This window comes from Podarcis pityusensis (genome assembly GCF_964106645.2).
Source record: "Podarcis pityusensis genome assembly, chromosome: 13".
Taxonomy (NCBI): Eukaryota; Metazoa; Chordata; class Lepidosauria; order Squamata; family Lacertidae; genus Podarcis; species Podarcis pityusensis.
In genome coordinates this window covers 30,545,347-30,689,525 of record NC_138038.1, presented here as the reverse complement: position 1 = coordinate 30,689,525, position 144,179 = coordinate 30,545,347, and the positions used below count along the sequence as shown (strand labels likewise).

General features: G+C 41.0%; 9 protein-coding genes and 1 pseudogene across 11 annotated transcripts in view; 8 read left to right on the top strand and 2 right to left on the bottom strand.

Annotated features, from left to right (window-relative positions):
* The window catches only part of LOC308460844 (uncharacterized protein), a gene marked incomplete at its 3' end in the record, with an annotated part of 30,163 nt that extends 13,800 nt beyond the window's left edge, over nucleotides 1–16,363 (top strand). The window contains exon 4 of the mRNA XM_080977379.1: nucleotides 15,345–16,363. Coding sequence (XP_080833505.1) covers nucleotides 15,345–16,363 — 1,019 coding nt within the window. The remainder of the gene's footprint in view (nucleotides 1–15,344) is intronic.
* Nucleotides 16,364–21,808: 5,445 nt separating this feature from the next.
* LOC308460843 (olfactory receptor 14A16-like) lies at nucleotides 21,809–22,777 on the top strand (the record flags this gene model as incomplete). Its single annotated transcript, XM_080977378.1, has 1 exon — nucleotides 21,809–22,777. The coding sequence occupies one exon, from the start codon at nucleotides 21,809–21,811 to the stop codon at nucleotides 22,775–22,777; it is 969 nt and encodes a 322-aa protein (XP_080833504.1).
* A 7,416-nt stretch (nucleotides 22,778–30,193) lies between these two features.
* Nucleotides 30,194–47,773, bottom strand: LOC308460842 (uncharacterized protein; the record flags this gene model as incomplete). Its single annotated transcript, XM_080977377.1, has 4 exons — nucleotides 30,194–31,172; nucleotides 37,120–37,318; nucleotides 44,057–44,938; nucleotides 47,737–47,773. The coding sequence occupies 4 exons, from the start codon at nucleotides 47,771–47,773 to the stop codon at nucleotides 30,194–30,196; spliced, it is 2,097 nt and encodes a 698-aa protein (XP_080833503.1).
* Nucleotides 47,774–74,341: 26,568 nt separating this feature from the next.
* LOC308460841 (olfactory receptor 14J1-like) lies at nucleotides 74,342–75,295 on the top strand (the record flags this gene model as incomplete). Its single annotated transcript, XM_080977376.1, has 1 exon — nucleotides 74,342–75,295. One exon carries the CDS (start codon nucleotides 74,342–74,344, stop codon nucleotides 75,293–75,295), a length of 954 nt encoding a protein of 317 aa, XP_080833502.1.
* Nucleotides 75,296–95,524: 20,229 nt separating this feature from the next.
* On the top strand, nucleotides 95,525–121,785 carry LOC308461488 (olfactory receptor 14A16-like). Of its 2 annotated transcripts, none has more exons than XM_080978482.1 (5): nucleotides 95,525–96,542; nucleotides 98,484–98,696; nucleotides 99,746–99,872; nucleotides 118,515–118,609; nucleotides 120,130–121,785. In XM_080978482.1, the coding sequence occupies exon 5, from the start codon at nucleotides 120,137–120,139 to the stop codon at nucleotides 121,118–121,120; it is 984 nt and encodes a 327-aa protein (XP_080834608.1). In that variant the 5' UTR covers nucleotides 95,525–96,542; nucleotides 98,484–98,696; nucleotides 99,746–99,872; nucleotides 118,515–118,609; nucleotides 120,130–120,136; the 3' UTR covers nucleotides 121,121–121,785. The 2 variants fall into 2 exon arrangements, with proteins under 2 accessions (XP_080834608.1, XP_080834609.1); XM_080978483.1 differs by having other exon boundaries at nucleotides 98,479–98,696.
* LOC308460839 (olfactory receptor 14C36-like) lies at nucleotides 104,133–105,053 on the bottom strand (the record flags this gene model as incomplete). Its single annotated transcript, XM_080977372.1, has 1 exon — nucleotides 104,133–105,053. The coding sequence occupies one exon, from the start codon at nucleotides 105,051–105,053 to the stop codon at nucleotides 104,133–104,135; it is 921 nt and encodes a 306-aa protein (XP_080833498.1).
* LOC308460838 (olfactory receptor 14A16-like) lies at nucleotides 114,299–115,278 on the top strand (annotated as a pseudogene). The gene has a single exon. The product of its transcript is annotated as an olfactory receptor 14A16-like (transcript).
* Nucleotides 121,786–126,853: 5,068 nt separating the features above from the next.
* On the top strand, nucleotides 126,854–127,828 carry LOC308461491 (olfactory receptor 14A16-like; the record flags this gene model as incomplete). The annotated part of the gene is made up of 1 exon (XM_080978486.1): nucleotides 126,854–127,828. The coding sequence occupies one exon, from the start codon at nucleotides 126,854–126,856 to the stop codon at nucleotides 127,826–127,828; it is 975 nt and encodes a 324-aa protein (XP_080834612.1).
* A 6,994-nt stretch (nucleotides 127,829–134,822) lies between these two features.
* On the top strand, nucleotides 134,823–135,797 carry LOC308461493 (olfactory receptor 14A16-like; the record flags this gene model as incomplete). Its single annotated transcript, XM_080978488.1, has 1 exon — nucleotides 134,823–135,797. The coding sequence occupies one exon, from the start codon at nucleotides 134,823–134,825 to the stop codon at nucleotides 135,795–135,797; it is 975 nt and encodes a 324-aa protein (XP_080834614.1).
* A 4,786-nt stretch (nucleotides 135,798–140,583) lies between these two features.
* On the top strand, nucleotides 140,584–141,558 carry LOC308461492 (olfactory receptor 14A16-like; the record flags this gene model as incomplete). The annotated part of the gene is made up of 1 exon (XM_080978487.1): nucleotides 140,584–141,558. One exon carries the CDS (start codon nucleotides 140,584–140,586, stop codon nucleotides 141,556–141,558), a length of 975 nt encoding a protein of 324 aa, XP_080834613.1.
* Between the last annotated feature and the right edge of the window lie 2,621 nt (nucleotides 141,559–144,179).

The window sequence follows — 144,179 nt, the reverse complement described above, 5'->3', positions numbered from 1 at the left end:
TGGCTCTCAAAGATGCTCTACCCTTTCCCACTGCACGCTCTCATATACAGGCAGGGGGGTAACTGCTACAAGTCTAGGCTGCGGTGGAAGCTTTTTGCATGCCTGGAAGTGGGCTTGCCCCAAAATGGGAGGAGGAGGAAGAGAGAGTCAAAGACAGGTGGCAGGGAGAGAATGCTAGAGAACCTCCACCCAGAAAGGAAGAGGGCAGGTGGGAAGTGGATAATGGCATAACCTCTGAACATTGTGGGAGGGCAATTTGAGGCACTCCCTCCATGCTGCCAACCTTGTTGCTCTTCTTGCTGCTGACACCTTCCTTGCCTGACTGGTCACTTGCCCCCTCCCTCCCCCTTGCCCATTTGTCCACTGCTGTCGTCCTCCTCCTCCTCAGCCTCAGGGAAGAATTGGGAGATGCCACAGGACTTGCCATGGGCCTGATGCTACCTGGCATGAGGTTGCACCAGCCTGCAGAGTGTCAGAAGATCCCTGTCCACAATATCCTTCTTAATAGGTTGTCTGCTTGAAATACTAGTGGTACTTACATTTCCTTACTTCTGCTCCTCTTTGGATGTTTGACTGTCATCAACAGTGTTTTCTCTTGAAAGTGAAATATCTCTGGAAGGGAACTTTTTGATATCCCCCGCCCCTCACACACACACAAATACTAGATTCCTTCAGAAACTTAATGTACTCAGAAACATAGTTTAAAATATGCACAAGAAGTTGCTGAGAACCAATTGAGCGCCTCTTCAGAGTCTTTAAAGGGTTAATTTGTCTTTCCTACAGATTTGAACCACTTAAGAGGAATAGAATTAACAGAATTATAATAAACTAAAAGCACTTTCCCCCTCTATCTATAAAAGATAATTTCCCAGCTGATCTTGTACGCTGAGACATAGTGGTCCCAAGGCAACATGTTTCTCAAGTGCTCAGAAACAAAAAAGGAAGAAATGTTGCAAACAATCAAAATAGCTTCAATCACATGCACACATATATACCTCCTTGGCAGACTTGAATACTAGAATCAGTGGAAGACAGTCAATTAGATGTATATTTCAAATCCGAAGTTCATAGCGGTACGTATTAGGAATGCACTAGCTGTGAATTTCCTCCACTAAATGGATGGGCTTGATTGCCTACAAAGCCCCTTTGCACTCTACAATGCTGCAGTTAAGACATTAAAAGTACTAAATTGGCAGGTATTACTTCAAACCATTCACTGTTTTATGCTTTAATTCTGGGTGATGGAGAGCCACCTGTTCAATACTAAGGGCTGGTGAATTTGAAGGGCAGTGGTAAAACTACTGATGATTAATGATGCATTTCCCATATTCACAATTAGAGGCAGATACATACTCTTGATTTTAAAAATAATAATTTTCAATTCTTTTTATGACTTCATGGTTCTTGTACAACATGAAGCTACTGTCCTGATCTAAGAACTAAGGAATTTCTACATGTCTCTCCTCTTGCTTTATGGCAGGAGAGTGAAAAACATTTTCCCCTTATTATTATCACATTTCCTTGGGGTAACTAAAAAGATGCTGGATGCTAGCAATGGTTGGGGACTATGCCAGTGGAGGACAGTGCGAGAGACAAAATTGCATGGAGCCATCCACTCTTTCCTTCTGCAGCCCCTTTTCTCACCCCCCTCTCTTTCTCGCACAGAATGGTGCTGGGGAGATACAGATCAATTGTGCCAGAGGGTCTAAACTGACCATTACCTAAGAGCATTTGAAAATATATTGATGAATGCAGGTTGTGGGTTTTTTTAAAAGACAAATGTTCAGGTAACAGATGATATGGAGCAAGTCAGATATTATGGGTCATTTGTTCCAAATCTTTCTCTGTTACATTCTCCCTGTCTCATATTCTTTTTTTATGTCTACTTTATTTATATTCCTGAGGCTTGGCTTCCTTCAATTATCGGCTCCAAATTCAACAACTTGTTCTGCACTCAGCAAATGTGGGAGGATCTGTCCTGCTGATAGTGCTCAAAAGAGGGGAAAGGTGGTGTTTGCTGTTGTTCTCATTGATAACTTCTTTAGAAACAGTGAATATGAGCTAGGGCACACAAACATTTAAGTAGCTGATTTCTTTAAATTTTAACAAATGGTGTCTGAATGTGTGAATCAATTCAAATGATATGATGGTTAATTTGATTCATTGTGCTACCAAAATATGACTTTTCATGGGCCAACTGCACGTGAATGTCTTTATTTCATGGGCCAATGATTAATGGATAACAATAAAACTTTAGGTAGGGCTAGAAAAGATTCTGCTCTGAATCGTGTCAGCCAGTGTAAACAATACAGTGGTACCTCAGGTTAAGAACTTAATTCATTCTGGAGGTCCGTTCTTAACCAGAAACTGTTCTTAACCTGAGGTACCACTTTAGCTAATGGGGCCTTCCATTGCCACTGCACCGCTGCTGTGCGATTTCTGTTCTCATCCTGAAGCAAAGTTCTTAACCCAAGGTACTATTTCTGGGTTAGCAGAGTCTGTAACCTGAAGCGTCTGTAACCTGAAGTGTCTGTAACCTGAGGTACCACTGTATTAATTAAGATAGATCAGGGGTGTGACTCAGCTTCCTATATTCCTAGCTGCATATGGTGCCAGCAGCAAATGTGGAAGAAGGCTTTTGCCCTTGTTTACCGCTTATGGACTTCAAAGAGACATCTGATTATCTACTAAAGAAAAAAAATGAGCTGGACTGAATAAGGTTTTGGTTTCATCCAGCAGAGTTCTTATTTCAAGGATCAGGCACCTCCAAATTCTATCAGTTCTTTCTCTCCTTCTTCCCACAGGGTAGATGATGTCAAATGAGACCAATTTCCTTCTTCTGGGATTCTCTGATATGCGGGAGCTGCAAATTTTACACTTTGTGATATTTCTTCTGATTTATTTGGCTACTGTCATGGGAAATCTACTCATAATCATACTCATAACCCTCAACCGTCAACTTCACACGCCAATGTACTTTTTCTTGATGAATTTATCCATCGCAGACATTGGCAACATCTCCATCAATGTCCCCAAAGCCATGAGCAACTCCCTCATGAACACCAGGTTGATTTCATATCCAGAATGTGTTTCCCAAGTCTTTTTCCTCATCTTCTTTGCAGTGACTGACCTGGTCCTCCTCACAGTCATGGCTTATGATCGATATGTCGCCATCTGCAATCCACTACGATATGAGACAGTGATGAACATGAGAGCTTGCATCCAAATGGCAGCTAGTGCATGGATGACTGGCCTTTTCAATGCTATGTTACACACTGGGGGCACATTTTCCATCACTTTCTGCTCTAACGTTCTCAACCAGTTTTTTTGTGAAATCCCACAATTGCTGAAGCTCTCCTGTAATGACAATTATATGACAGAAGTTGGGATCAATGTATTTGCAGCATGTGAAGCTTTCGGTTGCTTTACCTTCATAATCTTTTCTTATGTTCAGATTTTCACCAACGTACTAAGAATCCCCTCAGTGCAAGGGAAGAAGAAAGCCTTATCTACCTGCTTGCCCCACCTCATTGTTGTCTCCTTATTTATCTGCACTGGCACCCTTGGATATTTGTGCCCAACTCAAAATGCCCCCAAAGATCTGGTCATGATGATTTCTGTGCTATATTCTATGTTGCCACCCATGATGAATCCAGTGATTTATAGCATGAGAAATCAAGAGATCAGATCAGCACTGTCAAAACATTTTGGATGGAAACTATGTTCCAAGCATCAAATGAAAATCATTTTGTAATCTACTGTATTTTGATATGGGCATTAAGGAGGGAGAATAAATTATTTTGGTTTGCATTTTAACATCACCCACCATACTTTGTCAGTCCCTGACTTTCTAATCGATTGGAACATGATTCTCAGTGAGATAGTACATTTCTCCAATTTTTGCAATGCAGTGGCAGGTCAAATAAATGTGCAAGAATATGTTTGTTTTAATGAAAAGGTGCATAAAGAATAGGGTGAGAGACAACTTGAACAAACAAAATGCACATTTTAGGGGCAAAATGCATACCTCAGGTGAACAAACCTACAATTTTAATTGGATTTTAGTAAAAAAAAAATTAAAAGTGATGAGTGGTTTGATGAATAAATGATTGTGTATATGCAAAATTGACATGGAGTAGAAATATTCTGGTCCATTTACAGCAAGTAGATATCTTCTTAATAGTATATGTTCTGTAGTAGCAATGGTGGATTTGATGTGGTTTTTTAAAGGTATGGACTTATAATTATTTCATAATCAGAAAGAAAGAAAGAAAGAAGGAAAGAAGGAAGGAAAGAAAGAAAGAAGGAAAGAAGGAAGGAAGGAAGGAAGGAAGGAAGGAAGGAAAGAAAGAAAGAAAGAAAGAAAGAAAGAAAGAAAGAAAGAAAGAAAGAGAGTCCTTTTTGTTTTAGGGCAGAAGTACTGGGATTTAAATTCCTACAAGTCTTACCAATAAGGCCCAAAAGAGCTAGGAATCTGACCAGGGGCACCGACTTGCTCCCCATTGAGGGGGTGAGGCTACGTGACATGTCACGTGACTCTACCCAGCTTGCCTGGCAGGATGCATGGAGGGCGATCTTCATGTTTGTTTGTCCCAACTGCTGCCCGACTCCTGTGCTTCCAGGCTGCTGGGCAGAGGCTGGGGTGCATGGAAGGTGTGCAGCGGTGGCAGAGGTTGGTGGCAGCCCTCTCCCCCCCCAATATTGTGGGGCACTGCCCCCTGCTGAAAAATAGTGGGGGAGCTGAAGCCTCCTCTGCCCCTTATACCCGGTGCGCCTGGATCTGACTATCTGAAATACCACTTCCTATTACACATGCCTTCACATGAAGTGCTCTTCCATCAGACACCAGTTATGTGGTGTTTGGTGTGAGGAAGATTCCATGCTTGTTGCACTTCTTGGTTTAAATACTTTCCCCAGAAAAGCTAATCTTTCACCATACTTACTTTGTTTCAGCACCACTGAAAAGGCTTGGTTATTTGTAAACAAGGTTGGTTTACATTTTCTATTGACATTCAGAAACACCCTATGTGTTTGTATGTGTTTGTTCATTTATTTGATTAATTACATTTACTTTCCATAAAATATCTCAAAGTAATTTCATAATAAGAACATAAACAATAAAGAGATTTAAAAACAGGCTGCTGTTTCCAGCCATGAACCTCTGAAGATTGGGGGCTCAAACTGGACATAATGGGAGATAGCAGAGGCTAGTTTCCCCCTTAATTCCCCCAATGAATTTGGGGGGTGCCTTGAACCCACAGACACCTTCTGCTGTCAGAGTTGGAAGACTTCACCAAGAATGGAGGGGCAGGGTGCTGTGTTATGCCGTGACTCCATTTTGAAGAAAGCCTTGATCAACTACCTAGTTCACTGTGGATCCCCTTCTATTTTGGATAATTGGGTTAAGTTAAAGGCACCCCAGCTGGCCTGATGTTGACAAAAGCTGATAACAATTTGACAGCTAATTTGCAGGTTAAATTGCTGCTGGGATGGGACTTTGAAAAAAGAGGGGTAGAACCTTTGACCACCATTTACTTACCTCCATGTACTTCTGAATCCTATCTGTCAGAAATAATAGGAGCCATGTCAATGAAGTACCCTCCTAACTCCCATTCCCTCAGGATGATCCATGGTTGACAATACAGGAAAACCAATGGGGCAACATTTCCCCTTCCAGCTCCTGGCCCAAAGCAGTTTCCATGCTGAAGCCTGGCCAGAAGCCAGAATGGAAAGGATCTCAATTATCAATTTCATATAGAAACATTTGAAACTATGTCAAACAAACAAACAAGCAAACAAACCACTTGTTCACACAACTTGTTCAAAAAGGGGGTGTTGGACACAAAATGACAGTTCTTCAAATTGGAGGAGTCCGATTATGTTTTCATTTTCAAAAGAGGCCATATTATCACCTCATTTAGTACTTCCCCTGAGATAAGTGTTTATAACTTTGCTAGCCCAAGTGTAGAAGTCTAAACATCCTGATTTCAATGACCAGGATGAGAATACAAGCAATTAGCTACACTTCTCCCAAGAGCCTGTCCACATTTCAAGGTCAACAAAGTACAGTAGAAGGTATTCAAGAAGAGAGTGAGGGGGCAGGGTAAGACAACATCAGGGCCTATCAGAATGACCCCCTCTTAATGCTAAAGGACACCATCTGCCCTGTGAGAAATGAGAACAGAGTGATATATGCAGGCAAGCAATTTCAGGTCCTCCTTCAGTTGAACTGTCCTCTATCACTACCCCAATTCACCTTTATATCATTTTATCATTTTAAAATTGTAAATGGTCTTGGCCTCAGCAGAAAGGTAGTATAGCTATATGTAACAAAAAAAAAACACCCGAAAACATAGCCTCCTCCAGAATAGCTACTGAAAAACTAGAATACAATCAAAATGGATCTCAGCAATGCTGTCTGCAAAGTGCTTTGCAAGCATGTGTCAGTGGGCCTCAGTGTCATCATCTATTTTCTCTTGAGGAGATAGCTACTGTCTCAAAGGCCTTTCGTAATATGGAGCAGCTTCTTGCAGCATAGAATCCCTGTACTCTTGAGTCTGAACCTGGACCTGAAGCTATGAGAATGAATTCCTGACATAGGTCTAGCTCCCATGAGTTGAACAGTCCCATTAGCTTATCAGTGCCAATTCTCTAGGCTAGGGTAAGGGAAATAATAATAAAGGCAAAAGAAGAAATATCAACAAACTTTTCTGATTAGCTGCACTGAGCTCCTGGGAACACATCTCCAAGAAACCAAAGACAGACATATAAATTCCTTTCCACAACTGAAAAACTGAAAAGCTACCCTGAAAGACACAGAGTCTTGATTCAAATGAAGACTGGAAGTGATGCAATGAAGAGAGAAATGCAAACACTGATCCAGCTGGAAGACAAATTGCATCTACAATACTGTTGATAATACGTACACAGTGCTTTTTTGGGGGGTACTCAAGGTCATGCAGTGCTGAAACTCATCCCCCCTTCAATGTTTAAAGTGTGGTACTTACTGTAGCAACTTCATGGTGAGTACCAGTACCATTTTTCTTTTAAAAAGCACTGATAATATGTATGAGGAAAAGTAAATAAACAGTTTCTTATTCCCACCCCCTTTCTTCTCACCATCCTCATCCCCATTCTCTTGTCTCTTTGCCCATTCATCTTCCAAGCACAATTTCTCCATCTTTTACTTTTCCCTCAGATGCTCAGGGCAGACTGAAGACACACAATGAACAGAATGAGTTAGCTGAGATATATACGGGGAGAGAAAGAGAGAGAGAGAATAGAATAGAATAGAATAGAATAGAATAGAATAGAATAGAATAGAATAGAATAGAATAGAAAATAGATAAATAAAAAGCCCAACTTTCTTGAAACCAAATGTGCTTGCTTGCTGTGTTTGTGAGACACTTTGTAGACAGGTTTTTAGAGTGACAAACTTTCCTGGAATGAGCAATTAAAGTAAATTAAAATGTTGTTTTCTAACTATGCTAAAGACCCCATTTGCACTTGTAACAGTGTGGGGGTCTTTGAAGACCAGGTTGTGTCTCAGCAGCACTTCCTGGAATGACCCTGTCACATCATCATTTCAGGAAAATGCTAGGCTAGAAGCCAGTTCTGAAATAGCCCAATGTCACTGTGTGTAGGCCCAGGGCATGTGAAACACATTTTGACCTTTTTTTAAAAAAGGAATCTCAGCCACCTCATTACATTAACAAGGAAGTCACTGCAAAATACTCATAAATAGGATTTATATGAAGGTCTTACATTCCTAGGAAAAGAGGCAGAAAAGATTATTGAATGTTGCAGGGAGTTTTTTTGGGAGCGTGGGGAGAGGGGGGAGAAAGCAGGCTTTGATACAGCACAGCATGATGTTTAGATCATGTAACAGCATTGCCAGAATAGCCATGGGGAGAGTTGTCATCTGAATTGACCACAGGGCCTATATCCTGTGTCCATATCTCTGTATTGTGGCTTGTTGTTGCTGGTTATAGGTTGGGATACTGGTCTTAGAAAGCAGACCCTCCAAGTGTCCCTTTTTTCCAGGGATGGCCCTGATTTAGAGAAGCCGTCCCAGTTTCTGATGCGATCCTGGAATGTCTCGCTTGTCCTTATGGTGTTCTTATTTTCATTGGAGAAATGTTGGAGGGTATGGTAGGATGTCCCTTTTTCATTTGTGAAATGTTTGAGAGTTTGGAGTTATCCAACCCCTGAGCCGTCTGAAGGCAATCCTGTATAGGGAAGTTGTTGTTTTTTAAATGTTAAAAGTTTTATTATGTTTTTATATATGTGGGAAGCTGTCCAAAGTGCTGGGGCCACCCAGTAGGATATGTGGGGTATAAATATTAAAATTATCATTATGGAGTGGGGTGTCCCAATTTTGATCGGAGAAATGTTGGTGAAAGTAATGTGTGAGTACTATCAGCTGGGAAGTAAAAGTGAAATCAAGATATAGCACCTGTATAAGTCAGTAGGTTTCCTATATAAAGTGGGGGGTTCCCTTATATCTCCAGTATGTTGTTGCACTATATTCTCCAAAAAGTGAATGTCTTCCATGGATTGGTCTAGGCTTGGGTTGTTGCTGGGGTGTGATTGCTGTTGGAATAGCCTACATGACCCAGGTGTCAAAGGTGTCATCAAAGCAGAGGAGAGACTATGGTGGGCAGAAGCTGAGAAAGTGTTGTTCTAAGCCACTCATGAGGATGCTAACCTACTGCATGAAAATGCATCATCATCATCATCATCTAAGGTCCCAGGGTAGTATACAACACTATAAAAATGCCATATTAAAATCACTTAAAACAATTTCAGTTTGGAAAAAGAGGGGTAACCCAAGATATCTCTGTGTGTGTGTGTGTGTGTGTGTGTGTGAATATGTTTGCATTTGTGGTGTCAAGAAATAGGGTGAAGATATCTGCCTTCAGTATGTGGTGTAAACTCTATAATGAAAGTGCAAAATTCACCTTTTTTGAAAGTGGTTTGTACAAAAAAATACCCTATCCAAGAACAGTCCCATGAAATTTTAAGGAGACTGGAACTACCAAGAGGGGCCCCTCTGCCATTCTAGACACAAGGCAGAATCTTGTAGAGAAGGGGGTAATATAAGATATTAGGAGGCCAATTCACTTAGCATTCTAAATAGTAATATGAGTAGTTTAATTGAGCCCAGAAACTAATTTGTAAACCACTGAAAGTGATTTGTGAGTTCAAAATTGAACCCTAGTCAGTAATAAGACTGCTGCATTGTGAAGCAGCTGGAATTTCTGAGATATCTACATATTCTTCTCAAGGCTAAAGTAGTTATATAGAATTTTCTCCTATGCCTCAAAGCTTATCATCCATTCAAATGCATATATGACATCCACTTTGTTGTACTATGAGGAAAATATTGAAGGGGCAATAGTAGTATCACAGTCCTCCCTACATGAAGCACAAATTTCATGGTGGATTGCAGCACTGCCCAAAATATTGTTAATTATGAATTTAAATTATCTGCATACAAGCATTAAATAAAATGGAGAATCAGTTCTGATATTTGATGGGATTTTCTCTCACTCACAGGTAGCTCAAAATTTTGTGTGACATGCAAAATGAATAATCTCACTTTCACATCTGGATTTCTACTTCTAGAATTTTCTCAGATCCGAGAACTACAGATATTACACTTCCTTGTGTTCCTAGGACTATACTTGTTAACGGTAATCGGGAATCTTTTGATCATCTTTGTAATAGCCCTTGACCATCACTTGCATACACCAATGTACTTCTTCCTCATGAACTTGGCCGTTTCTGATATTGGCTCAGTTTCTGTCATTCAACCCAAATCCATGGTTAATTCAATCATGAATAACAGACACATTTCTTATGGTGAATGTGTCTCTCAAGTTTTTTCCCTTTTTCTCTTTGGATGCACTGATATTACTGTGTTAACCATAATGGCACATGACAGGTATGTTGCCATATGTAATCCACTGCAATATGAAGTAGTTATGAACAAAGGGGCCTGCATTCAGATGATTATCATTGCATGGATCACCAGTATTCTCTATGCTGTACTACACACTGCAGGCACATTTTCCATTACCTTCTGTTCCAATCGTGTTGATCAATTCTTCTGTGAAGTGGCAAAACTACCAAAATTGTCTTGCTCTGATTTATACCTAGTTGAAGTTGGACTTCTTGTATTTAGCTGGATTTCTGTGTTTGGATGCTTTGTCTTCATTATTGTAACTTATGCGTATATCATGACTGCAGTCCTCAAAATGCCTTCTGAACGAGGACGGCATAAGGCCCTCTCCACCTGCCTGCCCCACCTCCTGGTTGTCTCTCTGCTTATGTTCACTGGACTTTTTGCCTACATCGGACCAGCTAGTAATAGCTCATCTGGGATGGATCTAGTCTTTGCTGTGATATATACAATATTTCCTCCTATGATGAATCCCTTCATCTACAGCATGAGAAACAAAGAGATCCAAACAGCATTGAAGAAGCTATTGAGCCTTAAACACCTTTGTGACACTGTTCCCAGATATATCCAGAAATCCTTGGGATTTCCTTGAACAGTCCTCCCCAGGTGTTGAAAGTGTTGAGATCTGCAAAAGAATTCCCATCACTGGAGACAGATAAAATGTGGGGCTACAGGGGTGGTCTTCCATGTCTGCTAGTAGTTATCATGGTTGCTAAATATTATCTCTTTTAATTTATATTGATGTTTTTAAAATATATTCTATTTGCTCTGTTTAGCTTTGCTTTTATGCTGGGGTGGTTTCTTTATTATTGATGATGTGTGCTTGTTTTAAATGATGCTGATGCTGGTTTATTTTAGCCTTATTGATGTACAGCCTGAGTTCTTTGCGTTAAGCATAGATCTAAATATGTTGCCTCCCATGTTTAACTATGTTTGCTTTCACCATTTTATTTTTTCAGGATATGTATGTGTAATCTCCCCGCATTTCATGCATGTTTTTTCTGGAGCCTTTAAGCAAGGATTGTAAGATTAACTTCCTGTTTTTCTATTAATGTGTGATGTTGATGCCTGGTATTAATGGTGCATTTTTCTCAAAAGTCTTATGTGGGAACAGTTGAGGTAATGCCATTGCAATTCAAAACTGCAACAGCAAGTCAATCGACCATACCAGCTATATTGTACCAATATTTCTGCGAAATCCAAAACTACTAAAATTGCCTTGCTCTGCCTTGTTCCTATCTGAAGTTGGGTTTCTTTTATTTAGTGCTATCATAACATTAGGGTGATTTATCTTCAGTGTTATAACTTCAGGGTGGATCTTAACTGCTGTCCTCAAAATCCATTCTGAACAGTGGAATACTATTATTATAGTATTAATATTAATATTAATATTAATATTAATATTAATATTAATAATATTAATATTAATAATGTCACAAGGCCCTCTCCATTTGCCTGCTCCTCTGCCTTGTTTTCTCTGTACTCTTGTTTACTGGACTCTTTACCCATGCAGGACCTCCTGGCAATAGCTCATCTGATCTGGATCTTGTCTTTGCTGTGATATATACTAACTAGAATTAAATAAATGCACAGGGTGGTTATTAGAAGTAAGAAGCTGCACAGAAATCCAAGTCAAATTGTGTGTGTGTGTGTGTGTGTGTATATGGACATACTGATGCAGACTAATATTGTTGTAGGATTAAAAGATTTGCTTTGAATATTTGGGTCCTCTTTAAGCCCATTATGTTGTATTTCCATGAATGGACTCCGTAGGAGAAGGCACTGCAGTCCATTGAGTTGCCATAAAGAGACAGTGATTCATGCTTGCAGAAGGAGGCAGGAGGCTCCCCCTCTTCAGCTGAATGCCACATCATCCTAGTGGTAGGAAAACCATAGGCCAGAATAGGCTCTGGCCCAACATTTTTATGACTGGCAGGCACCTTCCTGAAAGGTGATGGTAAGGGTCACGCCAAATCACCTCCAGGAGGCTCTTCCTGCAGCCATGGGAAGCAGTGGTGAAGGAAGTTGCAAAGGTACAAGGGGGGAGGGAGGAAATAGGTGAGTGACAAGGGGGAGTGGCAGGGTAGTGGTGGTTGTGGGGGCATGATACATACCGGCTCTTATTTTTCTTTAAGACCAAACCAAAAAAACACTTAATACAACAATGCTGTATCTTTTACTCATGTTATATTGAAGTATTTTAATTAGTAAATAAAATGCAAAAGGCTAAGGTGGTTCACTGATTTTTCTCTGCAAGGGAAAACCAGTGCTCTGTCACAAAAGCCACCTTGTAGATATTTTTGTCATGTTCCTGAAAAGGAATAACAGTCAGCACTCAAGGAACTACCATCAAAAGAGTATCACCTTGTGCTTATTGCAATTTTTCAAGCGCTTGAAAAATAATAATAATAAAAGATTCACCACCCTTTCCCATTTTGTGTTTCTTTTAAATTTTGAATTGGAAGATTAGACAGAATCTGAAGATTCATGCTGTTCTCCCACAAAGCACTGTAGAAAATGCAATACCTAACTTTCTCTTTGAGAGCCAATATGGATAGGAATGGCTTCAGATTTATGATTATGCCACAGTGACAACACAGCTGATTTTGTATCTCCAAGACTTGGGTTTGTATTGGGAAGCCTTTTGTTTGGTTGAGGGGAGGTTGTGGCCTCACCTACCCCTCCTCAGTAAGGGTATCCTGTTAGAGGGATCCGGGGTGTGATTTTTTTCTGGAGCCTTCGCATGGGTTAGAGCCATGTCACAGTTCCCTACGGGAACCCCTGGGGGTGTTACTATCTGACTTAAGTTATAGGGCACTTCCTAATGGTGGACTCCCTGCAGACAGGCAGGAGTCAAGATATAGTCTGGCTTCACCCAAAGCCTAAGCCAAACCACTCACCTCTGTAACCAATAAAGTTGTGGTCTTTTTGAACCCATGAACCATAATATTCTGCGTCAGTGTGATTTATTGTTCTCCTGGGAACTTTGTGGTTCGGTTGCCTTGGGATGCAAGGAACTGCTGAAGTGGTCAAACCAGTCTCTTTGGTAATGGTCCTAGTCAGCTTGCTAAGAATACACGTAAAATGTCTTAAGTATCAAAAAGGAGAATTATTTTAGGGTTTTTTGGAATATCCCATACTTGTTTTTATAACATTCAGTACTGTCTAGAAATTCTTAATTTTTAGTATTATTAAGGGTCCCTGAATGGATTCCCAGCAAAGTACTTTCACAGTGGAAATGACACAAAGCAAACATAAAACAGCAGTAAATTCATTCATTCGTTTTACATACATGTCATAAAATAAATAAAAAAGAGAACTGTCATTGTGAAGTTCTGTGTTTCAGGCTGTGTCACCACCAAACCCCTTTGCTGAAGCTTGGTCTTTATGTTGACTCAGCTCCTCAACAGTTCTGTCAAACAGATTAACATTTGGGAATCAAATTATAAAACCCTATGTAACATAGAAACATCATTTACAACAACCAACTGCATCTGCAAAATGCTTTGTTGGGCCAGCCTCTCAACAATGTTCTATTTTCTCTGGTGGGAACAGCTGTAAAAGGCAATAAGGAACAACTCTTTGCAGGTATAGTACATACTTGTACTTTAAGCCTTAACTGGAACATCGGGGGGGGGGGGTAGAATTAGACATCAACATTCCTATTGCCTTATTGGTGCCAATCATCTATGTAGGATAGTGTGGGAACAAACAAAGAGAAGGTAAAGGGGGGGGGGGGAATTCAACACCACTTTCCTGATCAGGTGTACTGGGCTCCTGAGAGCATGTCTCAAAGAAGTAAGAGAAAACAGAACTATAAATTCCTTCCCACAGCAGAAAAACCTCAGTGTTAATAGATACATACATACAGAGGATTAATTTTCAAAGAAAGAATTAAGAATGTTCAAAGGACTGGGTGAACTACGTGCCTTGTCTGCCCATTGAAACGTTGTTGAGACAAGATAAAGTTCAATCTACACATACATGCAACATAATACTTCAAAGTCTTCTTCCTGAGCAACTGGAATATCTCTTTTGAAAACTGCTGCATTTGAGCTGATAGGAGACTTCTGCATGGAACCAGTGATGGTTACTTTAACAATGAAAGTGAGTAAATCCATTTTCAATCATTTAATGATAAAACTCTATGCTCAAAGTAGGTCTCATTAAATTTAGTGGGACTTACTCTCAGCTAAGTGTTCACAGTATTGCAGCCTACATTACTAAAATGTATATATGATCTGTTATGCCAAAAATAAAAGTTTTATTGAGGACTAATAAATTTATTGTGCAGGGAATTTTCATATATAATACATATTGATCTCTTAAGAAGTCAAAGGCCAAAGAGGAAGAGAGAAAAAAACCCTATACAAACTTACCCTAACTTTTTGACTTCATGGTTAGTGCACAAACAACCGGACAAAATCGAAGATGCCATTGTAGGTTTGTCATCACATTCCTGAACAGTATCAATAGTCTGTTGGTTCGCTAAAAACTTACACATTTATTATGGCTTTTTGGGAACCAAGGTCCATGAATCATTATCTTGAGTATACATGTGGCTGTGGTTAGCTTTTGTGGCAGGGGATGGAGGTTGCAAACAGTGAATCGCTAAAAGTACAGAGACAGAAAAATAGACAATTAACTAAGTAGCTGGATTGGTAAACAATTTAATACATGTTTAGTTATTAAATAAATATATTGGAACAGTTCAATTTAGAAGTTATAACACTATACCTCTTGCAATTTAGTAGTTTCATGATGCAATCTCCTTTTGCAGTTTCTTTTTTCAAGTGCAACCATATTACGGTCAAAAAACACTCTCTCCGAGTCCTGTCCCATGAACTTCTGAGGGTTCTGGAACTACCAAGAGGAGCCCCCTTGCCAATCTTATCAGAGTCTTGTAGGGAAGGAGTCAAAATCAGATATTAGGAAACCAACTCACTTACCATTCTAAATAGTAATATGAGTAGTTTAATTGTGCCCAGAAACTAATTTGTAAACCACTGCAGGTGACTTGTGAGTTCAAAATTGAACCCTGCTCAGTAATAACACTACTGCATTTTGACCAGCTGAAATTTCAGAGATATCTACCTATTTTTTCTGAAGGATAGAGTAATTGTGCAGATTTCCTCCTGTACCCCAAAGATTATGATCTACTCAAGATGCATTTATGACATCCACTTTGTTGTACTATGAGGAAAATATTGAAGGGGCAATAGGAATATCACAGTTCTCCCTACGCGAAGCACACATTTCATGGTGGATACAGCACTGCCCATAATATTAATATATATGAATTTACATTGTCTGCATAAAGGCATTAAATGAAATGCAGAACCAGTTCTGATATTTTGGTGGGATTTTCTCTCCTTCACAGATAGCAGGCATTCTTTTGTGACATACAAAATGCATAATGTGACTTCCACATCTGGATTTCTACTTCTAGAATTTTCTCAGAACCGAGAACTACAGATACTACACTTCCTTGTGTTCCTAGGACTATACTTGATAACAGTAATTGGGAATCTTTTGATCATCTTTGTAATAGCCCTTGACCATCACCTGCATACACCAATGTACTTCTTCCTCATGAACTTGGCCATTTCTGATATTGGCTCAGTTTCTGCCATTCAGCCCAAATCCATGGTTAATTCAATCATGAACAACAGGCAAATTTCTTATGGTGAATGTGTCTCTCAAGTTTTTTCCCTTTTCCTCTTTGTGTGCTCTGATTTTACCCTGTTAACCATAATGGCACATGACAGGTATGTTGCCATCTGTAATCCATTGCAATATGAAGTTGTTATGAACAAAGGAGCCTGCATTCAGATGATTACCATTGCATGGATCACCAGTATTCTCTATGCTGTCTTACACACTTCAGGCACATTTTCCATTACCTTCTGTTCCAATCATGTTGATCAATTCTTCTGTGAAGTCCCAAAACTACTAAAATTGTCTTGCTCTGACTTACACCTAGTTGAAGTTGGACTTCTTGCGTTTAGCTGTATTTCTGTTTTTGGATGCTTTGTCTTCATTATTGTAACTTATGTGTATATCATGACTGCAGTCCTCAAAATGCCTTCTGAACAGGGACGCCATAAGGCCCTCTCCACTTGCCTACCCCACCTCCTGGTTGTCTCTCTGCTTATGTCCACTGGACTCTTTGCCTACATCAGACCACCTAGCAACAGCTCATCTGGCCTGGATCTAGTCTTTGCTGTGATATATACTATTCTTCCACCTATGCTGAACCCATTCATCTATAGCATGAGAAACAAAGAGATCCAGACTGCATTGTGGAAACAATTGAATCTTAAGCAATTTCCTGACACTATTCCCAGGTTTATTCTGAAATGTTTGGGATTTCCTTTTATAGCCCTTCCTAGGAGTTGAGATCTACTGGGGTTGCCCTTCTTAGGGAGCAATCCAATATTCAAGAATTAGGCATGAAAAGTATGCAGCAGAATCATCTGGTAGATATATTTGTTGTTGCTCTTTACCCCATAGATATTATTTTGTTGAGTTTTGAAAAATTAAACCATTATTGCAGTTCATAGTAGTGTCACCCAGATACACTGTGAACAGGGTAATTTTGCTATTGCAAAATAGCAAAATGGACCTTTCCGTATTTTCCGTATTTTGTTGGCATCCAACTACTATCAGCTAGGACCACTTTATCATCCTGTTTTGGGTTGAAGGGAGATGGAGTCCAACAAAATAGTAAAGGCCATTGGTCCTCACTCACTAGACTACTTAAATGGCTTGGTTTTGTATTGTCATCTAAAAGCAATGCATGGTATTAAAGTAACAGCATTTATTTTTCCCGTGTTGTTTTTTGTGTTGCTATTGGATAAGGGTAAACGAAATGGTAAGGTATCAACTCTTTTGCTATATGGAGAGGAGTTATAGCTCAAAGCATCTGGAAGGTTGATCTTTAGTGATTCTTCCTCAATTCCAAACTCACCTCTTCTTCCTAAATGAGTGATCAAGGTTGACCTTTGTGACTCTAGATTCACCCCTGACAACAGCCTAATGTGATGTAGGCTACTGTGTCAATTTCACTAGCAAAGTCCCATGGCAGTTTAGCCAAGCTCTGTGCTCAGGGTTTTCCTTTGGAGTTAGCTGAGGAAACTACATGAAGCCCAGGATGTTCATCTCTTACGAGAGAAAGCGATTGCTGATTTTAGGTTGATTTAAGCCTGAAGAATGTAGTAGATGCTACCTGCCTATATTATATTAAGTTTAGAAAGTAGGAGCTACATTTTATTTTTATTTTACTGCAGTTTTAAGTTCTGTTTATTTTGCAGATACAGGAAGGGTATCTTCAGGCATCATTAATGTAAACATGCAAAATGGTGTTCTCAATTATATATGCAATATCATTTGCAACAGGTAGCAATGTGCTCTGTTCTGTGGGACCAAATATAGACTAGGGCGAAGGATTGACTGATACCTTGAAGGACCCAGTTGCAGAGATTCCAAAGGAAGATTCACAAAACACCTGAGTGATCATTTCCAGTGCTTTATCATAAAGTTATATCAAGAGACTTACATACAGCAATGCAATGTAGGATTCCTTGTCACTACATTTCAGATCAGACACTGAAGCAGCAAGCACCATGGCTTTGTTTGTAGGGGCCAAGTGGATATGGGCTACTCTTTTGCCAAGAACAAAATGGGTTCAATCTTAATAGATTTCTGAAGTAGCAACAGACCAACAGTGTAGAAGAAAGGTTTAATTTATTGAGCAGAATAGGCCTTTATAGCCACATTTAAAAAATGCAGAAACTCACTTGGGATCAAATAAAGAGGCAGACAATCAATTAAGAACTAAACAGAGGAACTAAACAGCCAACAACACACACAAACCCATCACACACCATCCCAAACAAAACATTTAACCCAACAGCCAAGATACAATAGCAGACAACCAACTGAACCCCTCCAGCCAGCTACAGGGAGTCCCAGGGGTATCAGGGGCTGCATAGTACCAGCAATAGCATTGGCTTGCATCAAGTCTCCCTCTTATCTGGCTCAAACCATGCAGTTTTTATCAGCTCTAGGCAGTGACGTAGCTAGCTGTTCATGTGCCGGGGGCGGCATGCACATCCTGCAACTGGGGGTGAGACGAGCTTCCCATGGGGGTGGGGCGTACTGCATGGAGCCTCTCTGCTGTCACCCCCTCAGCTGTAGGGCAGCTGAGGGAGAGGCAGAGGGCAGATGCAAGTCCTACGCTGCTATTTTAGGCAGAGCGGAGCCTGGAGGCACCCAGGCCACCACATCACTCCCAGGAGAGACACGTGGCTCAGGCATACTGCAGGCCCCCCGGTAAATGCTGGCCCCCACGGTGTGGTGCCCAGGGGCAGCTGTGTTTCATTACCTGTGTTGGCTGAAATAAAAGTTTCATGAGCCCAATTTTCATTTTTTTGAAACTCATTTTTTTGTCATTTTGTCACACCCCCAAGTGATGACACCCAGGGTGGACTGCACCCCTGCACCCCCTTCTCCACCACTGGGTCCAGGCAGATGAGGCTTAATGACTGAACTGCCCCCACCTGGAGTGATTGATACTACTTTCACCTGGCCTGCAAGTCCATGATCCAGGCCAGTAAAGCAGTTGAACCCCAGCTGGGCTATCCCCTAGCAACAGGAGTGCTCCTGAAAGCATGTAAGTCGGTCATGCCTGTACTCTAAGCCTTAACCTGAACATCAAGAAAAAAAATTAGAATCAATTATAGATATTGTGAAGAATGAGGATGTTACTTTTTCACACAAAGCACAAATGCAACAAGTTAGACACCCACAGGAAAAAACCTGGCAACAAGAGCCCAATTGTAAACATGAAGACGGGACTTAACATATTCTCATGTGTTGAGACTATGTGGCTCAAGAGATAAAGATTTAATTTACCAGAAATGTTAGTGAAACATGGCACAATTCATGTGATATATTTATTCTAAATACAAAGTACCAAGGAACTGAACATTGTATTCATTCATTATGATATATGATATACGATATTCGATATCTTTATTGTCATTGTCCCATGCAGAACAATGAAATTGAAAAAGTACATAAAACATTCAAAAACCCCTAAAAACTCTAAAACCCCATTTTAAAATACACTATACTATAGAGACCCCTTATGCTGCATTTAGAACCAGAACTGCATTTGCGTAGAAACTGTTTCTCAGGCGGCTAGTCCTGGCCTTTATAACCCTATACCTTCTTCCAGAAGGCAGAAGCTGAAAGAGATCATTTCTGGGGTGCGTACTATACTGCGCTATCTCTGCCACTTTCTTATGGCACCTGACAGCATAGATTTGATCTAAGGTGGGAAGAGTGCACCCAATTATTCTCTCTGCAGTCTTTACAACCCTGGACAGCATTGTTTTTTCCCGGGCCATCCAGCTCCCAAACCACACACACAGACCATAAGTTAATACACTCTCCACAGTGCAATGGTAAAATGCCATCACGAGGTCCTTTGAGAGATTGTTCTTCCGGAGGATTCTCAGAAAATATAACCTCTGCTGTGCTCTCTTCATCAGGTCTTTGCTGTTTTCTCCCCAGGTTAGGTCGTCTTTCAATTCCATTTCCAGAAATCAAAACACCGAGACCTGTTCCATGCACTTCCCCTCAATAATAAGTGGCTAAATATTCAATTTATATTTCCTAAAGTCCACAATGATCTCTTTTGTTTTCTTTAAATTAAGGAGTAAGTTGTTTTTCCTGCACCACTCCCCCAACTGCTCAACTTCCTTCCTATAGGCCGCCTCCCCCTCTCCAGCCATGATTAAACCAACCACCGTTGTATCATCTGCGAACTTAATGATCTTATTACTGGGGTATTTGGGGGCACAGTCAGCTGTATAGAGCGTATATAAAAGCAGGCTCAACACGCACCCCTGCGGTGTCCCCGTATTCGTGATGAGATCCGCAGAGACGTGGGAACCCAACCTGACACTTTGGGAACGGTTTGATAGAATATCTAATATCCACCTGCACAAACATGGTGGAAGTCCCAGGTCTAATAATTTGGGCACCAATCTATGCGGAAGAATAGTATTAAATGCAGAACTAAAGTCTACAAATAACAGTCTCGTGTAGTTCCCTTGCTTCTCCAAATGAGTCAGGACAGCATGTAAAGCCATTGCCATAGCATCCTCTGTGGATCTCTTTGCCTTCTATGCAAACTGGTAACGGTCAAGTCCCACTGGCAGACAAGATAAGATGCGGTTCCTCACCAGTTTTTCAAAACATTTCATTATAATGGGTGTCAACGCCACAGGGCAAAAATCATTCAGGGACCTCGACACACAACCCTTTGTAACATAGAAACATCAACAACAACCACCAATTGCATCTGAAAAATGCTTTGTTGAGCCAGCCTCTCAACAATGTTCTATTTTCTCTGGGGGTTACAGCTGTAAAAGGCAATATAGAACAACTCTTTGCAGGTACAGTATAGTACTTGCACGTTAAGCCAAAACCAGAACATCAAGGGAACAAAATATAATTAATGATAGACATTAACATTCCTATTGCCTTATTGGTGCCAATCATCTATTTAGGTTAGTGTGGAAACAAACAAAGAGAAGGCGAAGGAAAAAATTTCAACACATTTTTTCGATCAGGTGCACTGGGCTCCTGGGAGAATGTCTCCAAGATGTCAAAGACAATAGAACTACAAATTCCTTCCCACAGCTAATAGACCTCAGTGTTGGTAGATACACACAGAGGGCTAGGTTTCAAAGAAAAATTAAGAAAGATCAAAGAACTGGGTGAACTACATGCCTTGTCTGCCCATTGCAGACATTGTTGAGACAAGATAAGTTCAACGTACACATACATGCAACATAATACTTCAAAGTCTTCCTCCTAAACAACTGGATTCTCTCTTTTGAAAACTGCTTCATTTGAACTGATAAGAGATTTCCACCTGAAACCAGTGGTGCTTATTTCAATAATGTGAGTGAGTACATCCATTTACAACCATTTAATAGTAAAATTCAATGCACAAAGTATGTCACATAAAATTTAGTGGGACTTAATCCCAGCTAAGTGTTCACAGGATTGCAACCTACATTACTAAAATATACATGTTTTGTTATTAAAATATAAATTGTAAGAATTCAATCCAGAAGTGATAACACTATACCTCTTGATGAATTGCAATTTAGTAGTTTCATGGTGCAATCTCCTTTTGCAGTTTCTTTTTTCAAGTGCAACCATATTAAGCTCAAAAAATACTCTCTCCAAGTTCAGTAGACTGAATTTCTGTGGGTGCTGGAACTACTAAGAGGGAATCTTTTCCAATCTTAACACAAGACAGAGTCTGGCGGGAAAGAGGCAATCTCAGATAATAGGAGACCAATTCACTTAGCATTCTAATATGTAATATGAGTAGTATAATTGTGCCCAGAAACTAATTTGTAACCACTGCAGGAGTTCAAAATTGAACCCTGGTCAATAATTACCTGACCCTGCATTTTGAACCAGCTGAAATTTCTGAGATATCTACCTATTTTTCTGAAGGATAGAGTAATTATGCAGATTTCCTCCTGTACCCCCAAAGATTCTCATCTACTCCAAATGCATTTATGACATCCACTTTGTTGTACTATGAGGAAAATATTGAAGGGGCAATAGGAATATCACAGTCCTCCCTACACGAAGCACACATTTCATGGTGGATTGCAGCACTGCCCATAACATTAATAAATATGAATTTAAAATATCTGCATATAAGCATTAAATGAAATGGAGAATCAGTTCTGATATTTTGTGGGATTTTCTATCCCTCACAGATAGCAGGCATTCTTGTGTGACATAAAAATGGACAATCTGACATCCACATCTGGATTTCTACTTCTAGAATTTTCTCAGAACCGAGAACTACAGATACTACACTTCCTTGTGTTCCTAGGACTATACTTGTTAACGGTAATCGGGAATCTTTTGATCATCTTTTTAATAGCCCTTGACCATCACCTGCATACACCAATGTACTTCTTCCTCATGAACTTGGCCGTTTCTGATATTGGCTCAGTTTCTGTCATTCAACCCAAATCTATGGTTAATTCAATCATGAATAACAGACACATTTCGTATGCTGCATGTGTCACTCAAGTTTTCTTCTTTTTCCTCTTTGGATGCTCTGATTTTACCCTGTTAACCATAATGGCACATGACAGGTATGTTGCCATATGTAATCCACTGCAATATGAAGTTATTATGAACAAAGGGGCCTGCATTCAGATGATTACCATTGCATGGATCACCAGTATTCTCTATGCTGTCTTACACACTGCAGGCACATTTTCCATTACATTCTGTTCCAGTCGTGTTGATCAATTCTTCTGTGAAGTCCCAAAGCTACTAAAATTGTCCTGCTCTGACTTATACCTAGTTGAAGTTGGACTCCTTTTATTCAGCTGTATTTCTGTTTTTGGATGCTTTGTCTTCATCATTGTAACTTACGCATGGATCTTGAGTACAGTCCTCAAAATGCCTTCTGAACACGGACGGCATAAGGCCCTCTCCACCTGCCTTCCCCACCTCATGGTTGTCTCTGTCTTCATTTTCACTGCAGTCTTTGCCTACATCAGACCACCTAGTAATAGCTCATCTGGCCTGGATCTAGTCTTTGCTGTGATATATACTATTCTTCCCCCTATGCTCAACCCATTCATCTATAGCATAAGAAACAAAGAGATCCAGACTGCATTGTGGAAACAATTGAATCTTAAGCAATTTCCTGACACTGTTCCTAGATGTACCCAGAAATGCTTGGGATTTCCTTGAACAGTCTTGCCCAGGCGTTGAAATTGTTGAGATCTGCGAAAGAATTCCTATCACTGGAGACAGATAAAATGTGGGGCCACAGGGGTGGTCTTCCATGTCTGCTAGTAGTTATCATGTTCGCTACATATTATCTCTTTTAATTTATATTGATGTTTTAAAATATATTCTATCTATTTGCTCTGTTTAGCTTTGCTTTTATGCTGGGGTGGTTTCTTTATTATTGATGATGTATGCTTGTTTAAAATAATGCTGACGGTGGCGTATTTTAGTCTTATTGATGTACAGCCTGAGATCTCTGCATTAAGCATAGATGTAAATATGTTGCCTCCCATGTTTAACTATGTTTGCTTGCACCATTTTAGCTTTTCAGCACATGTATGTGTAATCTCCCTGCATTCCATGTATGTTTTTCTGGAGTCTTTAAGAAAGAAGGATTGTAGGATTAACTTCCTCTTTTTCTATTAATGTGTGATATTGATGCCTGGTATTAATGGTGTATTTTTCTCAAGTGTCTCATGTGGGAACAGTTGGGCTAATGCCATTACTTTTCAAAACAGCAACAGCAAGTCAATCTACCAATATTTCTTTGAAATCCAAAACTACTAAAATTGTGTTGCTCTGACTTATACCTAGTTGAAGTTGGACATCTTGTGTTTAGCTGTATATCTGTGTTTGGATGCTTTGTGTTCATAATTGTAACTTACGTGTGGATCTTGACTGCAGTCCTCAAAATGCCTTCTGAACAGGGACGCCATAAAGCCCTCTCCACCTGCCTGCCCCACCTCCTGGTTGTCTCTCTGCTTATGTTCACTGGACTCTTTACCTACATCGGACAACCTAGTAACAGCTCATCTGGCCTAGATCTTTTCTTTGCTGTGATATATACTATTCTTCCCCCTATGCTCACCCCATTCATCTGTAGCATGAGAAACAAAGAGATCCAGACTCTTGGACTCTGTGGAAACAGTTGAATCTTAAGCAATTTCCTGACACTATTCCCAGGTTTATTCTGAAATGTTTGGGATTTCCTCTTATAGCCCTTCCTAGGAGTTGAGATCTGCTGGGGTTGCAGGCATGAAAAGTATGCAGCAGAACAATGTAGAATACACATGTGTTGTTGCCCCGTACTCCATAGATATTATTTTGCTGAGTTTTGAAAAATTAAACCATTATTACAGTTCATCGTAGTGTCACCCAGATAGACTGTGAACAGGGTAATTTTGCTATTGCAACACTCCCTACCCTGGACCTTTCCATATCTTGTTGGCATCCAACTACTATCAGCCAGGACCACTTATCATCCTGTTTTGGGTTGAAGGGAGATGGTGTCCAACAAAATATCAAAGGCCATTGGTTCCCCACTCACTTAAATTGATTGGTTTTGTATTGTCATCTAAAAGCAATGCATGGTATTAAAGTAACAGCATTTATTCCCCCTGTGTTGTTTTCCGTGTTGTTATTGGGTAAACCAAATGTTCTTTGCTGTGATGTATGCTATACTTCCTTCATCATTAAATCCCTTCATTTATAGCTTGAGAAACGAAGAGATCCAGACTGCATTGCAGAAGCTATTTAATCTTAAACGCTTGTATGGCACTGTTCCTAGATTTGTTCTGAAAAGCTAAAATATTGTAGAGCCCTGCCTGGGAGGTGATATCTTACACGGAGACACTTATTAGTGTCCAATCACTGGGGGACATGTGGGTGGGCCTGCTCCAGTGGCATGTGGTTAAATTTTTCATAGCGGAACAGTTAGGGCCAGAGGCGCTAGCTTGCGAGGGATGTGGGGGGACAATGTCATGAGTGCGACATTGTGGTGTCCTGTTGTTGAGCACATGAGCATTGCACCTCCCTCCCTAAGCTGGGCATAAGCTTCCCAGGCTTTGTGAAGGAGGTGCTAGGGGTCTGACAGGATGCTGGAATCCTCCTGCCTCCTTTCAAAAGCTGGATAAGGTTTGGGAAGATGGCAGGATGGATCTTGGACCCATCGGAGCCTCGCGCCTAAATCCTAAATCCGGGCAGAAGCTTCCTGGGCTTCAGGAAGGAGGCACCAGGGGAACATCTAGGGGACTAGCCTAGGACTCAGCTATACAACTGAAAATAAAACATTTTAAGTGTGTTTTAAGTGCAATATACAATGTGACACTAGATGGTGATGGTGAGCCTTATGGAAAATTCAGTGTGTTTTTAAAAAAGCTTTTAAAACAGCATTTTCAGAATGGTTTTTATATGTGTGTAGATTCCACCCTAGTCCCCTTAGGCCAATGACTGCATGCCACTGGCCTGCTCCATGGTGGCTCCCCAGCTTTGGAATTACATTTCATTTGAGATTTCACAGGGATCCATGCTGGGGGTTTTCCCCTGACCCACCTCTGATTCATTTTATGCTGAGCTCCTTGTTTTATTATTGTTAATATATTCATGTTTTCACTGCTGTTGATTAAATTTTATTGTAGGTTGATTGGATAACAGGATATCAGTATTTTAAATAAATAAATAGTAATGCCTTTTCTATATCAGAATACTCCCCCAGCTCACTGTTAACCTTGCCTGCAGAGTCACACAATAGGCATGAGTCATCACCATCCATATCATTATGATGTATGCCATTATTATTTTTAAAGTGTGCCATACATGTATACCATGGATGAGTGGAACTTGTCAACACTCAAGCACTACCGCCAATAGAGTGGCACCTTGTGTTTATTGAAGTAATAATAATAATAACAATAATTTTATTATTTGTACCCCACCCATCTGATTGCGTTGCCTCAGCCACTCTGGGCAGCTTCCAACATACCAGTATATAAAAACATAATAAAACATTACACAGTCTTTCAAGTGCTTGAAGAAGAAGAAGAAGAAGTCACCCTTTTCCATTTTGTGCTTTTTCTTTTTAAGATTTTATTTATACTTTTAATTTTACGACAAACACAAAACAAGAATTTGAATTATTCCACATCATATTTTGACTCCCCTCCCCCCATTTGTGGTTTCCTACATTTATACTGTTTTTTACTGCAATTCTAAGTTAACCTTATTTATTGTTTATTCCAGATAGTCAATATATGTTTTCTGTCACTGCACATTTTTACTTTAGTCCTGCTAATGTCTTAATTTGTTTACAATAATTTTGTAAATATTCAATAAACAGTTTCCATTCTACATTAAAAAAATTATCTTGATTTCTTATTCTAAAATTCCTATAATTCCTAAAAGAAAAGCCTCTGGTTTCTTAATAAAAGTTATTTTAAACATTTTTTTCAATTCACCATATAGCATTTCCCAGTAGACTTTTACCTTATTACAAGTCCACCACATATGGAAAAAGGTAACTTCTTTACTTTTACATTTCCAACAGGTATTTTGTTTAGAGTTACACATTTTTGCTAATCCATTGGGTGTCAAATACCATCTATACATCATTTTCATATACAGGTAGTTTTCCCTCAAACCATAACTTGCTATAAACCTTAGATCTATATTCCACAACCACTCCCAAGCCAACATTTCAATATTATGACCAATATTCATTGCCCGATGTGTCATTGAGGATTTCACTTGTTCATCCACTCTGTGCTTCATTTTAAATCAGAAGATTAGACTGAAACTGGAGATTCATGTTGTACTCCCACAAAGCAATGTAAAAAAAATGCAATGCTATGATGTAACTTTCTTCTTCAGATATAAGATAGATGGGAGTGGCTTCAGATTCTTGGCACAATCAAACTCATCTGATTTTGTATCTCTAATACTGGAGACTGTAGGAGAAGGAACTGCTAAAGTGGTCAAACCAGTCTCTTTGTTAAGGTAATAACCCCAGCCAGCCTGCTAAGTATCCTTTTTACATGTCTTTTGACCTGGACAAGTTTGTCTAGTCTCCAGTGGAGCTCTGAAGACAAAGAGATTTGACTTCCTCTCTGTGCTGAAGCTGAAGTTATGGGTTTGGGGCTCTGTGGGAACCTAATAGAGGAGAAAGATAGATTTGCCCTCACGGTCACGTAACTGCCATGGCAGGTGAAGGGAGGGCCACAAGAATGAACGCAGAAGACTGGTATTGGGTTGAATTAGGCCAAAACTTTATTGATTACAGGAAAGAGTTGGTTTGGCTAAGGCACTGGGCATGTATCCAGCATCAGGCAGACTGCCTTCCGCCTGATAGGAATGTGGTGGGGTTTAACTTGTGTTGGACAGTTGCCCCCAACATGGATTGGATGCCACGACCCCACACAGGCCACCATCGTGAGAGGTATATGGGCCCATTGGTCTCCCAGTAGACTCCTGGACAGAGTCACCCCTCCTGTAGGAGAAGGAACTGCAGTCTCTTTTTAAAGTACCCTTTTTTACATGTCTCAAGAGTTTGCTCCTCATCCCCTGCAGCTTGATGCCACGTCATCCTAGGTGTAGAAATTTGTCATTGTGTAGACTTATGTGGAGCTAGGAACACACAAATACATGATTAACTGAAACCTAAATTATGGCATGGGGAGGGAAGGACTCCTTAGAACCCTGAAGGAGGAGAAAGATGTGTTGAGCAGTTAATGTTATGGCCCTTCCATCCTTTGCTCAGGTGTGTGTGTGTGTGTGTGTGTGTGTACCATATATAACAAAAGACCAGACTCCACTGACTTAGTGACTTTCATTCTAAGAACACCAAAACAGAAGTTAAGTGCTTGTGTAACTTATTTTAAATATATATACTGTATGACTAATAATAATAATAATAAATAACAACAACACTTTTATTGATCTTATAACATTGCACTTTGTAGCCAAGACGTTGTACATCAAACAACCTTTCTTGTCAGGAAAAAAAGAAAATAAATGAAGTAAAAGGGGGGGGGGGAATAAGATAAAGAAAAATGATGTGTGAATGCGAAAAGGGGCAACATAACAAAACAAAAAAATAGATTGAAAGGGAAAATACATTCCAGAAATGTAAAAATAAAACCAATCACTCAATAAATTTGTTTTCTTGATAATTATGTATTGTTTTATGTAATTATGTACCGTAAGTTTTACCGTTAAGATAAATTTGCCAGGTTTTCCTTAGCCAATGAGTTGTACCTTTTTCTTGATTTTATTTGTTTATTTTTTTGTAAACTACTTTGAGTCTTGTTTTTTAATAAGTGGGGGGGGGGGTCTTTATTTTTCCATTTTTTGTGCAATATACCATTTTGCTGTTAGCAGTGTAGCAACCTGCTGTAAATCAGTATTACTGACTTCAGAATGAAATTTCAAAAAGAAGAGTTATTTTAGGGTTTCTGGGAAGATCATAACCAGTGCTTCTTTCTGTATTTCCCCCCAGAAATTCTTAATGTATTTTGATAAGGGATTCTTAGCGAAGAACTTATACAGATGGGGGGCCGCTAGGGGTGCATTGGTAGATGGCTGACAATACCATCTCTCCAGCTCACACGAGGCAATTAAGAGGCTGATATGGGAGTATGCAGCCTCCCTTGTTACCCCAAGGAAATGGGGAACACTGCCTTGCCTGCGGTTGCCATAAATCACCCCCAGATTCGAAAGAAGGGGGTGAGGGCACTAGGCACACAGCCCTCGTGGGAGACGGCTCTCCCTGAAGCTGTCTCTAATCGCGCTTCTAGTTGCAGGAGCTCAAAATAAACAATTGGAGAGAAGCAAATGCACATATTTCGAGTGAAGATTGGGAGATAAGACTGCTAATTAAAGTGATCTCTGTGAAGTGGAGCGACGGGCTGGCTTCAACAATAAATCAAGAAGAAGATTCATCAAAGGATTGGTATGTCGGAGCGGGACTGAAAAGGGGGGGGGGACTTTTCTTTTTTTAATCTTATGTGAGTACCCAATAACCCTCCGCCCAAGAAAGAACCGTTGCAATTACTGATTACAAGCACGATGATTAAGAACTGTGTGGAAATAAATTACTAATCAAAGACATGGCTTGTGGGAACATCGGGAAAGGAATGGAAGCTCTTTGTGACGCAGTTATAAAAAGAGACTTGTTACGGCAGGCCTGTCCACAGGATGATTGAGGGGGAGGAGGACCATGGTCTGTTATTATATCGGACTGTGAGTTTGACCTGGCAGGGCCCCCTGAGAAAACTGAGGAGAGACTGGCAGGCCTGTGGAAATTAACAGACAGACTTTGGGAATATTTTGTACGGAGGTGCGGAAATGGTGTCTGTCTATTTTGATATGGCTCTTGGAGGAGTGTAAAATCCACATAGGATATAACAACGTTTGTTTTCAACCCGCTTGTGGAGACTACCAGAGATCACAAAGAGGAATATGATAACAACAAGAAGATGATGAAAATAACAAAGAGAAGATTGAACAGAACTGTGAATAACAGAACTGTGTACATTAAAGCAGCAGCAAGAGAGATGTTTGGATCCCTTTCTGAGCTCGAAGCATGGGTACCCCCAACAAAAATTTAAAAATTTGGCTGTGTAATTTGGAATTAATGTGATTTGGAATTAATGTGATTTGATTGGCCTGTTAATAAAAATTATTTTTTTTTAAAAAAAAAGAAGAACTTATACAGATGTAAGTGATATAAAACAAACATCACATAAATAAGGCATGAATGAATTAAATAATAACATGAATGATATAATTTACACAAGTATCATAAAATAAATAAAACAGAGCACTGTCATACTGAACTTCTATGTTTCAGATTGAGTCAGTAGAAATCCTTTTCTGAAGCTTGGTATTTGTTCTGGCTTATCTCTACAGCAGTTCTTTCAAATGTATTGACACTAAAATTTGCAGCTAAAACAAAAACATCAACTAACAAGAAATTACAGTGCTGCAGACATTCCTAACTCATTTTAAAACTTATGGGGAACATCATAAGATTCAGGGCCTTAGAGAAAGGAGACAACAGGCATAACCCAAATTACTCTGAGATCATGAATTTGCTGCCCATAATAGTGGCCACGTCTTGCCTCAAATCTCCCACTGAGTTTGTGCAACCTTGTTATAGTGCTATACTTAAGTGGATTACCTTCTGCCCTCGTAAGAACATGTAGTAGATTCCAGGTCAGTATCCCAGAGACATTAAAGAGATGTCAGAAATTTGTTCTAAGAGTGGCACTCAACCTCTCATGAAAAAATATTTATTTGTTCACTGGCAAACAGTCTCTTGATAGACTTGTCTTACCTGGAAAGAAGTGTTTATGTTTTTCAAAATATCTCTGGTCTTTTAATGGAGAAATTTGGGGGCAATTGGAGAGAAACATGTATATATACCAAAATGTTTATATGCATTTAATTTAGCGGATGCCAATGCTATAACCTAAACTCCCATCATCCTTTACCATTGTCCACACAGGCTGAAGCTGATGAGAGTTGAAGTCTAAAACAGATGGAAGGCATCAGGTTGGCTAAAGCATAAGTTTGTATGAAGAGCTATCATCAAGACGTTTGTGCTTAGGAATGAAATTCAGAAAAGGGATTCTTAGAAGAGCCCTTCACATTCAGCATTTTCCACAGGGCAACCTTGATATCTTTGTTCCTCAAGCTGTAGATCAGTGGATTCATCAGGGGTGGAACCACAGAATATATAACTGCAAACGCCAAATCCAGATCAGATTGTGAATTAGTGGGAAGCCTGAGGTAGGCAAAAATTCCAGTGAATACAAACATGGAGACCACAATAAGGTGGGGAAGGCACGTGGAGAAGGCCTTTTGCCTTCCCTGCACCGAGGGAATTCTCAGCACTGTAGTGAAGATTTGGACATACGTTACAATGATGAAAATGAAGCAACTGAGCACTATGCTAACACTCAGCACAAGAACACCAACTTCAACTAGGTATAAATCAGTGCAGGAGAGCTTGAGCAACTGTGGGATTTCACAGAAGAACTGATCAACCACATTAGAGCAGAAGGAGTTTGCAAAAGTGCTACTTGTGTGTACTATTCCATAGACAAGGCCGCTTATCCACGCACTTGCAACCATTTTCATACAGGCTACTTTGTTCATTATTGTCTCATACCGCAGCGGGTTGCAAATGGCAACATAGCGATCATGTGCCATCACTGTGAGGAGGGCAAAATCTGATGCTACAAAAAAGAGTAGGAAGAAAACCTGGGCAACACATCCAGAATGAGAAATCAATCTGGTATTAAAGAAAGAATTAACTATGGATTTAGGTATAGCTACAGAAATTGAACCAAGGTCCAGCATTGCTAGGTTCATCAGGAAGAAGTACATGGGAGTGTGGAGGTGACTGTCAGAGACTATTGCAGATATGATGAGAAGATTTCCAGTCACAGTTGCCAAGTACAATGCGAGGAATACAAAAAAGTGCAAGAGCTGCAGCTCTCGGATCTCAGAGAACTCCAGCAGTAGAAAATGGGACATGGAACTCATGTTGGCTGTAGTTTCCATCATTACAAATTGCATGCTATATCAAAAAAAGGGAAAAGAAATAGATACATGTAACACTTCACTAAAATCTGCCAAGTACAGAAGTTAAGCAGTGGTACTTGATCTGCATTCATGTCAGCATTTGTTGTCAATGGGCTGGGTAGCATGGGTCCTACTTGAGGATACTTGAGGAATTCAATTTCTGTGAATTCTGAGGTGAACTCAGTTGATCTACCCCTGCTAGACTCTTGTGCGGATCATGCCAAGATTATCCTTTACATTCTGCATTCCTTTGAATTCTGCAATACAGTTCCAACTCAACCCCCCCTCAAAAAAAAAACCTCTACTGGAATGTGTATTTGGATACAATATGTTTAGAAATGCATATACTGATGTAAGATGTATAAGTATACATTTTATATCCATGTATGCATTTCTAAATATATTGTATCCAAATACATACCATATTTGAATTTAAGTAAATATATACGTTATATTAAAATACTTTACAGTGGTACCTTGGTTTACTACCATGATCCGTTCTGGAGCTCCAGTTGTAAACCAAAACAGGTTGTAACCCAAGGCGCGCTTTTGCCAATGGGGCCTCCAAAAAAGAATCGGTTGTAATCCAAAAAAGGGACACGCACTTCCAGGTTTGACGTGGTTGTAATCCAAAATGGTTGTAATCCAAAATGGTTGCAAACCAAGGTCCCACTGTATATTAAAATAGAAGTTGGAATCCCGATCGTAGTCTGGGAGTACTCCTACATTCCAATTTATCACTAGCAGTGGTTCCCAACCTTTTTTTGGGCCATGCTCCACCTAAGCATCTCTAAAATCCTGATTCCGCGCTCCCCCCCCATGACATATAATTCTTATTATCCAAAAAGTGAACTCCTATTCATGAGGAGGAAAAGGCCATTGACTTGGTCTGACTCATTCTCAGATTGCCCCCCTTAAAAATGAAATTGCTCCCCTCTTGGGCATGTGCCCCATGTTGGGAACCATGGCACTAAAGTCTCTGTAGCCAGGGGTGCTTATGCCTGGTTCTCTAGCTATGACCATTATTGGGCCATGATAGCATAGCCTCAGTTGTCCATGCTCTAATGACCTCCTATGTAAGTTATTTAAAATGTACTCTGCATGGGGCTGCTCTTGAAGATGGTCCAGGGGCTACAGTTAGTGCAGAAAATAGCTGCTAAGTTGGTAAGTGCAGCAGTCTGATTGGACCATGTGTCCAAATGTGTTTTGGCTTTAACAACCCTTTGCATGGGGGTATGTATATTGTAAAAGCAGTGCTTTTACATGTTTCAGTATGTGTTTCAACAGCCGTCCTTTATTACAATATGATTACCGTATATATCTCCAAGTTTGCAGCAGCATGCGTGAGCCCAGTTACACACAATATCAAGCCTAGTTTTCCCCAGTAGCTCCTCTGGCATAAGTTACAATGCTTTCTATTAGGATTGCTCTGCCTATGCTCTGTAAAAGACCATTCCATTTCTATTAACAGAATGCTCTAATTAAACTAGCAGTACAAACACAAAATGCTTCACTTGAGCCCAGGATAACCATTTTAAATTTTCTAATTTCAGTGAGTTCAGCGTTAACATAAATATCTTCCCAAAATAGTTTTTCTGACTATAGTAGTTCCTAACTGAATGGATCTTGCCCTAATAGTTAAACTCAAAGTGTACTGAAAGTTGTGCAGAATTTCGAATGCGCTACAGCCCCAGCCCCACCAATTTCACATGGGTTCGCACCCCTTAATCTGCAAAGAGGCTTTCCATAGGTTACAAACTGCTGCCTGAACTTCCTTAAGGCAAATTATGTTAGGATTCAAACAAGAGTTTTTAGTGGCTACAAACTCACCAAGTCAGAACCACAAAGGCATACCATAATTAAGCTCCAATAAATTATAACCATTATAAGAGTTTCCTTACTGCTTTCCCAAGATATCCAAATGTTTCCATTTCATTTCATTTTACAGCGCAGTCCAAACCCAGGCTTTACCGAAATGATGGAATTTGGATTTGGTAGATCTCGGGCATTCCCATCTGAGCTGGGGCTATGTTAGCATATGTTCTTTACCCCACCTGAGCTAGAAGTATACTGGCATAAGTCCCTCAACCTCAGCTCCAAAAGGCAGATTTCCGTGAACCATGAAGCTGCCCACAGAAAACTACACTAGCAATGTCTAAATTTTCATTATATAAATAACTCACCATCTTCTTTCTAGACAATGCAATCACCAGATGCAGCTTCTTCATTTGCTGCTTCCAAGTGATGTCTATCTGTCTAGCTATCCGGGATGTTTTGAAGTTCTTCAGCTCTTCTTTGTTTTGAGACTCATGAAGATCTTTTTAAATGGATGATACAAATTTGTCACCCTGAGGCAGAGTTTTGTTAATCAGTTTATGTGAACCTTGAGCCTTGGTCCCAAGAGCCCCAAATAATTCCCCCAGATAAGCACACAGATAAAAGTTAACTTACTTGCACTGTGCACTATTTCAAAGTTATCTACTCCTCACAATGTCTCTTTCTGTACTACAATAAAGATGTAAAGGCTCATTGGTAACTAGCGTAAGGATGGCCCTCTATTTGAATAGTTGTCAGAGGGCAGTGCTTTTATGTTCTCTATTTGATATATACTTACAATTACTGGGTGCCAAGATCCAGGTTTGGGGCAAGTATACACTTCAGTGAAAGAATCCCGGCAGAGATTTAAAGTCACAAAATATGCAGGAAAGTAAAGTATAGAAATATAGGCTGCTTGACCTTTAAAATATACCCTTCAAAGTGAGTTCCAAAGTTTCATTTTCTCTCAGCATAGGAAAATACCACATTTTTGTAAGTTAAAAACTGGTTTCCATGTAAACTTTTCAAAGGTCAGGTTCACATGTTTTTCCATACATCAGTCAAAAAAGTTTCACACGCAGTAAAATCAGGCTTAGTTGCAAAGTGGTGAAAGTTATTGGTACAGAAACTCAATAGTTTATAGGAACTCAATAGAGGCTTGTTAGAGCCATGTGACTAAGCCATGTGATGCACCCATCACCCTATTTGCCTCTCTTCCTACACTGAGGGAAAGTTCCGTGCCTATAATGTAATGTATAGTTTCAGTTGTAGATAAATATAAAACGTTATTAAACCCATTTAGAGAATAGGTTGTCAATGGTAGAAATCCAAATGAATTTCTCCCCAAATTGTCTATGGGGGGTATTACTTGAAATACTTAGGTAGGCAATAAATGAAACACCAATTTAATAATTAAAGGCATTTATTTGCTAAACAAGAACAAAACGAAGCAAAGTATATATATTCAGATAGCTTTGAGTTACTGGGAAATTTCCTCCAGAGCAGCAGCACATCATTTTACTCCTTCGGTCAAAGGCTGGCATTGGTATCTCTTTAAGCAGGGGCACTACTGGTCCTAATATACTATCTGAGTGTGAGAATATGGAAGACAGCCACATTCTTGTGGTCAACCAGGGAAAGGACCAATGACTTACATCAAAAGGTTGGCAAGCTGCCATCTCCACTGTCAGTCTAATATGCACTTATCCCTAGCATACAGATAGGTAGCCGTGTTGGTCTGCCATAGTCAAAATTAAAAAAATCCTTTCAGTAGCACCTTTAAGACCAACTAAGTTAGTTCTTGGTATGAGCTTTCGTGTGCAAGCACACTGGTATCTGAAGAAGTGTGCTTGCACACGAAAGCTCATACCAAGAACTAACTTAGATGGTCTTAAAGGTGCTACTGAAAGGATTTTTTTTATTTTATCCCTAGCATGTCCATGATCTTGCTAACCCATAAATCAATGACAAATCTTGGCAATCAGCCCAGATTGACCCCATGTACTGATAAGATACACCACCACAATCATGCCAGTTATCTCTATAGTCCAAAAATAAGCTCGCATTCCATTATATGACGTCTACCACATATAGTCAATTCCTCAAAACATGCAGCTTAAAATGTCAAAAAATTGCAGTGGCTGTCCATTAGCTAAGCAGGTTCAAGTTTTATACATGTCCTACATAAGACCCCAGAGGTGTAATATGTTCAAATGCCACTTTTTCCATGTGATCACAACATGCCTTGAATATTTTACAATACACCTACATCACCCTTTTGTTTTGATGATCAATGGGGCAGTGCGAACTGTCATGAGTTACTTGGACTTGGACTTGCCTGTGTACTAAGAATGCCAGAGGAAGCTGTTCTTCATATTTCATCTTTAGAGGGAAAACACCATGTATTATTATTATTATTATTATGAAAGAATTTCAATTATAAAGAAATAAAGTGATACAGAGAAAAAAGGGGGAAGTGATGGGGAGAAGAACAAAGATATGTATAAGAAAAATACACAGAGGTACCTTGGTTTAAGAACAATTTAGTTTATGAACAACTTGGATTAAGAATGCGGCAAACCCGGAAGTACATAGGTGTTTTGGTTTCTGAACTTTGCCTTGGAAGCAGAATATGTTCCGCTTCCTGTTGAGTGTGTTCCATTTGTAAATCGAGTCCCCCGCTGATATGGGAAAGCACACCTTGGTTTAAGAACACTTTGGTTTAAGAACAGACTTCTGGGACAGAGTAAATTCATAAACCAAGATACCACTGCATATAGAAAAATGCAATGTACTTTACTCCCATACATTCTTATATAAATAACCTCCTACATTCTGTATAAATTCATTCTAAATATTGTCATATTTATCCAAAAAAAGTCTAAGTCTGTAAACAGTCCGTTCACAAGTTGTGAATGTTGTTATATAGTCGATCCATTGATTAAAGGGTATCATATATTTATTCTTCCAATTCATGTATGATGTATGATTTCTGTGATGGTGACCCAAGTATGGAATCACTTCCAAAAATGGGTACTCTTAGCACCAACATACCATTCTTTTTAAAAAAAAAAACAAGGTTAGAACTTTATTGTTTTCTCAGGCATTTTTTATTATGATATTTCTAACCAGGTTGAATGTCTTTATTCCTCTTCATTTCATTGTATTGTTGATCTGTTATTTCTCAATGTATTTGTCATTTTACATTTATCTCAATACCCTCCTAAATTACTGATTTATGTTTAATGGAAGGGATGGATAAAATATAATTGCATTTAAAAAAACAAACAAACCACAAAACATGGTGCACCATTGCTTAGATAAAGGCTAAGACCTGTGGGTACACACACAGTTAAAGAAGAAAACTGGATGATGTGTTTTGGCTAAAACCTAATAGCTTTGACAAGGCAGCCTTGATCTCCTTATTTCGCATACTATAAATCACTGGATTCAACATGGGTGGCACCATAGAATATACCACAGTAAATACCAGATCCTGATCAGAAGGGGTGTTAGATGTAGGCCTCAGGTAGGCAAAGAATCCAGTAAATAATAATGTGGAGATAACAATGAGGTGAGGAATGCAAGTTGAGTAAGCCTTTTGCCTTCCCTGAGCAGAGGGAATTTTCAACACTGCATAGAAAATCTGCACATAAGTTACTATGATGAAGGTAAAACAGCTTAGCCCTATGATAATGCTCAACATAACAGCTCCAATTTCAATTAGGTATAAATCTGAGCACGCAAGCTTCAGTAATTGTGGAATTTCACAGAAGAACTGATTGACAACATTGGAGCAAAATGGGGTTGCAAAGGTGCAGCTGGTGTGTAGTACTGCATGGAGAAGACCACTAGTCCATACACATGCCAGCATTTGTATGCAGGCTTGCTTGTTCATCACCATCTCATAGTGCAATGGATTGCAGATGGCAACATACCGATCATAAGCCATGAGTGTAAGAAGGGAGAAATCAGATGATAAAAAAAAGAAAAAGAAGAGTACTTGAGCAACACATCCAGAATAAGAAATGTGTCTAGTATTTAAGATAGAATTAGCTATGGATTTGGGGATAATAACTGAAATAGAACCAATGTCCTGCATGGCCAAGTTCATCAGAAAGAAGTACATGGGAGTGTGAAGGTGATGGTCAATAGCTATTGTGCAAATGATGAGAAGATTCCCTGATATAATTGCCATGTACAACACCAAGAAACCAATAAAGTGTAGAATCTGCAGTTCCCGAATCTCAGAAAATTCCAGGAGAAGAAATTCAGTCACTGAGGTGGTGTTCCATTGTTTGCCCTCAACAGTCTGTTGCATAACTTCTGCAGAAGAAAACACAGTGGAAATTACAACACTTATGATCTACTCTGCTAACAATGTCAGTTTCAGTTTCAATAATTCAAATTATGATGATTTTGCTTCCAGCCTTCTCACTCTGTTTTGTTTTGTGCTTCAGGTCAGAGGAAGAAGAAGATGTTGAAGAAGAAGAAGAAGAAGAAGAAGAAGAAGAAGAAGAAGAAGAATGTCAGATTAGCCTTAACCAGGTCCAGGGCCTTTTCAACACTGGCTCCGGCCTGGTTGAATGCTCTGTTTCATGAGACCAGGGCCCTGTGGGATCTGATTTCTTTCCGCAGGACCTGTAAGACAGAGTTGTTCCGCCTGGCCTTTGGCTTGGAACCAGCCTGATCCCCCCCTCCTTTTCCTTCTGTGATAGAACCCCTATTTGGGGACTTCCCTGGCTTTTCTGGCCCACATAGAACCAGTCTGGATAGTTGGCCTTCATGAAGATTTGACATTTTCTCCCCCCAAACAATTTTTGATCTGGGCTTCCACTGAAATGAGACTGCATTTTAAGTAGTATTTTAATCTTGTTTTTAAGTTGTATTTTAATCAATTGTTTTTATACCTGATGTTAGCTGCCCTGAGCCCAGTCTTGGCCGGGTATAAATAAAATTAAAGAAAGGCAGAAAGACAAAAAGAAGGAGAAGGAGAAGGAGAAGGAGAAGAAGAAGAAGAAGAAGAAGAAGAAGAAGAAGAAGAAGAAGAAGAAGTTGAGCTACCAAGGTCAAGACTGGTGTCTCATTTTATAAACACTCATACTACAGCGGCAGCAGCTACTGCCTCTAATATTTCAAACAATAGATTATTAGGAGCACCATATGCAAAGGACTTTCTTTCTTTTATCTAGACTTTATTCATTTATTCAAACACATGTAGTAGAAATATGATTTATTTAGACACTGGAAAAGGGAAGCATTAAAGAGAAGAACAGATCAAAAAAACAATAAATTATTACAGTACATAAATCGGATTCTCCTAAATTAAGGGTTCGCGTTGTGTACCGGCCTCGGGACGCTCCCTTCCACCTGTTTTTGCCTACCTCTTAGCAATCGTCACAACTTTGTAAGGTTTGGCGGTTAGGCATTGGCTTAGTGAGATGCAGGGGAGGTGCAGCCATCACCTGCCCCTCCAGGTACAAGGGTATTCCGTTAGAAGAATTCACGGGTCTGGATCTCATCCAAAGTCCGCTTGAGGGGCTAAGGCCATGCAAGGACCACAGGAACCCCGGCGTGAGCTTCAGTTGGTTGTCATCAATAGAGCTCCCTCTTTTGGTGGTTTACCCTTCCAGACTCCCTGCAAGGCGGGCAGGAGTCAGATATAGTGTTGCCAATGCCTAAGCCAATACCGCTCACATTCTGTATTCAATAAAGTTGTGGCCTAAATTTGCCCATTAACATTTAAACTAAAATATTTGTGTCAATGTATCATTTTTTTTGGGGGGGGGGCTATTCCGGGGCCTTGATGCACAAGCAGTAAATGCATCAGGGAAAGAAAATTGAATCAAATTGTTCATCCTTAGTTTTATAATAAGAATATGTATCATCATATGTCCAGTCTACGTAAAGAGAGCTGGACAACAATTATTCATCTAGCAATAGCTTTGGGCAAGAAAGTTCTAAGGTTTTTCATCCAAAAGTGATTCCATTCACTTCAGTGCAGGGAACTAATCAACTTATCCAAGTGATAAAAATACACATTGTCTTCATTCTCAGAATATGCTTGTTGGGGGAAATCCACTGAATCAAAATGAATAGAGTATATGTATACTGTAAAGCACTGATGGGCGCAAAACAACAGAAATAGTAATAAAATTGATTGCGGAATGCCTTCCCTTCTCATGTTGGGCTTTAGACTGCAGTCAAAAATGTGTTTTTGTGCCTAGACTTCTGATAATCCTGTGACTGGATCCATTTGTTTTGTTGTTGATAATGTTTTAATATATTACTTGTTTTATATTGTTTGTTATTATGTTTATTATATTGTACCCAACTATAGATTTATTCTTGTTGAAGTGTGCATTATGAAATATTTAAATAAAATAAAGCTGGTTTTATTTGCACCCATTGTACCCATCATACACTATCACTAACCTTAGTGTCATTACAGTAAAGTAAAACTCAAGAACTTGGAAAACTTGAAACTTGAAACATTGATAGATAAGTTCTTTTCCCTTTCTGACAGGTGTTTCCAGTTGAACTGGGAAAGAAAACAGCCAGCAGCCTTAACTGAAACATTTCTGCAACATAGATCTCTTTATTCTAAGTCCTCTGAAAATATCCCAGCATCTAGACAGACAGCTGAGATACACTGAAAAGCTAAGATGCATTCCTGTCTACAGCAGTAACATTAGTGACACAAAGAGGGATGAAACAAAAAAGCACTTGGGAAAGAAAAAAGAGAAGATATTTAAAGGAGGTGATTGGTGTGCAGAAAGGTTGTAATGTTTCACATGACATATCAACATGTTCAAAGAGCTCTTCATCCAGGAAGCAACCCCTATATGCACAACATTCACATAGCAGCAATAATGTATCACCTTGAAAGAAGTTGTGCTAGTATACAAAGTACTGGGAAGGAGCTGTCACTTAGTAGGAGAACAAAGGGACATCAGTTCAGACCATTGGTGCATCTAGCTCAATGTCATCCACATTGATTGGCAGTGTCTCTGCAGGATTTCAGATAGAACTCCTTGTTAACATTTAACCAGGAATCTTCTGCATGATCTTCAATCCCAGAGATCTCTATTTAAATGTTCAAGTAACAGATGATGGTTAAGGTGTCTGCTGAAAGTCAAGACCCTAAGAAGATGCTGATACTCAGAGTAGACAAAATTGGACTGGATGGAATGACTTAAAGTAAGGCAGCTTCATTTGTCCACTGCACACACAAAAACCAACACTGATTAGAGAACCATTTAGATGTGAGGCTGGCCCACATGGAACACATTAACAACCTTCTAAAGCCTTTGCATGCTTAGGATTGTGTTTAAATGGGCTCTTGTGCAGAGAAGAAGAAGAAGAAGAAGAAGAAGAAGAAGAAGAAGAACAAGAAGAACAACAACAAGAAGAAATACACTAGGGGTTTGAGGGGAGGAGGAATACACATCATACATAATGCTAGTAGCATGAACAACACTCACTGTGTACATCATTAATAATACATGGTAATACCCACACAGAAGCATCAAATATGGTGCTCATTTTTAGACCGTCTGCATTGGTGGAGTAATCCATGTTATAAGTAACTTGCAGGCATTGTGACAAATGTTCAAAGCCTCCCTGTCACAGGAAAACCTCTATCTCTAGAGTTAGATCTATAAATAACTTACAATTCTTTTTCTTTGCGGATTTCTTCTAGCACCAGATGCAGAATCTTCTCTCAGATTTTAGAGCACTGTGCCACTAACCAGTCATGACAACGAACAATTCTTTCTATGGTGGCAGTAACTAATTTATAAATGTTTTGTATTGCTGGAGACATATTCTCAAGAGTTCAGTTGAACAGCTCTAGAGACATGCAGTGGAAAAAATAATTTTGTGGTCTGTGGTTCTGCCTATATGATTTGCAGAGATTGGCTCTATGTAGGGGCATTAGAATGACAGAACTTGGGAGTGGTTGTCCCCCCACATATATGATGACAATTTTACATGTTCTAATATGAAATGTAGGAACATGTTCGATGATATGATGCATAGAAGTCTGAGTATTGAAGTGTTTCTCCCTTGAAACACTGAGTGTTTGTAGGTCAGTAGGCAGTAGCATCTTTCTAGAGGTGATGTTGCTCTTAGTGGGATGGGGTAAGGTGGTACCAGTGAGAATGGGGAAGCTTGGAGTTGGTGGTAATGGTCTCACAGGTTCACACTTCTGTGGCTGCCCCTGCCCTGGAGTTCCAGAACCTTGCCACCACCTCTTCTTGCCACAACCTACCAGTGATGTAGTTAAGGTAAACAAAGAAAGGATTATAAAAAAATTCCTTCCAGTAGCACCTTAAAGACCAACTAAGTTAGTTCTTGGTATGAGCTTTCGTGTGCATGCACACTTCTTCAGATACACTGAAACAGAAGTTGCCAGATCCTTCTATATAGTGAGAAGGTGGGGAGGGGTATTACTCAGAAGGGTGGTGGGAATGGGTGATTGGCAGATAGCTGAGATGAGCCTGTTGACGACTCTTAACGACTGCAATAGGTCTTACAGGAAAAGGCAAGGGGTGAGAAGGTGAAAAATGGCTTAGTCATGTATAATGAGATAAGAATCAATGTCTTTGTTCAGACCAGGTCTCTCCATGGTTTTAAGTTTGGTAATGAGTTGCAATTCAGCAGCTTCTCTTTCCAGTCTATTTCTGAAATTCCTTTGTAGTAAAACAGCTACTTTGAGATCTTGTATAGAATGTCCTGGGAGATTGAAGTGTTCTCCTACTGGTTTCTCTGTTTTGTGATTCTTGATGTCAGATTTATGTCCGTTTATTCTTTGGCGTAAGGTTTGGCCTGTTTGTCCAATATAGAGAGCTGAAGGACACTGTTGGCATTTGATGGCATACACAATGTTAGACGATGAGCAATTAAATAGTCCCGAGATGGTATGTGTGATGTTGTTGGGGCCAGTAATGATAAAGAAAGTAAAGAAAGGATTATGAGGGATAAATGGATAATTTGGGGGAAGCCAATATCTCCTCCCATTTCCCTCCCTGGTTTGTGATATTGGGATCTCATATTTGATCAAACTTCTTTGTTTCCTATCCAGCTACCTTGTTCCTCAGATCAGGAAAGCATAAGGTGAACAGTTTAAAATCTAGGGAGGTGCTATGAATATGACCATTAATAGTAGTGGAAGACAGAACATGTGAAACCTTAAAGTGGGTATTTCTGAGTCAAATTACCCTTCCCTATGACCCATGTTTTTTTCAGCAGAGAAGGGGCAATAAGAGAAAGCAGGCATCTCTTTGGGTTTTCAGTGATTAGAAAAGAATGAGAGAGTTGTATGATATATTTTTCTTGGGAGAGGACAAAAGGAGCTTTTTAAAAAAATTCCCATTTGGTGATGGGCTATTCCAAAACAGAATATCAAGCTCTAACTATATTTGTAACATGGGGGGTATTCAGTAATCCATTTATTTTCATTGGTGACATAAATGCCACTTCCAAGAGAGTGAGTTAGATTGAGACAATGGTGCAGTGAGAAAGTGCTGCAATCTGGTTCAATTTGCTACATCTTCATCACCATCAAAAAGTTCCATGCCTGTAATGTGATTTATCTTTTAAGCTGTAGATTGGTTATCAACAGTAGTAATCCATATGAATTTCTTCTCAGATTGGCTCATGTGTGTGCATGCAAACATTATTGCCTTCCTAGAAATGTTTACTAGAGGGAAGTGTGCAGATTTGAAGATCTTCCAAAGTTGGATTGGAAATGCAATAGGCAGAGTATCAGAATGAAGAACTGAGTTCAAATTCCCCTCAGCCTCCCCCTGCCCCCCAATACATACACTGTGGTTGTATTTGAAGCTGTTGCATTAGAAATGCATTAGGGGATATGATACTGTGCATTGTCATTCAGTGTAATGTGCAAAGATATGATACTGTCAGGCATCGGAGGATCCAACCCCCACGGTAGTTTGCCTAGAACGAATAAGACAAGGAAGTTCTTACCATTTGCTTTTTATTCAATATTCACAGAGAGAAGCTTAGAAATGCAGCCTCTTGGAATAATGGTGTTGCGCCAGGTAAATCTCCACCCCCCTTCTCTCTTACTCATTCGTCAACAGCATCACCCCCCTTACAGTTGCTGCTTAAGGCCATCTGTCTCCAAGCCCTTTACTCTCCTACTTGTAATGTTCTCTGGGTTCTGGGAGGTGGTGGGTCTGGAATGCATTCTACTGATAACGTGTCAGCCAGCTACTCTGGCTCTTCCTCCTCCTCTCCTTTTATTTCCCCTCATCTTCCTTTGAGTTGTGACATCCCTCAAACTCCTTTTGTAATTCAGAACTGTCTTCTTCTTCTCTGGAAGGGTCAGGCTGAGGAGGCGGTCTCCACCATTCCTTTTCTGTCCAGTCCCTGACAGATACTGAGCTGGCAAATGTGGGACATTGTAAATCACTTGTGAGCAAGGTGGTGTACCACAAAAAACATATATTTTAAAATCATAGGTTATAAAAAAAATTGTACATAACCATTATTATTTTTATAAAAAACGATCATAAAAGCATCAAATGACATACATTCTGTATAGTATACAATATAAAATGGCTCAGTCACCCTTCAGAGAAAGCACTTTTAAAGATGTAAGACTTTGACTTCCTCCTGTTCATGTATTAAGACTGTCAAGAGGAAGCCTGCCTTTGTCCTCCATCATTAAGACAAGAGCATCATGTGCGTACAAAAGAGAGGGTCTTGTCTGGGGTGGTGCTCCAAATGTCGAATTCCTCCCCTCCAAGACGGGGAGCACCAACTAAGCACGAACACTGTATCCTTTTTTTGGAGCAAGGTTAGCCCATTTTTAGATTGGGGTATTTTTAAACAGGTTGAATGGTTTTGTTCCTCTTAATTTTTATTGTATTGTTGGTTTGTTGTTTCATAACAACAGGAATATTGTCCTGAAGTCCATTTTGAATAAATAAAAAAGGGGGAAGGATAAAAATGTAATAAATTTATTAGAAATCATTGTGCATCACTGTTGAGATGAAGACTTAAACACATACAGTTAAAAAAGACTGGATGATGTACTTTGACTAAAACCTAATAACTTTGACATGGCAGCCTTGATCTCCTTGTTTCGCATACTGTAAATCACTGGATTCAGCATGGGTGGAACCATTGAATATACCATAGTAAATACCAAATTCAGGACAGAGGTAGACTGCAGGTAGGCAAAGAATCCAGTAAAGAATAACGTGAAGATGACAGTGAGGTGAGGAATGCAAGTTGAGTAAGCCTTTTGCCTTCCCTGCACAGAGGGAATTCTCAACACGGCATAGAAAATCTGCACATAAGTTACAATGATAAAGGTAAAACAGCCTAGCCCGATGATAAAGCTCAGCATAACAGCTCCAATTTCAATTAGGTATAAATCTGAGCATGCAAGCTTCAGTAACTGTGGAATTTCACAGAAGATCTGATTGACAACATTGGAGCAAAATGGGGCTGCAAAGGTGCAGCTGGTGTGTAGTACTGCATGGAGAAAACCACTGATCCACACACAGACCACCACTTGTATGTAGGCCTGCTTATTCATCACCATCTCATAGTACAATGGATTGCAGATGGCAACATACCAATCATAAGCCATGAGTGTGAGAAGGAAGAAGTTGGATGATATAAAGAAGTTGAACAAAAGGATCTGAGCTACACATCCAGAATAAGAAATGTGTCTAGTATTTAAGAGGGAATTGGCCATGGATTTGGGAACAATAACTGAAACTTGTCCAAGGTCCTGAATAGCCAAGTTCATCATAAAGAAATACATTGGTCTGTGCAAGTGGTGATCAGTAGCTACTGCAGAAATTATGAGAAGGTTCCCCATTAAGCTTGCCAAGTACAATACTAGAAATATAATGGAGTGCAGAATCTGCAGTTCCAAAGCCTCTGAAAATTTGAGGAGCACAGTCACTATTGAGGAGCACAGTCACATTTTTTCACTTTTTAGAAGGCCTGTAAAAGGAAGAAAGAAAATTAAAACTAAATAATTATGGCCACGGTCCTTAAAAAACGCAAAAACCTGTTCTTGTATTCACTGAAATCTCCTTGTTCACAGAATTTCACACACGTGGGAATAGTAAAGCAATAATTGTCACCCTAGAAGACTAATACATTAGATTTGGCTGAATCCTGACCCAAATCAAGAAATTTAGAGTTTGGTCCAGTTAGGCGGATTTGTTGGGCTTACAGATTGAACAGCGGCTGCTGGGTTAGTGATGGAGGGTACAGTTCCGCTGATTGCAGGGTGCTGCTTTGTTAGCCCGTTCTCCACAAGAAATCCTCCACTCTGATGAGTATGTTTCACTCATGAGTGTGTTTAATAAAAAAATAAAAAAGGAGAAAGAGGCTGCATAGAGGCATGTCCAAGGCCATGACATGGGAACTGACATGTATGTGCACACACAAGAGAAAGTCCTGCTCACCTCAGCTGGCCAAAAGCATTCTCCCAGATGCAGCAACGTGCAGCTGACAGGACAGGGTTTCCCCAAAAAGAGAAAAATGCTTGATAGAATTGCCATGTACAAATATGCAGATATGAAGAATATGCAGATCCTGAACCTGTGAGAAATTGAGGAGCAGAAGCCGCCCAGGCCCAAGCTTCCCAGGGCAAGTCCAAGCCCAAGCTGCTCCCAAGCAAAAAAAACCCATTAAAATGTAAAAATCCACCTGGATGGCATGTTGCTCCCCAAAATGAGGACATGTCCAGGTTTTTCTGGACATATGGGAATACTACATCATTATCAATTCAGGGAAAGTCTCCATGCTAGAGGTGATCTGTAATGAAGGTGCAGAATATGAATTTCCATACATATGAAATTTCTATTCGCATGCTTTCTCATTATTCACATGCTTTCTCATCATGGTGCTGATTGAGATTATCTGCACAGTAGACCTGATCTCTGTTACTAGCTTGCATACATTACTCTAACTGCCCAAAGTGTCCCTGCCACAAGGAAACCACTCTCTCAAAAGTTATATCTATACATAACTTACAAGTTTTCTTCTTCATGGATTTCTTTCAGCTCCAGAAGCAGTATCGTCTCTACCATTTTAGAGTACTGTGTCCCTTACCATTCATGGCAATGAACAATTCTTTCTATGGCAACAGTAGATGTCACCATAGGACAGTGGCTAATTTATATACATGTTTGTGTTCCCAGAGACTTATTCTCAAGAGTTCAGTGCAGCAGTGGAAACGCACTGAGGCATACACTAGGAAAAAAATAACTTTGTGGTCTGTAGTTCTGCTGATATAATTAGCACAGGTTGACTCCATGTAGGGGTATTAAAATGACAGAGAACTCATGAGACTCAAGTTCTTCTTGGCATGCATATACACACAACATTTTCCAATTTTTAGTATGAGATGTAGGGGCATGTTCTATGACTTGATGTGCAGAGGTCTGAGTACTGTCATGCTTCCTCCTTGAAATAATGAGAAAGCATGTGAATAGGAATTTCATATGTATGGAAATTCATATTCTGCACCTTCATCACAGATTACGTTACAATTATGGTGCAGTGGCCTATGCTTCTACTATCATAATGGGATTTTCACTCTGAGTAAATATCTGAACTTGGCAAAGAAGGTCAAACATTTAGCTGTTAAACAACAATAATATGCTTCAGGATTCAGGTGATAACAAAGATAAATTTGGGAAAGTGGGTAGACCTGCCTTATGCTGACTCAAACCACAATATTCTTGTTGGCAACAGCTATCCAGGATTTCAGGTAAGGGTCTTTCCCAGCTGTACCTGGGCATGTGGATTGAACCCTGACTTGCAGAGTAGATGCCCTGCCATTGAACTATGGACCTTTAAATTTCTGACCTTTCACCAGTAGCCCTTATTCTTGGTCCCTCATATAACCTTCTTGATTTGCATTAAGTGGAAATGATTTGAACTTTGATGTTCTCTTTGTAACAGAACAAACCAATGCCAGAACTTTAGAACTTTCCCCATGTAGACTTTTTAATGGCTGCACTCCAGTTACACAGAAGTAATAATAATAATAATAATAATAATAATAATAATAATAGTAATAATTATTATTATTATTTTATACCCCATCCATCTGGCTGGGTTTCCCCAGCCACTATGGGCTGCTTCCAACAAAATATTAAAATACAATAGTCTGTCAAACATTAAAAGCTTCCCTAAACAGGGCTACCTTCAGATGTCTTCTAAAAGTCTGGTAGTTGTTTTTCTCTTTGACATCTGGTGGGAGGGCATAGCACAGGGCGGGTGCCACTACCAAGAATGTCCTCTACCTGGTTCCCTGTAACTTCTATAGCCATAGCTTCTTCACACACCCTTGTCATACAGACAGGCAAAAGTCATTATCACAGATCAGTGACACATTTCCAGCTTAGCAAAAATACCGAAGGAGGGCTCAGAACAAAGTGAGTAAAGAATGTGTCCAGGAGTGGTGTCATTGTATGGAGCAAGGCTATTGAGTGTGTGTCTTTATAATTAGACATAGCCTAAGAAGACTCCTGAGGGCTGAATAGAGAGGTTCAAAACTCTTGATGTAGAGATATCCAATGTCAACATGTGCAGCATTCTTCATTATCTACTGTACTGCTCCCTGTATAATTCTCTTAGGAACGTATTTCTGAGAGGAATTCTTTACAGAGTTTCCTTCTTGAATTGTAGGGAAAGAATTTGTTATTTGCTCGAGGTTGGGGATAAACACATTACAATCATACCTTGGATCCTGAACGTCTCAGAAGCCGAACATTCCATCTCCTGAACAATTGAAAATGAGAAGTGAGTGTTCTGATTTTTGAACTTTTTTTTGGAAGCCAAACATCTGGTGTGGCTTCCACTATTGTTTCCAGTGCACCTGTGCAATCAGAAACCAGTCAGAAGCTACACCTTGGTTTCCGAACGTTTCAGAAGTCGAACAAACTTCCGGAACTGATTCCATTCGAATTCCGAGATATGACTATACAGATAAAGTTTATATGTCTGTCTTAGCAGCCCAATGTATTATACAAAAGTTCCCATGTTCTGTGGACCAGATATGCTAAAATGTATCCTAATACTATTGGACGCGGGTGGCGCTGTGGTTTAAACCACTGTGCCACTTGGACTTGCTGATCGGAAGGTTGGCGATTCGAGGCCCTGTGACGGGGTGAGCTCCCATTGTTCGATCCCAGGTCCTGCCAACCTAGCAGTTCGAAAGCATGCAGTGCAAGTAGATAAATAGGTACAGCTCCAGCGGGAAGGTAAACAGTGTTTCCATGCACTGCTCTGGCTTCGCTAGAAGCAGCTTAGTCATGCTGGCCACATGACCCAGAAAAACTGTCTGTGGAAGCGGACAAACACCGGCTCCCTCGGCCTGTAAAGCGAGATGAGCACCGCAAGCCCAGAGTCGTTTGCAACTGGACGTAACTGTCAGGGGTCCCTTTACCTTTACCTTATCCTAATACTATTTGTAGTTCTATATTTTTGTGATAACCAATGGTTCTTAGCAAATAAATTGGACTAAAGAGCTATGAGCAGGGATAGATTTTGTTCCTTTCAGTGTCCTGACATTCTAAGATAAACAAACAGAGCCAGTTTTTCCTAATTACATTAGTAAAAAAATACAGACCAGAGAGTCACTTAATGTCCCTGCTACTGAGCTATGTTGGACTCCTGAGAGCAAATCTCTAGGAACACAAGATAGATATTAATAAACCTCCTTAGCATGTTGTCAATTTCATATTGCCTTCATATACCAAAGTGATGGTGAACATTTGTACAGTTTCAGTGGTGACTAGATAGCTCTAACAGTGCTGAAGGAGAAGTGCATCTGAAGTTGAAAGAAATATCTGGAGGAGGAGGAGGAGGGACTGTGATTCATTGATAGAGGACATGCTTTGCAGGCAGAGCCCCAAACCCAGAACCTTGCAACCTCCTGGAAATGCTGGGGAAGACACTTCTGTGAAATCTCAGAGAGCAGATGCCAACCAGTACAGACAATACTCGGGTGGATGTATTTGTGGTCTGACTCTTTATAAGGCAGGTTTCTTTTTTAAAAGGTAGGAATATATTCCATTAATAGTTTATTAATTGCTCAACTAATAAAAATAACGTATACTGTATACTCCTCCCCTCCAAATTTTTTTTTCAATTAATACAATATCTTTCCCCCTCATCACTCTGTATGCCCATGGCATACAGGCATATCTCAGAGTACTTATATGAGTTGTATGCCTGAACATGGGAATATTCTTATACCAACATGTGAATCTTGGCATACATTCAAGGTAATCTGTAATGTAACCACAGCAGTTTGGAATAAGCTGGCTTTAAATTTACTTTCCTTTCTTTTTGTTAAATTCCATTTTCTTAAATATAAAAAGATTACAAAATACCAATTAATATTTCAACACTTAAAAGAAGACAAGCAAAGAGAAGGAAGGAAGCATACGTAGGTCTGGAAAAAGAAAAGTTAAGTAAATGAGTAAATAATGAATTGTTTAAACTATTCATGAATAAATAACCAAGTGAGAAGACAAATCCTTACAAATTTAATAAATGTTAAAAAAAGAAAGACACAGCGGTTTTATAAATCATGCAGAATCCAGATCCACCTTAACTGAGGAAGACCATAACCATACCTTGCATTACATTCATTAAACTGGTGGTGAGGAACTGGTGGCCGTGCAGCAACATGTCCAGCAACATCTAGAGCACAACCTGACTCTCTCTCTTTCTCATAAAAGGCAGAAGGGGGTGGGGAGAAGCATTGTAGCCTATCATCCTTCACTTACTATTCCAAAATTTCTTGAACAATGCGTATTTGTTTTTTCTCTCCCCTTTCTTCCCCATAAGATTCAGGTCTGTTTGCTTAAAGTTGCAAATTCCAATAATTTGATATACAGCACCATCCTCTTAAGTGAGTCAATTCTCCCCCTCCACTGCCAATATATTGCAATGAGTAGCAAAGTGGCTAATATCATAGAGAACACAGACACTCTCTCTCTTTAGGAACCATTCCTTTCAAACACAACTAAAGTTGGAGCCTTCAAAAAGCTTTATTAAAGACTTATGCAGTGGCAGACCTATATTTTAGGGGTCCTGCTACTACATCTCATATTTTGATTAAAACTGCTCTACTGGATTATCTCACGTGTCAAAGTCACTGGTGTAGATAAATATTTCCTATGCCTTATAGCTTACAAAGTTATTGGGGGGATGAAAAATAGACAACTGTCATATACATGTGTGAATAAAGTCTCTTCTGGAGTCTCTTTGGGATTAGGGGCCCTGAAGCTGAAGCTTCATGAGTTTCATAGTAGATTTACACCTGGACCTATGACTCCCCCATCATGGTATTTGCTGGAATCAAAAAGCTATGGCAAAACAGACCTGATAAACCCTTAACACATGGAATATGTTGTTACTGTGCCCAGTCTGATAAGGATAGGAAAAGCTGCTTCCTTGTCAGGGTCTCAATTTCTTGGCATGGTCCACACACCTATTGCTATCACAGCCTCCTTGTTTCATGCAAAATATACTCTCGCTAAAGATGTAAGCAATTGTGTATAAGGTAGTGGTTGAGCTAATGGGTATTTCTATTCAGAGCAAACGCAGAGCAAACCCTGCTATCTCCTATTCTATCATCTTCTGCCACACCTTCCTTCCTTCCTTCCTTCCTTCCTTCCTTCCTTCCTTCCTTCCTTCCTTCCTTCCCGCCTGCCTTCTTGCCTTCCTGCCTGCCTCCCTCCCTCCCTCCCTCCCTCCCTCCCTCCCTTCCTTCCTTCCTTTCTTTCTTTCTTTCTTTCTTTCTTTCTTTCTTTCTTTCTTTCTTTTCCCCCTACTTTCTCCCTGTTTTCTTCTCCTTGCCAATGCCTGGCTGTCAGATTCAGAGCATGACAAATGTCTCAAAATAACAGCCATAAATTGGAATGAATTCTGCAGACATAAAAACAATCACAGTAATAACAAATTGAAATTTCCCAATCCAAGCAAGTGAAGCCTGTCTTCTTACAGCACTATGCTATTATTTTAAAAGTTGACTGCTTCCTTCGACAGGCAGCCCACACTTTCATGAGGCAAAAACCATGGTGAACCAGTCCTTTGTATCAGAGTTCCTGCTCGAAGAGTTTTCAGAGGTTCGGGAAATGCAGATTTTTCACTTCCTTCTATTCCTGGTTTTGTACTTGGCTACAGTAACAGGGAACCTTCTCATCATCTCTGCAGTAGCTTTCGACCACCGACTGCACACCCCCATGTACTTCTTTCTGATGAACTTGGCCATACAGGACCTTGGATCTGTTTCAGTCGTTGTTCCCAATTCCATGGCTAATTCCCTCATGAATACCAGACACATTTCTTACTCTGGGTGTGTTGCTCAAGTTCTCTTATTTGTCTTCTTTTTAGCATCCAACTTCTCTCTCCTGACCATCATGGCATATGATCGGTATGTTGCCATTTGCAACCCATTACAATATGAGAAGCTGATGAACAAGCAAGCCTGTGTCCACATGATTGCCTGTGTATGGATCACTGGTCTTCTCTGTGCTGTGTTACACACTGGAGGCACCTTTGCAACCCCCTTCTGCTCCAGTGTTGTCAAACAGTTTTTCTGTGAAATCCCACAGTTGCTAAAGCTCTCCTGCTCTGGTTTGAACCTAACAGAAATTGGAGTGATCGTGCTGAGTATTTTCATTGAATCAGGTTGCCTCTTCTTCATTGTTGTAACTTATGTCTATATTTTCAGTGCTGTGTTAAAAATGCCTTCTATTCAGGGAAGGCAAAAAGTCTTCTCAACTTGTCTTCCTCACCTCATTGTTATCTCCATGTTGTTATTAACTGGGTGGTTTGCTTACCTAAGTCCTATGTATAGTACCACATCACAGCAAGATTTGTCTTTTGCTGTGATATATTCTGTGGTTCCACCACTGCTGAACCCAGTGATCTACAGCATGCGAAACAAGGATATGAAAATTGCCTTGTCAAAATTATTTGCATTGATCAAAACTTCTAAGAAAGAAATCTTCCATTTTCTTCAGTAGGTGTGGATTCCCTTTCCAGAGCTACCATTCCCAGAGTGGTTTAACAATTGATCCCTCATCACAGGAAACTCCAATGTTGATTATATAAGTTGCAGTAGACAAATTAGAAAATTTGCAGCTCCCGTTAGTACACTGGGTACAGGACAGGAGTCATTATCTTATCTGCATGGAAGCTTCCCTCATCCTTGGCAATAAATCTGTTTGTTTAAGATAGCAGAACCAGAACCACCTTCATATCCTCCAAACCCCTCATAAACTTGTTGTGAACAAAGTGTATTTAAGATATAGAAAAGGAGTTGATCTCAGCTCCAGATAAGTACTAACACTCCCAAATGTTACATTCGGACCATAAGCCTGAAGGGACGTTTTGTTTCTGCACATGACTGGGAAATGTGGGCAGACTTATTTCGGGCATGCGCTGGCATACCACATATCCCGAAGTATTTTTGTCCCACTCACCCTGAAATCCTATAGCAACATCTCGCAAAAAAGAAAAGAAAGGGGGAGATGATGGGACGTTTTGTTTCTGCACATGACTTTGGCAAACCACTCTAAGCTGAAACATCGCCTCACCCACCCTAGAATGTTCAGTTCACATTGAGTTCATGAAACATCGTACCCTGACCTGTTCTTAAAGCATGGTTGACCACATCTACGGAATACGATGGTTATGCTCTTTTGAGTCTTTGCTATATCAATCATTAGTTATAGTTTAAGTCTGCTATATCAATCACTAGTAATTGTTTAATATGAGGTCTTCACGCCTGTCCAATTCTGTGTTCCTTTTCCCAACCTTTAATCTATTGATGATTAATGTCTATATGCAACCCTTGTATTGTATTTGTGTTAACCAATGAGGAACAAGCACATATGTGGCAATGCTGTAATATTCAATAAAAGGGACTGACGGAAGCCAGCCATCACAAATGGCTCTGTATAGCATTTGAAAAAAGACACAGAGAGCCAACAATATTTTCAGGAAGGTATGAGCAGCTCCTTTGACCACTCTCCTCCAATTTTATTCTCCTTTGTTCTCCCCTGTCGCATGGCCATTTGCCAATGTCTCACGTTACCTCATCCAGTCATGGCTTTTACCCACCCATCGCCATATAAGGTAATTACTGCCCAGAGGGGGAACATAACTCCATATAAGGTTATGCACTTAATACACTGCAAGGCACAGACATGCAGGTCACCGAGGTCAGCGAGGCACCAGGTGGCGCTACAAGCCTTTGCCATGACTTCATGGCTCCCACAAGGGACTACCCGAGACATGCTTGGTAGATGCCACCCACATGACACTTGCCACTCGTCTGTCGTTTATTTCAACCCAACAGTTTTTGTTGCCTTGGGACAAACCTGGAGGCACGGAAATTTTGTCTCCCACTTTTTGATCAGAGCACCTTTGCAGAAGTAGCTGTATTCCGCTACCCACACCACTGGGCCCAGAAGGTGTAATTTCTGACACTTGTTATTTTTTGCAGCAGTACAGACATTTTATTTCTTACTTTAGCATTATGAGTGAGTTAGAATATTAATAATTATGCTGCCCTGCACAACATTAACATGGTATCCTTTTCCTTATGATTGCACTAAAAAAAGAGCTTTGTTTTAGTCTTGTCTAGACCTTTATAATTGGGTTATACACAGAATGTCCCTATTTTCTGAGGAATGTTGGATGGTATGCTATTGACATTCAATGAATGTTATGTTATATGCTATGTTCACTGGTTCAATAGAAGTAAAGTTTTCCAGTACCTACTAAAAGTGAACCAGAAAGTATATTCACGTAAATCTTGTAAACATGTTTTCCCCCTCCCCCCAGAAGTAGAAACTATGGCCCCTGAAAGTTGATTCACTACTCTATAATTTTCAAAATAACGGTTATTAATCTTAATTTTAGAAGAATCAGCATATAATTTTTTTCCAGATTAGAAGCACATGTGATTAGATTCTGAACCTGGTTCTCTCCTGACGTCCCAGTGTGCCAATCAGAGTGGGATTAGGTCCACTGGGAGGCATGGCTGCATCCTCTTCTTTCATCGCTTTCAAGTAGAACATATTTCTCCACAGTTTCTGTGTCTATGTGATTCTTATGTGAATGTTTGCTTGTGTGCCAACTGCAGGGACCATTGTAGCAGGGAGTAGATCTGAGAATGTCAGTGTGTGGCTGTGGACTGGGGAGACTCAAGTGGCTCTTGGTGCTGCTTTTATTGCTGCTCCTACTCCCTTCTCTTGCATCCAAAGACATGAAAGGCAACTGTAGTTATGATAGAAGCATCCAAGATAAATTATACAATCCAGGAGAAGTTATAATAGGTGGAATCTTCTCTCTAATATATACTATTTCTGAATCATTCAGCTTGAAAATAAAACCAGAAAGGCATCGTACAACTTATAAGTAAGTTATTTTTTAACTAAAAAGTAGTAGCAGAAAATGTATTCACCATATAATAATTAGGGACATAATCTGCTGCATAAGACCAGAGCAGAGTATAGGAAGCTACTAATACCGAGTCAAAGCATTGGTCTATCTAGCTCAGTTCTATCTCTGCTCCTTGGTAGTAGTTGCCCTGTGTCTCAGGAATGAGTCCTTCCCAGACCTTCATGGAGATATCGAGGATTGCATTGAAGACTTTGTGCATGCAAAGTATATGTTCTTCTATCATACTCTTGTATGAGACAACATTCCAAAAAGTAGTCCCCTCCCATCTTAGCCTGCGTCTACAGAAATGGGGAAGTTGAATTTCTATTTGTAGAGGATTTTTCAGGCATCAGGGGGCTTGACTGATGAATTATTATTTTTTACAGTTCAAGGATCCCCGTCGAGCATTCATCAACATTAGCATTCTTGCTTTCTTGTGTTAGTTATTTAAGCACAAGTGACACAAACAAGCTAATAGATCAGTTATTGGTGGAATGATATATCTTCTATTTCCCCTCAACCAGTTGCCCAGCTTCTCTGTTAACTGTACAGATGCCTTCAGATAAAACATACTACTCAGTTTTCTACTACTCAAATGGGCAACCCTACAACCTCATATATAATTCTTTTGTCATTTGAGTGGGGATCAGGTGTTCAGCAACCTTTCAGGGTGTAAGATTAGTGCAAATAATCTCTGGTAGAAGGCCTTATGACTCACTGTCAATCTCATTGCAGTCCAGTGCTTAAAAATTATCAGCCAGTCCTCTCGCTGATTTTTGCCATTCGTGAGATCAATAAGAACCCCAAACTCTTGTCTAATGTCTCTCTGGGTTTCAACATCTATGACAACCTGTTTGATGCACGCAGCACATATGAGAGCTTGCTGGACCTACTGTTCACACAACAAATGAATGGAATTAATAATAATAATATGAATGAGGATGTGTTGTCTGTCATTGGAGGTCTCACTGTAGAAGATGCCAACCAACTGGCCACCATCTTGGATCAATACAAGATTCCTCAGGTATGTATGTGATCATATACAAACTGGGGGCAAGGATCAATAGATCTCTTAACTGTCACTTAGCACTCTCATTGTAGAAGATGTAAAGCCGATTTCACCATTTTGAATCTGTACAAGATCCCACAGGTATTTGTAAGCATATATTTTTGGTGATTTGTAATTAACCCCCCCCCCCCATACACTGACAAACTGGAACGTGTCCAGAGGAGGGCAACCAAAATGGTCAAAGGCCTGGAAATGATGCCTTATGAGGAACGGCTAAGGGAGCTGGGCATGTTTAGCCTGGAGAAGAGGAGCTTAAGGGGTGATATGATAGCCATGTTCAAATATATAAAAAGATGTCATATAGAGGAGGGAGAAAGGTTGTTTTCTGCTGCTCCAGAGAAGCGGACACGGAGCAATGGATCCAGACTACAAGAAAGAAGATTCCACCTAAACATTAGGAAGAACTTCCTGACAGTAAGAGCTGTTCAACAGTGGAATTTGCTGCCAAGGAGTGTGGTGGAGTCTCCTTCTTTGGAGGTCTTTAAGCAGAGGCTTGACAACCATATGTCAGGAGTGCTCTGATGGTGTTTCCTGCTTGGCAGGGGGTTGGATTCGATGGCCCTTGTGGTCTATTCCAACTCTATGATTCTATGATTCTACATACACCATGGAGGTTCTGAATTTATTTTGTTTTACTGAATCAATCAGGTTTGGTTATGAACATTACAGCTAATCTGCCACACTCTCATTTAAACAATATGTATTGTAAAAGTTGTACTATTAGATGAATTATTTTAATCATGTTGAAAGGAAGAATAGGGCCATGCTGTAGTTTGGCCCAACCCACTGCTATTTATGTACTGGATGGTAGCAACTGGAACATCCAAGTTTCCAAATCCTGGGAGATCCTTCCTGTGTAAAATATGTCTCACTTTACTGATGGTACCCCTGAATCATGGTAAGCAATGGGTGTGTGATGGTGCAGAGATGACCAGTGGAAATAGTTCTGTGTTCAATGAGTCTGACTTCAGTGACACGTGCATAAGTTTACAGACTAAAATGTTTAGTTGGGAATCATATACTTTGGGGAAATACTAGATTTTGCTATTTTTCCGAGATCTAAGCAGCCATGTTTTCCCCATCAGCTCACTTATGGTGCGTATGACACAACACTCAAGGGTAAAACTAATTTCCCTTCCCTCTACCGGATGACTCCAAGTGAAACCATTCAGCCCAATGCAATTGTCCAGCTGCTCCTACATTTCAAATGGACATGGGTTGGCCTCTTTGTTTCAGATGATGATGACGGAGAAACATTTTTGCAGATTTTAACACCTCTACTTGCCCACAATGGCATTTGTGTTGCCTTCTCACACAGGGTAGAAAACCTAAAACGTGATTCAGAAAAAGACGTGTCAAAAATAGGGCTGCTACTTTTAAGAGATGTCAATGTGCTTGTTGTCAGTGGAAATTCCCGCTCTCTTTGGAATTTAATAACCAAAATAGAGCATGCTGAGTTCTTCAAGACTGACAACTTTGCAAAAGTTTGGATTGTAACTGCTCGGTGGGATTTCAGCCAACAACGTTTCTTCAGATTTCCTACAGCTACTTTCAGTGGCACCTTGTATTTCTCAGCCCACAGAGATCCAGTGCCAGAATTCCATGATTTTCTCAAGAACATAAAGCCTGATCCATCACTGATGCACTTCCTTTGTATATTCTGGCGATTTCTATTTACCTGTACTTTTCCCAATGAAAACTTTGCACATTGTGAATATGGGAAAAGGTGTACAGGAAAGGAGGAACTGGAAACAGCATCTGTGATTATGTTTGAGATAGATATGACTGGGGAGAGCTATAGTGTCTACAATGCTGTCTACGCTATAGCACATGCTTTACATTCCATTCATGGGTCAAGACAAAGAACAAGGCTGCAAGGAGGCACAACAAATGTTCAGCCATGGCAGGTAAGCTCTATTATTCTAATGAATTTCTTGTCAAAGATGAAATCTGACTTTTAGAAGACATCTGAAGGCTACCCTGTTTAGGAAAGTTTTTAATGTTTGCTGTTTTATCGTGTTTTTAATATTCTGTTGGGAGCTGCCCAGAGTGGCTGGGGAAACCCAGCCAGATGGGCGGGGTATAAATAAATTAATAGTAGTAGTAGGAAGAAGAAGAAGTCTGGTGACTAATGTTATATCAGGAGTTGACCCATTGAAATTAAGGGACATTACTTAGGACCATTAATTTCCATGAAACTACTTTGACTACAATTTAGTTGGATATGACACTAAAACTTTATGTATTATTACAGACAAGAAACATCTGGAGAGCTTTGGGTGGAGGACTAAATAAAAAGAGTGCACAATGGCGCACAGTGTATGATGGTAAACCCATAGAAACATGAACATCTATGCCCTGTTTCTCTATTATTGTCTGCAAGTCACATTCGGCACCATTCTGAGTGATTACACAATCCTCAGGAGTGTCTTTTAATGGAACATATGGAACTGTCTTAGCAAGGGAGAGGCAGGAAAGTACTATTGAATAAATGGACTCCTGCTGTCCAGATCCAACTCCTTCTTGTATTCCGTAGCCTCACATTGGGCAAATGGTTCTGGCATTGCAAGGGTTTGAACTAGATGACCCTCATGGTCTGGTCAAATTTTACAATCCTATGATTCTATGATCTTAAGCTGACTAAGAATTCATACTTTTGAAAGGAAGTCAGCTGAAAAGAAGCTGTGGAGAACTCCTTGCATCCCAGATTTATAATATTCATGTCTAATTGCAAAATGTTATACAACAGAGTAGTAGATTAAACCAGTTTAGGATAACAGATTAATTGTATCCTCTGCCAATTTAGCTCCATGCTGCCCTGAAAAGCATCTGCTTCAATAATGGTGCTGGACATGAAATCTTGATTGAAAATGGAGAGGTTTCATCTGGTTACTATGATATCTTCAACTGGTTTGTTTTCCCCAATCACTCTGCTCTGAGAGTTCAGGTGGGGGGGAAATCAGCAAGTCAAAAACTCAAAATTATGGAGGATGCCATTTTGTGGAACAAACGATTCCAACAGGTAGGAATACAGATACCAGCAGGTATACACATCTGTATGCAAATGAGTTGTCTGAGGCCCAACAGAGCTTGGTTAATGGCTGAGGTCAGCACAGCCCTAGCTAAGCTGGGAAAGATCCACTGAATCCAAGCTTTATCATCCCAGTGGATCTTGCGTTTGAATCAAGCTGTTAATGTCATTATTGCTATATAAAATACTTGAGGTTTATGATGTGTGAACTGGGTAACTATTTCAATACTGAAATCTCCCCATATAGTCCAGGGTAGGGAATTATTTAACCTTAGGCTTTCATGCCCCCTCCCACAACCCAATTAACAATTTGTTTGTGGATCAAGAATTTCCCCTGCCTTCTGTTTCTCTCCCCAGCTGATACCATCAACATTTCATGGATCCTGAAGGCCACTGAGCCCACTCAGGGCTGCCTGGGAGTGGAACCCAGCCAACAGAATGGCTGAGAGAGATCATCAGGGGGTTTGGGCTGGGTATTCATCAGTATGCGGATGATACCCAGCTCTACATCTCTTTTAAATCAGAACCAGTGAAGGCGGTGAAGGTCCTGTGTGGGTGCCTGGAGGTGGTTGGAGGATGGGTGGTGGCTAACAGATTGAGGTTGAATCCTGATAAGACAGAAGTACTGTTTTAGGGGGACAGAAGGAGGAAGGTATGGAGGACTCCCTGGTCCTGAATGGGGTAACTGTGGCCCTGAAGGACCAGATGCGCAGCCTGGGAGTCATTTTGGACTAGCAGCTGTCCACGGAGGGGCAGGTCAATACTGTGTCCAGGGCAACTGTTTACCAGCTCCATCTGGTACACAAGCTGAGACCCTACCTGCTCACAGGCTGTCTTGCCAGAGTGGTGCATGCTCTAGTTATCTCCTGCTTGGACTACTGCAATGTGCTCTACGTGGGGCTACCTTTGAAGGTGACCCGGAAACCACAACTAATTCGGAATGCGGCAGCTAGATTGGTAACTGGGAGTGTTCGTCAAGACCAGATAGCACCGGTCTTGAAAGACCTACATTGGCTCCCAGGACGTTTCCTAGCACAATTCAAAGTGTTGGTGCTGAACTTTAAAGCCCTAAACAGCCTTGGCCCAGTATACCTGAAGGAGCATCTCCACCCCCATCATTCAGCCCAGACACTGAGGTCCAGCACGAGGGCCTTCTGTCAGTTCCCTCACTGTGAGAAGTGAGCTTACAAGGAACCAGGCAGAGGGCCTTCTCAGTGGTGGTGCCCACCCTGTGGAACACCCTCCCATCAGATGTCAAAGAAATAAACAACTATCTGACGTTGTAGGCAGCTGTAGGCAGCCCTGTTTAGGGAATTTTTTAATGTTTGATGTTTTATTCGGTTTTTAATATTCTGTTGGGAGCCACCCAGAGTGGCTAGGAAAACCCAGCCAGATGGGCAGGATATAAATAATAAATTGTTGTTGTTGTTGTTGTTGTTGTTGTTGTTGTTGTTGCTCCATTCCTGTCAGGAAGTATTATTTCTTTATGTTTTATGTATGGGGGGGGGGGATACCTTGCTGACCACATTTCTTCAAATGTTAGTTAAAAAGCACTTGGAACTCCTTTTTGTGACACTTTGAAGTCTATTCAAATGAAATATAATTTGGCTCTAATTTTAAAAGTCTTGCATCCCAGCAGGATCTGGGATCCCTCAGAATTTCCAAGCTGTCAAGTAAAAATATAGCAATACTAGTTAATATAAAATGTTTAGTGCTACCTATCTCTGAATTTTATTTCATTCATTAAATGATAAGGTACCACCACAGTCGAAGTGTGTCGAGGGCTGCCATCAGGGACACAGCAAGATAGTTCGGAAGGGGGAACCACCTTGCTGTTATGACTGTGCTCTGTGTCCAGAAGACATGATAGCCAATGAGACAGGTATGTGACAGTGCACATTTCTTTAGCTTGGGAATATTTAACAGTGAGTGCTTATTTTTAACATTATAAAATTAATCTTTAAATTGATCTGTAATCTCATATCACTTGAACCCATTAGAGTGGATATTATCAAGTGGTGAACTTAATGTTACATGATAATACACTGAACATTTGATTTGTGGTCATGTAAAATAATACTCACATCTGGGTTAATATATTCAAAAAAGTGGATGTAAGTAATTACACTTTCTATCAAAGAATGGTATTGCAGCATGCCATCCCTGATCTCCAAGTGGTGTAGATTCTAGGGGTTTGAGAGGTTTACACAGGATTTTGTTTCATCAGAATGAGGGACAGTGGAGACTGTAGTGTCTTTAGAATTATGCTTTATGTTGGTTTAATGTGACAGATTTTTTGGACTAGGTGGAGCCTTGTTTACTTCTTAACTGATGGTTCTGAATATTGCCTTGTTTAGTATTTGATTATGATTTTTTTCTTAATGGATGTTATGTTATGTGAAATATTAATGAATTATATGATTCCTCTCAATTCCCCACCCCCAAGGTATGATATACTGTATATATATATTGTAATAAGTCACTTGGAACCCTTCAGGTAACAAGCAACTATTAAGTCTAAGAAATGAAAGAAATTACACACACACACAACCTGAGCCTACAATGGAGTGGCTCACAGCATTCACAGCAATAAGGTCTTGCTTCTCCCATAGCCACAGACTTGGGTGGAAAAAGAAATCAAGCACAGTTCTCCCTCCCAGGCTTCTGCCTGCTTCTTGTTTCCAGATTCTAGCTCTCACTCACACACAACTAGGGCCTTTGTCCTTCTCATCAATAGCCAGATGAGGGAAGGGACCCACCCATTTGTCTTCTGGCATAGAGCTACTTCCTCTGTTACCTTCATGATCCCTATTTAGGCCATTACTTCACCTAGAGGTTGGCCTGGCAATTCCAACAATAGAATGCTTGCTGGATCTAAGAATTAGAAGGCACTTGGTCATATAGCCTATCCCTCCCACTGCAACCACACACACAAATCCCCCAACAACCTCACAACAGTATGGTAATGACTAAGAATTTTCCACACTGGCAAAAATGACTTGTTATCTTAGAAGTAAAAAGGGCAACAGAGTCAAAGCATCTTTATGGTTTTTAAAAAAATGATATTTATTGAAAAAAGAATTTTTTTTTAAAGTTACAAGGAAAAAAGACAAAAACAGAAAAATAAAAATAAAAAATAAAACCATCATTTTCAAATTCTCCACTTTCATTACCTTCTTTCCACGACCTCCTCCTCCTCCCATCTCTTGTATCTTGATTAATAATTGTTGCAGCAAATCCTTTCCATAATTCATAATATTCTGTCATTACATTACCTTACTCTATTTTCATCTTATCTTATAAAATACCTTAAAACTTAAGACTTAAATCTTAATTTTTACCAACTTCTCATAACCATTACCTTTTTACCTAATTCTTAAAACATTTTTACAAGAGCCAAGTAGTTTCATTTCAACATTTTTCCAACGTTCATCAATTTTATAAAACATTTCTAATGATAAAAAATGAAAATAAAAACAATCCAATCTTCTTCCAGTGTCCCCTCCCCCTGGTCCCGGGATTGTCAGTCCTTTTTATCCCATTAGTCTGGCACATTAACCTGGTGATCTTATATCCGAGGCCTTCAAATCTCTTCCATGTCCCTTCCGCAGCTCTTCTTCATATTTTCCTTTCACTCGTGGGAACTCCAGCTTGGTAGTGTTTTTGACCCTTTTCAACAAATCAGCCCCTTTCCCATAGTCCAGACTAGACTCCATGTGGTATTTTAAGACATGTTTCAAATTCCCTCCAAATTTGGAAGTCCCAACAGCTCCAAACCTCTGACAGCCCATTGCCAGACTCGGAAAGTCCAAACATCCCTGTATAGGGGGGTCAATCCAACCCCCCATTTCCAAATCAGTCCAAACTTTGTCTTTCCAAATCTGGTTTTTTCCAAGTTCATTTGTCAAATCCAAAGGCTCATTTTCCTGCTGGGCCAAAAGTCCCTCCATCTCTGGCGCCCCAGATTCTGCAACATCCTCTTCTCTCATCTGCTCTGTCATGACACACTCCTGTTTAAGTTCCTGGGTGGGCTCCATATAGTTTCCCACTACCTGTTCAAATGTTCTGGCCGCATTAGTCATCAAATCCGTCTTCTGACTTAACTGATCCAATAGGGCATTTATTTTACAGAAAGCACCCAACAGTGCTTCTGAAAACATTGTCCTGCAAGGTCACAAGTCCTTTCCCACGGTTGTAATATGTAGCAGCTGCAAGCTCCCTAGAATTGGTTACAGTTTCACGGTCCCCCTCTAGGGGGAAAACTTCTGGTTGTTCTTTCTTTTAAGGACAATAGCAACAAAGTTTCTTTTTTAAGATATTTTGTCAATATTTGTTCCTTTAAGATGCGAAAGGAAACAATGGAATCACAATGTTACTCTTCTTTTAACTATCTGTCAAAAACCTTTGTCTCTGGTCAATGAGCTTCAAAACGTCAATTCTGACACCCCGCTCCAGGGTCAGGACGGTGGAAAGTTACTTTACTTTAAATTCACTCCTGCAGGTTTAAACAGTTCAAGAAAAATCCCCCTACTTCTCCTGCTACGAAGGGGGGGTTCAACGATTTTAAATGCTGAAAACCGATCCTTTGAAAGTGATTTTCTAAGCTCTAGTATACGTTATCTTTGCTTTCTTCTAACTACAAGGAAACGGAAGGCTGACTTCCTGTTTAGACCTTCCCGTTTCAGTACCAAATTAAGGTGAATTTTAAGTCCAATTCCTTTCTAATCACCAGTTCTTATTTGAAGTCCAATTGTTCAATGTTTAAGTACTCACGGGTGATTATTTTAGATGCCAAATTGTCCCAGGAAAAAGGCAGCACTCTCCGGCAACGGCTATGCGGCTTCGCTCCACGGAAAAAGCAATTGACTCACGGCACTGCGCCACTTCCCCCTCTTCGCTTCGGAGCCCGTTAGTGGGTTCCTTTGCGGGTTGGGGGGGTGCTAAGGGTGCCCGCCAAGTCCCACGGTCACAGGCTTCATCCGCCTGTGATTTCTGAAAGGGTCCCTGCTTCGCCGCAGCGGAAAGGACCCGTTTCACGCGGAGCTGGTCCCTCCGTTCAGAGGGAGTCTGCCATTGCCGATGGCACCACCCTGGAAGTTCCCAGAGTCAAAGCATCTTTATGATGAAGTGGGTACATTGCATTCAATGCAACAGGATTAGTATGTGTGTTTACATTAATATGAGTTTGCAGTAGTCTGAATATATTCTGAATATAGCATTCTGAATATAAATATCCAAGATGTCTTCATAGATCTGTCTATTTAATTTTAACTCAGTTTTTTATTTTATTTTTATTTGAATTCATATAATAAAGAAATAACATGTTAATAGTAATAAGAGTAATAGTAATAATAACCATACCATGCACATGTACCTAAATTATCAAATATATTAATAAATTAATCAATGTTCTAATATAACCCATTCAGTATATAAGATTGCTTCATAAACTGCAAGACCTGTGCTCCTTCACACTCCCTTTCGTATAGTCACTTTTAACTGTTTGTCTCTTTCTATATTTTAAAGTATATATGATATAATCACCTTTTAATTCCTAGTTTTTATCCCTTACCCCTTTTGGGTCCCATGTGTTCAGTTTATCTGTATGTTTTATCTTATGCTGGTCTGGAACCAAATTAAAGTTTGATACCGATACTGATTGCTTCATAAAAATCATTCTAATTAGATAAATTGCATGCATTTACCAAGAAGGCAGCTTACGGGTATATGTTTCTAAAGTGGCAACCCCATAAAAGTGAATGAAGTTTGACTATGAATAATGTTGCATCTCTACAAAAGGCAAACATTGCTGTATGGATGAATAGAATATATCAAACTGTTTTGGTTCTTTTAGATGCAGATAAGTGTGTCCAGTGCCAAGAAGATCAATATTCCAATATGAACAAAAATGAATGTATTTACAAGTCTATCACCTTCCTAACCTATGAGGAGCCATTGGGGATTGTTTTAATTTTCATAGCTCTTTCCTTTGCTGTAGTCACAGGTATGGTGATATACACCTTTATGAAGAACTGGAATACCCCCATTGTCAAAGCCAACAACCAGAACATTACCATCACTCTTCTCATCTCCATCCTGCTTTGCTTCCTTTCTTGCTTGCTCTTCATTGGCAAACCTGGGATGGTGACTTGCCTTCTACGGCAAACAGCCTTTGGCATTGTGTTCTCAGTTGCAGTTTCTTCTGTGCTGGCAAAGACCATCATTGTGATCTTGGCCTTTCTGGCCACAAAGCCAGGCAACACAATGAGGAAATGGCTAGGGCAGAAGGTGGCAAATGCTGTTGTTCTCTCCTGCTCCCTCATCCAAGTAGGCATTTGTACTGCTTGGCTGTCAGTCTCTCCTCCATTCCCAGATCATGACACTCACTCTCTGTCTGGACATGTCATCGTTGAATGCAATGAAGGTTCAATCACCATGTTCTACTGTGTCCTTGGCTACCTGGGCTTTTTGGCCATCATCAGCTTCACTGTCGCTTTCCTTGCCAGAAAGCTGCCTGATTCTTTCAATGAAGCCAAGTTCATCACGTTCAGCATGTTGGTGTTTTGCAGTGTCTGGGTCTCCTTTATTCCAGGTTATCTGAGCACGAAAGGGAAATACATTGTGGCAGTGGAGGTGTTTGCCATCTTGGCTTCCAGCACTGGCCTCTTGGCTTGCATTTTCTTCCCCAAATGCTATATCATTGTTCTAAGACCTGATCTAAACAGCAGGAAGCAACTAACAGGAAAAGGGAATTGATGATCAATTCTTATTCTAACCTTTAAATGCATTTTCGTACTGTTTACCTTTGGTCCATTTCTCCATTGCCCAATCCAATTTTAAGGCACTTTAATCACTGAGCTATATATGTAAATTAATGCTGGCTAGTGAGGTTGGTTCTGGGCAATGGGTGGGCTTAATCACAGTTGACATTTGGTTTCAGCTAGAGCCATTATGGGATGGTGCTCTTATGAACAGTTAACAAACTTCAATAATTATAAGATTACTCTTGCAGCCCTATGAATATATGAATTCCTTTTTATATATTTTAAATGTTTTTTAAAGTAATTTTTATTTATCCTTATTCTAAACCTTTAGTTGTCTATGTTGTGTACATTCGGTCTGTTTCTCCTTCTTCCAATCCTGTTTATATGCATTGTAATCATTGAAATGGATTTGTAATACTAACTAGTGATTTTATTTCTGGGAAGTGAGTTGGATTGTTCATGCAACAGGATTGTCCCTTATTTCAATGGAAAATGCCACATCCTGTGTTGATATAGTTTTGTCCTGTATTTCAGGTAATCTCTCTCTCTCTCTCTCATTGTTCTAACACGTGATCTAAACACCAAGAAACAACTAACAGGAAAAATAAATTAATGGTTAATTATTATTCTAAATCTATATATATATTGTGTAGTTTAAATTTAAACCTATCCAGTTTTAATATACTGTAATCACTGAACTATATTTGTAAATTAATGTTGGCCAGTGAGGTTGGTTCTGAGTTGGATTAATCACTCCACAGTTGATTTGAATAGAAATGGTCTCAATGACTAATACCACTTCCAATGCAGAAGAGTGTCAAAGTCAGATCTAGTTTGAGGATTTGGTTGGCAATTTTGCCTAGGTCAAAAATAACCTTCCAAAATTTTTGAGCTATTGCAGTCCAGTGTATAAAAATTTCCCTTCTTTATACCGAATGGCACCAAGTGAAACTATTCAGCCTGTTGGGATTGTCCAGATACTCCTTCATTTTGAATGGACATGGATTGGCATCATTGTTTCAGATGATGATGATGGAGAAGACTTTGTGCAGATTTCAACACCTCTACTTGCCCAGAATAGCATTTGTGTTGCCTTATTGCTGAAGATAGAAAGAGCATCACAAGACCGTGATGAGGCCTTCAATACACAAATGCCAAAGATTGATGCAGCACTTCAGTCTGAAGTCAATGTGTTTATTGTCAGTGGAAATTATTATTCTCTGTGGGACTTAAAACTCAGAGTACACATTTGTGACCTTTTCAAAATAATTGATATTAGGAAGGTTTGGATTATAACAGCTCGGTGGGATTTCACTCAGGAGATAGATTTATCCTCTGGTTTTGAAAGGGCTTTCAGTGGCACCCTGTATTTCTCAGTACAGAAACAGCCTGTTCCCAGATTCCATAATTTTATCAAGAACTTAAATTCGGATGAATCACTCATGCACTTTCTATGTTTGTTCTGGCAATATGCTTTTGACTGTTCGATTCCTAGTGAAGGGTTTACACGTTGTCAAATGTGTGAAAGATGTACAGGAAAGGAGAAACTGGAAACATTGACGCATCTAGGTTTGAGATGGATATGACTGTTGAGAGTTATGTTATCTACAATGCTCTCCATGCAATAGCTCATGCTTTACATGCCATTGATGTTCCAAGCCAAAAACTAATGCTGGCTAATAAAGGCAAATTCAAACCCTTGAATATTCAGCCATGGCAGGTAAAGTCTATCATTCTGATGAATTTCATTTTGCAGGTGAAATCAACTCTGATGGTTAAATTTTTAGCACACTCTTATAGCCATGATATTCTCTAGAGATCTTTTAGTGGAGAATTAAATCCAATGGATGTACCTTGGCTCTGTGAAAGGGTGAGGTTTTCACATTCCCAGATTGTATTTTGTCATTAACCAGCTCCTTGAGTTCAATCAACAATTCCCTGATTGCTCTGAGCCACAGATTCTGAAATTGCCCAATATGTTAAAGGAAGGAAGGAAGGAAGGAAGGAAGGAAGGAAGGAAGGGAGGGAGGAAGGAGGAAAATCAAGCTGACTAGGTAGATGTCCTGAGCTCAAGTGGAGAGGGATAGGAGAAGTGGAGTGTCTTCCATTTGGATGGACATATTTAAGTTTTAATCATGGTGAAATATTTTCCCAGAGCACCCCAATCACTGACATGCCTTCCCCTGGAAATTTTATTTCTATCCCACCCTCCCCAGCCGAAGCCAGGCTCAGAGCAAGCTTTGCTGAATGGGAGAAAGCTCTCATAAGGCTGGAGGAAATGTCCTAAATTCTACATTTTGGCCTGATCCAGCAGGCTCTTCTTATAATATAAAATGTTTGCCTCTGACTGAATGGCAGCTTAAACAGATTCAGAATAATAAGCTCAAATTTACAGACACACAATAATGTTCTTTCTCAGTTTAGGTCCATTCTTCACTGAAAAATATTCATTTTAACAATGGTGCTGGGCATGAAGTCCTGATAGAAAATGGAGAAGTTTCAGCTGGCTATGATATCATCAACTGGGTTGTTTACCGCAATCGAACTGGTCTCAAACTCCAGGTTGGAAAAATTTCAGCAAATCATAGTTTCACTATCAGAGGGAATATGATTGTGTGGAATAACAAATTCAAACAGGTAGGAATTTATATATTTCACAATATTCAGGAAACAGCCATTAAACATGCCCCAGGTGATATTCAAAACATAAACACTACAAATTCCTCTCTCATGCAGAAGGACATTTTGTGACACTTGTAAAAATGCCAGATTCTTCAGATCTACACTGTTAGGAGACATACAGAGTAAGCTGATTTTAAAGCTGACATTGTCCCCCATAACCTCTGAGTGGTTAGAGATTCCACTTAGTTCCAAGCATGCTGTGTTTCCTTCTGGACAATGAGATGGTGTCTATATTATATATCATTTATTTACACATAAATACACAGGCACAGCAGGATCTCTGCCCTGTAGCTTGCCTTCTTAGGTCACATAATGCCTAACTTACCCTCCTAACACCTCCTGCACTATGCTTCTGCACACATTATTTCCAACTCTCTATTATAAATGCCAGGCTTATATATGCAGAGCAGGAAAGGCCTCATTGAAATGCCTTTTCACACTTAGCCCTTTGATCATGTGTTGTCTTAATGACCCATTACACCAGGCTAACACCTCAAATAAAATTGTTGGGCTTCCAGATTGAGCAGTGGCTGCTGGGTTAGTGATGGAGGGTGCAATTCTGCTGGTTGCAGGGTCTGCTTTGTTAGCCCGTTCTCCACAAGAAATCCTCCACTCTGATGAGTATGTTTCACTCATGAGTGTGTTTAATAATAAAAAAAGGAGAAAGAGGCTGCATAGAGGCATGTCCAAGGCCATGACATGGGAACTGATATGTATGTGCACACACAACATAAAATCCTGCTCACCTCAGCTGGCCAAAAGCATTCTCCCAGATGCAGCAACGTGCAGCTGACAGGACAGGGTTTCCACAAAAAGAGAAAAATGCTTGATAGAATTGCCATGTACAAATATGCAGATATGAAGAATATGCAGATCCTGAACCTGTGAGAAATTGAGGAGCAGTAGCTGCCTGGGCCCAAGCTTCCCAGGCCCGAGGGCAAGTCCAAGCCCAAGCTGCTCCCAAGCAAAAAAACCCAGACATTTCCATTAAAATGTAAAAATCCACCTGGATGGCCTGTTGCTCCCCAAAATGAGGACATGTCCAGGTTTTTCTGGACATATGGGAATACTACATCATTATCAATTCAGGGAAAGTCTCCATGCTAGAGGTGATCTGTAATGAAGGTGCAGAATATGAATTTCCATACATATGAAATTCCTACTCACATGCTTTCTCATTATGGTGCTGACTGAGATTATCTGCACAGTAGACTTAATCTGTGTTACTAGCTTGCATGCATTACTCTAACTGCCCAAAGTGTCCCTGCCACAAGGCAACCACTCTCTCAAAAGTTATATCTATAAATAACTTACAAGTTTTCTTCTTCATGGATTTCTTTCAGCTCCAGAAGCAGTATCGTCTCTACCATTTTATCTTTCATGGCAATGAACAATTCTTTCTATGGCGACAGTAGATGTCACCATAGGACAGTGGCTAATTTATATACATGGTTTGTGTTCCCAGAGACTTATTCTCAAGAGTTCAGTGCAGCAGTGGAAACGCACTGAGGCATACACTAGGAAAAAAATAACTTTGTGGTCTGTAGTTCTGCTGATATAATTAGCACAGGTTGACTTCATGTAGGGGTATTAAAATGACAGAGAACTCATGAGACTCAAGTTCTTCTTGGCATGCATATACACACAACATTTTCCAATTTTTAGTATGAGATGTAGGGGCATGTTCTATGACTTGATGTGCAGAGGTCTGAGTACTGTCATGCTTCCCCCTTGAAATAATGAGAAAGCATGTGAATAGGAATTTCATATGTATGGAAATTCATATTCTGCACCTTCATCACAGATTATGTCACAATTATGGTGCAGTGGGCTATGCTTCTACTATCATAATGGGATTTTCACTCTGAGTAAATATCTGAACTTGGCAAAGAAGGTCAAACATTTAGCTGTTAAACAACAATAATATGCTTCAGGATTCAGGTGATAACAAAGATAAATTTGGGAAAGTGGGTAGACCTGCCTTATGCTGACTCAAACCACAATATTCTTGTTGGCAACAGCTATCCAGGATTTCAGGTAAGGGTCTTTCCCAGCTGTACCTGGGCATGTGGATTGAACCCTGACTTGCAGAGTAGATGCCCTGCCATTGAACTATGGACCTTTAAATTTCTGACCTTTCACCAGTAGCCCGCATTCTTGGTCCCTCATATAACCTTCTTGATTTGCGTTAAGTGGAAATGTTTGAACTTTGATGTTCTCTTTGTAACAGAACAAACCAATGGCAGAACTTTAGAACTTTCCCCATGTAGACGTTTTAATGGCTGCACTCCAGTTACACAGAAGTAGTAGTAGTAATAACAACAACAACAACAACAACAACTGGTCATAATACACCAATAAACATTAGATTAAATCTAAATCATCTTTTGAAAACAAATATTGACTCTCTATAGATAATAATAATTTATTTATACCCCGTCCATCTGGCTGGGTTTCCCCAGCCACTATGGGCTGCTTCCAACAGAATATTAGTCTGTCAAACATTAAAAGCTTCCATAAACAGGGCTACCTTCAGATGTCTTCCAAAAGTCTGGTAGTTGTCTTTCTCTTTGACATCTGGTGGGAGGGCATTGCACAGGGTGGGCGCCCCTACCGAGAAAGCCCTCTGCCTGGTTCCCTGTAACTTCTATAGCCATAGCTTCTTCACACACCCTTGTCATACAGACAGGCAAAAGTCATTATCACAGATCAGTGACACATTTCCAGCTTGGCAAAAATACCGAAGGAGGGCTCAGAACAAAGTGAGTGAAGAATGTGTCCAGGAGTGGGGTCATTGTATGGAGCAAGGCCATTGAGTGTGTGTCTTTATAATTAGACATAGCCTAAGAAGACTCCCAAGGGCTGAATAGAGAGGTTCCAAACTCTTGATGTAAAGATATCCAATGTCAACATGTGCAGCATTCTTCATTATCTACTGTCCTGCTCTCTGTATATTTCTGAGAGGAATTCTTTAAAGAGTTGCCTTCTTGAATTGTAGGGAGAGAATTTGTTATTTGCTCGAGGTTGGGGATAAACGCATTACAATCATACCTTGGATCCTGAACATCTCAGAAGCCAGACATTCCATCTCCTGAACAATCAAAAACCAGAAGTGAGTGTTCTGATTTTTGAACTTTTTTTGGAAGCCAAACATCTGATGTGGCTTCCACTATTGTTTCCAGTGCACCTGTACAATCAGATACCAGTCAGAAGCTACACCTTGGTTTCTGAACGTTTCAGAAGTCAAACAAACTTCTGGAACTGATTCTGTTCGACTTCTGAGGTACAACTGTACATATAAAGTTTCTATGTCTGTCTTAGCAGCCCAATGTATTATACAAAAGTCCCCATCTCCTGTGGACTAGATATGCTAAAATGTATCCTAATACTATTGGACGTGGGTGGCACTGTGGTTTAAACCACTGTGCCACTTGGACTTGCTGATCGGAAGGTTGGCGGTTCGAGGTCCTGTGATGGGGTGAGCTCCCATTGTTCGGTCCCAGCTCCTGCCAACTTAGCAGGTAGGAAAGCATGCAGTGCAAGTAGATAAATAGATACCGCTCCGGCGGGAAGGTAAACGTGTTTCCATGCACTGCTCTGGCTTCGCTAGAAGTGGCTTAGTCATGTTGGCCACATGACCCAGAAAATGTCTGTGGAAGCAGACAAACGCCTGCTCCCTTGGCCGGTAAAGCGAGATGAGCGCCGCAACCCCAGAGTCGTTTGCAACTGGACTTAACTGTCATGGGTCCCTTTATCTTTACCTTATCCTAATACTATCTGTAGTTCTAAATTTTTGTGATAACCAATGGTTCTTAGCAAATAAATTGGACTAAATGCATGAGCAGGGATAGATTTTGTTCCTTTCAGTGTCCTGACATTCTAAGATAAACAAACAGAGCCAGTTTTTCCTAATTACATTAGTAAAAAATACAGACCAGAGAGTCACTTAATGTCCCTGCTACTGGGCTATGTTGGACTCCTGAGAGCAAATCTCTAGGAACACAAGATAGATATTAATAAACCTCCTTAGCATGTTGTCAATTTCATATTACCTTCATATACCAAAGTGATGGTGAACATTTGTACAGTTTCAGTGGTGACTAGATAGCTCTAACAGTGCTGAAGGAGAAGTGCATCTGAAGTTGAAAGAAATATCTGAAGGAGGAGGAGGAGGGACTGTGATTCATTGATAGAGGACATGCTTTGCAGGCAGAGCTCCAAACTCAGAACCTTGCAATCTCCTGGAAATGCTTGGGAAGACAATTCTGTGAAATCCCAGAGAGCAGATGCCAACCAGTACAGACAATACTCGGGTGGATGTATTTGTGGTCCGATTCTTTATAAGGCAGGTTTCTTTTTAAAAAGGTAGGAATATATTCCATTAATAGTTTATGAATTGCTCACCTAATAAAAATAAGGTATACTGTATACTTCTCCCCTCCAGAAAGAAACACCTTGTTTTTTTCAATTAATACAATATCTTTCCCCCTCATCACTCTGTATGCCCATGGCATACAGGCATATCTCAGAGTACTTATATGAGTTGTATGCCTGAACACGGGAATATTCTTATACCAACATGTGAATCTTGGCATACATTCAAGGTAATCTGTAATGTAACCACAGCAATTTGGAATAAGCTGGCTTTAATTTACTTTCCTTTCTTTTTATTAAATTCCATTTTCTTAAATATAAAAAGATTACAAAATACCAGTTAATATTTCAACATTTAAAAGAAGACAAGCAAAGAGAAGGAAGGAAGCATACGTAGGTCTGGAAAAAGAAAAGTTAAGTAAATGAGTAAATAATGAATTGTTTAAACTATTCATGAATAAATAACCAAGTGAGAATACAAATCCTTACAAATTTAATAAATGTTAAAAAAAGAATGACACAGCAGTTTTATAAATCATGCAGAATTCAGATCCACCTTAATTGAGGAAGACCATAACCATACCTTGCATTACATTCATTAAACTGGTGGTGAGGAACTGGTGGCCCTGCAGCTGTTGCTGGACTCCAACTTTGGTCAGCTCCATTCCTTAAGTCAAGGATGGAGGGAGTTGTTGTCCAGCAACATCTAGAGGACAACCTGACTCTCTCTCTTTTTATCATAAAAGGCAGAAGGGGTTGGGGAGAAGTATTGTGGCCTATCATCCTTCACTTACTATTCCAAAATTTCTTGAACAATGCATATTCATTTTTTCTCTCCCCTTTCTTACTCATAAGATTCAGGTCTGTTTGCTTAAAGTTGCAAATTCCTATAACTTGATGTACAGTACCATCCTCTTAAGTGAGTCAATTCTCCCCCTCCACTGCCAATATTTTGCAATGAGTAGCAAAGTGGCTAATATCATAGAGAACATAGAAACTCTCTCTCTTTAGGAACCATGCCTTTCAAAGACAACTAAAGTTGGAGCCTTCAAAAAGCTTTATTAAGGACCTATGCAGCGGCAGACCTATATTTTTGGGGTCCTGCTACTACATCTCATATTTTGATTAAAACTGCTCTACTGGATTATCTCATGTGTCAAAGTCACTGGTGTAGATAAATATTTCCTATGCCTTATAGCTTACAAAGTTATTGGGGGGATGAAAAATAGACAACTGTCATATACATGTGTGTATAAAGTCTCTTCTGGAGTCTCTTTGGGATTAGGGGCCCTGAAGCTGAAGCTTCATGAGTTTCATAGTAGATTTACACCTGGACCTATGACTCCCCCATCATGGTATTTGCTGGAATCAAAAAGCTATGGCAAAACAGACCTGATAAACCCTTAACACATGGAATATGTTGTTACTGTGCCCACTCTGATAAGGATAGGAAAAGCTGCTTCCTTGTCAGGGTCTCAATTTCTTGGCACAGTCCACACACCTATTGCTATTACAGCCTCCTTGTTTCATGCAAATATACTCATGCTAAAGATGTAATCAATTGTGTATAAGGTAGTGGTTGAGCTAATTGGTATTTCTATTCAGAGCAAACCCAGAGCAAACCCTGCTATTCTATCATCTTCTGCCACACATTTCTTTCTTTCTTTCTTTCTTTCTTTCTTTCTTTCTTTCTTTCTTTCTTTCTTTCTTTCCCCTCCTTTCTCCCTGTTTTCTTCTCCTTGCCAATGCCTGGCTGTCAGATTCAGAGCATGACAAATGTCTCAAAATAACAGCCATAAATTGGAATGAATTCTGCAGACATAACAATCGCAGTAATAACAAATTGAAATTTCCCAATCCAAGCAAGTGAAGCCTGTCTTCTTACAGCACTGTGCTATTATTTTAACAGTTGACTGCTTCCTTCGACAGGCAGCCCACACTTTCATGAGGCAAAAACCATGGTGAACCAGTCCTTTGTATCAGAGTTCCTGCTCGAAGAGTTTTCAGAGGTTCGGGAAATGCAGATTTTTCACTTCCTTCTATTCCTGGTTTTGTACTTGGCTACAGTAACAGGGAACCTTCTCATCATCTCTGCAGTAGCTTTCGACCGCCGACTGCACACCCCCATGTACTTCTTTCTGGTGAACTTGGCCATACAGGACCTTGGATCTGTTTCAGTCATTGTTCCCAATTCCTTGGCTAATTCCCTCATGAATACCAGACACATTTCTTACTCTGGGTGTGTTGCTCAAGTTCTCTTATTTGTCTTCTTTTTAGTATCCGACGTCTCTCTCCTGACCGTCATGGCATATGATCGGTATGTTGCTATTTGCAACCCATTACAATATGAGAAGCTGATGAACAAGCAAGCCTGTGTCCACATGATTGCCTGTGTATGGATCACTGGTCTTCTCTGTGCTGTGTTACACACTGGATGCACCTTTGCAACCCCCTTCTGCTCCAGTGTTGTCAAACAGTTTTTCTGTGAAATCCCACAGTTGCTAAAGCTCTCCTGCTCTGGTTTGAACCTAAAAGAAATTGGAGCTATTGTGCTGAGTATTTTCATTGAATCAGGTTGCCTCTTCTTCATTGTTGTAACTTATGTCTATATTTTCAGCGCTGTGTTAAAAATGCCTTCTATTCAGGGAAGGCAAAAAGTCTTCTCAACTTGTCTTCCTCACCTCATTGTTATCTCCATGTTGTTATTAACTGGGTGGTTTGCTTACCTAAGTCCTATGTATAGTACCACATCACAGCAAGATTTGTCTTTTGCTGTGATATATTCTGTGGTTCCACCACTGCTGAACCCAGTGATCTACAGCATGCGAAACAAGGATATGAAAATTGCCTTGTCAAAATTATTTGCATTGATCAAAACTTCTAAGAAAGAAATCTTCCATTTTCTTCAGTAGGTGTGGATTCCCTTTCCAGAGCTACCATTCCCAGAGTGGTTTAACAATTGATCCCTCATCACAGGAAACTCCAATGTTGATTATATAAGTTGCAGTAGACAAATTAGAAAATTTGCAGCTCCCGTTAGTACACTGGGTACAGGACAGGAGTCATTATCTTATCTGCATGGAAGCTTCCCTCATCCTTGGCAATAAATCTGTTTGTTTAAGATAGCAGAACCAGAACCACCTTCATATCCTCTAAACCCCTCATAAACTTGTTGTGAACAAAGTATATTTAAGATATAGAAAAGGAGTTGATCTCAGCTCCAGATAAGTACTAACACTCCCAAATGTTACATTCGGACCATAAGCCTGAAGGTTTTTGTTGCCTTGGGGCAAACCTGGAGGCACAGAAATTTTGTCTCCCACTGTTTGATCAGAGCACCTTTGCAGAAGTAGCTGTATTCCGCTACCCACAGCACTGGGCCCAGAAGGTGTAATTTCTGACACTTGTTATTTTTTGCAGCAGTACAGACATTTTATTTCTTACTTTAGCATTATGAATGAGTTAGAATATTAATAATTATGCTGCCATGCACAACATTAACATGGTATGCTTTTCCTTACGATTGCACTAAAAAAGAGCTTTGTTTTAGTCTTGCCTAGACCTATATAATTGGGTTATACACAGAATGTCCCTATTTTTGAGGAATGTTGGATGGTATGTGTAATGAATATAGGGGTTGCTCGTGCGTAAGTTGCCGCCACTCCTGGCTATGTTGCCTTGTTAAACCCTTTCTGTCTGGACAGCCCTTCACTTCGTGGCTGCCTCAGTCGCTAGCAGAATCCGTCAGTGGGCGTTTCTTAAACCTTTTCCAGCATAAAAGCTGTTTGACCCCAAGTCTCCTCCTACTCTCCCTGCGCGGAAGTCGTCTGCGCAGGGAGGGTGTGGGTAGTGGAGGACCCGTGCTCTCCCCGCTGGTCTCCGGCGAGGAGACTTGGAGCCCCCTCGCCAATTCCCCCATCTGCCCCCCTTTATCCCTGGTGTTACGCTGATTTCCTTCCCCAGATGATGAGCTGCCTCTCTCCCTGCTGGGCCCTTCTCCAGCATCGCTTGAGAGCCTTGCCTCCGCCTCTGGCTCCGATGTCAGTTCCCTGACAGTATGCTATTGACATTCAATGAATGTTATGTTATATGCTATGTTTACACTGGTTCAATAGACGTAAAGTTTTCCAGTACCTACCAAAAGTGAACCAGAAAGTATATTCACGTAAATCTTGTAAACATGTTTCCCCCCTCCCCCCAGAAGTAGAAACTATGGCCCCTGAAAGTTGATTCACTACTCTATAATTTTCAAAATAACGGTTATTAATCTTAATTTTAGAAGAATCAGCATACAATTTTTTTCCAGATTAGAAGCACATGTGATTAGATTCTGAAACTGGTTCTCTGCTGACGTCCCAGTGTGCCAATCAGAGTGGGATTGGGTCCACTGGGAGGCATGGCTGCATCCTCTTCTTTCATCGCTTTCAAGTAGAACATATTTCTCCACAGTTTCTGTGTCTATGTGATTCTTATGTGAATGTTTGCTTGTGTGCCAACTGCAGGGACCATTGTAGCAGGGAGTAGATCTGAGAATGTCAGTGTGTGGCTGTGGACTGGGGAGACTCAAGTGGCTCTTGGTGCTGCTGTTATTGCTGCTCCTACTCCCTTCTCTTGCATCCAAAGACATGAAAGGCAACTGTAGTTTTGATAGAAGCATCCAAGATAAATGATACAATCCAGGAGAAGTTATAATAGGTGGAATCTTCTCTCTAATATATACTCTTTCTGAAACCAGAAAATAAATAAAATAAAATAAAACCAGAAAGGCATCGTAGAACTTATAGGTAAGTTATTTTTTAACTAAAAAGTAGTAGCAGAAAATGTATTCGCCATATAATGATTAGGGACATAATCTCCTTCCAAAAATTTTGAGCAACAGAGGAATACCAACACATATGAAGTACCAAAAATGTTTCATTACATCCCTCAAGGCTAGTGGTGAGGTTCCTTTGATGACATATATAACATTTTATAACATGTGCATAGTACATCTGAATAAAATTTAAAACAAAAAACAAAAAAGAGGTGCAAAGGAGCAGAGTGAATTTGTTTGCATGCCCTTTCTTATCAGCTTCCCCCTGCCTCTTTGTGCAGCTGTTTGAAGCCCTTTGCAAACAGCTTTCCCATGATCCTCTAAACCTCTGGTTCAGAGATGTGAAAGAACAGCATGAAGCTGCTTCTAAAAGCAGCACTCAAATGGATAAGCAATTTGTATTGATTAGAAACCACTTTCTCCTTCTTGAGCAAGGCATGCACCAAGAAGCAGTGTGGGCATTTGAACACCCTTTGAACTTCACAACCGCTACCCTGAAATTTGAAGTCCCAGCAATTAGGACTTCAAAGCACAGGATCACCTGTTGTCACAAGGTGATTGGTAGTTAGGCAACTCCATCCTCCTGTCAAATTTGGCCTGCCAGGAATCAGGGAGGTAACAATCTAGCCTACCAACAAGAATGACCGCTCCCCGCTTAAAATGGGGGGCGCCCTTTGCGTGGACGCGTGCAGCCCCTAGATCTGGAGCGGCTCCAACAGCATAGGCTTGGCTTTGCCTTCCCTCAGGTGGGATACCTGGAGGTCTCTGCCTACCTCAGTCAGTTGTCCAATCCTACCTGGGGGAAGCGTTGCTAAGGAGACCAGGTGAAATATACTCAGAGTCGCAAAGTGATTTCATGCTCTTTATCCAGCTCATAGTGGTGAGGAGGAATGAATAAATGTCCCCTCACAGTATCTGCTTTATATACATTATTTACACAATTGGCTGCACATGATTGGCTAATTCTGGAATTCTACTGTAAGCCAATCAGGTTGTGGATTCACTTCTATCTGGAGCAGGATTGGGTGGTTCCTGCCAACCAATCATACTGCTGCATTGTTCTAGGACCAATCAGACTGCTGCATTCTGAATCCTATTGTTCTAGGACCAATCAGACTGCTGCCTTTTGGATCCTATTGTTCTAGGACCAATCAGACTGCTACAGTTTGGATCCTATTCAACTCAGTACATAACACCCCTCCCCTCTAAGTTCCAGTCCTGCCCGGGAGGTCGCATTCATAGTCCTCAAGGTATGCCGGCGGCCTACGTGTGCGTTGTGGCCTGGGGTGTTCCCTGGTCCGGGCTCCGGGTTCTGGCTCGTGTTCCAAGGATGCTGGCTGTGATGCGGCTGTTTGGTCTGGTGCAACCGGCTCGCTCAGTCGTGGTTCTGGTTCCGGTGTCCTTTCGGCCTCACGGGTCCTCTCTGTATTTACTGATTCTGCCTCTCCTGCTGGCCCCTCCTGCTCTATGGGCCTCACTGCCCCGCTGTTCCCTTGGGACTCCTCTGACCTGTCCTCCTCCTGGTTTTCTCCCGGGAATCGTCGCCGTATCTGGTCGCAGTGGCGGCGCCAGCATTGCCCCCCATCCGTTAGCACCTCGTACGACACGGGGCCAGTGACCCTGGTGATTGTGGCGGGTACCCATGCTGGGCCTGCCCCAAAATTCTTTGCGTACACTGGGTCCTGGGCCTCGAAGGTCCGGGGGTTCCTGCCTTCCCCCACCACTACCTCATCCTGAGCTCTATCGGGGTGAAGGCGGTCCAATCTGATTGCAAGGCGCCGACCCATTAGTAGTTCAGCGGGGCTCCGGCCAGTCGTTGAGCTGGGGGTGCTGTGCTGTGCTAGAAGGAATGTGGCAAGGCGGTACTCCCAGTCCCCTTGCGTCATGCGGCGAAGGGTGTCCTTGGTGGTCCGCACCATGCGTTCTGCTTGGCCATTGGTGGCAGGGTGGAACGGCGCCGAACGGATGTGGCGGATGGCGTTCTGCGCTGTGAAGGTTTGGAATTCTCCTGACGTAAATGCAGTCCCGTTGTCTGAGACGAGAGTGTCAGGGAGCCCGTGGGTTGCAAACAGCCTGCGTAGTACCCGGATGGCTGCGGACGTGGAAGTGGACGGTACCAGTGCGACTTCCAGCCATTTGGTGTAGGAGTCCACCACTATGAAGAATGTTTTCCCCTGAAAGGGGCCAGCGAAATCCACATGCAGGCGTGACCATGGTGCTCGGGCGGACTCCCAGGACTGGACTGGGGCCCTTGGGGGATCTGGGCGGGATTCTTGGCAGGCCTGGCAGTGTTTGACCCAGGCCTCTATCTCTCCATCGATCCCCGGCCACCACACATAACTCCTGGCAAGGGCCTTCATTCTTACTACCCCTGGATGTGTCTCGTGTAGGGCTGTGAGGACCCTTTTGCAGAGGGGCTGGGGAACAACGACTCTGCTTCCCCATAACAGGCACCCCTTGTGGGCCGACAGTTCATGTTTGCGGGTTGTGTAGCCGGCGAATTCTGGCCCGGGGCTGCTGCTGGGCCATCCCCTCCACACCCAGTCCAGGACCCGGGAGATGACCCTATCTTTCTTGGAATGGTGTGCAACTTCTTGTGCCTGAATGGGGCGGTCGGGAAGCAGCTCCAGGCTCATAACCTCTTGTGCAGGTGCTGGGTCAGGGCCTGTTTCCGGTAGTGGTAGCCTGCTGAGGGCGTCCGCATGGCCCATCGCCTTCCCAGGTCGGTGAATCAGTGCATACTGGTAGCTGGCAAGGAAAATTGACCACCTGAGGACGCGAGGAGACAGCACTTGGGGGGTCTGCTTTTCGGGGGCAAACAAGCCAAGCAACGGCTTGTGGTCAGTCACCACGGTGAAGGGCCGCCCGTACAAGAAATCATGGAATTTTTTTACTCCCTTTACGATTGCCAGACCCTCCTTGTCGATTTGCGAGTAGTTCCGCTCGGTTGTGTTGAGTGTCTGGGAAAAGTACGCCACCGGTACCTCTCTTCCATCCGGGAGTTGGTGCCCCAGGACAGCTCCAATGCCATAGGGTGAGGCGTCGCATGCTAGCACCACCGGCAGCCTCTCGTCGAAGTGTGCCAAGACCGAGTTTGAGACAAGCAAGTCCTTGACTGCCTGGAATGCGGCCTCCTGGCGCTGGCCCCACACCCAAGGGGCCCGCTTGTCCAGGAGTCTGTGTAGGGGCTCCGCTACCGCCGCCTTGTGGGGAAGGAAGGAATGGTAAAAGTTCAATAGTCCCAAGAAGGCCTGAAGTTCAGTCTTGCTCTTGGGCGCTGGGGCATCACAAATGGCCCGTACCTTGTCCCCAGTCGGGTGGACCCCTTCTGCGTCCACCATAAATCCCAGAAAGTCCACCTGAGGCACTCCTAGTAGACACTTTTCCCGCTTCACCTTGAGACCCGCCGTCTGGAAACGGTGCAGAACGGTGCGGAGGCGGTCCTCAAACTCCTCTGGTGTGGGGCCGGCAATCAACACATCATCGAAGAAGGGGGTGACGCCAGGAATCCCTTTAAGGAGAGAGTCCATTATATTCTGGAATATGCCTGGTGCCACGCTGACACCGAATTGCAGCCGCTTTACCCTGAACGCTCCTCTGTGCGTCACAATCGTCTGTGCCTCTGCTGTGGCCTCATCTACTGGCAGCTGTTGATATGCTTGGGCCAAGTCCAGCTTGCCAAAAATTTTCGACCCAGCCAGGGTGGCAAGGACATGGCTGACCACTGGCACTGGGTATGCGTGGGCCGTGAGGGCCTTGTTTATGGTACATTTGTAGTCTGCGCAGATGCGGACCGAACCATTAGGCTTGACGGGTGTGACGATTGGGGTTTCCCAGGGAGCATTAGGCACCGGCTCCAGCACTCCTTGCTCTACGAGTCGATCCAATTCCTCGTCTATACGGGGTTTCAAGGCGAACGGGACCCGGCGGGCCTTGAGCCTGACCGGTCGTACTGCGGGGTCAAGCTGTAGCGCAATGGGGGGGCCCGTATACTGTCCCAATTTCCCATCGAAAACCCCTGGAAATTCCTTGCATATGGCGTCCACGTCCACTTGTAAGCTAGTGTGGTTCACCCCGGTGACAGCTAGCCCCAGTGGTCCAAACCATGCCAATCCCAGTAAGCTAATGTAGGGGCCCTTGACCACAAGCAAGTCCAGTTGCCGCGTCCGCCCTCGGTATTGCACCCTGAAGGTCCCCACCCCCATTGTGGGGACCTTACGTTTCTGGAAGTCCCGGAGGGTGAATGGGGCCGGCCTGAGTTTGGGACCCCCAGTGGGACACAGTTTCCTTAAGGTCCTTGCCGAGATTATGGATAGAGTTGAACCCGTGTCAAGCTCCATGCGGCATGGGGCCCCCTCTATCTGTACCTCTACATAAATTTTCTCTACGTTGGGGTGGGGCAACTGGTATACCTGGAAGTCCGTGAGCTCCGTCGAGTTGCCTTGGTGCGTTGGGCCCCGGGACCTGGGGCTCTTGGATTGGTCATCTGATGCCTGGTGTCGGGTGGGCCGAGCCCGACACACCCGGGCGATGTGTCCCGATTTTCTGCACTGCCTGCACTCTGCGTTGCGGAAACGGCAGGTCCTCCTCTCGTGACTCTCCCCGCAGCTTGCGCAGTTCCCTCCTTCTCGTCGAGGCAGCTGTGGTCTGTGCGCTGCTTGAGTGCGCTGCTGTACTCGGTGCACCTCCTCCCTGTCGGATCCTGAGTCGTCGGTGAGGTCTTCATGGTGGACCCTCGGTTGGGATGGCAGGCTCGGCCGTGCCTCTTGGGTCGACCTCTCGGCAGCTTCTGTTGCCAGGGCCTCCTCCAGAGCGACCTGGAACGTTAGGTCCTTCTTAGCGTAGAGGCGCCGTTGCAGCTTCTCATCCTTCAGGCCACCGACGAGGCGGTCACGAAGCATGTTCTCCAGCTCTGAGAAGTTGCAGAACCGGGCGGCTTGGCGGAGAGAGGTCACAAACCCAGTTATGGTTTCCCCAGGGGCTTGCCGCTTTGCGTAGAAGGCATTTCGACGAGCCACCACTGAGGGCTGCGGCGAAAAGTGCCCCTTCAGCTGTTCCATTATTGTTTTGTATGGAACAGTAGCGACGTCTTCAGGCGCAAGGAGAGCCCGGGCGATTTCAAACGTCTCCTCTCCGCAGACGCTGAAGAATATCGCCCTCTTCTTGGCGTCTTCTTCGTCGGTGACCCCTTTGGCTTCTAGGAGGAAGGTGAAACGGGAGGCGTACGCTTCCCAGTCTCCAGATGCTGGGTTGAATGGCGAGAAGCTGCTGTTGGCTGCCATTCTGAGTTCCTTGTGCCCCGGAGCTGAAGCCTGGATACACGGTGCGAGGCAGCGGTGCGGCAGTTGGCGGTGCTGCGGTGCTGTGTGTGGCAGTCAGCTCAGCGGGATCCCATCCTCGTCGCCAGTGAAATATACTCAGAGTCGCAAAGTGATTTCATGCTCTTTATCCAGCTCATAGTGGTGAGGAGGAATGAATAAATGTCCCCTCACAGTATCTGCTTTATATACATTATTTACACAATTGGCTGCACATGATTGGCTAATTCTGGAATTCTACTGTAAGCCAATCAGGTTGTGGATTCACTTCTATCTGGAGCAGGATTGGGTGGTTCCTGCCAACCAATCATACTGCTGCATTGTTCTAGGACCAATCAGACTGCTGCATTCTGAATCCTATTGTTCTAGGACCAATCAGACTGCTGCCTTTTGGATCCTATTGTTCTAGGACCAATCAGACTGCTACAGTTTGGATCCTATTCAACTCAGTACATAACACCAGGCCAGGTAGGGGAGGGATTACCTGCCCACACAATAGAGGTAGGATCTTACCTAGGAAAAAGTTTCTCTGCTCCTCCCAATACTGTTTGCAGAGCAGTTAAGCCTTACGACTTATCCTGTAAGGGAACAAATGCAAATACTCATTTGCCCAAATATGCCAAAAGTGTCTGAATTATAAATAATTCCAGTATATTGATTTTGATGGACCACTTAAAAGGAAAAGCCCATTAGAAGTAGAGAGGTTTTCACACACAAGATGCGGAAATCGGGAAAACATTTTTCTGTTCAGTTCAGGGCTTGCCTCACAAATTCAAAACAGAACCTCCCTTCTCAGGTGCAGGCTACCTTATTTCTTTATTTATTTAGCAAAACCTAGGGGTTTTAGCTAACTCTTTCTAGAGGTTAGGCCCAATTGCAAGTACCAGGAACAAATGTTTTCAGAGCAATGCAATAGAAGTTAACTTCCCCAGATATTTTCTTATCATGGGTGTAAAACGTAGCTGTTAAATAAATCTTGTAAACATGTTTTTCCAGAAGCATAGGGAAGGAATTAATGAAACTAGGGAACTGTATCCATACCCTGAAATTTGCAAAACCACTGTTATTAATTTCCATTCTTGTAAAGTCAACATCAACATCAAATGTATTTTTTTTAAGATGGGTGATTCAATTCTGAACTGTGCTGAAGTCACAGTGTGCACCTCTATTATGGAATATGCTCCCTAGGGAAATAAGACAAAATCTATCTCCTCTTCTTTAGTTGCTGTCTCAACAGTTGGTGCATTTGTGGTTCTTGTGAGAAATTATCCCGGTGTGCCTACTGCAGCTCGGAGGGGAATTGAAAATGTCAGAATGCTGCTGTGGGCTGAGGAGACATGTTGTTGTGCTTCGGTGGTTATTAATATTACTGCTGTTGCTGCTTCTTCTCCCTTCTCACGTATCTAAAGACATAAAAGGTGGATGCAATCATAACAGAACAATTCAGGACAGTTTCTATCATCCAGGAGATGCTGTAGTTGGTGGGATCTTCTCTCTCACATTTCCTAAATTTATATGGCAGAATTTCAAAGCAGCTGAATCTGCGTGCATACAGTAAACAAATAAGGAGCCTTAAACAAATTTTACTTTTTTATGTTTCACTGGTCTGCAGCAGACAGCTTACCAATAAGTATGGTAGATGCAAGGAGCAAGGGAGGGGGAAGAAAGAGGGAGAGATTGGGCAAATCATGAAACATTTTTTCCTCCCTTGTTTGACTTTTCCAAGGTTTAAGAGGGTTTGAAGGGCGGGTTTCCCATCTTTTTCATCTTGTTGAGATCAGCATTTCATTGTTGGGAATGCATTATAAATTTCCCCATAGGAATCAATGGAAATTGTTTGACTCGTTATGTGAACACTTGCATAACAAACCATTTCCTGAGAATGCATTATATATAACTGTGTGCATGTAAAGTAGATGACTTAACCTATAACACATTTTCAATTGTTCTGTTTTTGGCAGTCATTATGTTGTCATATTTTATTTCATATTTATTAATAAAAACAGAGGGAAGAGAAACAGAAGAATTCCAGAGGTGACCTTGACTTTTGATGTGTTGCTTTTGTAAAATCATTATCTGGTATAATAATATTAATTCCAATTGTGGACTATGAGCCAAAGAAAAGTAACTTATCCTATAGATTGTATACTCAAATTTATGGATGTCTGAACACTAGTATGAGTTTCATATTGGGTTTTTATTAATAGCTCTTTCCAAATATCTTATCAACCCACCAAAAACAAAAGCAACAAGAGCATGACTCAGCTACTAATCTCTCTGGGGAACGATCAAGGACATGCTTAAATTTATTTCAGATATATTTCATAAAATTTATATACCATTTCATATTCACAAAAAACCTCAGAGTGATTCCTCAAAGGGAATTTATTTTGACTGGATCACGCCTCACCAAATATCACCCATTACTCACTTTTCCACACCTATAGCAATATTTTCATGTTCTTTTCTTCTTGCCATCCATTCATATTCTTGTGGAGATCAGGAAAACAGCATTCAGCTTTCAACATGAAACTAAGAGTGAAAAACTGTATCTATAATAGATTGTGCCATGACTGCTTTTTTAAATTTCATTTTAGTTCAGTGCTTCAGAATTATCAGCATGTCCTCTCATTGATTTTTGCCATTCATGAGATCAATAAGAATCCCAGGCTCTTGCCCAATGTCACTTTGGGTTTCCACATCTATGACAGCTTTTTTGATGCAAGAACTATATATGAGACCACCCTGGACCTACTGTTCCCACAGCAAAGGAAGGCAATAAATAATTATGACATGAATAAGAAAGTGTTGTCTGTCATTGGAGGTCTCACTGTAGAAGATGCCTATCAGATGGCCACCATCTTGGATCAGTACAAGATGCCACAGGTGGGTCTATTTGTGCGCACCTCAGCCTGTCCATGCATAAATATAAGCAAGGATAAGCAATGCGCTTTGAATCCCAACCTCACGTAAACATCACAGGTACTTGAAATTTATAGAATCTTGCTGAATCATGCCAGCTAGGCTATGAATATTATAACTCATTGGCCAGACTAATATTTTAACAATATATAAAAGTAGAAGTTTTGTGTTAAAATAATGTTTGTAATCATGCCAGCTTCCCTCAAACCCACTGGTCACCTTTTCAGATGTTGCATGAAGATACAATGAGGATATGACGATGGGGGAAGATCCTGTGTGTGGGTCTCCAGTCTCCTTATCTAAATCTTTATTTTGATGCAATTTTCACTAGGTTAAAATGCTGTGCAAACTGAAGGTTAGCTGGTTCACACATATGAACCACCTTATGCAGTTAGTAATTAACAGCATCAACCTTTATATATATCTACTCAGAAGTAGCCTATACTGCTTTATTATGAGTTTAATCTCTGAATTATGCAGTTAGAGCAACAGCCTAATATACTCTATTGGAAATCACATGGTGGGATGTGAGTGTGGAAGTTATATGGATAATATTGAAAACATTATTTCTAAAGACTATGCTGAAAATTTAGTAGTAGATACTTGTTGAGCATTTTACTGTAAGTTCTCCAATTTCTAATAAGCTATATATCTATCATTCATTAGGTCAGTTATGGAGCCTATGACACAACACTGAACAGTAAATCAACTTCTCATTCAATATACCGAATGGCACCAAGTGAAACTATTCAGCCTGTTGGGATTGTCCAGATACTCCTTCATTTTGAATGGACATGGATTGGCATCATTGTTTCAGATGATGATGATGGAGAAGACTTTGTGCAGATTTTAACACCTCTACTTGCCCAGAATAGCATTTGTGTTGCCTTATTGCTGAAGATAGAAAGAGCATCACAAGACCGTGATGAGGCCTTCAATACACAAATGCCAAAGATTGATGCAGCACTTCAGTCTGAAGTCAATGTGTTTATTGTCAGTGGAAATTATTATTCTCTGTGGGACTTAAAACTCAGAGTACACGTTTGTGACCTTTTCAAAATAATTGATATTAGGAAGGTTTGGATTATAACAGCTCGGTGGGATTTCACTCAGGAGATAGATTTATCCTCTGGTTTTGAAAGGGCTTTCAGTGGCACCCTGTATTTCTCAGTACAGAAACAGCCTGTTCCCAGATTCCATATTCTGCTTACCCAGAATAGCATTTGTGTTGCGTTATTGCTCAAGATAGAAAGAGCGTCACAAGACCGTAGGGAGGCATTTAATACACAAATGGCAAAGATTGATGCAGCACTTCAGTCTGAAGTCAGTGTGTTTATTGTCAGTGGAAATGAATATTCTCTATCGGACTTGAAATTAAGAGTAAGAGTGTGTGAAGTTTTCAGGATAGTTGATATTAGGAAAGTTTGGATTACAACAGCTCGGTGGGATTTCACTAAGGGAACAAGAGGATTCCGTGGTTTTGATTACAATTTCAATGGCACCTTATATTTCTCGGTACAGACAACTCCCGTGCCTGGGTTCCATAATTTTCTCAAGAACTTAAAATCCGATGAACAACTGATGCACTTTCTCTGTTTATTCTGGGAATTTATGTTTCACTGTTCAATTTCTAGTAAGAACTATTCACGTTGTAAATATGGTCAAAGATGTACAGGAAATGAGAAACTGGAAAGACGGCCTGCGTCTGAGTTTGAGATGGATATGACTGGTGAGAGTTATACTGTCTACAATGCTCTCCATGTGGTGGCTCATGCTTTACATGCTATTGATATGTCAAGCCAAAGACTCATGCTGGATAAAGGCAAATTCAAACACTTGAATATTCAGCCATGGCAGGTAAAGTCTATTTCTCTGATGTTTCAAATTTTAGAACACATCTGTAGCCAAGATTTTCTCCAAATAATATTGAGTGGAGAATGAAATATTAGGGATGTGCTTTGGCTCTAAGTATTTCCTGATTTTACAGTTGAAAAGGTGAATTTTTCACATTCCCAGATTGGATTACGTTGTTAGCAACCTCAGAGTTATTAATGAGTCCAAAGCTGTTCTGTGCCACAGACTTTTAAATTGCCCAATACATTAAAACAATAATAATAATACAGAAGGAAAATCAGACTGACAAGGAAGATGTCCTGAGCTCAAGTGTAGAGGGATAGGGGAGGTGGAGTGTCTTCCATTTTGCTGGATATATATGTTTTAATTATGGGGAACTGTTTTCCCAGTGCACTCAGATAACTGACGTGCTTTCCATTGGAAAAGAAGCTGTGTCCCCACAATTACATGGTTGGAGTAGAAGTCCACTAACACCAACACTTAGTGGAGTAACATGGTCCTTCCTGGGTGTTGCATTTTCCAGCCCAAGTCTTCCCTGGAGATTTATGCTATTTCCCTACACCATTTCCTATATGCAAGCCAATAGAGAGATTTATCCCAGGAGAAGAGGTTGTATTCCCCAAAACTTCATGGGGCCAGACCCCACACCAGCCAATTGCCCACAGGGTAAAAGATCATTTCCCAGGTCAACAAAATTTTCTCCACCTGAGAATATTCTTTTTCCAAACTACCATTATGGACCTCTATGTCTTGTGTTGTACCAGTCCTAGAATGGTACATTCCACCCTTGTAAGATAATCACTCTGGCTAACATTCTGGTTTTTTCCTTTCTAGAGTCATACCCTAAGGCAAAAATGTCATTGTTCATAGATATATCTGTTTAAGATTTGACTTACTTAATCTACTCCAGGGGATTTTTATCTCCATTTTTAACATATATAGTCAATTCCTGAATAATAAAGCAGATTGGAAAGATACAGTCAAGCTAAGGGCTTGCCCATATCTCCTTTATTCCTCCCTCATCCATGCAGCATTCTCCTCCAGTTACTGCTTTCCTACACTATCTCCTCCCTGATAGTGGAAATTCTCTATGCTTTGAAAGTCCAAATTGGTGAACTACATCAATTGTGTAAGGAATTTATGGATTTAGGGTGGGGGGAGAACATGTGGGATAGCAGTAGCTGGAGGAGAATGTTGCATGGATGAGAGAGGCACAGAGAGTTCACTATCTACATTCAGCCAAGGAAAAGACAGACTTTAACAATTAATTTTAACCTGTGTGATTTGCTTAATGGAGAAAGCTCTCGCAAGGCTGGAGGAAATGTCCTGAGTTCTACACTTTGGCTTGATCCTGCAGGCTCTTCTTGTAATATCATGTGTTAGTTGCAAAGTGATTTCCTCTGACTGTATGGTAATTTCAGCATAATAAACTCAACTTTACAGACCCACAATAATGTTCTTTCTCACTTTAGGTCCATTCTTCACTGAAAAATATCCACTTTAACAGTAGTGCTGGGCATGAAATCTTGATAGAAAATGGAGCCATTTCAGCTGGCTATGATATCATCAACTGGATTGTTTTCCACAATCAATCTGTCCTGAAAGTCAGGGTTGGAGAAATTTCAGCAAGTCACAGTTTCATTCTCAGAGAGGATAGAATTATGTGGAGCAGCCGATTAAAACAGGTAGGAATTTACATACTTTTAAAGTCCAAGGAATCAACTATTAAACCACAGGTGATGTTCAAAAGCAAAACACTACAAGCAAATTCCTTTCAGGTGAGGAAGGACACTGTGCAACACTTGTTAAAGTGCCAGCTTTGCTTATCAACACAGTTGGGGACCTATATGGAGTAAGGTGATCTTTTAAAGCTGTCATAGTTTGATCATTGTTGGCTTTCTTTAGCATTTTTAAATGCACACCTCCAAATCAGTTTTCAAGTTGCATCCTGGCCCCTGAAAGTATTGTTACATGCCACCCCCACCCCCCAATGTCTGAGTGGTTCAAGTCTCCAGGGAGTTCCAGGATCTCTGTTTTGGATGATGAGGCACAATGGAGACTGTGGTGTCTTTATATTATGTGGTTTATTTACACATACATAAAACCAGGGCCTGCCATAGAGGGGTTCAGATCATCAACATTCCAAAAGGATTTTGCTTCTCCCACAGGTACAGCAGTAACCCTGGCCTATAGCTTGCCTTCATGGGTCAGACATAATGCCTATCTTACTCTCCTAACTCCCCCTGCATTACGCTTCTGCCCACATTACTTCCAATTCTATATTCTATACCCCTGGCTTTTATATGCAGAGTGAGGGAGTGTAATTTAAATGCCTTTTTGCACTTTGCTCCTTGATACTGTCAACCTAGTAGTTTGAAAGCATACCAGCATGACTAGATAAATAGGTGCTGCTTCAGCGGGAAGGTAAATTGCATTTCTGTGTGCTCTGGCTTCTGCCATGGTGTTCAATTGAGCCAGAAGCAGTTTAGAATTCAGTATGCTGCCTTTTTAACTGCCTTGCATCACAGCAAAACACTAAGGCTGCTTGAAGAGGGATCAGAAGTCAGAATTTCCACGTTTCTAAGTAGAAAAATATAAATGCATTGGTGGGTTTGAAAAGATGGATGCCACCTTCATTTTAAAAAAAAATTTGCATGATCAGACACCACCCCAAGCAAAGTGTGTTGAGAGCTGCCCCTTTGGATACAGACGAATGGCTCAGGAGGGGAAACCATCTTGTTGCCATATCTGTGCCCCATGTCCGGAAGACATGATGTCTAACAAAACAGGTATGTTACGTCACTTTTCTTTTGGATGTGTTTCATATAGGTAGATATAGATAGATATCCATTTTATGGACTATAGAAACAACATGAAGAGCCATAGATAAAGACTAGTGAATATAAAATGACATAAACATCACAACATTAGCAGTCAAAGCAAATATATTCACCCCTTAAAAAACAAGTATTCGAGAGAACTAACAGAGCCAGCGAGGTGTAGGCTGGATTCTAAGCCCATTCAGCTGGATCACATGACCTGGCAAACTGGTGTAAGTTAAACTAGCAAAAAGTGTGGTGTCAGCCTAACACAATTTTAAAGGCTTGCATTCCCTCTACCAGACTGGGATCACCTCAGCCAGCAGGAACCCCACTTCTGAACAGACCTTAGGTCTGGTGGACTTTATACAGTGGTACCTCGGGTCACAGATGCTTCCGGTTACATACGCTTCAGGTTACAGACTCCGTTAACCCAGAAATAGTACCTCGGGTTAAGAACTTTGCTTCAGGATGAGAACAGAAATCGTGCTCCGGCGGTGTGGCGGCAGCGGGATGTCCCATTAGCTAAAGTGGTGCTTCAGGTTAATAACAGTTTCAGGTTGAGAACGGACCTCCGGAACGAATTAAGTACTTAACCCGAGGTACCACTGTATTGGCTTAACTTATGCCAGCTTGCTTTACACCACCTTCTGTTGTTCCTAAATTTGATATGGAAAGACTCCTGTTCATGTACATTTTATCAAATTTGGCAAAAAGGAGAAGATGGATAGTAATTACCGTAAATGGGGAACACAGTTTCCTTTCACATAGAATAAGCGGTTTAGATCCCTAAAAGCAGACCAAAGGTGAGAAGGGAGCACAGCAGACTTGAAAACATACAATTTATAAAAACGTAAAATTAAATGGAAAAATACAATTCAAAGCCCTTAGCATTTGCTGTTTACTTAAAAACCTTTCATCCTTGATCATAAATAACTTTCCATCTCTTCATTTTGATGCGGATCATGGAAAGCCAGTGTGGTGTCCTGCAGGTTTTGTCAGACATCACCTCCCATCGTTCCTGACGATTGTCAGGGCTGTTTGGGGCTCAGGGAGTCGAACATCAGGGGGCAAAATGCAGAGAGAGGCATATCTAAGGCATTAAGTCTTAATGTTTTTCTCTCTGCATGAAATGATATAGATATAGTGATATAGAAATGGGATGGACTGGACCTAATGACACTTTGTTTTGTCCTTTTAGATGCAATTAATTGTGCCAAGTGCCCAGAAGACCAATATCCAAATGTGGGAAAGGATGGATGCATCTACAAAGTCAGAACTTTCCTAACCTATGAGGAGCCCTTGGGAATCGTTTTAGTTTTCATAGCTCTTTCCTTTGCTGTGGTCACAGGTATGGTGATATACACCTTTATGAAGAACTGGAATACCCCCATTGTCAAAGCCAACAACCAGAACATTACCATCACTCTTCTCATCTCCATCCTGCTTTGCTTCCTTTCTTGCTTGCTCTTCATTGGCAAACCTGGGAAGGTGACTTGCCTTCTACGGCAAACAGCCTTTGGCATCGTGTTCTCGGTTGCAGTTTCTTCTGTGCTGGCAAAGACCATCATTGTGATCCTGGCCTTTCTGGCCACAAAGCCAGGCAACACAATGAGGAAATGGCTAGGGCAGAAGGTGGCAAATGCTGTTGTTCTCTCCTGCTCCCTCATCCAAGTAGGCATTTGTACTGCTTGGCTGTCAAGCTTTCCTCCATTCCCAGATCTTGACACACACTCTCTGGCTGGGCACATCATTGTTGAATGCAATGAAGGTTCAATCACCATGTTCTACTGTGTCCTTGGCTACGTGGGCTTTTTGGCCATCATCAGCTTCACTGTCGCTTTCCTCGCCAGAAAGCTGCCTGACTCTTTCAATGAAGCCAAGTTCATCACGTTCAGCATGTTGGTGTTTTGCAGTGTCTGGGTCTCCTTTATTCCAGGTTATCTGAGCACGAAAGGGAAATACATTGTGGCAGTGGAGGTGTTTGCCATCTTGGCTTCCAACACTGGCCTCTTGGCTTGCATCTTCTTCCCCAAATGTTATATCATTGTTCTAAGACCTGATCTAAACACCAGGAAGCAACTAACGGGAAAAGGGAATTAATTATTTATCCTTATTCTAAACCTTTAGTTGTCTGTGTTGTGTACATTCGGTCTGTTTCTCCTTCTTCCAATCCTGTTTATATGCATTGTAATCACTGAAATGGATTTGTAATACTAACTAGTGATTTTATTTCTGGGAAGTGAGTTGGATTGTTCATGCAACAGGATTGTCCCTTATTTCAGTGGAAAATGCCACATCCTTTGTTGATATAGTTTTGTCCTGTATTTCAGGTAATCTCTCTCTCTCTCTCTCTCTCTCTCTCTCTCTCTCTCATTGTTCTAACACATGATCTTAACACCAAGAAGCAACTAACAGGAAAAATAAATTAATGGTTAATTCTTATTCTAAATCTATATATATTGTGTAGTTTAAATTTAAACCTATCCAGTTTTAATATACTGTAATCACTGAACTATATTTGTAAATTAATATTGGCCAGTGAGGTTGGTTCTGAGTTGGATTAATCACTCCACAGTTGATTTGAATAGAAATGGTCTCAATGACTAATACCACTTCCAATGCAGAAGAGTGTCAAAGTCAGATCTAGTTTGAGGATTTAGTTGGTAATTTTGCCTAGGTCAAAAATAACCTCCTTCCAAAATTTTTGAGCTATAGGGCAATCCCACCACATGTGAAGGACCTCACATTCCCTCCAGCATAGTGGCAGAGTTATAACATATGATAGTTTAACAGGTGTCCAGCACCATCTGAATATAATTTGTAAAATCAGAAGTGAAAAGGAGTAGTTTGAAATTGTTTGAAGGCCCTTTCTTTGCAGTTTCCCACTGCTTCTTTGTGCAGCTGCTTGCAAAGGGCTTTCAAAGAACCCTACACTGCTCCTGCAGCTGTCTGAAGCTTTTTGCAAACAGTTTTGCCATTCTCCTCCTCTAAACTTCTGGTTTCAGAGAAGTATGAAGCTGCTTTTAAGAGCACCGCTGGAACAGATAAGCAATACTCACTGAATGGAAACAACTTTCTCCTCCTTGAGGAGGAGATTTATAAAGGAGGAGATAAACTGAGATTTAAAGGAGCAATGTGGGTGTCTGAACACCCTTTGCAGCAAAGGGCTTTCACAAGCCCTGCACTCAATTTTGAAGTGCCAACAAGTAGGGTTTCAAAGCACAGCATCGCCTGATGCCACTGTGACATTATCATATGCTCCAGCAGTCACAATTCTCCCATGGCACTCATGGAATTCAAAAAGCCACCCCATTTTCTGATTTAATCTGGGAATGTTCCAATGCTGGAGGATGAGCTGGTATACATGGAGAAAGCCAATTTCATGGAAACAAAAGGGTTACCAATATTAACAGGGCTGTCATTCCTAGAGAGGAAGGGAAGGGTGTCAAAAGAGGACCTTCCAATGTGGTGTAGTGGTTAAGAGCAGTAGACTCGTAATCTGGTGAACCGGGTTCACGTCTCCGCTCCTCCACATGCAGCTGCTGGGTGACCTTGGGCTAGTCACACTTCTTTGAAGTCTCTCAGCCCCACTCGCCTCACAGAGTGTTTGTTGTGGGGGAGGAAGGGAAAGGAGAATGTTAGCCACTTTGAGACTCCTTCGGGTAGTGATAAAGTGGGATATCAAATCCAAACTCTTCTTCAAACTCTTCTTCCTGTCCAGTGTCTGTCCTCCTATTTGTGAGCTTTACCACCCCAACTTTCTTCCAAATAAAGCTCAGAGTGGTTGTACCCTTGTTTTATCAACCTGTGGGGTGCTGGAGTTTGAGGCGTGTGGGGTGACGAAGTTATGATGGTCGACGGTTGGCACTGCAGCTAGGTGGGCTTCTAGGGGGAGGGGTTTTCTGCATCATGAAAAACTTAAATAAGAATCTTAACATGCACCATCCCATGACTGTGATACTGATATAGAATAGGGGGAAAAATATTTACCCAAATATTCCACATGTTTCTGGATTGTAAATAAATTCAGTACATTGATTTTGATGAACCATTTAAAAGGAAAAGCTCATTAGAAGTAGAGGGGTTTTCACATAGAAGGCTGAATAATCAGGGAGGTTTTTCTCTGTTCAGTTCAAGGCTTGCCCCTCTAAGCCAAAACAGAACCTCCGTTCTCAGATGCAAGCTACCATTTGTATTGAAAAACCTAGCATTTTAGGCCCAAGTTAGGAAGTTAGGCCCAAGTGCAAACAACAGGAGAAATGTGTTCAAAGCAATGCAGTGGAAGTAATCTATCCCCATATTTCCTTATCATGAACCTAAACCTTTGCCATCAAAGAAATTTTGTAAACATGTTTTTCCAGAAGCACAGGGAGGCCATTATTGAAACCAGGGAACTATTTCACTACCCTGAAATTTTTGAAATCACTGTTATTAATTTCCAATCTTGTAGAGTCAACATTAACATCAAAGGGTTTGTTTTTTTTAAAGGCAGAGTAGAAAAGATGGGTCATTCAGTTCTGAACTGTGCAGAAGTCACAGTGTGCACCTCTACTCTGGAATATGCTCCCTAGGGAAATAAGATAAAATCTACCTCCTGTTCTTTAGTTGCTGTCTCAACAGTTGGTGCATTTGTGGTTCTTGTGAGAAATTCTCCCAGTGTGCCTACTGCAGGGAACTATTGTAGCTTGGAGGGGAATTGAGAATGTCAGAATGCTGCTGTGGGCTGAGGAGGCATGTTGTTGTGCTTCGGTGTTTATTAATATTGCTGCTGTTGCTGATGCTTCTCCCTTCTCTTGTATCTCAAGACATGAAAGATGGGTGCAGTTATTACAGAAGCATTCGGGACAATTTATATCAACCAGGTGATGCTGCAGTTGGTGGGATCTTCTCTCTCATATTTCCTGAATTTGTTTTGCTCAATTTTACAAATCTTCCAGAAAAACATCACAAAGCATTTATGTAAGTTCTTCTGCATTGATTAGAAGTACAATTCCGTTAGCCCAGTGATGATTATGGTTGCCATTCACTGAGTGAAGGGTGGGATTTCAGCATGACAACAGTTCATGTATTACAAACTTGGATTTAGGATACCCAGAAGTGCAATGACTATCATAACAGATTACATCAATGCCCAACTCATTGGTGACAATTCTAGATATCAGTAAAATTGCAGAAAATATTATTTTGGAGAGGAAAGGATGTGTGTGTCACATGAGGTTTACAATTGCATTATTGTACACATTGCTGGGAAATAACACTACAGCAAATAATTAATAAAAGTAATTTGAAAAATATGTAGATACAGTTGTTAAGCTTTTGAAACAAGGTTGTAAGGTGTATTCGCTTCCATGAAACTTGCAATAAAGTGAAAATGTTGGGATGCACAAAGGCAAGCTTTTGCTCCTGTAAATGAGTGAGTCATTTCAAACAGAAATACTGCCACACAGATCAGACATCCATAAATTTGAGTAGAAGTTTCATACTGGGTTTTATTAATAGTACTTTCTGGATATCCTCCCAAACCATGAAAAACAAATAAAGAAACAAAAAAACAAGAGCACGATTCAGCTACTAATCTCAACGCGGAACAGGCAAGGGCAGGCTTAAGTTTATTTTAGATATATTTCATACAATTTATATACCACTTGATAGTAAAGAAAAATGTCAAATTTCCTCAAAGGGGGTTAATTTTGACTGGAACATGTCTCACCAAATACAGGGTGGCTCAAAAGAAATTCATCACAACAAATTATATGGATACAGATAACTAACACACAACAAAGTGGCAGCTAAATTTCAGGCTGGCAGTTGGAAAGAATAGTGCGGCAGTTGGAAAGAATAGTGGAGTCAGAAAAAAGGATTATTTTTCCTTACTGATATTGTGAATGATGACAGTGAACTTGAGTCAACAACAAAGAAAGTGGACTCTAAAGCAGTATACCTACTTTTGGGCCACTCTGTATTATCCCTTTTGCTCACGTTTCCACACCTACAGCTACATTCCCATATTCTTTTTGTTCTTAACATCCCTTTCATATCCTCATGTGGATCAGGTGAACAGCAAACTTTCTACATGAAACTGAGGGTGATAATAGTCTTTGTAATAGATGGCGCTATGACAACTTATCTATCTTATTGCAGTCCAGTGTATAAAAATTATCAGCATGTCCTCACATTTATTTTTGCCATTCATGAGATCAATAAGAATCCCAGGCTGTTGCCCAATGTCACTTTGGGATTCCACATCTATGACAACCTTTTTGATGCAAGAACTATATATGAGACCACCCTGGACCTACTGTTCTCAAAGCAAATGAATGCAATTAATAATTATGATATGAATAAGGATGTGTTGTCTATCATTGGAGGTCTCACTGTAGAAGATGCCTATCAGATGGCCACCATCTTGAATCAGTACAAGATACCACAGGTGTGTTTGTCTCCAGTCTTCTTATCTGCTCCTTTACATGAATGGATTTTGTGACTATGCTTAAGTTCTGTGCAAACTGATGGTTAGCTCATTCACACATACAATGTAGCTCATGCAATTACGGTAACAATGCAAACCTTTATATACATCTAGTCAGAAGTAGCATCTACTTCATTAAGTTGAGCTTAGTCTCTGAATTATTCAATTAGAGCAAGAGCCTAAAATATTCTGTTGGAAATCACATGCTGGGATGTGAGTGTGGAAGTAATATAGAAAATCTTATTTCTAAAGAATATTCAGAAAATTTAGTACTACTAGATACCTACCGTAATGGGCAATTTCTTGTTATTTCTCCAAGCTCTAATAAGCCTTGTCTCCTGTATTACAGTAGCTCACTTATGGAGCCTATGACACAAAACTGAGCAGCAAAACACATTTCCCTTTATACCGAATGGCACCAAGTGAAACTATTCAGCCTGTTGGGATTGTCCAGATACTCCTTCATTTTGAATGGACATGGATTGGCATCATTGTTTCAGATGATGATGATGGAGAAGACTTTGTGCAGATTTTAACACCTCTGCTTGCCCAGAATAGCATTTGTGTTGCCTTATTGCTGAAGATAGAAAGAGCATCACAAGACCGTGATGAGGCCTTCAATACACAAATGCCAAAGATTGATGCAGCACTTCAGTCTGAAGTCAATGTGTTTATTGTCAGTGGAAATTATTATTCTCTGTGGGACTTAAAACTCAGAGTACACGTTTGTGACCTTTTCAAAATAATTGATATTAGGAAGGTTTGGATTATAACAGCTCGGTGGGATTTCACTCAGGAGATAGATTTATCCTCTGGTTTTGAAAGGGCTTTCAGTGGCACCCTGTATTTCTCAGTACAGAAACAGCCTGTTCCCAGATTCCATAATTTTATCAAGAACTTAAATTCGGATGAATCACTCATGCACTTTCTATGTTTGTTCTGGCAATATGCTTTTGACTGTTCGATTCCTAGTGAAGGGTTTACACATTGTCAAATGTGTGAAAGATGTACAGGAAAGGAGAAACTGGAAACATTGACTGCATCTAGGTTTGAGATGGATATGACTGTTGAGAGTTATGTTATCTACAATGCTCTCCATGCAATAGCTCATGCTTTACATGCCATTGATGTTCCAAGCCAAAAACTAATGCTGGCTAATAAAGGCAAATTCAAACCCTTGAATATTCAGCCATGGCAGGTAAAGTCTATCATTCTGATGAATTTCATTTTGCAGGTGAAATCAACTCTGATGGTTAAATTTTTAGCACACTCTTATAGCCATGATATTCTCTAGAGATCTTTTAGTGGAGAATTAAATCCAATGGATGTACCTTGGCTCTGTGAAAGGGTGAGGTTTTCACATTCCCAGATTGTATTTTGTCATTAACCAGCTCCTTGAGTTCAATCAACAATTCCCTGATTGCTCTGAGCCACAGGTTCTGAAATTGCCCAATATGTTAAAGAAAGGAAGGAAGGAAGGAAGGGAGGGAGGGAGGGAGGGAGGGAGGAAGGAGGAAAATCAAGCTGACTAGGTAGATGTCCTGAGCTCAAGTGGAGAGGGATAGGAGAAGTGGAGTGTCTTCCATTTGGATGGACATATTTAAGTTTTAATCATGGTGAAATATTTTCCCAGAGCACCCCAATCACTGACATGCCTTCCCCTGGAAATTTTATTTATATCCCACCCTCCCCAGCCGAAGCCAGGCTCAGAGCAAGCTTTGCTGAATGGGAGAAAGCTCTCATAAGGCTGGAGGAAATGTCCTAAATTCTCCATTTTGGCCTAATCCAGCAGGCTCTTCTTATAATATAAAATGTTTGCCTCTGACTGAATGGCAGCTTAAACAGATTCAGAATAATAAGCTCAAATTTACAGACACACAATAATGTTCTTTCTCAGTTTAGGTCCATTCTTCACTGAAAAATATTCATTTTAACAATGGTGCTGGGCATGAAGTCCTGATAGAAAATGGAGAAGTTTCAGCTGGCTATGATATCATCAACTGGGTTGTTTACCGCAATCGAACTGGTCTCAAACTCCAGGTTGGAAAAATTTCAGCAAATCATAGTTTCACTATCAGAGGGAATATGATTGTGTGGAATAACAAATTCAAACAGGTAGGAATTTATATATTTCACAATATTCAGGAAACAGCCATTAAACATGCCCCAGGTGATATTCAAAACAGAAACACTACAAATTCCTCTCTCATGCAGAAGGACATTTTGTGACACTTGTAAAAATGCCAGATTCTGCAGATCTACACTGTTAGGAGACATACAGAGTAAGCTGATTTTAAAGCTGACATTGTCCCCCATAACCTCTGAGTGGTTAGAGATTCCACTTAGTTCCAAGCATGCTGTGTTTCCTTCTGGACAATGAGATGGTGTCTATATTATATATCATTTATTTACACATAAATACACAGGCACAGCAGGATCTCTGCCCTGTAGCTTGCCTTCTTAGGTCACATAATGCCTAACTTACCCTCCTAACACCTCCTGCACTATGCTTCTGCACACGTTATTTCCAACTCTCTGTTCTAAACGCCAGGCTTATATATGCAGAGCAGGAAAGGCCTCATTGAAATGCCTTTTCACACTTAGCCCTTTGATCCTGTGTTGTCTTAATGACCCATTACACCAGGCTAACACCTCAAATAAAATTAACTCTAACACGTACTGCATCCAGAAATGACAGCTGTCTGGTCCCAGTTTTATGGCTCTGATTCCCTTTGGGCGACATCAGTGAGAGCAAGAGGAATGTATTGTCATCTGGGCAGCCCAGGACTTCCATATACACTGCCCAGCCTTGAGTCCCGGAGGAGTCACTTCAGTACCACTAACGCAGCAAAAGCGATGCAGTTGTTCAGATTTCATCCCCAGAGGAACACTCTATTGTCTTGAGTCAGACAATATGCCAACAAGAACAGACAGCAAACTCACAGGAGTCTGATGCCCACAAACACATAACAGCATCATCATTTTTTGATGCTGTTTAAAATTCAGTATTTTGCTATTTTTAACTGCTTTGCATTACAAAAAGGTGCCCCATCAGGGATTGGAAGTCATTATTTCATGCCCCAAAAAGAGAAATTATAAATGTACTAGTTGGTCCGAAAAGACTGATGCAACCTTCATTTTTTAAAAAAAAAATGTTTGAACAGACACCACCTCAAGCAATGTGTGTTGACAGTTGCCTCCTTGGATATAGAAAGATGGCACAGGAAGGGAAACAAGTTTGCTGTCATGACTGTGTCCCATGTCCAGAAGACATGATATCTAAAGAAACAAGTATGAGACATCAATTTTCATTGGGATGTGTGTCGGGGAGGGGGGAGGAGAGAGATTCACTTTTTCGAATAAAGTAACAACATATAGAACAGTTAGATAAAGACAAATGAAAATGAAATGAGATACATTGCACAGATTCCAATCTGATTACCAGTCAAAGCAAAAGATAATCACACCTGCAAAGGGGGAATTCTAAGGAACTAGCAGGGCCAGTGGGGAATAGGATCCAACGCCCATTCAGCTGGGTCACATGACCTTGCAAACTGGTGTAAATTAAGCTAGCAACAGTGGCGCCAACTTGGATCCCAGATTATGGGTGCCCAGGGTGGTGCTATGACGTCATGATGTCACATGTGTGCACCGTGATATTATGATATCACATTGCACGAACTGTAGTGGCAAGTGGGCCTGGCCCAGACCCTGAGACATGGACACGAGCAGTCTCCATTTTTCAATCTCTGCAAAAATAAATCCCTTCACATGGCCCTAACTCCTAGGCTCCCCTACCCACCCACATAGGATAACTGTTATTCCACACACCTACAAAGAAAAGTCAATGAAGGAAATCCAGGCATGCACATTTCATCCACCCTGGCAAAAAGGAGAAAATTGACAGTCATTAAATGGAGAACACAATATCATTTTAAATATACCAAGCAGCTTGGGTACCAAGAGGAGATAGCGCAGGTAGACTCGGAAGCATGTCATTCTTAAGAATTAAAAATAATGAGAAATACAATGTTTATCATTACTTCATTATCTTCATACACTAAACAATGACATATGAATGGGGTAGACTTAATGATGTTATGTTTGCCCCTTTTAGATGCAATTAATTGTGCCAAGTGTCCAGAAGAGCAATATCCAAATGCGGACAAAAATGAATGCATAAACAAAGTTAGAATTTTCCTATTCTATGAGGAGCCCTTGGGGATTGTTTTAGTTTCTCTTGCTGTTTCCTTTGCTGTAGTGACCGGTATGGTGATATACACATTTGTGAAGAACTGGAATACCCCCATTGTCAAAGCCAACAACCAGAACATTACCATCACTCTTCTCATCTCCATCCTGCTTTGCTTCCTTTCTTGCTTACTCTTCATTGGCAAACCTGAGAAGGTGACTTGCCTTCTAAGGCAAACAGCCTTTGGCATTGTGTTCTCAGTTGCAGTTTCTTCTGTGCTGGCAAAGACCATCATTGTGATCCTGGCCTTTCTGGCCACAAAGCCAGGCAACACAATGAGGAAATGGCTAGGGCAGAAGGTGGCAAATGCTGTTGTTCTCTCCTGCTCCCTCATCCAAGTAGGCATTTGTACCTCTTGGCTGTCAAGCTTTCCTCCATTCCCAGATCTTGACGCGCACTCTCTGGCTGGGCACATCATTGTTGAATGCAATGAAGGTTCAATCACCATGTTCTACTGTGTCCTTGGCTACCTGGGCTTTTTGGCTATCATCAGCTTCACTGTGGCTTTCCTTGCCAGAAAGCTGCCTGACTCTTTCAACGAAGCCAAGTTCATCACGTTCAGCATGTTGGTGTTTTGCAGTGTCTGGGTCTCCTTTATTCCAGGTTATCTGAGCACAAAAGGGAAATACATTGTGGCAGTGGAGGTGTTTGCCATCTTGGCTTCCAACACCGGCCTCTTGGCTTGCGTTTTCTTCCCCAAATGTTATATCATTGTTCTAAGACCTGATCTAAACACCAGGAAGCAACTAACAGGAAAAGGGAATTAATTATTTATCCTCATTATAACCTTAATTGTGTGTGTGTGTTGTGTACTTTCAGTCCTTCTCCATTTTCTATCTAGCTTTCATGCAATGTATTCATTGAACTGTATTTGTAGATCAATGCTTCTAGTGATGTTGGTTCTGTGTAATCGGTTGGATTCATCATGTCACAGTTGACAGTTTGGTTTCAGAGGCATTGTGGGGTGGTGCTTTGAATAGAAGTGAAAATAATAGCTGTGCATCCCTGCTGTTATAAAACATCAAAAACTTCCATAGATATAACAACACTTTCACAGCCCTCATGAATATATTATTATTGAATTTTTGTGGGTGTGGCAGGGGGGTATGCTGTATGCTTGAGCCCCTTTACAATTCCTGGATTCAATACACATCCAGTTCCTGGAATATCAAAGCTATCTTCCTGGTGAGATAATGGCCCTTTAGGTATGGGCCATTAAGGTAACAAAGGGAGTTGTTCTGTGGCATATGGCAAATGGGTTGAACCGCCTTCCTCAACTCACTGGTTAATAGAAATACAAAGGCCATCATAGAGAGTTGAGTCTTGGAAGGTATAAACTAGAATCTGGAAACTTCAAGTTGGGCAGCTGGGAAAGACTGATTTCTGTTGAAATCCCAGTATGTGGCTCTGGGAGCAGCAAGACCCTCTTGGAATGTTAATGCTGTGAACCCCTCCATCACAGGCTAAGGTTCTATATATGTGCAAATAAACCCCTTGGCCTAAAGACACCACAGTCTCCACTGTGCCTCATTCTAAAGGAAACAGAGATCCTGGGTAAGCACATAGGACCCCTGGAATCTTGCAAGTGATTGGAGTGGTATGCAACAATATGGATCTGTCTTACACTTCTTAATATTTTATTTTATTTTATTTTATTTTACTACTTATTTTGCTAAACTGTCTGAACAGACAGACACTCTCCCCTTTTTCTTGAGGAAGTTTCAGGAAACTTACTCCTAAAGGGAGGGAATACAGCTGGATATGGCTAGCCTTCCTAGCCAATCACAAAGGAGACTGGCATCCTGGCATTCAAGTTTGAAACATCTACTCATTAATCTTCCTTCTTCTTGCAACATCCAGGCTCCCAGAATTTAGGTGGCCTAAGCTGGGTGGATGGGGTGGCTGAGTAGATTTTTTTTTTTAGAGGGGGCTGCCTCTGTCTGTGTTGGAGAAAGAGGTTTGGAAGAGAGATTCCTAATCTCCAGGACAGTGATACATCGAGTTACAAACGCCTCAGGTTAAAAATGCTTCAGGTTACAAACTCTGCTAACCTGGAAGAGTTACCTTGAGTTGAGAACTTTGCCCCAGGATGAGAACGGAAATTGTGTGCTGGCGGTGCAGCAGCAGCAAGAGGCCACATTAGCTAAAGCACGCCTCTAGTTAAGAACAGTTTCAGGTTAAGAATGGATCTCCGGAACATATTAAGTTCGTAACTAAAGCTACCACTGTACAATTGTGATTGCTACCAAGTACATAGTTAGATTTATACCTGCCCGCATCCATCTTTAAACAAACATTCCACATGAAAATACTCAGGCTAGAATGAATCACAGACACTTAGCTTTGCAAATAAGTGAATTGTTGCAGTTGTAGTAGTAGTAGTTGTTGTTTATATACCACGATATACCTACAGGTCTCAGGGTGGTTTACAGAATAAAATCAAAAAATAAAACCACAAAAAACAACAACAAACCAGTAACACCCCCTGTGGTTTACTCACAGAGTTTCCAGCAGTGGCATGAAACAAATTTTCATCAATTGGGAGTAAAAGAAGAAGAAAGGTTCCAAACGTCTTAAAAAGAAAAGTACTTGGTTTCTTTACAAAAAGGATCATGTAGTCTTTGGGTTAGCAAAGCTTATAAAATCCTTTCTTAGAGAGATTCTTCATTTCACGTGCAGTATTTGCCGAGTTGGGAGCCAAACTATGGCTCCTTCTTGTATTGGTCCAAGAAGCACACAAAGACTGAGAAGGGGGAATTGGAGGCTGCTGAGAGCCTGCTAAGCCACAGCCACTTTAAACATGAGCTCAGGGCTCAGGTTAATGCTTTTTTATATATACAAATAGAATGCTCCACACAATGGAGACCCCTGATTAAGCAGAATACTTGATAGTGTGAGGTGTTCTATTCACATTAAGATAAATGGATGTGGATGCCCACTGTAGTGGGTGGGATTTCGTGCACAAGGATGTTGAGATGGGGTGTCCATGTACAATCTTTGCTTCCATTCATGGATACAATGTCCGTATGCTTAGGCGAACTGGCATTTATCATAAAATGATGAGCAGCCTTGGAGCCCCTATGGTTAGGTAGAAAGGCAGCATACAAATATTTTAAATAGGGAAATAATTATTAGCAAAAGGTTGTCTCCAACTAAGTTCTACTCTAAGTAGCCCCATTGAAATTAATAGTTGGAAGTTTGTTATGTCAATTCATGTCAATGACTCTGCTCTAAATGTGAAAGATATTGGACACAACCCTAGTAGTCTTCCATCTGAGGTCACCAGGCAAAATTCATTTCTATTTTTTCTGAGACATTTTCCGCAAAGCACCTTGGATCTCTTTGTTTCTCAGGCTATAAATTATGGGATTCATCAGAGGTGGCAAAATGGCATACAAAACAGCAGCCAACAAATCCAGAGATGGAGAGGACAAAGCCTTTGGTCTCATGTAGGATAGCATAACAGTAGAAACAAACAAAGAAAATATGGTCAAATGTGGGATACAGGTGGAAAAGGCTTTATACCTTCCCTGTGCTGACTGAATCTTGAACACTGCAGAGAAGATATAACTGTAGGACACCAAGACAAGCGAAAAGCAGAACAACCCCACACAAAAGACACTGGCAAGCGTGAAGCGCTCACTGGCTTCCGTGTTTGTACAAGATATCCTATATAACTGAGGGATATCACAGAAATATTGTTCAATCACATTAGACTGGCAGAAATGTAGCCTAAATGTGTTTACAGTGTGGATCACACCATTGAGGACACTGCTGAGCAACGAAGCAGCTGCCATTTGAAGACAGGCATTCCAGTTCATAATCAGCATGTATTGTAGAGGGTGGCAGATTGCTACATAACGGTCATAAGCCATAACAGTGAGAAAGGACAGCTCAGCCCCTGCAAATGTGACAACCAAGAAAACCTGGGTGACACAGCCAGTGAATGAAATCACATTGACATTAATCAAGGAATTGACCATGGATTTGGGCACAGTGGTAGAAATGTAGCAGGCATCAATGGAGGATAGGAAAGCCAGGAAAAAATACATGGGAGTATGAAGATGTTGGATTCGGGTTATGGTTATGATGATGAGGAAGTTCCCCATTAAGGCTGCTAAATAAAGAGAGAGAAACAACACAAAATGTAAGATCTGGAGCTCTCGAATATCAGAAAACCCTAGAAGGATGAATTCTGTCACAGATGTTTGGTTTACCATTCCTTTGGTTGGAAAATATTTTGTGGAGAGAACAGGAGGAAATGTTGGCAAGAAAACAAAGATTTTGCAAGTTTCTTTGTCACCATTGTGTGTTTAGCAAACCCACTATGAGCTTTTATTTTTTGGTAAAACACAAAGTGTAAAGCAAAGATGTGTAAGCGTGGCTATATAAGGTGGTTGGGAGAAGAACATTATCTAACTGAATGGCTTTGACATACAGTGGTACCTCGGGTTACATTCGCTTCAAGTTACATATGCTTCAGGTTACAGACTCCACTAACCCAGAAATAGTACCTCGGGTTAAGAACTTTGCTTCAGGATGAGAACAGAAATCGTGCGGCGGCGGCATGGCGGCAGCAGGAGGCCCCTTTAGCTAAAGTGGTGCTTCAGGTTAAGAACAGTTTCAGGTTAAGAACGGACCTCCGGAACAAATTAAGTACGTAACCAGAGGTACCACTGTACTCTGGATTCCTAATTCACAGTTTGTCTGTGCTTGGGAGATGGAGGGTCTTCCCTGTTAACAGAACAACTTGAATAATTAAAATAGAGTCCAGAGATAAAATGAAACAAAAACAGTGCATAATTTGAGCAGAGGGGGAAACAGAGGGATTTTGTCTTTTTTATGTCAGGCCTTGTACAGAAAAGGCAGATGTTCAACAAACATACAGAGGAAAATTCCCTCAAAGCTAACAAGACAATAATAACTCATGTTATATCAGCAAGGATCATGCCATTCTGATGGGTCGGTACACAACATCTCCTCCTCCACCACCACTGTCAGCAGAATTAACCCTTGAGTTACCAGCTGAATGATCCCTGCTGTTGTTCTTCCAACAGTTCCTAGATATTTTATGCTTATACTTTAAGTAGCAAACCAGGAGTTCAGAGATGGCAAACTAGGCACCATTAAGAGGTTTGTGGATTACAGCTCCCATAAACCCTGTCCATATAAGCAATCTACATGTTTTCAATAACAGTTGATGAAATTTGGGCACCAGTAAGCCACACGTTTGTTTTCTAGTTCCTCACTGAATTGCCTCCTACTATAATTGTTCAAATTCACAATTTATTCAAATTTACTTAGATTTCAGTGAATTAGCTAGAGAAACAAAAACCAGAAAATCATTTCCAAACCTTAACTTAGCTGTTAATTTCTCTTAAGAATGCCTTTTTGATATAATAATGCAATCACTGTGTTTATTTGGAGACGACTGATCTATCTCTGCTCGTATTCAGATTTCAAGAATCTGTTCTTCAGAAATCTGCATATGTAGCAGCAGAGACCCAAAGGGAGAAATTAAAACAGAAATTGAGTAGCATGGACTTACCCACAAGGGTGTTGTGGATGTCTACAGGGCTCTCACCACAAGAACCTTGGAAGATAAAGCAACTGTCTAATAACCACTTAACAGAACACAAAATAATGAAACATTTTCATTTCTTTAAAGCTCCACTTATAGTTTTGGTCTCCCTGGTTTACTGCCTTTTTGCCCCTTTCCTTTTCAGGGGCCTTGATATGCTCTAGAAGGTCATCCTCAATCACTGTTTCCATTGACATTCTGTGGAGAACTGTACAGTTCTATTCAAAGTGCATGAAAACAAAACAAAGGGGTTGAGAAGCTATGGAGAACAAGGAAGGAACAAAAAGGAAATAGGTATAAGTGTGGCTCTCTTTTTTTAATAGCACAAAAAGGTGGAAGTGCAATAAGTATTTTCCTTCCTTCCTTCCTTCCTTCCTTCCTTCTGACAACCTGGAGGTCTGGTGGAGAGGCTTATCCAAGATGTTTAATATGGTAGTGACAGCCTCCTCCAAAACACACATATCAAGGACATTTATATATGGAATGCCTGAAAGAATGGACTGTGTGGAATTTTATGAGGATTTGCACATTGCCAATTAAAGAGAGCTCAACTTTGATTTATTATGGTTTTGATGAGACACCAGCTCGTTAAAAGCAAGGAGATGAATATTGGAAGTGGTTCAGAAGTCACAGCTGGACCTGGACTGCTTTCGATTTCAAAGCAAGATGGAGAGTTGTGGCATACTTGCAAAAGAGCTCTCGGCGGAGGAAAGAGAACTGATTCCAACATGAACAAAAGAAGAAGGAAAACAAATACAGTGGTACCTTGGGTTAAGTACTTAATTTGGAGGTCCGTTCTTAACCTGAAACTGTTCTTAACCTGAAGCACCACTTTAGCTAATGGGGCCTCCTGCTGCTGCCACGCCGCCGGAGCATGATTTCTGTTCTCATGCTGAAGCAAAGTTCTTAACCCGAGGTACTATTTCTGGGTTAGCAGAGTCTGTAACCTGAAGCGTATGTAACCTGAAGCATATGTAACCTGAGGTACCACTGTATTCCACACAGCTACATGAAATAAATTCTCTCTGCAAGGTAACTGATATGGATTTATAGAAACATCTTTGAAAGTCATTACATCAGTGGCTGCAAGAACAAAGGATTAGATTGGAATAGTGGAACTTGGATTAATTAAAAGAATTGGCGCAGGATCAAGGGAACAATATCAACTCCTGACAGCCGGAACACAGGAAGTCAGTCAAAATGTTTAATTCAGACTGTTTAATTGGCTTGTATTGAGATTGGGCATGATTTGGAAATGTATTCATGTGGGTCCATTGGATTGTTATTAATGAAAAATTAATAAAAAGTATTTAAAAATATAAGCATAAATAATGCTTGTGTGTGGTCTATTTCATCACTAGGGCTTCAGGAATGAAACTGCATTGAGGAGAAGCCAGCCACAGAACCCGTGGCTCCACGCTCAGTCTCCTCTGCCCCCTGAACTGTTAGCATTTCACTGCTCCATTGCTGGATGTGTAATTACATGTCTATGTTTAGTTTACAGGCTTGGAAACTGTGAGAACGGAAGCTAGTCTTATCTCTTCCACTCTGTTGTACTGCTGTACTTTCTCTCTCTCTCTTTTGGAAAAAGAAGAGAGGAAACGCCATGATTCCTTTGTCCTGTATATATTGTTTAATAAATACTTAGAAAGCACACACCAAGCTCCACTTCATTTCTGCTCTACTCTGCTGAGTTGAGTCATTGAGAGTGCACGTAATCATCTGATATGTGTCGCTGGGAGCGTGCCAGGACTGGAGATTTATGGACGTCCCAAGCTGCGCGTCACCAGGAAGGTGGGGGGGGGCGCCCTCAGCCCTAGCTCAAGAATTTTTTGAGGGCCACAAAGAGTTGACCCCCCCCCCAGGCTAGGACCCATGTCTCCTGCACAGTTCACAAGTTGTTATTAATAAAGTGGCCCTAGTTTAAACCCACATCTTTTGTCCTGCCTATTTTTTCCCCACCTGTCTCCTCATGAAAACAAGACAGTGGTGGCAATCTTGGTGTGTGTGTGTCACCAAACCTTCCCCTCCCAATTCTTCATCAATCTCTGTTCTAACTAAAAGGCCAGTGCTGGGAATCTTTTTTCCTGGATCATCTTGTGGAGGCCATTGAAGGCCCATATGTATCCAACCTGTGGTCTTTTGTAGAATGGGTTTGACAGTGATGATGGGGGGTGGGCTGGAGGGTTTCCTTGCAAAGCATATGCCAAGAAATGTGAAAGGGATTTGCTGGTGAAGACCAGTAACATTCCCAACATGCTTCCCAATTAAGTTTGTCACTTACCATAATATATACCATGGTTCCACCACTTATGAATCCAGTAACTTACAGCTTGAGAAGCAAGGTGGTAAAAGGTGCTTTATCAAAAGTACTGGGTTTGAGGCACTCTTCTATGAATGCCCTCTCTAGCTTTTTTATTTGAAATGTGAAGGGCCTGGATATGTTTTGCTTAGTTTTCTCTGTTGCTCCAGATGGAAAGACCTGCATCAAGAGGTTGGATTTGCAACAAAGGACATTTTTATGGAACATTGCATTGGCAGTAAAATAGCTTTTGTCGAAGGGTGCTGAAGTCCTTTTTAAGGACTTGGTGCTAACTGTTATTGGTTTCAGAACTCACAGGGTTACAGAGTTCTGGTGACGTCTCTTTCCTGAGGCGTGGTTACAAACACACTTAAGGGAGTGGTTTGACTCTGAGTTTGTCAGTCTGCCTCTGGTACGCTATGCGAGAGGGAGAGAATGGGCGAGCTTTCGCCAGGCTGATTTATGCTGTTATTCTACTTGATTAAAGGCTAAGAAGATAAGGAATGCCTTGTGTCTGTTCTGAATTTATTACCCACATGCTGCAATTGCTTCTAACTGCTGCGATCGCTCTGCTAACGGCCAGGGAGGCAGAGGACTTTTGGATCGGCACGAACAGTCTGCAAGCTGCGCAACGGGAAGCGTGCTGGACTCCATGTTTGTTTTTCTTGGCACTCACGGCACTTTTGGCCTCTCAGCTGCCATAGGTTATGGGCCCAGTTTGCCAACGCTTTGAAGCTTTGCAGGAACGTCCCACGTGTGGGGGAAGCCAGCAAGCCGGTTGAAAGGTTGCTGGGGCCAGCCGGAGCTTTGCTGTTTCTGAGGCTGGAAGGAGCTTGCTGGGGAGGAGAAGCCGATCTGCCGGAGGCCGGAGGAAGCTGATGTCAGTTGTGAGTATGCTTACCCCGGGGGAGAAGGAGATGGCTCAGTCCCAGGAACATGGCTTGAGCTTAAGCTGCCATGTGAGAAGTTAACCAGCCAACGTGGTTGGAGTGGAGTTATTTAGCAGAGTTGTCCCTAGTCGGAGCCAAGCTCTGGGAAATGGTCCAGCCGATGTCTAGTTCAGCTGGGGAGGTTGCAGAGCAACGTGAAGCTGAGGAGCGTGTTCTGGCGTTTTTGGCTGAGAATGTAAGTGCTGATTTGAGGCCTGTTGTTCTGGATGCACGGAAGCCTGAGGCCGCTTGGCTAGCTCTCCAGGAAGCGTGTGCAGCTGGGGGCGGAAGCAAGGGCCGGGAGATGGCTGCATCAGAACAGGAAAGGCAAGATGGCGCTGACCACCTTCGAGGAAGCCGGTGCACAGCTGGGAAAGGCTGTGGGACCCCTGAGGGGGACGAAGGGACTATTGCCACTGCTGCTGTTGCTGCCAGTTTTGCAGAGTCTGAAAGCTGCGTGGGTGATGCAACGTGTCTGCGTGAGGAGCTTGGAAAGGGGCAAGCTGCTGGGGGCCCTTTACCCATCAGAGGGGGTGCAGGAAAGCGTCCTGGGAGCCCTGTGAGAAGTGGGGGGGGGCGGTGAGCAGTAAAAGCCCAGAAAAGCCTTTTTTTTCCAAAGGCTGCCAAGAGTTGTTTGCGTCGTGAGGAGAAGCCTGGGAAACAGGACAGAGCTAAAGGCTTCAAGGCCAGCCATCTGCTGCAGAGGGAGATAAGGCCTGCAGAGCTGTCTGGGAACTCTGAGATAAGTCCAGTCTTCAGAGCAACGCAGGATGTTGCGGTTACGAAAGCTGCCAAGGACAGGTGCAGCAGGACGTTTGCTGCCATGGCAACGCTACAGGACAACTCCAGCAAGGACAGAATGGTGCAGTGGGTTGTTGATTCAGGAGCGAGTCATCACCTGATAACGCCATCTGCTGGGGAGCTGCGGAATTGCAGGGCTGTTTCAACTGGAACTACTGTTACACTAGCTGATGGGACACAAAAAGACAGTTTCTAATGTTGCAAATATCTATGTTTCTGTTTTGCAGGCGGAGCTAGAGGTCTACGTTGTGCCGGAAATGAATTGTTGCCTGTTATCTATACCTGCTCTTGCGAAGCAGGGGTACAAAATTTGTTTTGAAAATGATACCTGTTCCATTTTCAGAGGGGGGGGGACAGCTTGTCAACATGGAAAGCAAGAACAATCTCTTTGTTCTGGAAACACCTCTGGAGGGTGGGGGGAATGCTGGAAAAGCAAAGGCGCAGTGTGCTAGTGTTCCCAGCCACGATTCATGTGTTCATGTATGGCACAAGAGAATGTCTCATGCTTGTTTGGAAGATGTTAAGAGACTGCCCAGCTGCACCAAAGGTTGTAAAATCACGCCATGTGAGGGATTCCTAGAGTGCAGGGCATGCAGGAAGGTTCAAAGGTGCGGTTTTCCCGGGGTAAAGAGGGTAACCACAAAACCTTTTGAGTTGGTTCACACAGACCTTGCAGGACCCATGAAGTGTGAGAGTCTGGGTGGGGCCAGGTTTCTGCTAACGATAGCAGATGATTTTTCTCAGAATTTATGGTGTTTCTCTCTCAAATCGCAGAGGGGAGGCGGCGCAACTGATCCAGGATTGGGTTGCGGAGGTGGAACTAAGGTTCTCCACCAAAGTGCAAGAGTTCAGGAGCGACCGTGGGTCACAGTTCACTGGGTCTGCTCTGAAGGAGTTTTTCAAGCAAAAGGGAATTCGTCACCAGGTGACGGGTGCAAAGTCTCCTCAAGAGAGAGGCGTGGCAGAGCACAGGAGTGAAACACTGGCTGAAGCTGTCAGGGTTTTACTGTGTGACTCTGGGCTGCCTCAGAGCTTTTGGAGTGAAGCTTGGAAATTTGCCAGCTTTGTTTTTAACAGGTCCTACAATCACACTGTAGGTGACACACCATTTTTTCTGTTGCACAAGCAAAAGCCACAGGTGCATTTCTTCCGTTCGTTTGGTTCCAAACGACTTTTGGATCGGCACGAACAGTCTGCAAGCTGCGCAACGGGAAGCGTGCTGGACTCCATGTTTGTTTTTCTTGGCACTCACGGCACTTTTGGCCTCTCGGCTGCCATACTAACAACACCAAGGTCATGGGTTTGGTTTCTTTATGGGCAAAGACTTGGTGCTAACAACACCAAGGTCATGGGTTTGACTTCTGTATGGGCAAAGAGGTCTTTGATTCCTGTATTGCAAAGGGTTGGACTAGATGACCCTTGGTGTCCCTTACAACTCTTACAATTATATGATTCTATGATACTTTTTTAACAAGACAGTTAGTGTGTGAGATAGCATCTAGGTGTAGGGCAAAAGCATCAGGAACATTCAGGCATTCTGGAGAGCCAATGCCAGTCAGTGTAAAATATGCTGAGCTACATAGACCAATGGTCTGATTCAGTACAAGACAGCTTTCTATCTTCCTGTAATCTGTAATCCTCATGAACTTTTGTCAGTCTTTACTAACCATATTAGCAAAAAACAGAATTAAAGTTGCTTAGTATGCCTTACTAATGAGAAGTCTTGGATTCCCAAGAGAGCAGATCTCCAAGAACGCAAAAGGGACATGATTGTCCCTTCCCACATTAACAAATTGATATTGTCATCATAGATCCACACGCAGGGTTTTATAAAGTGTCATGTATGGCTCAACTGATACATGTTCAATACATCCACTGAAGGGGGGGGGGGGAGAATATGAAGCTGAGAGAAATTTGTGAAGAAAAAAAGGTATGCTATTAGGTGCTTACATTTTTCTTATGATCTTAGTAGTCAACTGCTCTCAGTATAAAAACAATGCACTCTCCTTCCTTCCCTCTCTCTCATTCTTTTCTTTCCCATACATTTGCTCCTCCCCTAGCACTCTCTATGTCAATGAAACTCAAACAGAACAGAATATTACAGTTCATTTTAGATGCTTAGAATGGGTAAAGAGTCTGTTGTGCAGTCTTTGATAAGGATGGATGAATCTCTCAATTTAGATTTTTCTCCATTTCTCATTTTTACAATCTTAAGTTCTCTTTGCACTATTTCCACATCAGTTTGTGTGTGTTTCTTGCTGAATAATCTGAATGAATATTCATACAAATTGCCATGCACATTTTTTCTTAAAATATTCATTTTCACACAATTATATCCAGTACATACATTTTACAAGAACTTTCCCCAAACACAATGACCGCTCCCCGCTTAAAATGGGGGGCGCCCTTTGCGTGGACGCGTGCAGCCCCTAGATCTGGAGCGGCTGCAACAGCGTAGGCTTGGCTTTGCCTTCCCTCAGGTGGGATACCTGGAGGTCTCCACCTACCTCAGTCAGTTGTCCAATCCCACCTGGGGGAAGCGTTGCCAAGGAGACCAGGCCAGGCAGGGGAGGGATTACCTGCCCACACAATAGAGGGAGGATCTTACCTAGGAATCCTCACTTGGCTCACTTTTACAAGAACTTTCCCCAAACACAATATATCTTTGTACATTCCCCCCACTAACATTCACTGTTGTGTGCGTTTTTTATTGCAGTTTCCCTTAATATACACTATACAAACATTTCAAGTGGAGATTTCCAAGTATGTACCAATACCTGGAACCTTAAGGTTGTTAAATTTAGGATAGACAAAAGAAAGTACTTCTTCACATAGTGTATCCTTTAGCTATGGAATTCACTTCCACAAATTGTAGTGATGGTCACCAACTTGGGTGGCTTTAAAAGAGAATCAGACTAATTTATGAAACAAAGTGCTAATGGCATCTACTGGCCATGATGGCTCTGTTCCACCTCTAGTGCCAAAGGCAGCAGTCTGCCTCCAAATATCAGTAAAAACTAGCGATTGCTCTTCAACTCAGGCTTCTCATAGGGATCTGGTTGGTCACTGTGAGAACAGGATTCTAGAGGTCTTTTGCCTGATCCAGGTGAGGTCTTCATATGTGTTTAGTTACTTACTGGCAAATCAACCAAGAATGCAGCCTGCTCCAGGTTGCCTTCCTAAATATATCAGGGGTGGGCAGCCCCCCATGCCCTTTCCCCAATTGGTTTGTGGGGAAGGCCTGCCCATTTTGAAGGTCTGGCACAGCAAGGTGGAGGGTGGTATTACGCAACCGTCCCCCTCCCCCAGCCATGCAGGTAGGTGGTGATTTCCCCTGTCTGGACATGGCCGTGCTGTGTGGCAACCCCACCCCCACCGCAGCCCCAGGTGAATGGATATTTTTGTGGATTTGGGGCTCTACTATAATTTTTTTTCACTAAGGAAAGTATTGAGAAAGTGCACCTCCCAATAACCAAATCAGAATCAATGTTCAATAAACAATGGCTATTATATCACCTTTTTGTAAAATTTGAACAAACAAATCAGGATGAATTCTTAAAAAAGAAGTAGAAGTGATCTAAGTCAATGTATACTCAGTTACAGCAATCACCTATTCTTCCCCTGCCTGACCCTGTCTCATTACCAATTCTAAAGTTGCTTCCATCTGCATATTTTAGATTATACCACTACCTTGGTGTACAGACCTAGCATAACTTCTTTTTCCAAAATACATGATGTATAGCTGTAACTATTATTGCTATTTTAAAATCAAAAGTGCAAGTACAGTAGGTCCACTACTTACAATGTTTCAATTTCCTCTTAACACCTGTCCTGTTTCCTTCCACAGACAGCATGGATACTAAGGAGCAAAACATAGTTAATCAATCCTCTCTGTCAGGATTTCTTCTAATGGAATTTTCAGAAGTAAGGGAACTACAGATTCTACACTTCTTTATGTTCCTTGCTTTTTATCTGGCAGCACTTACAGGAAATCTTCTCATCATCTCTGCAGTAGCCTTTGACTCCCACCTGCAAACACTGATGTACTTCTTTCTCATGAACTTACCTATACAGGACCTTGGTTCAGTTTCAGTGATTATGCCCAAATCCATGGCCAATACCCTCTTAAATATTAGATACATTTCTTACCCAGGATGTGTTGCTCAAGTCTTCTTCTTTCTCTTCTTTTTAATATCTGATTTCTTTCTCCTCACGGTTATGGCATATGATCGATATGTTGCCATTTGCAAACCGCTACAGTATGAGATGTTGATGAATATGCAAGCCTGCATCCAAATGATTATTAGAGTATGGATCAGCAGCTTTATTTGTGGAGTGTTACACACTGGATGTACCTTTTCTTCCCCTTTTGCTCCAATGTGGTCAATCAGTTTTTCTGTGAAGTCCCACATTTGCTTAAGATGGCCTGCTCTGATTTGTACCTTTTTGAAATTGGAGCTATTGTGTTAGGATCTGTCACTGTGTTAGGCTGCTTCATCTTCATCATTGCAACCTAGGTGCACATCTTCACCGAAGTGCTGAAAATCCCCTCTGTTGAGGGAAGGCAAAGGGCCTTCTCAACATGCCTTCCCCACCTCATTGTTGTCTCTATATTTGTGTTCACTGGCTGCTTTGCTTACCTCAAGCCCACCTCTAACAGTCCATCACACTTGGATTTGGCATTTACCATGATATATTCCATGGTTCCACCACTGATGAATCCCATAATCTACAGCATGAGAAACAAGGAGGTAAAAAATGCTTTGTCAAAACTACTGGGTTCGAGGCTCTCTTCTATGAATGCCTTCTCTATTTTTTTTCGTCAAAGGTGAAGGAGCTGGCTATGTTTAGCTTGGTGTTCCCTTTGCTCCAAATGCCAAGACCTGCACCAATAGGCTGGATTTGCTACAAAGGATATTTTGATGAAAGATTACTTTGACAGTAAAATAGAGTGATGTCAAAGGGTGATGAAAATGAGTCATTTTTTAAAGGCAAATGCTGGGTGGCCATCTGCTAGGGATGCTATGATAGGGGTTTTCCTGCATCAGCAAAATGACATTTTAAGTCACTTTCAACTCTGATTTCTGTGAAACTCACCATTTATTTTATGGGTACATTTGGGTGTGTAGACACAAAATTCTCTATGTGTTCACAAAGTCATCCTCCATCCATTCCTCCAGGTCAGTTGCACCATTTACACCTTTGTTGTCTGCTCAGATTGGCTGGTGTTCACCATTGCTTCTGTCTTGACTGGATTTATCTTTAGTTGCCCTTCCTCAGTTAAACAAAACTACAGTGCAGTTTTGTCCATGTCAGATTGTACATAGTCACCACTGAATTCAATTAAGTTTACTTCAATAATTAAATGGCTAAAGATTGTACCCCTGACATTCATTTAATTTGGGTTCAGGGCTCTGGCTCAAGGCACAAGAATATTCTTTCTGTGTCTAATGTGTTTATAATCTCACAAGCTTTTCCTAAAATGTGCAGTATTTGTAAATCCCAATGGGGAACTGATGTGATGTTTACACTATGTGCACATATTTAAGCTGTAAAGTTTAGAGTATTAGGTTTTTTTTAATTATTAAATGCTGCCTAATTACTCACATTTCCTGTTTAATTTATAATACATTTTGCACCTGAAATATATTTCAGAAGTTGAGAGTACTGTAAATTAGACATGTTAAGGTTTGAAATACTCTGTAACTCAACATTATTCTGAAGTGTTCATAAGTAAAGAGGCATCTATACTACTTTTCTCTTTATATGTTAGTTTACTGTTTGCTCTGTTGACATTCTAATTCTTATAAATGTAAGCTCATGGTCTGTGTAATCCATACTGGATTGATATCACTCTTGTTTATTGTACTCTGAAAAACAAATCTCTGTTATTTAGAAGTAGGGAGGCTAACAGCACACTATTTAGAGCCCCCCCCCCATTTTTTCAGACCTAGCCAAGACTTTTCTGAATTTGACAAAAAGTACAAAAGAGAATGTTGATTCCATGTTTGGATGAGACCAGCACCCAGTCCCTAATCATCATGGTGATCGTTTGATGAGTAAAGTGGAGAAATAGCCCTACTCTTCAGCTCATCTCCATGAATAGCCCTACTCTTCAGCTCATCTCCATGAATCAACTGAGAAGTAGGTGTTCTTTGAAATGTGTGCCTCTCTGTTAGACATTTCACCCCTGGAGGGTTAACCAAGGGTAAAAGAAGTCCTGGTTTAGCACAAATATTGTGAAATCCAATTCAGATACCAACTAGGATAAGACTATTCACTTAGAAGGCATGTTGGAAGATGAAAGTCTTCAACAGATGCCAAAAAGGCAATATAGACATCGCCTAATATATAAGTAGAAGGATTTCCACAGGGTAAATGCCACCACACTAAAGGCCCAAATGGAACAGATCTGCTGATGAAATGGTATCTGCAGGAGACCCTCTGTTTACAGCAACCTTCTCTCCCCCCCCATCCCCGTGTATTATTTTGGTGTGCCTGTGTGTTATTTTGGAGTGACCATTAGCTTATTCTGGCAGGGGCTGATAGGAGATGGTCCAAAACATCTGAAGGGCACTAGTATGGGGAAGTCTGTTTGATCATATTGAAATGGGTTCAAATTCCCACTCACACAAAAAGTTCACTGTTTGACCTTTGGCCTTAGCTAGTGTTTTCCTTACAGTTCCTATGAGGATAAAATGAGGGAATAAATGATGTAGGTCAGTTGGAGCTGTTTTGTGGTGGGATGAGATAAAGCTACCTCTTTGGAATTATTATAATAGTAATATACTATATTATTAATATAGTATATTATATAGTATATTAATAATAATATACTGCCCTGTACCCGGAGGTCTATTATTATTAATATACTATATAATATACTATAATATAGTATATTATATAGTATATTAATAATAATATACTGCCCTGTACCCGGAGGTCTCAGGGCAGTTCACAGAATAAAATGCTATCACCATTCACTTCCTATGAATGGAGGAGAGGGATAGATGGATCAAAAAAAGATACCTTCTTCATTTGAGAAAGGGAGTAGAGCTAACTTGACTTTCCCCCAAACACCTCATTCCATAAATCTATGTCCCTGATACTAATTAAACATGCGGCTGTAGCCATTCACCTTGCTGCAGTTCCTGTTGTGGGTGCTTCTAAAAATGGGCATATGTCCATCCTAAGCTGTTGTTTCTTTGAATTGTCATATCTGAAATAATTTTGTTTCTGTACAGCTCTACTACTGAGAGGCTTTCAATTCCTCTGAAACCAAATCTCTAGGAACAGAAATGAGTTATTAATAAATCTCCTCCCCATGCTGACAAATTTTATTGCCCTTATAGTTCCAAGTGTAGGAGTATTTTTATATAATTGCATGTGTAGCTGGTATGATATGCAATCATTTAATTTCACTGGAGGAGAAAAAGTGGAAAGAATTCTACAAAGAAAAATAGTAAGCTGTTTAGTGTGTTTTTTGTTGTTTTTTTGCAATTGCACTCTATATGAAAATAATGAATCTCCCCTCCCCCTGTCCCTGTCTCTCTATCATAGTCTTTCCTCCACATACTGTATAGGCACCGTGTCCTGAAAGTTTCGCTGTATTCTTGAGTCTGGAATTGCACAAAGTACTTCAGTGTATGCAGTTTGTCTATTTTCTTGAAATATTCAGATATTTTCACACAATCAAGTGAATTGCAATGTGGATTAAATAAATCTGCTGTATAATCTCCATCTTGGAGGGCTACAGGTTATCGATAGCAAGACTGAATATTAGCATTTAATGTCAACTAAAAATTGAATTGGACACTACAACAGTGTGGTGTTGTGGTTAAGAGCGGTGGACTCATAATCTGGTCTGTATCCCTGCTCCTCCACATGCAGCTGCTGGGTGACCTTGGGCAGTCACACTTCTCTGAAGTCTCTCAGCCCCACTCACCTCACAGAGTGTTTGTTGTGGGGGAGGAAGGGAAAGGAGATTGTTAGCTGCTTTGAGACTCCTTAGGGTAGTGATAAAGTGTGATATCAAATTCAAACTCTTCTTCTTCTTCCTCACCTGAAGTATCTTAAGGAGAGGACTTTTCTACATTAAAGAAAAGCCTTGGAAGTTTGCTAAACGTAGTCCAGTGTTCCTGAGGAAGGATGTGTACATCTCAGGTAGACGTTTTCTGAAGTATTGGATATATACTGTGAATGAAGCCTGGATAGCTCAGTTGGTTAGAGCATGGTTGTAGGGTTGATCACCGTATGGGATGGCTGCATAGTCCTGCATTGCAGGGGTTTGGACTAGATGATCCTCAGCATTCCTTCCAACTCTATGATTCTATTATTCTTTTGTGTCAGATTGCTGAATAACTTCACATTATACCATGTGAAGCCTGGATTAAGAAATAATAATCCATTAATCCATTTCAACCCAGCTAATAATTATATCACATATAATTTTGTGATGTCAGAAATGTTGTGTTTCTGAGACAGCTACTTTTTATTTGTGCCTGCCATACAGCTATCAGGTTCAACAAGTCCAAATTCCTCTCCTTGCCCACATTCTCATTCTTCATTTCCCTTTTGCTGTTCTATAAACATTCCTCAACCATCTATATGCTTCCTTTCTTTGAAACCCTTTTCTCTTTGGTCGAAAAGAGGCAACCAAAGGGCTTCCAAGGGAAGGGGTGGGATAGCTGGAAACACCCTTCCCATGATGAGCTGGGAGAGCTCAGTCGGTAGAGCATGAGACTCTTAATCTCAGTCATGGATTTCAGCCCCATGTTGGAGGAAAAACTCCCAGCATTGTAGGGGGTTGGACTAGATTTCCCTCTTCCAACTTTACTGCTCTATGATTCTATGATATTACTCACAGTCCCTCTCCTGCAGCTTTTTGCAAGGCTTCAAAGGGTTCATTCCTATCTTCTTGTAAAGCTCAGGGGGTGGGGTGAAAGAAAACCTGTCTGAAATCCTGGAAAGCCACTGCAAATCAGTGTAGAAAACCTCTGTAGGACACTACAGTGTCTGGTAGCAGCTCTCCAGGATGTCAGACAGTGACATTTTTCAGTCCATCTTGGAGATGCCAGGGAGTGACTTGTGTAAGCATGAATGGAAGGACATATCTGTGAGTGGGGGAAAGTATCAGTAAGTTGGAGGCATACTCTGATTTTACTAAGCAACTGTGCCTGATGAGAAATCAAGAAACACAATGGATCAGTAAAATCCCCCTAGTTAATTTGCTAAATGTTAAAGATGACCAGTTTGGGATGGTATGAGTTAGTTCTTTTTCCTTTTATAATTGAGCTACCACATTATTTTCACACTGTTAGAGAGGCAACATTAAGATCGTCTAATTAGGCGGTGAATGTGGACAACATTCTTGGGTGTATGAAACGTGACTTGAGTTTACACACTCAGGGACTCGATGACTGGAAGGTGGGATATTTGGCAGTTGATTTATGGAAACTTCAAACTGTTAAATGACATTGTGCTTTAGTTACATCAAACTAGTATAATGAGTTTGCAAACATCAATTCTAATAATACATTACACATATTACAGTTATCAACATCAGCTTTTCTTCCTCAGAACATTGCCTTATTCTAAAATAATTTAGATATAATAATAATAATAATAATAATAATAATAATAATAATCTCATTTTTAACAACTGTTCTACTGTTACTTTCCAGAGGCAGCATGGATGTCAAGGAGGAAAGAATAATGAATCAATCTGCTCCGTCAGAGTTTTATCTGCTGGAATTCTCACAGATTCGGGAACTGCAGATTCTACACTTCTTTGGATTCCTTGCTTTTTATCTTGCTACAGTTACAGGAAATCTTCTCATCATCTCTGCAGTAGCATTTGACCACCACCTGCACACTCCTATGTATTTCTTTCTGATGAACTTGGCTATACAGGACATTGGCTCAGTTTCAGTCATTATCCCCAAATCCATGGCAAATTCCCTCATGAGTACCGGACACATTACTTACTCTGGCTGTGTTGCTCAAGTCCTCTTGTATGTCTTCTTTGTAGCATCAGATTTCTCTCTTCTCACAGTCATGGCTTATGATAGGTACATTGCCATTTGCAAACCATTACATTATGAGATCCTGGTGAATAAGGAAGCTTGCATCCAAATGATTGTTAGTGTATGGATCATCAGCTTTCTCTATGGAGTGTTACACACCGGAGGTACCTTTGCACCTAAATTTTGCTCCAATGTGGTCAATCAATTTTTCTGTGAAATCCCACATTTACTTAAGATGGCCTGCTCTGATTTGTACCTCATTGAAATTGGAGTTGTTGGGTTAAGTGTTGTCATTGGGACAGGAAGCTTTATCTTCATCATTGTATCCTATGTGCAAATTTTTACTGCAGTTCTGAAAATACCTTCTACTGAAGGAAGGCAAAAGGCTTTTGCAACTTGCCTTCCACACCTATTAGTTTTCTCCCTATTTATATTCACCGGATACTTTGCTTACCTCAAGCCTGCCTCTGACACCCCATCACATGTGGATTTGGCATTTGCCATGGTCTACTCCATAGTTCCACCCTTGATGAATCCAATTATCTACAGCATGAGAAACAGGGAGATAAAAAATGCTGTGTCAAATCTATTGAATTTGAGGTTATTTCCTTTGAATACCTTCTACAGTCTTATGCTGCTGCAAAGGTGATTTCTATGTATAACTCTTATGATAGAAAACTGGATGTCTTATAAGGATCGGTTAAAGGAATTGGATATGCTTAGTCCAGTGTTCTCTGTTGCTCAAGAAGGACAAGAGCCACACAAATAGGTTCAAATAATAAGATTTTGTATATTTTGTAAGTAGATTTTGATTTGGAATTAGTTCCTGATAGAATGAGTTGTTTGGCAGTAGAGCAGACTTTATCAAAAGTGGGTTTCTTGAGAAGCCTGGGTGGCTGTTTGCCAGTGATGTGGTAGTAGTGGATTTCCTGCATCGGCAAGAGATTGTACATGTACAAGATAACCTTTGAAGTAGCCAACCAGGGCCAGACTTAGGGGTGCACAAGATGGGCAGTCATCTAGGTCACCAAGGTTAGGGGGGCACCAAGCTGAGCTCACTGGCTGGGTTTTTTTTATATTATGTACTGTCTGTAGTAAGCTAGGGTGGCAAAAAGCAAGTATTTATAACCTTTTTTTTCAAGATTCTGTAAATTGTATGGGCACTAACTTAAAAAAAATGGTCTTCCTTCAATTAGCTTTAAAGTAAGCTTCTGTTTCAGTGCTAGGTAAAAGAATCAATACAATGCAGTTTTACTTTGAGGCCATGTTACCAAGCACTTAGAATTTCAAAAAAGGTAAATACCATAAATATTATATAAATAATAACAAATTAAAGTTGTTAGCTTTAATAATTCAGCTGGGTACTTTTTTATTTATAAATGTTTATTTATATTTTCAAAGATAAATATAATGAATATTCTAAAATAAAGAACGCTAACCAAAAGATAGGAATCCCAACAAAATAAAACAAAATAATAGTTCCATTGTGTTACGTAGTGCACTGTCACTGCTCAGAATGGGACTTCTTGAACTTTGGATTGTGCAAACTGTAGCACAATGGCTGAGAGACCAAGGTTTAGGACAATGTTGTTTTCAATGGATAGTGTAGCAAGTGTGTTTCTCATCTGCCATGGCATATAACAAAGACATTTTGAATAGATGCAGCAAGCTTTGTTTACCACTAGCAACCTAATCTTAGCATGTAATTGTGTCATACAGGGACTTCTCCCTAGCCACAACGAAGTGTATATTTCACATACTTCTGTATAAAACAGAGCAAATGCTCAGTTAAAGCTTAAGTCATTGTTTAAAGCATTGGTGTTCATTCAGTGTAGTAATGAACAGGTTAAATTAATTTTATTTGTCTCCTTTGCTAAAACTTAAGTTGGCTGTAAAACGTATCCTTGGAAGGCTGGAGGCCCCCCCCCTCCTCCTCCTTCATTGAATTTTTATACTGCCCTAGACCTGGCGGTCTTACAGGAAAAAAATCACAACAAATATTAGCTATCCCGATCAAGGTGAGGTAAAATCTTTATGTCTGTGCAGCAATAGAAATAAGATTGGTAAGGCAGGCTGAGGATTGACCAAGTAGCCCCCCTTCTGGATTAACCCAACAGCTGAGCAGTGGTGTGGGTGTGGATAAAAGCCATTTGCATAGCATCACCCACATGCTGCAGGATTGCCATTCAGCTCAACTGGTGATAATAATAATAATAATAATAATAATTTATTATTTATACCCCGCCCATCTGGCTGGATTTCCCCAGCCACTCTGGGCGGCTTCCAAAAGAATATTAAAATACTGTGATACATCAAACATTAAAAGCTTCCCTAAACAGGGCTGCCTTCAGATGTCTTCTAAAAGTCTGGTAGTTGTTGTTCTCTTTGACATCTGGTGGGAGGGCGTTCCACAAGGAGGGCGCCACTACCGAGAAGGCCCCCTGCCTGGTTCCCTGTAACTTGGTTTCTCGCAGTGAGGGAACCGCCAGAAGGCCATCGGTGCTGGACCTCAGTGTCCGGGTAGAACGATGGAGGTGGAGATGCTCCTTCAGGTATACTGGACCGAGGCCGTTTAGGGCTTTAAAGGTCAGCACCAACACTTTGAATTGTGCTCGGAAATGTACTGGGAGCCAATGTAGGTCTTTCAAGACCGGTGTTATATGGTCTCGGCGGCCGCTCCCAGTCACCAGTCTGGCTGCTGCATTCTGGATTAGTTGTAGTTTCCGGGTCACCTTCAAAGGTAGCCCCACGTAGAGCACATTGCAGTAGTCCAAGCGGGAGATAACCAGAGCATGCACCACTCTGGCGAGGCAGTCCGCGGGCAGATAGGGTCTCAGCCTACGTACCAGATGGAGCTGGTACACAGCTGCCCTGGACACGGATTTAACCTGTGCCTCCATGGACAGCTGTGAGTCCGAAATGACTCCCAGGCTGCGCACCTGATGAGCAAAGGGTTTGATCCTGAGATGTGGGTGATGATCTACAAGTGGTTTTCAAGGTGCTTATGAAGCATCGCTCCCCCAGCTAAATACCAGTTGACAATTTGGGGGTGGAGATGATGTGCTGCAAGCAACTTTCCTTTAGATGGTGATATATCAAATGGTGTATGAGAATTCTCAACTTTTACCAGATCTTGTAAAGCTATGCAGATAATATTCAAGGGAGGATCTAAAGAAAAATGTATGGGAAACTGGAGATTGAAAAAGGTAGTCTATGAGTATCATCATACACACACACACACACACACACACACACACACACACACACCCCATATACATGCCATATAGATACCATATATATAACTCATACACTATATATATCCTGTGTGATTCCTGCTAGCACACACACTTGGGCTCTTTCTCCTTCCACCTGCCCCTCTCAAGCCCTCCAAATTTGACTCTCGGTTGGGTTAGAAGAACCCTCCAAATAGTATGTAGGAGAGAAGGGGAATTGTTTCATCAGTAAGCTTCTTTACTGATGGGACATTCACAATATCACAATGTTAATTACTACTCAGATATAAAAACAATTCCAAATCCAATACCTACTGGGATAAAAATCTGCACTCAGAAGGATTTTTGAAATATTAAAGTTTTCAACAGGCATTAGAAACATTATAGAGATGGTAGTTCTCTGATGTGTAATGGGGGAGGGGCCCTTCCTGATTAATAGAGGCTTGCTGGGATTTTACCAAGTATCTGTGCTTGATTAGAAATTAAGAGAAGTTGTGATATGCATGACTGACATCAGCTTGGCAGCAGGCTCCCCTCCCCACATACTCCCAGAACCAGGAGAGGGGGAGCAAAGGCAGGCCACATGCAGGTGCAGCCTCCAATTGTTTTCAAAAAGCCCTGGAGAGAAGAAGACACAGACAGCTGTGGGGAGGCACGAACTTTCAGTGTGGACAACAGATTTCATGTAGTCAGAACTACTGATTTCATGGAGTCAGTCATGAGCTGCTGTGGTCATTAGGCATGAAACTCAGATCTGTCTCACTAATAAAGAGATAACGCCAGCTTGAACTGTGTGATTTATTGACCAGCTTGCCTTGCGACCCAAGGCTTTATGTGGTGCTGCTCATCATTAACACTGGCAATTAGAGGTTTCCATGCCAGAAGAATTGCATGCAAATGAATACATTTGCGAAAACTGTGGTGGAATGATTAGTTCCCCTCTTAGTGTCGTTATTCTCATGCTACCCTAAACAAACAGGCTTTCCTAATCAAATTAGCAAAACTGACCAAAATATATTATTGTTTCTGTACAACCCTAATGCTGAGATGTGTTGAATTCCCATGAGAACTAATCTCTAGGAAGACAGAAGATATATTAATAAATTTCTTCCCCATGTTGATAAATGTTTATTGTCCTATTAGATACCAATGTAAGTGTATTCTTATAAAATAGCACGTTTGGCTGGAGTGGCATTTAGTCATTTAATTGCACTGGAGAAGTAAAAGAATATGAAGAAAAATAGTAAGATACTTTCTTTGAATTTTCTGAATGAAAGAAATGAACTGGTCACCCTCCCTTCGTCATCTCTATCTGTTATATTCTCTCCTGCGCCAATAGTCACTCTCTCCTGGAACTCTCTACCTCTGTTCACGAATCTGGCATAATACAAGGTACATCAACATGTGCTGCATCTATTTTCTGGATATTTTCAGATGTTTTCATACTAGGAAGTGAATTGCAACTTTAATTGAATTAATTTGCTGTAGATTTCTAATGCAGAGGTCTACAGTCGGCAATGGGACTAGTCACTGATATTGAATGTAAATTCACATTTAAATTGAATATCCATTTTTCTCATCTGGGAAAATATCTGAGGAGTTTTAAAAACAGGATTTTTACTTTTTTTTATTTCTTAAAACCCTGGTGATGTTGAGCCCGGTCAAATACTTAGGGCAAAGGTTTTGTATATCCTGGGCAAATATTAACTAAAATAATACTGTGACTGTCTGGATGATTTTGTGGCAATTGTGGTGCAGCTTCACATTATACTTTGTGAAGCCTAAATTCCTTTTTTTCTTTAGGACTTTATTTTCATTTCGTCCTAGCTGATGTTTATATGATGTGTATTTTACTATATTTTCTCTCTCTTACTTTTGAATTGTAACTGTCACGTTATTTTTTTCTTTGGACTGGTTACAAGTCCAAACTTCCCTCTGCCCATATCACCCGTCATATTTCTACCACTGTTCATCTGCAGCCATTTTTTGGACGCCAATTTCTTTCCTATTCTTTCAAAATCTTCCATCCAGTGGAAAGGAGGCAACCATTGTCACATAGGAAAGTGCCTCGTGCTGAGTCAGACCACTGATACCTCTACCTCAGCATTGCCAGTGGTGGAGCATCCATGTTGTATACTGAAGATCCCAAGCATCTTCAGCTAGGGCAGGTGGGAAATAATGTCTGAATGTCTTTCATTGTAGTCAAAACTGAGCTACATGGACCACTGGTTTTGACCCAGTATAAACTGGCTACCTATGTTGTTATGTACACCAGCCTCCCTGAACCTGCTGCCCTCCTTAGGTTTCGGACTACAATTCCTTTGACCCAGGCAGCACAGCCAGTGCTTACGAAGTTCTAGTCCAAAATATCTGAAGGGCACCAGGCTGGGGAAAGGTGGGCTACCCTGATTGGCAGCAGCTCCACAGGATGTCAGGCAGTGGTCTTTCTTAGTCCTCCTTGGAGATCCCAGATGCTGACCTGTGGAAACATGTGCTCTTTCCCTAAGTTGGGACCTTTCCCATTAAATTAGAAGCTTACTGTAGTTTTACCAAGCATCTGTCCCTGATGAGAAATCAAGAGAAACAAAGGAATAGTAAAAGCCCTCCTTAGTAATTAGCCAGATGTTAAAGATGATGACTATTGACTATGATGAGTAAGCTCATGTCAGATTCACCCTGTCATCATGGTTTCTAATAAATTATGAAATGGCCTTTTGCCTTCTAAAATTGAGCTATGGCATTATATTAGGGGGGCCAGAATATCAGGCTAGTATTGACTGGAATTTGACAACGTTATTGTGCATGTATCTGATACACATTCAAAAGATTCCGTCAGCAGAAAGTGGGATATTTGGCACCTAACTCCTTTAAATAGTCAAGCTCTTAAGGGAAATAGTGAATCAGTGGTATGAACAAACAATAATGACCTTGCAAACATAATTGCGTTGCTAATAATAATAGCACTAGTATCCACAGCCATCATCATCATTTTCGGGCTCATTCCCCTCCCCCCCCCAAAAAAAAAATTACTGACTCCTTCAGAACGTTGCTGCCTGCTACAATAACTAAACATCATCATCAGCAACAAAAACTTAAATGAGAGGGGTAACCGTCTCAACAGCGGTATTTCTGCTTCCTTCCACAGCAACATGAATGTGAAGAAGCAGAGCATGGATAATCAATCATCTTTTTCAGAATTTCTCCTCCTAGAATTCTCAGAAGTTCGGGAACTGCAAATTCTACATTCCGTTATATTCCTGGTATTGTACTTGGCAACTGTCACAGGGAATCTTCTCATCATCTCTGCAGTAGCCTTTGACCACCACCTGCACACCCCCATGTACTTCTTCCTGCTGAACTTGGCCATGCAGGACCTGGGACAAGTTTCAGTCATTAATCCCAAATCCATGCTCAATTCCCTCATGAATACCAGGTACATTTCCTACTCTGGGTGTGTTGCACAAGTACTATTGTTCATGTCATTTATGGCATCTGATTTCTTTCTTCTCACAGTCATGGCATATGATCGGTATGTTGCCATTTGCAAACCATTGCAGTATGGGATGCTGATGAATAGGCAAGCCTATATTCAAATGATTAGCAGTGTATGGATCAGCAGCTTTTTCTATGGAGTGTTACACACTGGAGGTACCTTTGCATCCCCCTTTTGTTCCAATGAAGTCAATCAATTTTTTTGTGAAATCCCGCAGTTACTTAAGCTGGCCTGCACTGATTTGTATCTAATGGAAATCGGAGTTCTTGTGTTAAGCGGTGTCATTGGAGTTGGCTGTTTTATCTTCATCATCATAACCTACGTGTACATCTTCAATGCCGTGCTGAAAATCCCCTCAACTGAAGGAAGGCGAAAGGCTTTCTCAACCTGCCTTCCCCATCTCATAGTTTATGCCCTATTTGTATTTACTGGATACTTTGCGTACTTCAAGCCTACCTCTAATACCTCACCATATCTAGATTTGGCATTTACAGTGATGTATTCCATGGTTCCACCCTTGATGAATCCAGTAATCTATAGCATGAGAAATAAGGAGATTAAAAACGCTCTATCAAAGCTACTGCGTTTGCCTCACTCCTCTATGAAAAACTTTTCCAGTCTTATTTTGTGAAGGATAATATCTGTATAGAGTATAACACTAATTATAGAAAACCTGAAATTCTATGAGGAAACTTTGAAGCAGCTGAATAGATTTAGCTTTGTTTTCTCAATTGATCTAGAAGGGGTACATTGCTTATATTGCAAATTGTGAAAATTGGTGTAGTGGTTAAAATATCCGTCTTTGCCCTGCAGCCCTCTGCAAACTTTTTTTTAATGATCTTTATTGGTTTTAGAGATTTTACAAATTTCACCATCATAATACATAATAAATACCTTATTCCTTTTAACCTTAATACTTTAACTCTAAACAAGTTTGTACTTCCCTCCTTCCCTCTTCTGGTTTCTCTATATTTTCTGTATATTTACGCATTTGTCATGTTTACATTCTGTGTACTTAATACTATGGAATAATACTATTCAAAATTTAATTAAATATACATCCTTCAATTGTTGTAATATATTTGTTCAATATTCTTAAATCCAAAATGAATGATTTTTAATAAACATTATGCGGTTTATTTCAGTCCCGCGAGTGTCTGTTTCCAAACCCTTCTAAAACTAGTAAATCGGTGTTATCCAATTTTATCCAATCACCCAACCATGTTTTTTTTATAAAAAAATGATATTTATTGAGAATTTAAAATTACAGAGAAAAAAGAAGGAAGAAACAAGAGAAAAAGAAAAAGAAAGAAAAAGGTAGACAAAAATAGCAATTAAACAATACAAATCAATAAAAACCAAAGTCAAAGAGAAAAAACAAAACACACAATACATCAAAATCAAAAAGCAAAAATAAACAAAAAAATTAAAAACAAATCAAATATTCCCAAATCCTTAACTTTCATTAACTTATTTCATCAACCTCCTCACACCTCCTTTTTTGTATTCTAGTTATTAATTATCTCAGCAAATCTTTTCCATCTTTCACAATATTCTGTCATTAAATTACCTTAATCTATTTTAACCTTATCTTACCATAAAAACCCTAAAGCTTAAAACTTAAGTCTTATTTATACCTAATTCTTTTAACCATAACATATTCTTACATAATTCTTTTTAACATTTCTGCTAAAGCCAAATAATTTCATTCCAACATTTTTCTAATACTCATTAATTTTACGATGATTTCTAAATAAATTTTTAAAACTTTCTTCCAATCTTCATCCATCGTTTCTTCTTCCTGGTCTCGGGTTTTGTCAGTCCTTTCTATCCCATCCATCTAGTCCATCAACCTAGTGACCTTCTATCCGAGGCTCTTAAGTCTTTTCCATGTCCCTTCCGCAGGTCTTCTTCATGTTTATACCTGTACTTTACTTTGTCTTCTGTTGATCTTATTCTTAATTTCCTTCCTTTCTCTCGGGGAGACTCCAACTTGACAATATCTTTGTCCCTTCTCGACAAGTCAGCCCATTCTCCATAGTAAACACTGAAATCCATGTGATATTTAAAGGCATGTTTCAAAGTCCCTCCAAAGTTAAGGGCCCCCACAACTCCCAACTCCCCCCGGCCCAAAGCCAGACTTGAAAGGTCAAAACATCCCTGCATAGGGGGATCCATCCAGCCCCCCATCTCCAAGCCAAACAGAACTCCATCTCTCCAAATCTGACTTTTTCCAGGTTCATTCGTCAAATCCAACAACTCATGTTCCTGCTGGGCCGCAGCTCTCTCCATTTCTGCTACTTGAGGTTCAGCAACAACCTCCTCCTTTATCTGATCTGTCAAAGCACATTCCTGGATTAATTCCTGAGTGGGTTCTATATAGGTATTCACTGTTTGTCCAAAATATCCGACTGCAACAGTCATCAAATCCATCTTCTCATGTAACTGTTCCAATAAAGCACTTGTCTTGCAAAGAGCAAGCACTAAAGCTTCTTCTAAGCACATTCTTGTTCAAGGTCAAAGTCTGGTCCCACGATCTTTAATCTCTACAGCTGCAAAGCTCCCCAGTTCGACTCTAATAACAGTTTCACAAGCTCCCTCTAGGGGAAACAATTTCTATTTGTATCCGTCTTTTTAAAAGCAGATCTAGCAACAAAGTTCCTTTTTCGGATATTTTGTTCCTTTTAAATGCAAAAGGGAACAATGGAATCAATAGGTTTCTCTTTTTTTGACTATCTGTCAAAAACGTTTGTCCACAGTCAATGAACTTCCCCAAAACGTCTGTCCTGACACCCTGCTCCCAGGTTCAAGACGGTGGAAATTTACCTTTCTTTACTCTCTCTTCTGCAGGTTTAGACAGTCTAAAAAAGATTCCCCCCTCTTCTCCTGCTTCTAAGGGGGGGGGGGTTCAGTAATTTTAAATGATGAAAATTTAATCCTTTACAAACGACTTTCCAGACTCTAGCTTGCCATGTCTTTGCTTCAATCTATTTACAAAAGTGGAAGGCGGACTTCCTGTTTAGACCTTCCCACTTCAGTAACAAATTAAGAAATTTCATAGTCCAATTTTCCGTTCTACTCATGGGCAGTTGTTTAAAATCCAATTGTCCACAGGAAAAAGTCAGTGCTCTCCGGCAACAGCAATGCGGCTTCACTCTGTGAAAAGAGCAGTCGATTCGAAGCACCGCGTCATTCACCCCACATCGCTCCAGATCCCCGAAACCGGGTTTCCCCGTGATTAGGGGAGGCGCGAAAGGTGCCAGCCGAATCCCACGTCCACAGGCTTCTCCCACCTGTGCTTTTTAGTGGGTCTCCGCCTCGCCACGGCGGTCCAGACCCTAATTCTCATGAAGCGGATTCCTCCCAATCAGAGGAAATCCGCCATTGCCAGAGGCGCTAACCCGGAAGTCCAATCACCCAACCATGTTATACAGGCAGCCTCATAGTAAAGTTTAAGGCCCTCTGCATGCTTTTTCTCTAGCTCCCATCATAAGTGATTTTGGGCTATGCTGCCCAGGCCTTGGGCTAATTCAATAATCTATGGCCTTTAAAAGTGGGTGGGGTTGTTGTTTTTGTCTGTTACTCTATTGTGTATTTTTGTGTTTTTATATTGTAAACTGCCCTGTGATCCGCAGATGAAAGGTGGCATAGAATTGCTGTGGTTGTTGTTTTGCTTAATCTGAATTTTATTGTATTTCACCTAAGGTGTAATAACTGTAATAAGTTGAATGAATGAATTTTCTATGGAAAAGTAAAGCAATGGGAATTACCGCTCACACCTTTAGCAGTGGGCGGGGTTTGCAACCCAGCTCAGGCTTCCTGTGCCAGGGTGATGCCCCTCTGCATGCAGGCCATCGTTCTACTCCCTCCCTGGCTAGCCAATCAGCTGCAGGCTGGGGGGGTGGAGCAAGGGCCAGGTAAGAAGGGCTCCAACTGACCTTCCTCCCAGTCGGTCTTTGGAGTAAAGCAATGGGAAACATTTTAACCCACACTTACACCACTACACCTAATTGTGGTTGCCTATCCACAACTGGACATAACGGTCAGGGCTACGTTTACCTTTACCCTCCAAAATGTCCCTATTTTCATCAGAGGAATGTTGGAGGGTATGTGTTTTCCCTGACTTTTGCCTGGCTCATGTTAATGGTTCAGAGTGTTTGTCCTGCTTGCACCTTTGATACAAGAATCAGCTCCTGGTGAACTATGTATAGCTCTTGATATAACATCTTTCTTGTCCATTGCAATGGAAGGCAACAGTCTCTCTCTTTTTTGTAATAGTATTTTGTTCTTTTTTCCATATCCAAAGTTACATTTGTTACTCAACAATTATATTCCAATCCAGCAAAACTAGTGACTTCCCGCTCACCCAACATCGATGTTTATAACTCAGATTACATACAATTGCATTTTAAGGTTTTGTCTTATCTAATTTAATTCCCTCTAACATGTTTGTACATATATTCTGCTGTTATCTTACACTTCAGTGCCATCAATTCTGCCATCTCTGCATATTCCAAGATTTTCATCAACCATTCTTCCTTCATTTCATTTCTGCTGCTATAGTCATTGAGGGATTCCTTGGGATTTCATTGTCTAATATCCCAAACAGAAAGGATTCCTGCACCCCCCCCCCTTAATTTCATTATGTCCCCAAAAGCCTTTGAAAAGGCAACAGACTTCCTAACTCCAAATGTGCAGGGAGTATCAGATGAACACATTGCAAACTGATGGGAAAAATTGGAGTCACCATTAACCTGTAGAGGTACTCTGCTGCACATGAACACTGAGGATTGCATTTTGCTTAAATTTATGACTTAGAAACCAGGAAGATAAGACTCCCTATGCCCAGCATTTCAGAAGTTCTCATCTTCATCCTAGCTTTATCCCATAGAAGCAGCAGAATAAATTGCATATTTCAAAAAACCCTTTTCTCTTTAGTTTTGTTTATTGGCTGACAGCTCGAAGGAGAAACAGAAGGGCAGTGATAAACACACAATCAGTATACAATCTTCATCCTCTGAATCTTGCCTGTCTGCAGAATAAGGCAAAACCTTTCCTCTACCATCTACTGGTTATGTTCATCCCTTAACATTCCAGGGAGCTAGGATCACTTTCATCTCTATATTAGAGAGGATGGATGTATCAGTGATTGGTTGTGGCCTGCACTTGCTGACTTTGCAACAGACTGTCTAAAGTTAAACATATCTTTCTTGAATAAATAAATCATTGGTTATTTCTAGGTGTGAGTTCTTTAGTGGATACAAGGGTTTACAATAAACAAAATAAGGCACATTTATGTCTCTACTCGAAGTTCCTTGCAGAACTACTCATGTGGAGTTGACATGCAGGTGGGACTTGCTTTGATAGTTTCATTCTCACTTTAACCTATTATAGGCTCAGGTAGCTCCTTTTGTGATTCAAGGACCCACCACCCACTTGAGGATAAGAAAGACACAGGGACACAGTATATTAGGTTAATGGGCTAAAAAAGACCACAACTTTATTGATTACAGCATGTGAGATGTATTGGCTTAGGCATTGCATCAAACAACAGAGCGTGACTCCCCCCCCCCCCTCAGGGAGGTGTGAGTCTAACCAGGGTTAACCACCAGTGGGAGGAGCCTGTTGATGCAAATACAACTGAAAGCTCCCCCTGATGTCACCGGGGGTCATGCCATGGCCCTAGCCACCAGCAGGGGCATCAGACAGGATCCACGACTACCAGATTCCTTTACTGGAATACCCATAAAGTGGAGAGGTAGGCGGTGGCCATACCCTGCCCTGCAAATACACAAACATATTCCAGTGCCTAACCTCCAATACCTAAAAAGTTGTGACGATTTGTTACAAGGTAGACGAAAAACCAAGTGGCCGGTGCCATTTTGACAGTTGGATAAAAATTCCTACCAGGCCCCTTGGACAACCAAGGCGACCAACCAAAGGTCCATAGCAATGTCAAGAAACAAGGAATGAACTGAAGGGAGGGTGGGTGGGTGATCCGACGAAAACCAGCAACGCAATGAAGGGGAAATGCTGCTGTGGCGGCATTTGAGCAGCTAAACCCCGCCCCCAAGCATCGACCTGATTGGTTGGCTGCCAGGGGGCATGGCGTGGCAGCCGGGACAGCTAGGCAGGGGCCGGAACGCCCCCTGCATGTGGGAAACGGCTCCCACTCACAACTCCTCCCCTCTGCAAGAAGGAGAGGCTTTACAAAAAGGTTTATAAAACGTGAAGAAACTCCATCTGGGTGCAGTGCAAAAGCATCAGGAACATTCAGACATACAGTTACTACTTATCCCACAGGTGCTGGTTTTAAGAGGCACTCTTTGCCAATGAGTGGTATTCCTCATGGTCATGATCACACCTGCCCAAAGCCAGAATTTCCAGCCTGAGTTAGACACCAGCCAGCAGCAGAGAGGCTCGGATTTCTCTCAGGCAGAGGAGAGCTGGCACCTGCCGACTCCCCCTCCTCTTGTTGAAACTAAAAGGAATGCAGATAAGAAAGTAGCTAGAAGCAGGCTGGAACAAGCCAAAGCTCTCAGGCAGGCACAAAAAGCAAGAGAAAGAGCTTTTCTTCACCAGAAGAGGAGTTGGTTGACACAGTGAGCCCAAGAAGCTGATGAATGGGAAGGGTTTTAGACAGAAAACAAACCAAGAAACACAAGGTTCATAGGTTCAGTAAATTCTGCAGACACTGGAAGCATTCCTCAGAAGGGTCAACTTGGGTGTACTAATGGACGCTCAGCGAGAGGGCCCTGAGGATAATTGCTTTGTTTGCAATAAATCTTCAAGTTAATTACTCTGGTGTCCTGTGTTATCAAGCCAGCTGCCTGGACTCATTACACTCATTATTAACATTGATAGTTAGAGCTATCCATGTCAGAAGAATTTCATACAGATGGGTATATCTGATATAGCTGTTGTGGAATGATTAGTTCCCTTCATAGTTTTGATATTATTATGATAACCAAAACAAACAAATTAGCAAAACTAAACAAAATGCAGTATTGTTTCTATACAGCCCTAATGCTGAGGTGTGTTGAATTCCTGTGAGAGTAAATCTCTAGAAAGACAGGAGAATTATTAATAAGTGTCTTCCCCATGTTGATTCATGTTTATTGTCATCATAAATCCAACTGCTGGAGGATTGCTATAAAATTTCAGGTATGGGTGGAGAAATATGCAGCCATTTAATTTCACTGGAGAAGCATACTGGAGAGAACCATATGAAGAAGAAAAAAGTAAGATACCATTCTATATTTTCCACTTGCACTTACAATGAAAGTAATGTATTGGTCATCCTTCCTTCCTTCTTTCTCCCTAACTGTCATATTCTCTCCTACACAGATAGTCGCTCTCTCCAGCAACTATCTACCTTTGTTCACAAATCTTGCATAACACAAAGTACCTCAGCATGTGTTGCATCTATTTTCTGGATATTTTCAGATACTTTCACACTAGAAAGCAAAGTGTAACTTGGATTACATGAATTTGCTATAATTTTTTAACACAGTGGTCTACAGTTGGCAACAGTAAAGTGGATGAAAAATAATAACAATTATAACAATCCTAAATAAAATGGGCTCCCCTTTTAACAGCTGGTTTCTGCTTCCTTCCATAGCAACATGAATGTGAAGAAGCAGAGCATGGATAATCAAACATCTTTTTCAGAATTTCTCCTCCTAGAATTCTCAGAAGTTCGGGAACTGCAAAATCTACATTCCGTTATATTCCTGGTATTGTACTTGGCAACTGTCACAGGGAATCTTCTCATCATCTCTGCAGTAGCCTTTGACCACCACCTGCACACCCCCATGTACTTCTTCCTGCTGAACTTGGCCATGCAGGACCTGGGACAAGTTTCAGTCATTAATCCCAAATCCATGCTCAATTCCCTCATGAATACCAGGTACATTTCCTACTCTGGGTGTGTTGCACAAGTACTATTGTTCATGTCATTTATGGCATCTGATTTCTTTCTTCTCACAGTCATGGCATATGATCGGTATGTTGCCATTTGCAAACCATTGCAGTATGGGATGCTGATGAATAGGCAAGCCTATATTCAAATGATTAGCAGTGTATGGATCAGCAGCTTTTTCTATGGAGTGTTACACACTGGAGGTACCTTTGCATCCCCCTTTTGTTCCAATGAAGTCAATCAATTTTTTTGTGAAATCCCGCAGTTACTTAAGCTGGCCTGCACGGATTTGTATCTAGTGGAAATAGGAGCTATTGCTATAAGTGCTGTCTTTGGGATTGGCTGCTTTATCTTCAACATTATAACCTATGTGTACATTTTCACTGCGTTGCTGAAAATCCCCTCAACTGAAGGAAGGCGAAAGGCTTTCTCAACCTGCCTTCCCCATCTCATAGTTTATGCCCTATTTGTATTTACTGGATACTTTGCGTACTTCAAGCCTACCTCTAATACCTCACCATATCTAAATTTGGCATTTACAGTGATGTATTCCATGGTTCCACCCTTGATGAATCCAGTAATCTATAGCATGAGAAATAAGGAGATTAAAAACGCTCTATCAAAGCTACTGTGTTTGCCTCACTCCTCTATGAAAAACTTTTCCAGTCTTATTTTGTGAAGGATAATATCTGTATAGAGGATAAAACTAATTATAGAAAACCTGAAATTCTATGAGGAAACTTTGAAGCAGCTAAATAGATTTAGCTTTGTTTTCTCAATTGATCTAGAAGGGGTACATTGCTTATATTGCAAATTGTGAAAATTGGTGTAGTGCTTAAAATATCTGTCTTTGCCCTGCAGCCCTCTGCATGCTTTTTTATGATCTTTATTGGTTTTAGAGATTTTACAAATTTCACCATCATAATACATAATATATACCTTATTCCTTTTAACCTTAATACTTTAACTCTAAACAAGTTTGTACTTCCCTCCTTCCTTCTTCTGGTTTCTCTATATTTTCTGTATATTTATGCATTTGTCATGTTTACATTCTGTGTACTTAATACTATGTAATAATACTATTCAAAATTTAATTAAATATACATCCTTCAATTGTTGTAATATATTTGTTCAATGTTCTTAAATCCAAAATGAATGATTTTTAATAAACATTATGCGGTTTATTTCAGTCCCGCGAGTGTCTATTTCCAAACCCTTCTAAAACTAGTAAATCGGTGTTATCCAATTTTATCCATTCACCCAACCATGTTATACAGGCAGCCTCATAGTAAAGTTTAAGGCCCTCTGCATGCTTTTTCTCTAGCTCCCATCATAAGTGACTTTGGGCTATGCTGCCCAGGCCTTGGGCTAATTCAATAATCTATGGCCTTTAAAAGTGGGTGGGGTTGTTGTTTTTGTCTGTTACTCTATTGTGTATTTTTGTGTTTTTATATTGTAAACTGCCCTGTGATCCGCAGATGAAAGGTGGCATAGAATTGCTGTGGTTGTTGTTTTGCTTAATCTGAATTTTATTGTATTTCACCTAAGGTGTAATAACTGTAATAAGTCGAATGAATGAATTTTCTATGGAAAAGTAAAGCAATGGGAATTACCGCTCACACCTTTAGCAGTGGGCGGGGTTTGCAACCCGGCTCAGGCTTCCTGTGCCAGGGTGATGCCCCTCTGCATGCAGGCCATCGTTCTACTCCCTCCCTGGCTAGCCAATCAGCTGCAGGCTGGGGGGTGGAGCAAGGGCCAGGTAAGAAGGGCTCCAACTGACCTTCCTCCCAGTCGGTCTTTGGAGTAAAGCAATGGGAAACATTTTAACCCACACTTACACCACTACACCTAATTGTGGTTGCCTATCCACGACTGGACATAACGGTCAGGGCTACGTTTACCTTTACCCTCCAAAATGTCCCTATTTTCATCAGAGGAATGTTGGAGGGTATGTGTTTTCCCTGACTTTTGCCTGGCTCATGTTAATGGTTCAGAGTGTTTGTCCTGCTTGCACCTTTGATACAAGAATCAGCTCCTGGTGAACTATGTATAGCTCTTGATATAACATCTTTCTTGTCCATTGCAATGGAAGGCAACAGTCTTTCTCTTTTTTGTAATAGTATTTTGTTCTTTTTTCCATATCCAAAGTTACATTTGTTACTCAACAATTATATTCCAATCCAGCAAAACTAGTGACTTCCCGCTCACCCAACATCGATGTTTATAACTCAGATTACATACAATTGCATTTTAAGGTTTTGTCTTATCTAATTTAATTCCCTCTAACATGTTTGTACATATATTCTGCTGTTATCTTACACTTCAGTGCCATCAATTCTGCCATCTCTGCATATTCCAAGATTTTCATCAACCATTCTTCCTTCATTTCATTTCTGCTGCTATAGTCATTGAGGGATTCCTTGGGATTTCATTGTCTAATATCCCAAACAGAAAGGATTCCTGCACCCCCCCCCCTTAATTTCATTATGTCCCCAAAAGCCTTTGAAAAGGCAACAGACTTCCTAACTCCAAATGTGCAGGGAGTATCAGATGAACACATTGCAAACTGATGGGAAAAATTGGAGTCACCATTAACCTGTAGAGGTACTCTGCTGCACATGAACACTGAGGATTGCATTTTGCTTAAATTTATGACTTAGAAACCAGGAAGATAAGACTCCCTATGCCCAGCATTTCAGAAGTTCTCATCTTCATCCTAGCTTTATCCCATAGAAGCAGCAGAATAAATTGCATATTTCAAAAAACCCTTTTCTCTTTAGTTTTGTTTATTGGCTGACAGCTCGAAGGAGAAACAGAAGGGCAGTGATAAACACACAATCAGTATACAATCTTCATCCTCTGAATCTTGCCTGTCTGCAGAATAAGGCAAAACCTTTCCTCTACCATCTACTGGTTATGTTCATCCCTTAACATTCCAGGGAGCTAGGATCACTTTCATCTCTATATTAGAGAGGATGGATGTATCAGTGATTGGTTGTGGCCTGCACTTGCTGACTTTGCAACAGACTGTCTAAAGTTAAACATATCTTTCTTGAATAAATAAATCATTGGTTATTTCTAGGTGTGAGTTCTTTAGTGGATACAAGGGTTTACAATAAACAAAATAAGGCACATTTATGTCTCTACTCGAAGTTCCTTGCAGAACTACTCATGTGGAGTTGACATGCAGGTGGGACTTGCTTTGATAGTTTCATTCTCACTTTAACCTATTATAGGCTCAGGTAGCTCCTTTTGTGATTCAAGGACCCACCACCCACTTGAGGATAAGAAAGACACAGGGACACAGTATATTAGGTTAATGGGCTAAAAAAGACCACAACTTTATTGATTACAGCATGTGAGATGTATTGGCTTAGGCATTGCATCAAACAACAGAGCGTGACTCCCCCCCCCCTCAGGGAGGTGTGAGTCTAACCAGGGTTAACCACCAGTGGGAGGAGCCTGTTGATGCAAATACAACTGAAAGCTCCCCCTGATGTCACCGGGGGTCATGCCATGGCCCTAGCCACCAGCAGGGGCATCAGACAGGATCCACGACTACCAGATTCCTTTACTGGAATACCCATAAAGTGGAGAGGTAGGCGGTGGCCATACCCTGCCCTGCAAATACACAAACATATTCCAGTGCCTAACCTCCAATACCTAAAAAGTTGTGACGATTTGTTACAAGGTAGACGAAAAACCAAGTGGCCGGTGCCATTTTGACAGTTGGATAAAAATTCCTACCAGGCCCCTTGGACAACCAAGGCGACCAACCAAAGGTCCATAGCAATGTCAAGAAACAAGGAATGAACTGAAGGGAGGGTGGGTGGGTGATCCGACGAAAACCAGCAACGCAATGAAGGGGAAATGCTGCTGTGGCGGCATTTGAGCAGCTAAACCCCGCCCCCAAGCATCGACCTGATTGGTTGGCTGCCAGGGGGCATGGCGTGGCAGCCGGGACAGCTAGGCAGGGGCCGGAACGCCCCCTGCATGTGGGAAACGGCTCCCACTCACAACTCCTCCCCTCTGCAAGAAGGAGAGGCTTTACAAAAAGGTTTATAAAACGTGAAGAAACTCCATCTGGGTGCAGTGCAAAAGCATCAGGAACATTCAGACATACAGTTACTACTTATCCCACAGGTGCTGGTTTTAAGAGGCACTCTTTGCCAATGAGTGGTATTCCTCATGGTCATGATCACACCTGCCCAAAGCCAGAATTTCCAGCCTGAGTTAGACACCAGCCAGCAGCAGAGAGGCTCGGATTTCTCTCAGGCAGAGGAGAGCTGGCACCTGCCGACTCCCCCTCCTCTTGTTGAAACTAAAAGGAATGCAGATAAGAAAGTAGCTAGAAGCAGGCTGGAACAAGCCAAAGCTCTCAGGCAGGCACAAAAAGCAAGAGAAAGAGCTTTTCTTCACCAGAAGAGGAGTTGGTTGACACAGTGAGCCCAAGAAGCTGATGAATGGGAAGGGTTTTAGACAGAAAACAAACCAAGAAACACAAGGTTCATAGGTTCAGTAAATTCTGCAGACACTGGAAGCATTCCTCAGAAGGGTCAACTTGGGTGTACTAATGGACGCTCAGCGAGAGGGCCCTGAGGATAATTGCTTTGTTTGCAATAAATCTTCAAGTTAATTACTCTGGTGTCCTGTGTTATCAAGCCAGCTGCCTGGACTCATTACACTCATTATTAACATTGATAGTTAGAGCTATCCATGTCAGAAGAATTTCATACAGATGGGTATATCTGATATAGCTGTTGTGGAATGATTAGTTCCCTTCATAGTTTTGATATTATTATGATAACCAAAACAAACAAATTAGCAAAACTAAACAAAATGCAGTATTGTTTCTATACAGCCCTAATGCTGAGGTGTGTTGAATTCCTGTGAGAGTAAATCTCTAGAAAGACAGGAGAATTATTAATAAGTGTCTTCCCCATGTTGATTCATGTTTATTGTCATCATAAATCCAACTGCTGGAGGATTGCTATAAAATTTCAGGTATGGGTGGAGAAATATGCAGCCATTTAATTTCACTGGAGAAGCATACTGGAGAGAACCATATGAAGAAGAAAAAAGTAAGATACCATTCTATATTTTCCACTTGCACTTACAATGAAAGTAATGTATTGGTCATCCTTCCTTCCTTCTTTCTCCCTAACTGTCATATTCTCTCCTACACAGATAGTCGCTCTCTCCAGCAACTATCTACCTTTGTTCACAAATCTTGCATAACACAAAGTACCTCAGCATGTGTTGCATCTATTTTCTGGATATTTTCAGATACTTTCACACTAGAAAGCAAAGTGTAACTTGGATTACATGAATTTGCTATAATTTTTTAACACAGTGGTCTACAGTTGGCAACAGTAAAGTGGATGAAAAATAATAACAATTATAACAATCCTAAATAAAATGGGCTCCCCTTTTAACAGCTGGTTTCTGCTTCCTTCCATAGCAACATGAATGTGAAGAAGCAGAGCATGGATAATCAAACATCTTTTTCAGAATTTCTCCTCCTAGAATTCTCAGAAGTTCGGGAACTGCAAATTCTACATTCCGTTATATTCCTGGTATTGTACTTGGCAACTGTCACAGGGAATCTTCTCATCATCTCTGCAGTAGCCTTTGACCACCACCTGCACACCCCCATGTACTTCTTCCTGCTGAACTTGGCCATGCAGGACCTGGGACAAGTTTCAGTCATTAATCCCAAATCCATGCTCAATTCCCTCATGAATACCAGGTACATTTCCTACTCTGGGTGTGTTGCACAAGTACTATTGTTCATGTCATTTATGGCATCTGATTTCTTTCTTCTCACAGTCATGGCATATGATCGGTATGTTGCCATTTGCAAACCATTGCAGTATGGGATGCTGATGAATAGGCAAGCCTATATTCAAATGATTAGCAGTGTATGGATCAGCAGCTTTTTCTATGGAGTGTTACACACTGGAGGTACCTTTGCATCCCCCTTTTGTTCCAATGAAGTCAATCAATTTTTTTGTGAAATCCCGCAGTTACTTAAGCTGGCCTGCACGGATTTGTATCTAGTGGAAATAGGAGCTATTGCTATAAGTGCTGTCTTTGGGATTGGCTGCTTTATCTTCAACATTATAACCTATGTGTACATTTTCACTGCGTTGCTGAAAATCCCCTCAACTGAAGGAAGGCGAAAGGCTTTCTCAACCTGCCTTCCCCATCTCATAGTTTATGCCCTATTTGTATTTACTGGATACTTTGCGTACTTCAAGCCTACCTCTAATACCTCACCATATCTAAATTTGGCATTTACAGTGATGTATTCCATGGTTCCACCCTTGATGAATCCAGTAATCTATAGCATGAGAAATAAGGAGATTAAAAACGCTCTATCAAAGCTACTGTGTTTGCCTCACTCCTCTATGAAAAACTTTTCCAGTCTTATTTTGTGAAGGATAATATCTGTATAGAGGATAAAACTAATTATAGAAAACCTGAAATTCTATGAGGAAACTTTGAAGCAGCTAAATAGATTTAGCTTTGTTTTCTCAATTGATCTAGAAGGGGTACATTGCTTATATTGCAAATTGTGAAAATTGGTGTAGTGCTTAAAATATCTGTCTTTGCCCTGCAGCCCTCTGCATGCTTTTTTATGATCTTTATTGGTTTTAGAGATTTTACAAATTTCACCATCATAATACATAATATATACCTTATTCCTTTTAACCTTAATACTTTAACTCTAAACAAGTTTGTACTTCCCTCCTTCCTTCTTCTGGTTTCTCTATATTTTCTGTATATTTATGCATTTGTCATGTTTACATTCTGTGTACTTAATACTATGTAATAATACTATTCAAAATTTAATTAAATATACATCCTTCAATTGTTGTAATATATTTGTTCAATGTTCTTAAATCCAAAATGAATGATTTTTAATAAACATTATGCAGTTTATTTCAGTCCCGCGAGTGTCTATTTCCAAACCCTTCTAAAACTAGTAAATCGGTGTTATCCAATTTTATCCAATCACCCAACCATGTTATACAGGCAGCCTCATAGTAAAGTTTAAGGCCCTCTGCATGCTTTTTCTCTAGCTCCCATCATAAGTGACTTTGGGCTATGCTGCCCAGGCCTTGGGCTAATTCAATAATCTATGGCCTTTAAAAGTGGGTGGGGTTGTTGTTTTTGTCTGTTACTCTATTGTGTATTTTTGTGTTTTTATATTGTAAACTGCCCTGTGATCCGCAGATGAAAGGTGGCATAGAATTGCTGTGGTTGTTGTTTTGCTTAATCTGAATTTTATTGTATTTCACCTAAGGTGTAATAACTGTAATAAGTCGAATGAATGAATTTTCTATGGAAAAGTAAAGCAATGGGAATTACCGCTCACACCTTTAGCAGTGGGCGGGGTTTGCAACCCGGCTCAGGCTTCCTGTGCCAGGGTGATGCCCCTCTGCATGCAGGCCATCGTTCTACTCCCTCCCTGGCTAGCCAATCAGCTGCAGGCTGGGGGGTGGAGCAAGGGCCAGGTAAGAAGGGCTCCAACTGACCTTCCTCCCAGTCGGTCTTTGGAGTAAAGCAATGGGAAACATTTTAACCCACACTTACACCACTACACCTAATTGTGGTTGCCTATCCACGACTGAACATAACGGCCAGGGCTACCTTTACCTTTACCCTCCAAAATGTCCCTATTTTCATCAGAGGAATGTTGGAGGGTATGTGTTTTCCCTGACTTTTGCCTGGCTCATGTTAATGGTTCAGAGTGTTTGTCCTGCTTGCACCTTTGATACAAGAATCAGCTCCTGGTGAACTATGTATAGCTCTTGATATAACATCTTTCTTGTCCATTGCAATGGAAGGCAACAGTCTCTCTCTTTTTTGTAATAGTATTTTGTTCTTTTTTCCATATCCAAAGTTACATTTGTTACTCAACAATTATATTCCAATCCAGCAAAACTAGTGACTTCCCACTCACCCAACATCGATGTTTATAACTCAGATTACATACAATTGCATTTTAAGGTTTTGTCTTATCTAATTTAATTCCCTCTAACATGTTTGTACATATATTCTGCTGTTATCTTACACTTCAGTGCCATCAATTCTGCCATCTCTGCATATTCCAAGATTTTCATCAACCATTCTTCCTTCATTTCATTTCTGCTGCTATAGTCATTGAGGGATTCCTTGGGATTTCATTGTCTAATATCCCAAACAGAAAGGATTCCTGCACCCCCCCCCCCTTAATTTCATTATGTCCCCAAAAGCCTTTGAAAAGGCAACAGACTTCCTAACTCCAAATGTGCAGGGAGTATCAGATGAACACATTGCAAACTGATGGGAAAAATTGGAGTCACCATTAACCTGTAGAGGTACTCTGCTGCACATGAACACTGAGGATTGCATTTTGCTTAAATTTATGACTTAGAAACCAGGAAGATAAGACTCCCTATGCCCAGCATTTCAGAAGTTCTCATCTTCATCCTAGCTTTATCCCATAGAAGCAGCAGAATAAATTGCATATTTCAAAAAACCCTTTTCTCTTTAGTTTTGTTTATTGGCTGACAGCTCGAAGGAGAAACAGAAGGGCAGTGATAAACACACAATCAGTATACAATCTTCATCCTCTGAATCTTGCCTGTCTGCAGAATAAGGCAAAACCTTTCCTCTACCATCTACTGGTTATGTTCATCCCTTAACATTCCAGGGAGCTAGGATCACTTTCATCTCTATATTAGAGAGGATGGATGTATCAGTGATTGGTTGTGGCCTGCACTTGCTGACTTTGCAACAGACCTGTCTAAAGTTAAACATATCTTTCTTGAATAAATAAATCATTGGTTATTTCTAGGTGTGAGTTCTTTAGTGGATACAAGGGTTTACAATAAACAAAATAAGGCACATTTATGTCTCTACTCGAAGTTCCTTGCAGAACTACTCATGTGGAGTTGACATGCAGGTGGGACTTGCTTTGATAGTTTCATTCTCACTTTAACCTATTATAGGCTCAGGTAGCTCCTTTTGTGATTCAAGGACCCACCACCCACTTGAGGATAAGAAAGACACA

Excerpts from the sequence above, each read along its gene's own strand:
- LOC308461488 (XM_080978482.1), top strand. The coding sequence starts at position 120,137 with ATGGATGTCAAGGAGGAAAGAATAATGAATCAATCTGCTCCGTCAGAG.